This window comes from Arvicanthis niloticus, chromosome 2 (genome assembly GCF_011762505.2).
Source record: "Arvicanthis niloticus isolate mArvNil1 chromosome 2, mArvNil1.pat.X, whole genome shotgun sequence".
Classification (NCBI taxonomy): Eukaryota; Metazoa; Chordata; class Mammalia; order Rodentia; family Muridae; genus Arvicanthis; species Arvicanthis niloticus.
Window position 1 is genome coordinate 99,256,137 of NC_047659.1, and position 144,179 is coordinate 99,400,315.

General features: G+C 45.6%; 1 long non-coding RNA gene across 1 annotated transcript; it reads right to left on the reverse strand.

The window, feature by feature from the left end:
- Nucleotides 1-4,289: 4,289 nt before the first annotated feature.
- LOC143441419 (uncharacterized) lies at nt 4,290-60,103 on the reverse strand. The gene is made up of 3 exons (XR_013108790.1): nt 59,569-60,103; nt 59,362-59,435; nt 4,290-4,612 (listed from the first exon to the last, which is right to left on the reverse strand). It is a non-coding gene; the product is annotated as an uncharacterized LOC143441419 (long non-coding RNA).
- Nucleotides 60,104-144,179: the final 84,076 nt, after the last annotated feature.

Consider the following 144,179-nt stretch of genomic DNA (forward strand, 5'->3'; position numbering starts at 1 on the left):
CTCTGAGAGAAAGTCATTCCATGCTAACCTCATTTCCTGTTTTGACGAGCTTCACCAGCACAGGCGATTAGGGGAATGCCCCAGAAAGCATGTCTTACTTTCAGTAAAGCATTTGAAAACCTCTCCTCCTAGCCTATCTATGTATGGTTCCAGGTGGGCTTGATGACAGTGAGTCTAGGATTCACAATCACCCAGAGAAGGCCAACTCACGACCTCCTGGCACTTCTGCCGACCTGTCGGCCAGGCCACTCAGGAGACCTCGGATTCTTCAGTGTATCTTTCCGTGATCAAGGATCAAGTGTGGTCTGGAATGACTGCTCTTCTACCTAGTACGATGATGAGTGGTGAGAGCATTAGCCTGAGGTTGGACCCCAGGATGTCCCCGAGAGTTAGGCTCTTCACTGAGAACAGCATGGCTCTTGCCCATGTTTTAACCTACCATCTTTTTAAAAATAGCTTGCAAGGAGACACAGCAGTAATATTTATTAAACTCGCAGGTTGCACAAGGAAGAAACATTCCTGGGTTCAAGGACTAAAGATGAGAAGACCAAGGTGAAACACAACACATCTCTGGTAGGCTGGTTACACAACCTACTGTAGGGAAAAAAAAAAAAAAAACAAACCTCTGCACATCTTCTCTCAATTATGACACTGAGTATTTGAGTGTGGCCAAGGATGTGAAAACCTGAACCTTCACTTTTTAATCCTTAAAACTCTTTTCAGGGAAGTCTGTCTGAGCAGCGAGCAGTGAGCAGCGTTCTCAGTCCCTCCCCTGCGGATCCAAGGGCCTCAGTGTAAGGGCAAAATAAACCCAAGATGATAAAGTACTCGAAAAGGGAAAGCTCTGAAATTCAAAATAGTATTATTTTCTGTCTAAGGTGCTTTCCCTCCAACCTAAAAAAAAAAAAAAGAGATAGAAAGAAAGAAATCTGACAGTCTCAGTGATAAGAAGAAAATGATTCAGCTTTGGCTTCTGTCTCTTTATCTCTAACCCCACACTGGTAGAGCTGGCTCAGCTCTCTCCCTGAGTCCATTGTTTTAAAATTAAATTAAGATTTCTGTGTATAAATGTGCTTGGCTACATGTGTGTATGTGCATAAGGTGAGTGCGGTACCTGCAGAGGCCAGAAGAGGGCGTCAGATCCAATTAATGAAGATGGTTATGAGTCACCATGTAGGCTCTAGGAATGGAACCTAGATGGTCTTTCAACCCCACCTGAGCCTATTTCAAATGCTGTAAGTTTTTGTGGTGGTACTTCCACCTCTCTTCTCCCAGTTTTCTTAAATTCTTGAATTACAATAAATATACATGCAGGTTCAGAAGGCTACCTCTCCACTGTGAAGTCTCTAAAGCCACAGATGCAAGAATTGTCCCAAATGAACACCAAGGACAAGCCTTGAACTTTTTGCAAAATATTTTAGGTTATTTTCAATCATCTAGTTTGGGAATATTTTCTTTGCTGCTGCCCAAGCCCTGGCTCAAAATATAGATGCTTGAGGTAGGAGGGCAGTCCTTTGCAAAGTTAACAGGCAGAGCTAGCTCAAAGCCCTTGCCTGATTGCCAGAGTTTCCCTTATAGCTAAGAGAGCTCACTGATCCCATGTGCCAGGCTAGCTCCTGTACTTCTCATGAAATTGTCTTTTTATGGTATGTGTGTGTATACATGTGTGTGCACGTGTGTGTGCATGTGTGTATGTATATATACATATCATATATATTTTTCCTTCTGCATTGTTTAATATGACAACAGCAGCCACAGGAGACACTTAGAGTAAAAGAACTAAAGCTCAAAAGGAATTAAAAATTCAGATCTTCGGTTGTATTAAATGTCCAGTAGTCACATCAACTGAAGGATATGATAACATAGAAGGCACTCCTGGACTAGTGTTGCTCAGTCTTGGCTAAGTGTTAAAAATGTGTGTGAAGGGCAGAGTTGGCTCAGTGGCCAGAGCACTTGTAGCTCTTCCAGAGGACCCAGGTTCAATCCCCAGCACACATACGGTGGGTCACAACTGTAGGTAACTCCGATCCCACATCCTCTCTGATCTCACTGGACACCAGGCAGACACGTGGTGCACACATGGTACACAGACATACACAAAGGCAAAAAACTTATGCAGACAAAACAATAAAAAATTCAAAAGACCAGTGTTTATTTCTCATGCTTCCCACTTCCAAATTCTGATGGTTTGGGTGCAGATGATATATATATATATATGAATAATTACACTCTCTGGTCAGGGTCAGAATTTTGCTTCAATGGCATCTGAAATATATGGCCAATTCTCTTTTACTTTTTAAAAATTATCCTTATGAGGGAATTATCCAGTTAATGCTGTGTATGTTACATCTTGTCTTCCTGAAGCCTGTGACCCCCCTTTATTGTTGTTGTTGTTGTTACCATAAACACCCTACTGAGTAGAAGTGAGACAATGAGGTCTAGGCTGTGTTCTGTTTGAGAACACAGGACAGGGAAGGCTATCTGGAAGAGACATGCTTGCTGATGCTGGTGGAAACAAACCAGGATAAGGGTATGCCCAGAGAGGACTCCTTGAGCTTCTGCAGGGTACATACGCAAATCTATGCTTGTGTCTAAGCTCTTAGCCACCCTCCGGGGCTTCATCTCTGCTCTCTGTGTGACCCCTCCACATTGCTTCCTCTCTGCTTGAGCCCAGACAGATGGAACTAGGGCAGGAAAAACAGTCCCAGGGCATTTCTCTGAGGAAAGCTACTGCGGAGACACCCCACTGAAGACGTATTTCTTCCACAACTCAGTGATTTTTGATCTTCCAGGAATATAGTCAAACAAATTTGGATTTGACAAGATTAGCAAGAAGAAGGTTGGTTCTGAGGAGCATCTGGATATGAAGTCAGGGGAGGACTTGTGACCCACTCCTCTTTCTGAGCAGCACGCTAGAAGGCTCCTTGTGAGCCAAGAGCACACTTGCCCTCAATAATAAAGTCCAAGGTCTCAAATCAATAACACAACTATTCATATAGTGATATCAGAAATCCAGCAGTGGTGGTGAGCTGTGACAAGCCTAGATCCTCACTCTCCTGCTCCAGCATCTAGCTGCAGAGATGGGGGCTTATCCTCACCGTGTGATTACAATACAGATATGCCTGTTACTGAGAAGTAAGGAGATGACAGACCCAGGTGACACGTCTGTTGGAGATGCCAGATGCTGGGGACACACTTGGCGATGAGACAGCACGTTTGCCTCTATAAAGAGGAAACTGTGAGGGGGAGGGGCAGTGAGACCCACAGACAATAAATAAACAAAAATGGTCATTTCTAATGCTAGTTAATTCCAAGGCCGAAAATAAGACAGACAAATGGCAGGGGTGAGGGTGTCTCAGGACTTGGTGTTCAGGAGGACTTCCCAGAATCTGAACATTGGGAGAGGGCTGGACAATATCCATGGGTCGTTCACCCAGAACCTCTGTGATGGCCCCCATGACCAATTAGCAAACTGATGCTGAGAAGTATAAAGCAGTGAACACGGCCACTGAGTTATTCTTGGATTTCTGCTAAGCTCAGAAGTAAAAACCAATCGACTCTGGAAAGGGGACTACAAATGGACTCTTTGGCTACATTCCCAGCATGGTAAATATGTTCAGCTCACAGTTGGGGGACGTGAAGAGGACTCTGTAGAAAGAATGAATGGCCATTTAACTGTTTTAGAGGATATTCAAGCGCCAGTCACAGGACCTCAGAATTGAGTGGATCTGAGAAATCAGAACGTTTGAATGAAATGTCCTCGGTATACACATGACCTCCCCGTTCTTCACTTCTTGAGCCAAGCCTACTTGTACCATGCCAGGGAAGTGCGGGCAGAGGCTATCTTGCCAACAGAACATGGTACACAGTAGACCCCAAAGAAACTATAATAGATCAAATCTATAAATCAGTGATTTTGTGAGGGTAGAGAGGGGTGAAAGGGAGAAAGTTGGGGTTTCCAACTGAAGCTCAAAGTGGAGAGTGACCTCTAGATAAGTTACCAGCTGTGATGGGAAGACATGTCCACACAGATCCCAGTGTTCTCGACTGTCAGCTTGCCAACAGCAACTTTAGAGAGACCATCTAGAAAGATTGTCTAGAAAGGTATAAAACATAGGACAAACATGGCTGAGAGATGAGATTCCAGCTCAACACACTTTTAAAGATGCCATGTGTGCTGTTATGATAATCTTGACAAGTAGCCTTGGAGAAAGTTACCTGAAGTTCAAGCTTAGAGCCCTTTAAATTGGTGTCTCTGGATAGCTAAGTAACAGACGATTTCATTTTCTTTAGTTTTGCTTTTAATGAAGACAGGATCAAGACATGGAAGAGGGCCAATAAATAAATAATAGATTAACTAATTAATTAAAAAAAAAAAACAACAACAAGCCAGCTGTAAAAGAGCATCACCAAAGCACTGCAGGCCCATCATCACCCATGAACATGGAGTAGTTAGAGTCCATTCCCAGGTGGAAACCCTTCACGGGCCTCCCAGCTGTGATCAGCAGGCAGCAGGTAGGGGTGGTGCTGGGGGCACGTCCTGATTTTTCTGTGTCTGTGTCATTTTCGATCAACTGTGTCATGGGGCTTCCTGTTTCAGCTCCCAGTTATTCTGAAACAAAAATATGCAAGAAAAACATAGGTCACTGCCAACCGCACTGTGACAGTCACCCTAGTACATGGAAACCGAAAAGGGAGACAGATCAAAAACGCCGCTGTGAGCAGGGGATCAAATCAATAACACAACTATTCATATAGTGATATTCGAAATCTAACAGTGGCAGTGAGCTATAATAACCCTTTAAAAACCATCCAGGGGAGATCAGAAAGGCAAATGTTCCCAGAATTCCACTGTCTTGTTTGGAGTCACTGTGTTGTGACTTCCCCGTGGGGTCTGATGCCCAGTAAGCTATGAGATTCTACTTCTGTGTTCTTGATTTTTACTGGAGACTCACACAGGACTTAGAAGATACCCTAGATAGTGATGTCTTGAGCTCCTGCCCCCAAGGACCCAAAGCAACCTCAAGCAAGTCCACTGGGAATTCCAATTCAACACCCCTCCTCTCTGGGACTCTGAAGATAACAGTGGACTCACTTGTACTTGTGCCAAGTAGCCTCCATAGGAGAGAAGGAGGAAAAAATAATAAGACAAGCCTCTCCACACACACAACCAAGGAGATGTTCTGCAATGGCCAGATGCTCATGAAAAATTCAATACCAAGGTGGCAAGGACAGTATAGGGCTGACAAAAGTTCCAGAAAGACTGTGGTTCTATTCATAACTGCATTGTTGCTCAAGGCCCCTGTGGTCAGCCTCCCAAGGTGCACCCCTGTTTGCAGATTACATCGTCAGCTCTCCCAAACAAGTGAAAGGGTATTTCCAAAGGCACAGTAGATAGAGAGATGCAAATGGTGCCACGCCCCCCCAAAGGCATACTGTAGATGCATAGAGCCAGCTCTACACTCAGATCTGCTACTCACACACACAAACGATGGGGCAGTTTTTCTGTGAGATGGTTGGAGGCAATGCTCCCAAGGGAGCAAGGTCAAATCTAAGCTGGCCACCGTTTCCAGCTGTGATTCTGAACAACACTGCTGACAGCTGAAAAGGCAGTACCACTAAAAACTTCCTGGGACATCCCCCTGTCCCCTTCACAAGCAGCCTATTTAAGATACTACCCTGGGTTCACCCTGAGCTCCAGAGGACCTTGTACTGTCCCAAGGGCTGTTGTTAATGACCCACATTTTTCTGCAACATCAGAGCAGGGGATTGTATGATTTTTGGAATAGTTCCGTTCCCCAAGAGATCCCTTCACAATGCATAATGTACAAAGGACATGAGAGGCAGGAAATATGGACAGTTGCTCAGACGGTGTATGGTGTGTTTCCCGACATAAATGTCGCTGCTGCATGGAGTTAGAAAGTTGTGTGGAGGGAGGGCAAATTGCCCAGCCACTGAGCTCTGGCTGAGCTTCTTCTAAGGACCCTCTCTGGGCTGCAAGCCACAAGAATGAAGCTTCGTAGAGGGTCCAGGCTCTTGATAGCGACAATTGTGGTCATTTAGTGCCTTTGTTATTCTTTAAAAGGCCCCTATTGTCAGTGGCAGTGGGGAAGTTTCTGGAAGCTAAAGAACCTGTCTGTGTGACACCTACACAGTCGGGGGAACAGCACCCACCAACCCCCCTTCCCCCATAAATCTCTTGGGAAAACCAGCTTCCCGTTTTGTGTCCTGTGAGCCAGCATTTTCTGACCAGGCTCACAGTATCCGCCATCTGGCCCAGGATTTCATCTGCAGCGCCTTCCTGGGTGGGCAAAGAGAAACAGGAACTGGGTGACGCACCAGTGGCTGACATGGGTGGAAGGAGAAACTGGCTTCCTCTAGTTCTACCCATGAAGCAGAGATAGCTGACTGCCCTGTCCTCACCACCCTGCATCTTCTGAGTGGGATGCAAGAGTCAAATGGAATAGCCTGGGTAGGTACAATATGGCACACACAGCCAAGTGGATACTGAAATTGCAGAGAGGCGATAGGGCCTTATAGACATAGCAGGCCAGGCCATAGAAGGAGGAAGTGGACACCCTTTCCAAGGTCACACTGGAAGGGGTACAGCTGAACTAAGACTTGGGTCTTTCCCACCTAGTTCCCATGGGCTAGTGGCCAAAGCTGAGAAGTTTCTTAAATTCCAGCTTACCACTAGAGAGCCTGAACAAGCTGGCCTGGGAGCTTTCGTATGGATGAAACTAACTCCTGTGAACCCCCATATTGGATGGCTATCTAGTTATCATTGGAGAAGCCCAGGCTAGTCTATTTGGATACTGTAAGAAGTTTGTTCCCAGTTCTCAGCAAGTCTCAAGAACGTCTTCCATAATCGAATGGACACTGAAAGCTGGTGGAGACCACACATGCCTCCCCAGGATGGGGATGAGCCTGAAGGTGCACCTGGTCACATGTAGGGCCATGCTGCTCTTTGCTTTGGTCAGTTTTGCTCTTCTTGTGGACCTTTAATATTTGCCATTAGCAACTCACCGCTCCCACTCTAGATACACAACTTTATTTTTCCCCAAGATGTTATGAACAGCCTGGGGACCATGCACACCATACTGAAGACAGGTGCTCATCAGGGGACAGAAACGCAGCTCAGGCCAGAGGTGTTTGTACAGTGAAAGAGGCATGAACCTCAATGTCCCCAGCTTTTCCCTCACCAGGGTTCCTGTATCCAGAACTACATCCATGTATTTCTGAGCATATTTAGAGCCTTTGGGAGCTTGGGTGGGGTGACATGGCTTCTACAGAATGCTCCTAGCTCAGACAGTGACTGTGTACTGTATGGGGGCTTTCAAGCCCCTAAGGCAGAGCCTGAGTCCCTCCCAGAGCTGTTCCAACACACCCAGTTTCTCTCTTCCACCACTGAGTATAGCAACCCATCTGCCAGATGTGTGTTTTTCACCCAAGCCTGGAATCTGTTCTCTCAGAAGGATGTGCCAAGGCCATCTCTTACCAACCAGGCAGGGCCAAAAGCACAGGGATCCCCAAATCCAGAGGAGGAGCTTGACAGCAGTATCCAGTTTTCCATCCAGCATCCTGGTTATCACATTCTCAGTGTTATGGAATGGCCAGATGCTCATAAAAAAAAATTCAATACCAGAGCCTCAAGGATCTCTTCAGTTGGCTCTTTCAGTAGTCCTTGGATACCTCTAAGGACCACCTCAGAGTACACCAAAGGTAAAAATGGGCAAAGGGTCCACAGAGAATAAAGGTCTGGTCTCCTAGGTTATCTTCTGATCTCCTAGGTTATCTTCTGATCTCATCTTTCCACACCCTTTCCTTTGGCTACTTTTTCTATCTTTACTAGTTTAAAATTAATTATTTTTCAAAGAACAAAACCTCTTGGACACTTTAGCAGATTTATAGACAACCCTGTTGTGGTCACTAAGAGGCCCTGCTATAGTCACTAAGTCCCACTAAATTCGAACTGTCTTTGAAAAGCAGCAGTCAACTCCAAGGTTGGGTTGGAACATGTGAGAAGAACCTCAGCCTTCAAGGCAAACAGCAACAACCTAGCGCCACGATCCTTCAGGCACGCCAGTGGCTCCTGGCCCTGGACAGCATTTCTCAGTGTGCAGGTCTCTGGATCAGACCATTCTCTCTGCAGCAGCATGAAATCACCTGAGGATGCATTAGATATGCAAACTTTCAAGCTTCCCCCTGTGTCTTCTGATTTGGAAACTCTAAGGGTAAAACCCGGGTTGTCCTCACAGCATCCAGAAATAGAAATGCAAGGGCCACCAGTGGCAAGTGATGGTTTGCTCTAAGTGACAGTCTTGAACAGTGGTATTGTCTCCACAGACCCTATTGACCACACTTAGCCAAATATTAGTGTCTAGTTTCAGTAACTATTCTCAAGCCACCCAGTGGATGGCCCTTTCCAGAGATCTTTCTGAGAGAATGGATGCCAGGCTTGGGTGAAAAACACACATCTGGACAGATGGGATGCTGTACTCAGTTAGTGGTGAAGGAGAGAAGCTAGGTGTATTGGAACAGATCTGGGAGGGACTCGGGCTCTGCCTTAGGGCATTGAAAGTCTCCATACAGTACACAGTGGACAGAAAAAGTGGATAACTCAAAAGGCTTTCAAGGCTTGAGGAGACTGTAGACAGAAGAGTCTCCATCTTCTGCTTTTGATATTAGGCATCTGTGCGGCACAGACCTGATCTGAAGGGCTCTCAGATCTCCTACACCAAACAGTTGAACCAGCCCAGACACCCATCATTGCCTCCTCTCCTTGGTCTACATAAACCTACTGAGAATATGGGACCCTGAGGTCTCTTGACATTTCCTTTCAATAAGAATAGAGCCATGCCATCAGCTCTACCACATTACTGTCACTCCAGGAAGGAGGGTACATGTAAAGCCACACACCTCTTAGTCTGGTCACAGTGAAGTGTCAGAGCATAGGTACCAGACAGAGCAAAGAACTAAGACAGGTAGGAAGCTCAGAAGGGCAGGCCAAAAAAATAGATTAAAAAACTTGTTGAATAACAATAGCAACATCATCGACAAAAAGCTTAACCTTGTACAGGAAGTATGAGAAGAGAGAGGACAAAGGAAAGAAAGAGAGAGAGAAAAAAAACTTAAGAAGTTGTAAGTACATGTTACAGGTAAGATATTTATCCCTCAGTTTCCATGGTTACCTTTGCAGAGTTGGGGGCATAGGCAGGAGTACTTGGGGACTGTGGGGACTTACAAAGCCAACAAGGTGACTGGAAGTTCATAAAGCACAGGCTGGTTAGACACCAGTAAAACTCAGTTTTCACATATAACCTTCCCAAAAGGTGTGAGCATCCTAGCTTGGAGAACAGAACCCTGTGAGTCCTGCCTCTGTGCTCCAGGTTCTGACCTTTTCTGTGTTTCAGGCGAAGAATCAAGACTTGCAAGATCCTGACCACGACCTCCCCCAACTCCCACCTGCTCACACAACCCTGCACAACTGCAGTGGCTGGAGAAAGCCTGCCAGCCCGGCCTCCATCTGTCCCGCTGGCCACGAAGACCTGCAGAACAGCAAGCCAATCCTGCCCTGCTTTAGCATCACGGACACCACCCTGAGGCTACCTGTGGCAGGAAGGAGGGAGGGGGCTGCCTTCTGACTGCAAACCAGGTGCTCTCTGTGAAATGTGGCCTGACTGGATTTTGAAAAATATCAGGGAGGGGTGTGCTTATATCCTACACGGGAAGAATAGAGTAGAGGCAAACAGACCCAAGTCCAAATTTCCTCCAGGTTGCACCAAATAGTAGAAGAGCGGGCATTAGGAATCCTCTGCCCAACAATAAAAGTCAACACTGTAACATGAGCAACTGGTTGAAAACACAGCGACTAATTATGTAACTGTGGAAGAAAGCAATTACTCAAAAGAAGGAGGGAAGAAAGAAAGAAAAAAGGGGTTATGTATACCCGAATCTTAAAAATAGAACCAAAGGCTTAAAATCATACCCAGTTGTCTATTATACACCCCTCTTTTAGCTGCTGAAAAGGTTAATAATTTTCCTACCGAAACTGAATGTGGGTTGTGAAAGAGCATTGAAAAGAAGAAAATTTCCCCGCGGCTGCTAATGTATTATCAGCAAAGCCATCGGGTTTCAGTTTGAGTTGTTTGTATTTATTTGTGAAAACAAAGATCAGATCAGCAGAAGTCTCATCCTAACTATTGTCCTGGAGTGTCTGAGCTTCTTGAGATGGAAAAAAAAGAAGACCCTCACATGTATGTGTACACACACACACACACACACACACACACACACACACAAGTAAACATGAGAATTCAAAACAACAGCTAAGGGGGAGAATGCGTTTAACACAATTCTATTATTTGAAGAAGAAAAGGTATTGCCTCATGTAAAACATGTTTGTTTACAGTTTGTCCAAACACGAGGCTTTATTTGTACTTTTAATTGTTAATTTTTTGGTCTGTTGTATGGTCAGGTAGAGACCGTTTTTTAGAAAGAAAGAAGAAAAGAAAGAAAGAAAGAAAGAAAGAAAGAAAGAAAGAAAGAAAGAAAGAAAGAAAGCTGTAATGTTTGTTTAACACTTTTAGAAGTGAAAATACAGCCATATTATAATTCTGTATAGAAGACTGAGGGGGAAAAATATAATTAAATTATCCTTTTAAAGATCAAAATCATGAGCTTGGAGACATTTCTGAGCAGGAACCTGGATGAAATGCAGAAGTTCAGGTGCTTTTAACCAAGACATGTTTCAGATGCCAGGTGAGCAGGTTGTTCTCTGAAGTTTTAAAAGAAACCAGACAGTGAAGTGGTTAGTGAGGCTGGAGGGAACTCAGAGACTTCTCTGCGTGTATTTCCATCACAACATGAACAGCAGAATATAAAAAAAAAAAGAAAGAAAGAAAGAAAAAAAAACCTGCCAAAGGAACTCTCCAGTGGTCTCACATCACCGAACAAACTGTTTTTCTACCTATTTTGTGTTGCGGGCTTTTGTTATCAACCCAATCGGCAAATTGTGGCCAATTTTGTCATGTTGTAAGCAGACATTTTGTTCCCAAACTGTTTTCAACATTTTTGCTACCAATTACAGTCAATGAGAAAATGAAGAAGCCACAGTACAAACAGCAAGGGTACTTCTGTACCCAATTAACCCCTTTTAAGGTTAAAGATGCATAGATGTGGACACTGATGTATATTTTTAAAAACAAAACTTTAGTAAATTCATATTCTGAAACAATCTAGTCAGCCTTTTGTGGAAAAAAAAAAAAAAGAAAGAATCATTAATGATTAACCTGCTGATTGGATTTTGAAACCAGCCAGGAGACACTCTCCTGTTCTAGCCACACTGAGACAGAGACTACCTCATTTAATGACACGCTGTATCATTATTAATTTACAAAAAATTACAGAAACCAGATAAAGCTTGAAAATGTAGACGAGACTCCCTGGGAGTCAAATGAATTAAACCAAGGTAAAAAGAAAAAAAAATCACCAGTTAAGCCGTTATTTACTACTGAAAATAAACGACACCCACGGAGTTCAAGCAATATATTAATATTGAAACCAAACGGCAGTCTTACACCACAAATCATTTCATTAAAAACAAATAAAGAATGACACCTAGCTAAAATGAAAACTCAAGGCTTTATTTGATGAGGCGTTAAATGTTAAGATCAGGACCCGACGGAAAGCTGGCCTGGCTTTTCTTTCTGCCTTGTTGTTGTTGTTGTTGTGTGTATCATTACAAGACACTGACAGCGAAGGACCCTAAAGATTCAAGAATGACTTGGAGGGCAAGCAGAATATTAGTTCAGAAAGCTCTGCTTGTCACCATCCTTCAGGTTTGAAGGCACAGCAATGTGTACATTTTTAGCCTTTTAAAATACCAGCATGCCCACACACTGCCTCAGATTAAACCAAGGAGAAAATGACACATTCTGAAACTATTTTCTACAGCTACTTTCCTGATAACACTGAGGCGCTTACAATCGAATTAATGAGTTCTTAAAAGCCCAAACAATTGTCCACAGAGACAGAGTCGTTCACAGCAGCCTGCACATCACTCTTGGTTTTTCAGGCAATTCTGTAAGTATTTAATCTTTGTTATTTGTGTTCAGAAAAACTCAGGTTTTCATATCTATTTCAGACAAAGACTTTGCTCATTGTTCTGGACAGTTAAATTGAGGAACACTTCGAAAAAGCCCACGAAAACACCACAGTGCTTCCCTGACCTCAAACAATCTAGGAATTGGTGGATTCTTGTCCTTTGTGCCTTTGCATAACCTGTTCACATTTGAAATTTCTTCAAGTAGCAAAGAGAGGAAACACCCACAGAGTCTAAGGAGTCATTGTTTCTTCAGAAAGTCAATTTCTGCATAAACAACCACCCAGAAATAAACAGAGGAGGTCCCAACCCAAACAGCAAAAAGCTCAGGAGGATGGCTGCACAAAGAGATTGTCAGAATGCTTAGCAGAAGGAATTTGAAGTCATTAACAAGGGAGTCAGTTTTGTTTGTGATCGAGCTAAAAGATTCCCAGTGAAAGGTCAACACTGCTTCTGGTGATGTGGAACGGAGGCGAACACCAGTGAGTTAATATCTTCCATTCAAGAGCGATGTTTAGCAACCCGCCTGAAGAAATTCAGAAGCTTCTTGCTCTAGTTCTCTCAGCCCTGTGAGACTGTGTCCCACCAAGCAAGCAGTTTGCCTCGTGGAACACACCAACGGTGAACAAAAGACAGACAGAGCAACTTGAAACAATGCTGTGGTTTACAAGTGACAGGGAATTTCAAGACAAAAGAGGTCACCGGAGTCTGTCATTTTCTGGGAGTATCTGGTGAGAATTTAACTTTAGAACACCCTCCTCCTCATTTAGCAAAACTGGACACTCAAACTCAAAAGAAGCCTGCCATGAACACCTACCACCCTTTGTAAAACCACACACAGCCCCATCACCCTGTGTGAGACTTGGGAAATGATGATGGTTTTAGTCATCTGGAAAAAGCAAAGTATGACACGGGTTTAAAGGCTTTCTTCAGAACCTCTGTCCTTTTCACTCTGCTTCACCACAACAGGAAAGTTCAAGTGCACACTCCACCGTGCTTGTGAACTGGGAATTTCTTAAGAGCAGGGTGGTTACACAACCCCAAGCTCTTCCTGAATAAATGATCAAGACATTATGTTTAAAAAAAAAAATCTCATTTTTTTTTTGTGGAAAGTATATGTAAACATAAAAGCTCTCCTGTATTAAAAATTAATGTTTTAGCACAATTATTTAGTGCTAGCTGGTTTCTTGTTATTTTTTTCCACACACATAACTTGAACTTGTTAACACCAAAACTGGTTAAACTTTGTTTGGTTTACAGACATCCATATGAATTAATAAAATGTGGTTTTCCCTTCCATTTACTCTTGTGTTTGAAGTCAAGCTATCATTTATAAAATGATGACAATAATTTTGTTAAAACAAAATTAGTGTGTTTAGAGGTTTAGACTGGATCAGATATAGAGTTGGGTATAGATATTAAGCTCTTTTTTTTTAAAACAAGATTTTAAAAAATAAAAGTCTATAAATAGCTGCAACTGAGAGTCAGGAGCTAGAATAGACAAAAGTCAGAAGAGCCCCTGGCTCAGGATGTGTATCCTGGAAGCTAGGGTCTCAACATGCTGCTTTTTTTTTTTCCTATAGAGAAAAAAATAAAATTGATTTTTCAGTGAAACATTAACTGTGTAAGAAGCAGAAGGAGTTTGCAGTATATACAAGGCTAATTTATGAGAAAAGGCACATTATATTCCTGCAGCCTGACCCTGACTCAGCTTACTGGTGCCTCAAACAGTGGATCTGCATAGAAAACAGGATGGCTCTGATTGTAAACTCAAGAGTATGGCTAAGCAACTTTTTTTGGCTGAAGGGTGGATCTGTTACCCCATGTCAAAGGCACGGTGGATGTCCCTGGACCCTAAAGAGTGGAGCGTGCTTCTGAGAGTCACCTAGCCCTTTCATTGATGTTAGCTGGAAGGCTCGGCTTAATTAGCTGTTGGGTGCCAACCAATCTCTTTATCAAAGCCAGCTGAAAACAAAACTGAGAGACACAGCTTGTGGTTTCACAAAAAATGTATTTACATGAAGTGTATTTTAAAGGGAGTTCGATCCCCAGGCATGATGCCATCTGTGCTGTGTGGTGAGTTTGACATTTAAAGATATCAGAGGTTGTCAGATGTACCTGCCTCCGGTCTATACTTAGCTAACACGCTACCACCCCTGCCAGCAAGCCTTGTTTTGCTGATTTCCAGTTTAGAAATCTGAGAAAAGACTCAACCTTATTTATTTCACACCAATCCTCTCATATTCTCTTACTTCCTCACCTAAGATCTGTTTGGAAGGAAGTGGAGCCGTGGGTGATCAGAGGAAGAAAAGCCGACTTTCACATTGTCTCAGGGATGGTGACAGAGTACAGAGTTGGTGGACAGAGTTATAAATGACAGTGGTGATCCCCCCTCGTGGCCCACTTTCTCACCCCAAATTGTCTAGGAAAGAGCTATCTTTCCTATCTGCCAAGGTGGGTCTCCTTAACTCTTAAAAAACAGTTCATGGTGTCTGGAAAAATCCCAGGCGACCCCAAACATTTAACATCACTTATAACTGCATCAACAGAAATCACACCAAGGGAGCCATACAAGCCCCTGATAAACACTGGCTTCAGAATCTCTTCAATAGGGAATCCCAGAGGCCCTGGATTAGTGTTGAGCAACTAAGAATGAAGGCTGCATGCTTTATCACAAGAAGTAAGAGTGACTCGTCACTAACTCACCCCCAGTCCAGTAATGTTTGGGAAGTGTGTGAGTCACTGTCCCCTCATTTTGAAGGGTCATTTCCTTGCCTAATTCGTTGGGAATAAAAACTGAGCAATAACATAAGTCAGGATAAGCCCCCAAAGACCCAATTAGAATTCCTATCCTGTAGCCAGCAACACCGTGAGTCTCACAGCCTCACTCCTGGGAATGTACAGATACTTCAGGCAGAAAGGAACATGGTCCTCAAAACTCCCCACAAGCCTTCTCTTCTCCTTTCAGCTGTGGAGGTTGAGGGATACTGATCCAGGTCCTTAACACAAGCAAGGGTCTATGTGCAGAGGCAGCGTGGCTTTCGAAGGATGTGAGGGAAGTATTTTACAAAGCTGTGCTAACTTAGCTGCTAGTTTGTTTTTAAAGTTTTTAAAAAGTCTCTTCTCTGAACCCAGAGCTTTCCCTGGCTTTTTTGGATTGTTTTGTAAAATTGTGGTATTATTTCACTATGTATAATATACACATGTACACGTACACATACATCATATACATATGTGTGCACGTATGTATATCATACACTTAAAAATAAAGGATTTTAAATAATTTTACCATAAGCAATTAAAAACTTTTAAAGAATATATTGTTCTGTTATTATTATTTATTACTGTTCTAGAAATCAAATCTGAAGCTTAGTGTATATGAGGCACTGTACCATCCTGTCCACACTCCCCAGCCAGGAAAAAAATAGATTGAATCTGAGGGGGAAAGATAGATTGAATCTGATTTGGACATTGTGCAGAGTATACACATAGCACTTGGCATCACCTAAGTATGTATCCTTTTAAAAGTCATATTTATCTGTTAAAAAATTTTAACCAAAAAGTATACACAAATATATTCAATAGTAAGAGTGTACAATCCAGTGTGAAGCTCTCTGATTTCTATTCTGCATGTCTGCTCTAAATGTACAGAAGTCTGTTGAGACATACAGACTCTGGGTCTGGGTTAATTTTGATGTGTGATATTTTTATTTGCAAGAGTTTTTGGTAATAAAGTTCACAATTTTTTTCTAAATAATGATGATGTACTGTGTACATCTTATCTCAATAAAATTATAAGAATTATGATTTTAAAAATATCTTCCCTCATTGGTTGCCTTCCAAACCCAAGAGAATAGCGGGCTCTGCAGGGAAGCTAACAGCTCAGGGACAATGGCTGGGATGGATGACCGCTGCTCTGTGCCTGTCTTCTAAGCAGAAAACAGCAGCTTGGATTTCTTCTGTGAACATAGGGGCACCCAGACTTCACTTCCTAAGAATTCTCTTCTACTTGCCTGAGTTATGGCCTTCATTCTAGAAGTTACCAAAGCTGGGTCTCGAATGCCAAGGTGGGAAGTGAGGGGATTTACTTGGCCCCAAGCACAGGGTCTCTTAGATCCACTGTGCCCACACACCGGTTCTGCAAGCTCCTTTGTAAACCAGACAACTGACTTTCTGAGTCAGCACACAGAAGTCCTGGGGACAGTGGATCATCGTCTCTGCTTTACAGACTCTCTTAGAGAAAGACAAATAGAGCAAATAGAGTCACAATACACCATTTGTGACTAATTCAGGCCAGTGACAACTACCCACACAATCAAACCTGTAGCCCACCAATCCAGTCAGTCCAGGGGACTCTTCTCCAGGTTCCAGCCACAGGCAGCCAGCCGCCTGTGAGGTGAGGTGCTCTGTCCTCTGTCCCTCCCTCCATGTTAGTCTTTGTTGTTGACACTGTCCCCACTGGTTTATTGGCCTGCACTGCTTGCTTTCTGCTGCAGTCTGTTGCTAGGCTAAAGAAGAAACCCTAATCGCCCAGAAAGAATAACAGTCATAATCTTCTCTCAGTACAGTGACAAAGTAGAAATAATCCACGGGTTAACTTTGACATTTTTCTTCAAAAGGATAGCAGTGTACACCCTAGAGAGATGTCACATATATATACACACACATATATTTCAATCACGAAAGGTTGTATAAGGTACATTTGGAGTGAATCTGGTTTCATATTGAATTGCTGTCTGTCATCACCAACCTGGGTGCCCGCAGGCTCTTAGAACAGCTTGACTGTGGGTGGGTCTTACTAAATTGACAGTCTTTATTTACTCCCCTCTCACCCCCTGGGTGGGAGGGGAGAAAAAGCAAACCACATTGTCAAAGCATTTAAAAACAAACCAAAGGAAACCAGGTTTCCAAGCTTTAGGCAGATGTTATTTACCCACAATCCATTTCCAAGAAGTCACTTGGAAACCGGCTCCGTTTTCCTCAGCATTCATTTAGAAGCACGGAATTTCACCGGTACCAATGACATACATTTGCTTTTTGCCAGTGATAATTGCAGGGTGAACTCTGTCTTCATCCCCAGTTTCCCTCTATCTTGGGGATATAACTATCCTAACCCCTTATGTGCCTTTCCAGCCACCGTTGCTGGCAGAACTGGTGGAGATGTCCCAGTGGTTCCTGTGAAGCCAAGACCCAGTACCAGCTTGTGTTTTGAGAAATGTGTCCCTCTTGCTAGGAGGCTGGTCCTCATCTCTAAATACCACACATGCCTTATCCTTGAGGCTTCTTAGATGCTGCACCCAAGCATCAAGACTGACCTTCAAGGATGGGAAGGCTTGGGTCAAAAGTGCTCATTGTGTGTTCCCCGAGGCATGCTTGGTTCAGAGCTGGTACTGGGCGAGTATCCATGGGCTGGGCTCGCCAATGACATGACAAAGAGCATGAATCAATTTCCTAGCTCGGGACTCAACTTGGGTCATTTTAAGATTGACCCAGACAGGCCCATAAAGAACGCTGGTGCTTTCCCAGGCCCACTGTGTAATATAAGTACTCTCTACCTGTCCTCACTAGAGAGAAGGAAACCAGCAGAAAGATGGTCAGTTGGCCGCAGATGACAGTTAAGTCAAGCACTGAGGAAGGACCACAGATACTAGCAGCACATTCCTCATTCTGTCCTCCTGACTATAAAGATTTCCCTCCCATTCCACTCAGTGCTCAGTAAGCTACAATCCACACAGACACTTGAACCCTGTGGATTTGAATACCTCCCTTCTTGATTGGACTGTGTCTTTCCAAGACAGACACTACAGCAGTGGTTCTTAACCTGGGGGTCAGACAACCCTTTCACAGGTGTCACATATCAGACATCCTGCCTATCATGTATTTACATTACAACTCATAGCAGTAGAAAAATTAAATTTATAAAGTAGATACAAAAATAATTTTATGGTGGTGGCGGGGTCGCCACAGTTTGGAGCTGAAACATCAGGAAGACTAAGAACCACTGTGCTATAGTCAGCTCATCTCTCCAGCACTGGGTATCCTACCTGAAACATCAGAGCACATGTTTCTCTACCTGTCTATCCCAGAGATACACATGTGCCAGCACATGTGTCCATATGAACACAAGCTTAGAAGAAAAAAAAAAATCTCAAAACCTGCCCCATTAGCCTTGCCGGGGTACCTTGATAGAACACAGGGAAGAAAAACTGCACTAAGATTGTTTATCCAAATAAGTAACATTTATCTTCAGAGTTTTTTGCATATATAATCTCTGTAGTCAAGGCCAGGACTAGTCTAGCACACCTAATTCAATGTTCTCCCAGAGATTCTGGAGGATGGAGCCCAAGAAATCTGCTTGCTCAGGGAAGCACACGCTGTGGTGGTCAAGCAGGGGGGCTTTCTGGCTAACAAGGGCTCTGGCACGCTTTCCATAAACAGCTTATTAGAGTTGTTATTTCAATATCAGCACTATTTCCCCTTTGAGTGTGCAAGGTCCCTTCCTGTTCACTGGTTTGTTTTTTTAAATACATCTTCATTGAAATTGCCCTGGGAGGTGAAGGGTGGGTGCACTCAGGGCTGTTATGTGTTCATTGTCTATCTGAAAGAAAAAAAAACTTATTTGAACCAGCAGAAAGACCTGATTTGGGGTTCCTAGGACACAGATCTCCTGGCAAAAAGACCCAGAGCCCAGCCTCCTGATTCCCATACCCATGTCCAGGGGCTGTCCAAATGAGACAACCTTAGTTCTTTCAGACTTAGCCCATCCCAAGGGTAGAAAGGGGAACCAGCATAGAAGGGGTTCAGGCCACGGAGCTGTGCCCTATAACTAAACTCCGAGGCACTATCTAGTCTGTTTTGAAGCCCTGGCATTATACCTCTTTGGAACTCCTTGGGTGTGGCCTGCATCTCCCAGTCGACCATGGGAGGCCCAAGAGCTCATCTCAAGGGGCTCTAATAACACGATAGAAGGGAATGATTAGTGAGGCTCTTTGCAGAGTGCAAATGACACACATGGCAGGCATCCAAGAACACCTTGATCCTCTGGAAATCACAATCCTCATACTTCACTCCACATTGTCAAGCTCCAAGGAGCCAGGCCCGAATCTGGAAGCCAGAAGCAGAGGACCACTGTTCCAGAATGACAAGGAGAGGAAGACCGAGAGTGAGCAGTGCTTCTCTGATTACTGCGTCAAGGTCACTTTAGATTGGTGTCCCCATCTCCAAGAGAATGCAGCCACAGGCAGCCTGTGGACTCCTCCCCTAGCCTGCTTCATTGCCCAGGACCTCCTTTCCCTTCAAGCACCCAAGCAATAGCTCAATTTACTGTAGCCTCATCATTTCTCAGAAAGACTGGGAGGTCCTTCGCAGCCTTGGGTCACTGAGCTGTGTGTCTCACAGACCAGAGGTGGACAGAGTTCTCAGGGGAGGTTCCTGTGCTTCTGACATTTTAGTTAGGGATACATCATGGCTACATGAGTCACATCTCCAATCCTAGTATGTGGAAAGCAGAGACAGGAGGATGAGAATTTAAGGCCAATCTGGGCTATATATGATTTCCAGGCCAGCTTAAGTTACAGAGGGAAAGACAGAACTGGGCTGGAGAGATGGTAAAGTGTCTGTCATGCAAGCTGGAGGGGCTGAGTTTGGGTCCCCAGCACCTATGTAAAAATGTAGGTGTGATCCAGTGTCCTACCTCAGGAGGGATGGGTCAAAAGGATCCCTAGAGTTCCCTGGCCAGACTGTCTAGCCAATTGGTGAGTGCCAAGTTCAGTGAGAGACCGTGACTCAAAATGATAAGGTGACTGGGTGGAGAACTATCTGGGAAGACACACTGATCTCTCCATATGTGCATTCAAATGTGTAAACAGCCATACATAAATACACACACAGATAAATCGAGAGAGAGTGGGGGAAGGGAGAGAGCAAGGAGACAAAAGTACACAGGCCACACTCATTTCGTGTCAGATCAAAAATGCGGGGGAGGTGACATTTGGAGCAGGGCCTATCTCATCAGCCCGTGGCATGCTTGTCTTTTTCCCTGGGGGAGTTAGAAGGCCAGCTCTTCCTGGGTCCTCCTGGTTGGCTTGAAGTCCTCTTTGGGAGAATGGCAGCCATGATCACCTGCAAGACCTTGTGGGTCCCTTGTGGCAGGCACCCCATTAGGCCACCAAGTCTTTGTGGCTTTTCTGGTCCTTTGCCACAGAGGCTAGCAGGAAGCTCCTACCGGTACTCCAGGAGGAGATAGGACCCTGCTCGAGCTACTGTAAAATGTCAGTGTTTGAATCATTTGCTTCTTAACTCTGACTGCTTTTTCTCCGCAAGGGTTGGGCTGGGGAGGGTGGCTTCATTTATTTAACTTTCTTTTTTCATTTTTAAATAATTTTTTTTCCTTCAGTGCAGGTGATCAAACCTAAGGATTTAGGCGTGTTAGGTAGGCACTCTACCACTAAGCTATCTCCTTAACCCCATGACATCTTTCTAATAAACAATCCACATAGATTTTTAGAAAGGAGAATGATGGGAAGATAAAAAGGCAGAAGACAAAGGAGTAAAAAGAAAACGAGTGTTTGGGAAGCAAGCAAGGCAGGAAGGCAACTAGCACAAATAGTAACCTCCTGCAGAGAGAACAGGAGAGAGCCACAGTCTCCTTTTTGACTCAAATATTATTTTGCAGAGTATTTAAAAAGTGGTTACAGAAATAAAGTAGAAAGACTCCCACTGTTCGGTAGAGAAGCATCCACAGGGGAAAACCCATCTCACCACGAGAATGTTGCTTTGCTACCCGCCCTCCTGGAGCAGAGTCTTAGCAGCAGGGCAGTCAGGAAGCCAGGAAGACTTATCCTCGGACTGTTTAAGTGTAGCCAGGGAGTCCCTGCTAATGAAATAAATCTCTGCCCGTGGGGGAACAGCAGATACAAAGGGAGGCTCTGGGCAGCGGCAGGGGGCATCCTTCCAGCCCTTTTAAGAAGTGTGGTTTTAATGGAAAGTGTTTTAAGATTAGTGATGATTCTGCAATTTATCTGAAAAGTCAAAAGAGGGTTTCAAAATGATGCTCTCTATAGACATTTGTACTTGTGACTCCACAACCCCCATTTCGTGCTCCAGAGAAGGCTGGCTGGTCTCCAGAGCCCAGACTATGCGCTGCATGGAGAATGCTCTAAAACTCTAATAGTGTCCCTTTGGCCAGCAGCCCCAGCCTGGCTAACCTCGAGCACCTCTCAGCCATTTCCCTCCACGCTGGCCTCAAACCCAGTTTGCATCTTCCCGTTCCTCAGCTTTTTGTTTGTTTCAGCCTTCTTGTCACCCCCACCTCTCCAGTTCTCTCTCTCTCTCTCTCTCTCTCTCTCTCTCTCTCTCTCTCTCTCTCTCCTTAATTTTCTTCATTTTTCTGATAAGCCCATTTCACACTCTGCTGGACACTCACCACCCACCCCCCCTCGTTTGGAAGCATATTTCTGATATTACATTCCAGGACCTCTTCCCTTGGTTTCACCCCATTAGTCTGGTTACCCCTCTTTTGAGCCTGTTAACTTTTTCATATACCTCCTGGGTATAATCTTCACGAGTGGGCAAGCTGCGTTCTTTTTCCTGCTCAGACAGCATCCAGGCAAGCTCACCCTCTTTAATTCTTGTGAGCTGTGCCCCGTGTCTTTCTCTCCCCTCACTAGGGTTCTCTGTCCCTGTGTACTTTCTAGCTGTATTCTTAAGTCTATGTGTGTGGTCCCTTTTAGAAAGAATTTATAACAGGGACAGAGTGGGGGTGGGTGAGTGAGGTGGGGGTGGGTTTGTGTCAGATACAGGCTTCTTTTCTCTAGACAACTAAGGACAAAGGTAGCCACTGGTCCACACTTTCACACCCTGTGTCCAGATGGTGTTCAATGTCTAGTCTCGAATCCACATGAAGTCAAATATGTCCTTATATAGTACTTAAACTGCCTGTGGATGGAAATAAACAGGCTTTCCCAGCAAGATGTATCAGAAATCTAAAGATGCACTGACTTGTGACTTGCGATGCTACCTCATTTGAGGGGGGAAAAAAAGCCTGTTGTGTTTTGTGTCAGCTAGATAACTATGTCACACATGAAGGCATCTGCAGTCAGGCAATTTCTCCATTATGTTACTACCCTCCTAGCAGGCTTGTTAGTGGTGGCCTTGGTCACCCATGTGCTACCATAAAATATCACTCAGGTTCGAACAGTGTTTCCTGTCAGGAACAATGTGAATTGTTGGTCACAGGGACACCAGCTTATGTGGAGTTAAATATAATTAGTGTCTATTCCACAGACACGAGCTTTACAAAAATACCAGCTATGGTTCTAGAATGCACTATCTAATAGAGGAATGTATGCTGGGGTAAAGACTGAAGGGATGTCCTAGAAACAGCATAGGAAATAGTTTTCTCAGGTCAGAGACTGGTTGTGGACTTTTGTTTCATGGGGTTTTAGCTCTCCAGCTAATACAGACCATTCATAGATACTTACAGAGGGACTGGGGATTTAGCTCAGAGACACAGTGCTTCCCTGGAAAATATGAGACCCTGGACTCAACCTCCAGCATTGAAAAAAAAAAAAAAAAAGATTACACTAGTAATTCTCATTCATATATTTCTCTTGGTAAAATAGCACATTAAAACATATACACGAGAGAACCTTAAAAACATTTTTTTAAAAAATACAAATAAAAATGGAGTTAACAGTGTAAAGCCAAAGGTCATATTCGACCTAGTTCAAAGTTCACATAAGGCCACCAAGTCTACAAGACATGTTTTTCATGTCCTCCTGAAGAGCCACAGTTTTGTCGTAGACTAGAGATCAATACTACAAACACAGCTTCCCAGTGAGAAAGGTTTCTGGCTCAATGACACTGTGGTGTCTCAAGCTGGAACAAACAACCCTGAGCTTTACACTGCAGACAACAGTACAGAAATGTCTAGATTAAGGGGTTGGGATCCTCTGCTGATCTAATCATGGCAAGAAGAAACAGCCCATCCAGGGCCAGGTGCAATAGAGGCAAGAACCCCTGAACTAGAGAGTGATTCTTGGCTGTTCTGGAACTCAATTTATAGACTAGGTTGGCTTTGAACTCACAGAGATCTATTTGCCTCTACCTCCAGTGTGCTGGGATTAAAGGCGTGCACCACCACACCTGGGTCCTTTTTGTTGTTGTTAAAAAAAAAAAAAAACCCTTTATTACACACACAAAAAAGTGGAAAACCACACATCTTAATCAACCAGACCCACAGAGTGTACAACTTGTGTATAGTTAAGTAGCCATTCTGAATGGAAGTTTCCCTAAATTCTTACAAATCACACCTAGCTCCTAATTTTACTACACGGTGATTCAGACCCCCAGTTTTCACAGACACGTGTGTATTGTTTAAACTGTACTAAGATGGGCACAGCACACTGAGCACTGCAGCCACTGTGTGTACTTCAGTGCCCTGTGCCCACTCATGTTGCCGTGCAGTGGGCAGCACTGCCTTTCTCTAGGACTCGTTTCGTCTTTCCAAACTGAAAGGCTTTCCCACCTCCTCCCTCGCAGCCCATTGCTCTCAGCTTCCCCTCTTTGTCTGTGAAGTTATCTAATGTTGCTCTCTCAGAATTGTGTTCTCCCTTTTTTAAAAACACTAACAGATACCCCCAACACCATAAGTGCGGTAGAGGGTGACAGTTTATTGACTACCCTGTCCTGCAACAAGTAAATCCTGCCCCTCTCCAGATCTGCTGGCAGGAGGGAAGCTTTTACAATCTAAAAACCAGATGATTTTTTTTTTTCTAATTGAATGAAGCACAGAAGCAAGAACACTACCAAGAAACCTCAGGGACACACTACGTCTTGGGTTTGGTAAATGACACACTTCTAAATCTGATACTTTAAAACTCATTTCAGAAGTCAAATAACCCAGGCTGCCACCTCCGACCCACCCCTCCACCCCCTGTGCATTCTCTAGGCTCACTTTGTCACCTCGAGGGAGGGCGGGGCTGGGGGAGCTATTCGAAACAACAGGAAGTTTCTGTGGATCCTGACATTAGCCCCCGGTGAGTGTGAGCCCTAATTCAGTGAGTCATTCCCCCAAGACAGAAGACACACGGGCGATTGAAGTAGATTGTTTAGTATTTCAAAATAAATAGAAGAACTGACAAAAATGGGGGGAGGTGGTCCTTGTTGATAAAAAAAGGCAAGCTACTTAAAAAAAAATTCATCTGTAAGCGTCAAGAAAGGCAAGTCTGATTTGTTTTGTATTATGAGGGTCCTTACTGATTTTTTTCAATGTTATTCCACAGGAGGCATTACAGGGCCACAGGAAAAAAGTTTCTAGGCAGGCAAATAGTAATTAATAATTTCACAGGTAAGTTTGTGTGAAATATAAACTTTATGAGCTATGGAAATAAAGCAATGTGTATAAATATAGGGATTTAAAAAAAATCACTGAGAACAGGAATTCTTTTAAGGTACCACTTCTGTGTCATAAAGACCACAGAGTAGGTAAGTCCCCGGCAGTTCGGAGGAGAAGTGAGTCCACATCATATTGCTCTCGGATCTGAAAAGCCCTGATGTTGGGCCAATGCAACAGCTTGTCCGAGGAAATAATACAAAAGCTAGAGCCACAGTGTCATTCAGATTTAGGTAAATGTCAACTCGTTTTAATTTCTGAACTGTATCCCATTGGGGACACTAGACATTTGGTGTCAAAAACAAAACAAAACAAAACACCAAAAAGCTGAGGTTAACTAAATTCTCTTTCAGAAACCTCAAATGACCTGTCTTCATGTGTAGCTGTGCAGGTAAAGTATACAGAATAGAAATATATAAGAACACAAAAAGTGGCAGTAGCTAATATTTATTAATAGACTTTCTAGGAACAAAAGGAGAGCGAGCTCAGAGGATCAGACTCTATATCTGACAATTAATTAAGGTGGAAACCCAACAGCTAAGTCCCACACTCACACCAGCAAAAGTCTCTCATCACCCTTCTTTTAAATAAAAACAAAAGCTGGACCCTCAGCAAAGTCAGTCAGGTGACCGGTGAGCCAGCAGCCAGCCACACCAGGCTTCATGTCCATACCCACTGTGGGACTCTGAAATCAACAAGTCACCAGACCACACACCAGGCAGGGCATGCTCATTTCCCCCCGAGGGAAAATAACTATGTTTAAATTGAAAGTATGACCAACCCTGGCCTCAAGGCTGCTAAAACAACCTTGAAGAAGTTTCAAACACAACGAATTAGCAATCTGTCTGTCTTCAATTACAAAAGTACTAAAAACCAAAATAAGCTGATAATGTTCAATGCACCCGAGTTCAAGAATGACCAAGCGAGCTTCTGCCATAGAAATCCCTGTATTTTCACTGCAAGATAAAAAGAGCCCTCGGACACTCACTCTTGTCCAGCCACATGGCAGGTGGCAGAGTCCCAGGGGACGGTGAGCTCCACAGGACCTTGTAGAGGGCATTTTATTTCACACCCCCCAACCCCTGACCACTAAATATTGTAGCTAAGCAGGAGGCAGCTATGTACCAAACTCACATAACTGTGAAAGCCACCACCAGGGAGAAAGATGACTTAAAACGATCCAGGGGAGGATAGAGTGGGTGAGAAGGACAGCCCCTGGCCCCCAAGGGTGAGTATCACATTTTCTAATGAATAAGACTGAAATCATCATTAAAGAGAATATCTGCATATCTGTTCCTCAACCACAGGGCTTGGGGATCGGCAAGAAACCTTGATAACTGCAAAATCAATGTCCCAGACACAGAAGCAGTAGAGTATGTGGAATTAATTTGACTTTGGGATTTAATTCAAACAACTTAGGACTGTGGGATAGAAGATAGGTCTAGGAAGCAACAGAGACGTTTTGCTTTCTGGAACATTCCATGTGGTGGGACCTGACTTAGGTGGGTGAAGTTCTTGACCCTGAACAGAAAATAAAATGCTAAAAATAGTTCTGAGAGTACAGCCTGTCTTCGTAGTCAACCCTAGAATGTAGAGTGTGCTACGTGTCTGTGAAATACAGCCAGAGACTCTAAGAACAACGACCCCATACCAGATCCTCAGAGAAACATGCTGGAACCCATGAGACAGGGTTTCTTTTCATCTCTGTCATAAAATATAAGCAGAAACTTCACTGTGAAACCATTACCCCTGAGACCTTCCTCAGAACCCACGAGAAAAATCACTTACTCAGAATCGAGATCTTCCCCAAGAGGGTGAATGCAGAGATGCCTTTTCTAGGGTTAAGACAGATTGAGAGCCTAAGGTATCTCCAACAGTCTTTTTTCCCACCTTGATTTTCTAATCTTGCTTTTCTTGTGAGACAAGGTCTCACAAGTTTACATAGCCCAGGCTGGCCTGGAACTCCCTGAGAAGCCCAGGCTGGCCTTCCTACCTCAGCCCTGTAAGTGCCTGACATTAGAGATCTCTACCATCACGCCTGGCTGCCTGGCTTCTTCCCACTTTTTGACATAAACAGCAATATTTTACTGAACCAAGCAGAGCTGGAGCCAGCCAGACCTCTGGAGATCCCTGTTTCCTCCCAGTCAGCCTCACAGCCCAGTAGAAGTGTCTGTAGTAGCCTTCCAGTTTTGACACTGGGCTCCACTTAGCAACCCACACAAAAAAGAAGCCAGAAGAGGGATGGGCAAGATGCAGTGTGTGGGCTTCATTGGTAGGCTCATTGGACTGGAGAGTTCAGATGAGGTCCCGGGTGACGGTTCAGTATTGTGGGTGCCCTGCCGCTGGCAGGGACTGGCATCTAGCCAGACTGCACCACCTCCGTGATCTGCTCTCGTTTCCAGCAACCTGTACCCCTGTTTCCTTCCTGGTCTCTCAGCTATGGAAAAACACAAACAAGGAGGTGGGGCCATTTTAGGGAGCTTGAGGGACAAAGGTTGTGTGTCCCAGTCTCACAGAGAAGTGGGAAGCCACAGAAGACAGAAGGGCCAGCACAGGACTCTGCTTCGACAGGACAGTGGACACACCCGAAGGTCACTTCCTTTTAGCTTCTGTCTGCCCTCAGAGGCAAGAGCCTCCAAAGCCCTCAGCTGACAGGGAACAGGACTTAAGAAGGGTAGAGGGCCTGGGAAGGTGAGGGTAGACTCTAATCTTGAAGTGGGTCATGAGACTGAGCAGTAGTCACTGTGGATTTTAAAGTCACTCTTTAGGAAAAAGAGAGGAAATAAAACTTCAGATTTTCTTAGTGTTTTGAAATCACAACAGTCTCAGATTTTGGATAATTACATGTCATAAAAACAAAGGGATGTATATTGCTATTAAACTGTTTGTGTTCTGTTAACAGATACAAATGCATGTGCACACACACACACACAACCTCATGCAAGGGCTTGAGGAAATATATTCTTGTGTATTCAACATGAAGAATAAAGAAGAAAAATTCTCCACACGGCCACCTTTTGATCATTGATATTCTACAACTTTGGGACAAATAAAGAGGAAAGTGGAGCGGAGCGGGGCTCAAGACACTCCCGCTCCAAGCCTCAGCAGGAGGCCAGCAGCTGTGGAGAGGCTCAGGCTGCTTCATTTCTTTCTCAACACTGCCACCTACAGGGGCTGCCAGGAATAACACTGCATGGTATGGCCCAGACACCCTTAAAAGAAAAACATTCAGAACAATCGCATCACGTTTTTTTTTTTTTCTTCAGCTTCCTGTTTATTAGTATTTTATCTAAGAGCAGAACAAAAGTCTACATGGGGGTGGCAAATGCACGGTCCTACTCACAATAACATAGACGGTTTTCAAATACAAGGGAATTATATTTTTATACCAAACCTACCCCCAGGTAGGCCTTTATAAACTTCTGATTATAGTTGAAGAAATAAAAAGAATGAAATTCTTTAGCACATTAAAATTATAAAACATTTTCAAGATTTTTAAAAAGGGGGATGGGGAGAAGGCTCAGTTAGTGAAATGCTTGCCCCACAAGCATGTTAAAAATAAGTAAATAAATAACAGGGATGGATGGCCCTGTGCACTTATAATCCCAAAGCTAGGAAGGCAGAGACAGGAGGATTCCTGGGACTTCCCGGCCAGCCCATCTAGCCAGCTGATAAGCTCTGGGTTTGGTGACACATCCTGCCTCAGCAAATAAGGCTGAGAGCAACCGAGGAAGACACTTGATGTTGAGGTCTCATTTGGACACGCGTGCATGGGCACACACATGCACAGGCACACACATGTACATCATTTCCACACATAGGCACATACATATGAACATACATATACTACTGCGCATGAACCAATAATCTTTTTTTATAGATAAACAAACGTGTTTGTTTTCTGCACATTTGAATGGTAGTATTCATTTCTATACACTTTATCAGTGAGGCTTTGTATTTTGTTAGACATATCTGTGAGGGCAATGGAAATGTAAGCGTCCGCCCTGGCTGTTTCAGAGATTGGTTGGGTAATGGAAAGGATAGAGGTGAAGGGTGTCCACTGTTGCCATGCTCAGAGGTGGGTGAGGGCTGGGGATGCCTGCACTACTTCTCACACAAACAAGAGTCTTAGTGAGGGTCCTTCTAGCCATCATAGGGCCACGCTCGACTCCATAAACTCTGCCTTTCCCTCCACCCAGCATGCTGCTCTTCCCAGCCCAAGTTCTCAAAAGTCTCAGGAACAATAAAAGTGAGGGACATGCCGCACAACGGGTGCCATGGGACTGATGACTTCATGTCTTTTATTTTCTGAACATGGGCGTTTTGCTTGTGTGTATCTATGTGTGCCTGCCTGGTGCCCTCAGAAGTCAGAAGAGGGAATTAGATCCCTGGGAACTTAAGCTATGAAGGGCTGGAAGCCTTCATGTGGTGCTGGATACCAAACCCATGTCCTCCTTGAGAGCTGAACCATCTCTCCAGCCCCCATCCACCACACGTCCCTTATCAGTCTCAGAGATGAACATGCAGGGAATTCTCATGATTACAGTCAGCAAGCAAGGGACAGCTGCTGTGGTATTTGGTGAGCTTCCTTGTTCTTGTGATGGCTCGGGTACTTTGAGTCCTCCAACATACTCAGCTGTTCTGAGACTATTTCTTTGTTCTGACTTCCAAGTTTGCAGTCTCCTTCTAGTTAGTCTAGCTGGTCTTGACCAGCACTGACTGAACACGTTTCATCTCTGCTGCACACCTACCCTGTCTGCAGGTACATTTCTTGTTAGGTCACACAAATAAAGACCTTTCATTTCCTTATCCATTCCCATTTTCATGTGAATGAAAAAATTGACAATAAGAACCACCAAAGAGGCTGGGGAAGAGGAGCTGTGGCTACCAGCATGGGCCGCCCTTCCAGAGGGTCCAGATCAGACTACTCACAACTGCCTGTAAGTTCCAGCTACAGGAGGATGCCAACCACTTCTTCTGGTCTCTGTGTGCCCCTTCACATACTCAGCATAATCTCATAAACACAAACAAATATCAAAAAACAAACAAACAAAAGAGCCTCTAGGCAAGGCCATGAGAGTATGCATGTAACCATCTCAAGGGGGAAAAAAAAAAAGCCAAACCTAAAAAGGGTTCTAGGTGATTTCCTGAGACAATAAAGTCCAGTCTATAGGTGTCTGTCTTGAGTAGGAAACACATGATATAGATAAGTATATATTAATGTTATAATAAAACATGTGATATAACAAATAAGCCTGTCCCATCCTTGTTTTAGCCTTCTGAATTCTGGGACTGTCAGCATGCACTATCACACCCAGCTTTTCCAAAAGGCTCTGAATCAGAGGTCTAGCCTGGAGTCACAGCTCAGTCACTAGAATGTCAGCCTGGTGTGGAGGAAGCCTTGGGTTTACTCTCCAACATCATGCACACTGGGCATGTTGGCATGCACCTGAAATCCCAGAAAAAGGGAATTGGAGGCAGAAGATGGAAAGTTCAAGGTCATCCTCATCAACACAGTGGCACTGAGACCAGCCTGGGTCATGTAAGACTGTCCCTAAATGAATAATTAATTAAATATGCTCTCCACTTCCACCAGAGAGGGCAGTAAGTGTGGATTTCTCTTTACAAAACCCAGTGTCTCCTTGTCACTTAACAGTCTACCACATTCACCTAAAGACACAGAGGGTGCACAAAAGTACCCAGGAAGCCGTGCACAGCAGTTCTCTTGGGACCTCTGTTCTTTAACAAAGGGTAATCCTACTAAGAAGTGTTCCCTGGGCTGTCAGGCAGGCCCTCTGATCCCCTTCTGAAGTTGTCCAACAACTACAAAGGAAGTTACTGTGGAAGCTACAGTCTTCAGAAATAGAAAGAGCCCCATGAACTGTCATGAAACAGAAGCGAGGCAATGACCAGAGACCACACGACACATGCAACTGTTAGCTTTTTGTTCATTTTGAATGTTGTTTTCATCCTGCCATTTTGGAGACATCAATTCCCTCTACCTTAGGCATTGCGGTGTTTTGGGGGGCTCAGTATCCTTTGGAGAAAGTGAGAAGGCCTGAGCGTAGATGGCCTTCTGCCTTTCACGTAGAACAAAGTCTACAGCTAAGCTTCTTGGTGTTCTTGGTTCCTTATTGAAGTCCACAATAACTAAGCATAATAAGGAGTTTGGAAAGGTGCTTACACAGGTAGGCTCAGAAAAATAAATAGAAATCCAATTTTGATTAATGCATACTTTTAAAGATAGTCTTGGCATTCTATGCATTGATTTGCTTCACAGACGTAACTCTGAGTCTAGTTTGAGGCATCTGCCAGGGTGAGACATTTGATTTGCCCCAATCTTTCATTCACTCATCATGGACCATCAATCAAAAATTTAAAGGCCGCGTCATTAGGCTGAGACTCTACAATGAGACCAATATCCACTCAAGCTAAGGACCAGCTGAGTGACAGGGCCTCTACCACAGGGGCCCTGTCAAGCTACAGGTGCCACAGGCTGCCCTTGTTTGTTTGTTTGTTTGTTTGTTTGTCTGTCTGTCTGTTTCTTTGTTTTTCTCTGCAAGTGGATTCTGAACACAGCAGCCAACTCATTAGCTCTTTCTTTTCTTAGGAGACAAGGCAAGGACCGGAGTAGGCTAACGGTAAAAATCTCCACCTCACACAGGGGACACATTAGCTCTTCCTACAACTTTACCTGTCTCCTGAAAAACTATAGTATGGCTCAGAATGCCAAAGAGACCAGTGTGTTCACTCTTGAGCTGTTTTCTGTCCAATCAGAGCAGAGCATCTCAGTCTTACCTCCAGATGGAACTGCAGCTCTGCCCGGGAGCCAACACTGATCGTGTTAAGAAACCCATCCATTCACAGCACTCAACTCTGTAGCAAGGCTCTGCCTCAGGGCTCCAGAGCCTGACTGAGCCCATAGCTCTGGGCACAGAGAGCTTGATACCTCTAGCTTGGACTTTAAGTCTCACAGTGGCTGCAGCAACAGAAACATTTACTCTCAGTCTGAAGCCTGGACATCTGAGATGGTCGTAGACTGAAAGCAAAATGTCTCTATAGGCTCATGTTTTGAATACTAGCAGGCTGTGGAGTCTTCAGGAGGTGGGGCCTGGGTGATGGAAGGGAACCACTAGGGTCTATTTAACCCCTGTGAAGAGTAGGTCATGGCTTCCCTGGTGACAGAGACACGTTCTCATAGGGAGGCCCTCAACACCATGGTGGCCCGGAATCTCTGAAACCACAAGTCAAAATAAATCTGAAATTGTTTCTGTCAGATATTCTGTCACAGAGACTTAAGGTGTGAGCAGGGCCGGTTTCGCCTTGACTAACAGATGCTGGGTCCTCACTGGCTCTTCATACATTGTCCCCCTGCAGGTACTTGGGTCCTCGTCTCTTAGGAGGACACTGGTCATAAAAAATTAGGTCCATTGACATGGTTTCATTTTATCTCAATTTCATCTCCAAGTGCAGCCCCATCCTGAGGCACTGGGATTCGGACTTTGCCACAGAAACTTAGGGTGGGGGAGGGACTTCGCCCATGACAAGCACCAGTAAGACATCCTGGGTTGGAGAAGGCAGAGAAGAAAAAGAAAGAGAGCAAGAACTCAAGGATGGCTGAAGCAATGTCATGGCTCAGAAGAGGACAGCCCTACCCACCTGTTTGTTACACAGCCCTGGCTGCAGCCTTTGTTGGTACCTGGATAGTCTCTCCCCACAGCTACTGTCTTTCCCTCCCTGGAGTCCCTGACCACTTATCCTTCTGCCTCCACCAAGCCCAGCATCTCTTCCCAGTGCTGCTTCTCCTCCTCTGGGAAGAGGAAAGGGAAAGGATCTCCATTCCACTACAGCAGAAGCTCGCTCGCTCGCTCGCTCACTGCACAAACAGCCCGAGGAAGGCCGGACACAGCCAGCACCAAGCAAGGGCTTGATTCCCATGGAAGATGTTTCTTCTCTTCCAGTGAGCCTTCTAACTGATCAGAGCTGCTGGGGAGCAGCTGGGGTACCCAGTGTCTCCTCCACCTGTCTTGGCATCTTTTGTCTCTCTTGCTATGCTCAAAACACAAAGCCTTCCAACTATCTGAGTGTCGTGATGAAAACAGTCTTTGGAGTTTTATGCCTTCACTCATAGACAGAGCCCTGAGTTCTCTACACTCCCTGCATCTGGGCACTGAAACGGTGATTATGGGCATGCTCTTTAAAATCTGATCTGTCTACCTTCATATGTAGGCTCCGCCAGCTATACGCTGTGTCATCTTGGAAAGGTTACCTAACCTCTCTGTGCTTCCCTTTCTCAGCTATAATATAGAGTCACTGTAAACTTCTTGTGGATTCTGTGACCGTGACATGAGATGATTCACACATTGAATCTGGCCTGCAGCCTAGCATGCATGTGACCCTCAGGGAACCTGAGTATGGTTGCCATGTTTATCTTCCAACCTGTGAAGCTGCCATCGTCCAGGGCAGTCATTATCTTTTATGTCAGCGTGGCATCTGGGATACTATAGCCACCTGGGTAATTTTAGGGAAATAAACCTGACAGCTCAATTCTAGTTTTAAAACCACTCTCCCCTCATTTCAAAATGTTATAGGTAAAATAATACCAACCAGTCACAACTCAGAACTCAATAAAATACGGCATTTCTCTGTTTCTGACTTCCATTTTCATCCATAGGTTTTCAAAGCCAACAGCGCATCAGTTCTTGGTGGAACTGCAGACATGCAGGAATATAGCACAACAGTTGAATGTTTCTCAGCATTAGCAAGGCCCTAGGCTCCACCCTCAGTACTGAAAAACAAAAAACCCCACAAATAAACCAAACCTCCTGTGCCTGGGCAGACTAGCGCCCTTTCCCTCCACCCCCTTATTATTCGAATAAAAACATCTTCAAATACAAAGCAGACAGCCCAAAGCTGGCCTCTCCTTGGAAGACTGAAAACCAGGGCCATGACACTTGCTCCAGGTACAAATGAATTTAAGCTGCAAATTCTCGGGGCCTTTGCTGCCTACAAACTGCCACATCCTTGGAACCTTCCCAGTTAGCTTCAGAGCACACAGGAAACTGTGGCTCTTGCTTCTGAGCCAGAGCCCGCCTGGTCCACATGGCCACACGAGCCGAGCCGTAGTTACTCCTTTATCTTGCCATTAAGGAAGACCCACATGAATGCCGCTGTGGCCATGCACAGATTTAAGGTTACTAATGTCATCACTAGAGACTCCACACTGAAGGCTTTCATCAGAGAGACATGCTCTTCTAAGTTGGCATGGTGTTCACAGTGGCTGACAAGTCAACGATTTTGGAATATTCAGAGAATATTCGTAAAGGAGCTGAGACCTCCCTCCTCCCGTCCCCCTGCCCCAGGTGGAAGCTTCTCCAGTAGAGGTGTTGTCCCTTCTTTCTACCAACAAGGACATGAACCCACAGCAAGCTAAAGAAAGGCCAAAAGATGGATGGGTACAAAAGGTTTCTACTCTACCATACCGAATTTCATAGTGGAAAACCCTGTCCCCAGTCCTGTATCAAAAACATGCTGGGTTTATTTATATTAAAAGAACTCACTTTGCCACCTGGAGATATTATTCAGGAACGGTGACAGGATCTGTAACACTGTCCAACTTTCACATTACTTCCTAGTGAAGATAACTTATCAGATACCAAGTAGGTGAAAAGCCATTTATCACACAGGAGAGCCAAACGTCCCCACGCAACCTGTGGGCCTCCAGGAACCCTCAGCCAGCAGGATTTGGAAGCCACTAGTTGACTGAGTTGAGGAGAGAAGTGGATCTTTGCCTGGCCTCACAGTGTCAAAATAACTCAGCTGGGAGAGCACTGACTGAGGGTGAAAATGATTTGGCTCTACCGACAAAGGCTCACCATGCCACACACCAGGCCCCACCAATAGATTACAATCTGAATCAGAAATAAAGGACCCCGCATGCTTGTTCACAGAGCGCAGAGAGCCTGTGGCCAGTCAGAGCCCCAGGTGTTTTATCTGGTTTCTGCACTGGTGGCCTGAGTCCCTGGGCCTGGCCATCCTTAGGCCTTGTGGGAGCCTGGAGGGGGTCTGTGCTGCTGGGGACAGCTGTGACCAGAAACAAGGCCCCATCCACACAGGCTAGGGTTTCAGTTTCACCCAGCTCAAACACCATTATGCAAATGAGTTGGCTACTCCAGCTCACCTCCGCCTTCCCATCCTCACTCTTCATCCCAAAGTTTCTGTAGAGAGGCTAACTGAACGTATTTGCATTGTATTTACTTTAAAATGCTCAGGTGCTATTGGAAGCAGATTCTCCTTTCAGAAGGGCAATCTCGAATATAAAGTGGAGAATTAGTCGAAGTGTCAAGAGCGAAGCCCTGCGGCTAATGCCAAGCTTCTCACATAAATGGAGTGTCGACATGCATGTGCTGGGAAGGAGCCGGGCAGAAGGAAGGAGATACCCTCCGTTTCAGAGGCTTATTGGCACTAGTCCAAGGGGAGCAGGGCCCCGAGAGTGGACAGACAGCCCCAGGCTATGCAGATCTACACTGCAAATCTCCAGTCCCCTGGGGCTTAGAAAAACAATTCCATAGTTCACATTCAAGGCACGTTTTAGAAAGTGAGGAGTGCAGTCATTTTGTCTGCATCACACACCTGCAGTTAATGCAAGTGATCTGAGGTGACAGCCACTCAAACCAAAAAAAAAAAAAACAAAAACAAAAACAAAAACAAAAAACAAAACAACAACAACAACAAAAAAAACCAACAACAACAAAAAAAAAAACTGCAGCCCAGAATCAGTGTTTGCAAGATTTGAGAGTATGGGGGCACAGAAGCGGGTCTTTCTGTGTGGTTGTGTTAAATGCTGGCTTGAGATTTTTCTTTCGAGAGTTTTAGACCAGAATAATTAGATTGTCAGCTCTGATGACCTTGTGAACAGCGTGGTGTGCCTTGCTAAGAGATGCCCTAGGTTTCCCCTAGTGCTTCCAATGTCAGTTTCATGATAATGAACCTCTGTTCCCCTCATGATCGCTCTTCCTCAGCCCCTCTTACTACTCGGTTTCATTTTCAAGGTGTTGTGTGTAGCTCACAGCTGCAGAAGAGAGACAGATGGCTCTCCAACTTAGCCCGAGTGCAAAGAAAATCCAGCCAGGTGGGCATGTTTTATAAGACAAAACCTACAGAGACTCTGGACCATCTCAGAAAGAGGAGGCCATATGCACTCAAGTGAGGTTCGTCTCCGTTAAGGATGCTGGAACCAAGTGCTTTGCAGAGAGGTCAGGCAACTTTGCCCTCAGAGATAGCTTGTGATCTTCATACATGATTAGGTCCACAGAGCAAGCAGATGCTCTCAGTTGGCCCATACTCTGAGCCCCCTTGAGTCTTGGTTTCCTTTTCCTGATGTGTGCAAGCAGGCCTGTAGCTGCCCAGCCCCTCCTGCCTGTGTGGCCTGGTATGAGCTGGGGAGCAGTCTGGCTTTCACAAAGGCCCCACCAGCACCTTCTCACCACCTTTGGGTTGCACAGTCACTTTCTCTGACTTCCCATGGTACACTGAGGACCCCTGAATCATCCACAGCATGCACTTAGTGTGTTCGCAATGTTCTTTGACTCAGTGCCTCTTTTGGTCATCACAAGTATATGTCACAATCTAGGAGACCTATTTAAAAAAAAGAAAAACTGGCTCCCTGCTTTATGCCAAGGCTCATAAATGATTAAATAAGTGACTGTCAACAGCACAGCCCTAAATGGGACATCTGTGTTACTGTCTCCAAGGTGTGAGGAATACTGGTGAAGAAGGGGCGGAAGGAATGTAAGAGGCAGTCAATGAGGAGGGTGGCTGTGAAACACTGTCTTTTCAACACGGTATGGCCACTGCATTTATGAACTCTGAGCAACGGGTTACCTGAACAAGGCTGGCCCCTCAACAGATAGGAAGGTCATCTCAAGCCCCACTCATTCCTCTGGAGATGTTGGTGATTAGTGGTTTTCCAGGGGGAGGAGGTGACATTTTTGTTGGTGCTATCACCATTAAGTTGTGATGATCTAAGTCCCCTGTATCTACACTCATACAGCAACTCCCCTAAACTCAGTGGTCCAAAACACTGCCCTCAAATGAATCTCTAGGAACTTAAATGCATGTACACACACACACACACACACACACACACACACACACACACACGTCTATTTATCTGTATGTTGAATTTTGTGTAAATAAATGTTGTTTCTTCAAGCCACCAATCTAAGGATGCTATCAACTCAATGGGTTTTAAACATTAGAGAATAAAATCAGTGAAGAGATTCGGAGAGAAACAAAAAAAATGTAGGATGACAAAGTCTGGTGGAGAAAGTGTCCCCTGCCTGTGGGGACCAAAGCCATCCTGAGTGGGTGTTTGGTATGTGTTTTTAAATGGAAGTCAGTAGAGTATGCTCAGGAAAGCGCACGTCTAAACAAGCTAGAGAGAAATAAAAGATCTTGGTTGCAAAGGGAAACAGGCCACCTCTGTTCTTGTTTCATGCCCATTCGTATCCTTTCTGTCACAGAGAACAGCGTTAATATTGGGGAGATGACCATATTAGTCAGCCTTCTCCAGAGAGACAGGACCCATAGGAGATATGCATGCGTAGGTGTGCATGACAGAGAGATGGACAAACAGACACAGACAGTGATTCCAAGGGCTGGTTCACACAGTGGTGGGGCTACAAGTCCACGTGAGCAGAGCAGGCTAGAGAGATAAAGGAGTTGGTAATGCAGAAGCAGGTCTTCCTGAGGTGTTGCCTTAAATGCTGAAATTTTCCAGTCCTGTGGGGTTTAGGAAAACACAGTAGTAGGACTTTGAGACTCTGAGACATTTTTTTCCTTGGAGGTTAGTCTTTCTTCAAAGGCCTCTAACTGATTGAGTGAGGCCCACTGATATAAATGATAATCTCATCTTGCAAATTACCTCACGGCAATATCAAGACTTAGCAGAGGGGTGGTGGAGGCTGGAGGGATGGCTCAGCAGTTAAGAGCACTTGCTGCTCTTCTGGAGGATCTGGGTTCAAGTGTCAGAACTACATGGAGGTTTATAGATTGTCTGTAACTCCAGTTCCAGGGCATCCAGTGTCCTCTTTTCGTCATACCCAGTGCCCTTACATATAAGCAGGCTAAACATTCATACTTGTAAAAATAAGATAAATAATTTTTAAAAATAGCAGAGGGCCCTGCAAGACAGTTCAGTGGGTAAAAGGATTTGCTGCCAAGCCCAGTGATCTGAGTTTGATCCCCAGGATCCACAATGGTAGGAGAAGAAAACTGACCGCATACTTACACTGTGGTATTGAAGCGCCCACCAACACAGATAAATAATGTAATTTTGGGACAGGGTTGTGAGATAACTCAACAGCAGAAGGTATTTACCACGAAAGAAAGTGATTAAGAGAATTGGGGACTGGGCAGACGGCTTAGCTGGTACAGGACCTGCAGTTCAAACACAAGGACCTCAGTTAGCCTCAGCACCTACATGAAAATTGGGTGTGGTAGTGCTTGTCTAGAACCCCAGCTCTAGGGACAGAGAGACAGATGGATCCCTGAAGTTCACTGGCTAACCAAGCTTAGACAAATCCACAAGTTTCAGGCTCAGAAAGAGACCTTATCTCAAAATAAACAAATTAATTAATTAATTAATTAATAAGGTGGAGAATGATTGAGGAAGACACCTATACTGAGCTCCGTCCTCTACACTCATGTGTGCAAACATGTATGTGCACATGTGTGCAGACCCATACACACACCCACATGAATATGTACACACACACACACACACACACACACACACACTATAACAGAATAACACTGGAGCAAATACTAGTGACTAATTCCAGCAGCATGTGCAATTAATCAGTGCAAGGACTTCAGGTGTCTGAGCCTGGTCACACCCGCTGTGTCTTCTCAGACCTGTTTCAGTCTGCAGCTTTAGAACAATGGGGGCACTGAGAAGACACAGCGAGTGTGGCCAGGCAGCAGAGGAACTTCAGATATGGTAGAGAGAGAACAGGGTACCAGGATGATGAAGCAGACATGACTTCTGTCTCTGAGTGACTTCCAGCCAGGAACTGTACTCTCAGCTCCACGTTTAAAACTTAAATTCTAAAAATGGTTGCCAAAACTCATGTTTTAGAAGACCTCAGAAAAGGAGTCCAGGTCCCAGGACCCAGTAAAGTGAGTCACATCCCATCCTGTTTTCTTATGGCAGAACATCAAGGCCAGGTAAGTAGGGAAGTTAGGTAAGAGACTGTTAGACCTCAGCACGATCCCTGGCTCTTTATTTTATTTTATTTTATTTTGTAATAGAGATTGAACTCAAGGCCTCAAGCACACCAGACATGACCCTGCCACTGAACTACAGCCCTGGGGGCTGGGGTGAGGAACAACCTGTTTTTTAAACTGAGTCTCATTAAGTTCTCTAGGCTGGCCTTGAACTTATGTTCTTCTGCTTCGGCCTCAAGCCTGGCTCTGGTCCCAGAACTCTGACCGGCACCAGTGGTGGACCACATCTGTTTAGTCATGTTCCGTATTGCTGCCCTCCATCCTGTTCCCTCTGCCATCTGTTCAGTGACTTGGTAACATAGATAGTACCTGTCATATCTGCTTATGACTGACCTCAGATGGGACATGAATTCTAAACAAGGAAACGGGAGACGAGGTCCATCTGGAAGGATGTATGATGGGTTATGGCTTAAATCTTCCAAAGTAGAATTTAGTAAAGAAATGCCAGATTTCAAACTTCCAAGTTCAGCAAGCTAACAAACAAACCCTAACTATACAGGAGGTTGGGCATTTGGGACAAAAAGGAGAGAAACAAGAATCTCAATTATTAACAGAAATGACACAGGTGAGCCACAGGGAGTCATGGAACTGAACCCAAGCATGACCATTGAGACAGGGTCAGAACAGTGCCAAGTCCACAAAAAGAGTGACCCCAGTAGGTGGCCTGGGCAGTATGAACGCTGTAATAGGAAGTCTTAGGATCTCTGTTGCTGTGATAAGATACCATGAGCAAATGTAACTTGGGAAAGAAAGGGTTTATAAGCTTGTCATCGTGGAAGTACAGAGGGAAACTCAGGGCAGGAATCTGGAGGCCACGAAGGAACAGCGTTCCTTGTGGCTTGTTCAGCCTCCTTTCTAGTACACCCAACACCACCTGCTCAAGGGGGCACTAACTCCCGTGGAATGGGTGCTCGCACAGAGATCATCAACCCAGAAAACGCCCCGCAGGTTTGCCTACAGGCCAATCCTATTCCCTCTTTCCTCAGATGTATCTAGGTATGTGCCAAGTTGACAAAAACAAGCAGCAAAGAAGGTGAAAGAAAGAACATTCCAGATACATCTGGACTTTTCTTACTATCAGAAGCAGTAAACTTGGCTCTGCAACTGCTCTGCACTTCCTGGACTCCCACAGACTTGCACACTGAAAGCCTTCATAAAGGATGAACTCAATAATTCAAAGGAGCCCCATGCCTTGGAAGTCACGTTTGAACTTCAAGCTCTGCCTTTGGAGGAGCTCCTCAGACCCACACTGTGTGTTTCAGAAGTCAGCCCAGTGTCTTGATCCCTCCAACACTCCCAGACAAACAGACTGTAGCGCCCCCTCCTGGTGCATGGGCTTGATAGCCCTAAGGACTGCTCCCTCCTGGGCCACTTCTGCACATATCTTTGACCTGCCTCTCAAAGCCTAGTCCAAACTCTGCTTCTTTTCTGATTGAGCACAAATCCACAGGAGGGTCACTGTCCACTGCTGAACACGAGACCCCTGAAGTACCTTCCCTCCTCTAAGCCACTCACTGCGTAGGCCTTACGTTTTCATAATGATCAGCCATCTTCACTGGAATTTCTGTCTAGTTCATCTCATATCTGTCAGAACTCACCTCATCAAGATGGATTGTTTTCTGGTGGGCAAGTACTCCACCAGTGAGTTCCATCCTGGCAAGTGTGCTGAGGTCTGGGAGTGTGATGGTTTTAGTATTTGAATATCATTACTCCTTAGTCACCATGAAGGAATATTTTAGCAGATTTCAGATGAGAGCAGATGCATCCAGGGTTTTAATGGCCATTGATATTAGCAGCAAAGCAAATGGACATTGGTGTTCTTGAGGATGACCATTAATTACCACATCTGCCCCAAAGGTCCTCACCCATCTGTCTTGGTTACTGCCGTGGTTGGAACGGATCTAGTTTCACACACAAATGTGTTTGTAGGATTGCACCCGACAGTGCTTGGGCATCAGTGTAATTGCAAAGACTGTAGGTGAGGCAGTGCATAGGAATGGGCCTAGTGGCCTTTCTGTGGGAGACACATAGGAGGAGATGCATTCACCTCAAATATGAGCCTTGGTCCAAAAACGAATGCTTCCAGAATGTTCTTTGTCCCATGTGTGAACACGAAGGAGTGAAACTCATGACTTCTGAAACCATAGGGCGTGTTTGACTTTTTCGTCTCCCTACTCTTTCTTGAACAGTTTCTATATACAACAGGATATCATTTTAGAACACACAACCCAACAAGGAGGCGATTTTGCTGTTTCTAAACAGCAAAGAGTTCTTGTTTGGAAAGAGTTGGGTTCAACTAGAATGTTCTTTATTTACTTTATTTTCCTTAGTGCTGTCTGGGACTATAGCTGCTAACCAGCAGTAGTTAAGGATTTCACACCCAACCTGGCCAAAGACCACAGTAAGCCTCTGTCTCCTCTACAGGCTGGAGCTATGGCAAAGGTCTCTTACCCTGTCCCCATGCTCCACAAAAGAACAGCCTTGCTGAAGGGGTGGCTAGGGTACCGTCTGGCACACAGATGTCCCCACTTGTTATTGGTGGCTGCTCAGCCAATATACACTTGGGGAATCAAGGGGTAGTCCCCTAGAGGTATTTCACTGATTTTATAACACTTCCACTTTGTAAGCCTCTTAATGCTTATATGAAAGAAACTGTGCCACCCAAGCCTAGCCCTCACACGTGGTACCCTCTCCAGCCTCATCTGCACAGGTGGGGGCCCAGGTGGTACCATCTGCTCTGGGTTCTTGAAATATTGATGTGCCAAGAGTGGCCTGGAGTTTCAAAAGTCGACCTGTCTCTGCTGTTGCTTCTGCTGAGACTGTGGCTCTCATACATCCATTCTCCTGCCTCCCAAGCTCAAGATGTTGTCTCTGTCGCACCAAGGTCCCATGCAGAAAGCCAGTTCCAAGAGGACTAAGTGTCTCTATTCATCTTTGTTATAATTCTGCTCACAAAGTCTTAATTAGAAAGCTATTTGCTCACCAACCCCTTCCCTCCCCAACAACCTGCAAGCGCCCCCAACCATGCAACCTGTAAGTGACAGACTCCCACACCAGGCTCTGGCAATAAAAGCTCTACACAGATGTCTCGCCATCACCACAGCCTGACCGAGGTGCCCAGATGTGCCAGTCACTCTCCTCTGCCATGCCACCACGCCAGCATGCCAGCATGCCACTACACCATTCCTCCTCTGTGGAATTCCCCATTTTATCTTCATTAATTTTAATTGTGTGCATTATATGTGTATGTGTGTGTGCATGTTACACAGGTGAAGGATAAGGCTGACTTGGTTTTCTTTATCAATCCCTGTTTCATTGAGACAAGGTCTCTCGAGGAACCTGAAACTAACTCAGCCCAGCTCTGCAGATCTGCCTGGTTTTGCCCCGAGCCCTTTGCACCAGGGTCACAGATATGTCCCACCTTTATGAGGATACTAGGTATCTAAACTCAGGTCCTAACATGCGAAACAAGCACGTTTCCCAATGAGTCATCTTCCTGTCCCTTTCCCATTTTGAACACTTCAATCCGTATGTAACTTTATTTCCTGGCAACTTATCCCTCCCTGCCTTTTAGAGCAGTCATGTTTCATCCTAAATTACATTCTTTGAGACTCTGGTCCCATGAAATTTTAAAACAGATAGATTCATTCATGGAGGAGGGCTCTGATTTATCCATATCTAACGTCTGCTCCATAGTCTCTGCTGTGTTAGCTATTTCTGGATACTTACGATTCATGACCAAAGGTCCTAAGAAGTCATACAGTTAATATATATATATATATATATATATATATATATATATATATATTTCTATTGGCTCATCTGGACTTTCCAGTCCCATCCTGACTGTAGGTCTTTGTGGAGAATTGCATCCACAGCTCACTAGCGCCCCCTGACATCCATTAACACCTCTGCAGGTCTCATTGCAGTAGAACAACTGACCAACAGGTGGCCTGAACATAACACAGCAAGCAGCAGGGTAACACATCCTGCAGGTGGATGTGTGGGTGTCCCGCTTTCATAGGCTTTCGTGTTAGTTGAGCCAAGCCCTTCAGCTGTGGAGTTGGTAAAGTATAGCAGGGCATGGGGTAGCTTTACGGCCTGTGGAGCTTTCTTTGTCATTGTAAAGCATGGTCTCTTGAAGTGGGTATTCATTCACATGCTGGCCTCATAAATGAGGAGGAGCAGACCCTGAGTTCAAATGGTGCTGTCTCTGCTCCCATTGCCTAAGGTGAAGTGTAGAGGTATGGGGATGGGCCAGAAGTAGCAGAAGGGTGTGATGGGAAGAGAAGGATCCAGAACAGAAACCCACTTCCTCACTCTCGGGGAAGTCTGACATTGACAGATAAAGTCAGATAAAGAAGTCTGACATTGACAGATAAAGAAGATATACAACAGTCCACCCCTATGATGTATGTCTTACATGGGGACAAAGAGGTCCCCTATAGTCAACCTTCCAGGGACCTGGAGTCCTAATTGAGGAGATATACTTGATACTGCACACTTCAGGACTAAGCTGTGGTTCCACGGTGCACACGGGCCTCCTGCTGGCTGCCTTGACTCACGGGTCTGGAGGCCTGACCTTGGGAGGGAGGAGGAGTTACCTTACCACAAGCTCTAGCCCCACCTCCTCATCTATGTAAATTGCTTTTACAGCAGCACGTCATCAATCAGCAGGAGCTGTTGTTACTTTATGTACTAGTGAGAAGTTGCAAAGGCTGCTGGTTTCATCTGTGCTGGCTCTGCCTTCAGCAGGGCAGCAGGGGCTCCCTAGAGCTGATGTACAGGACCAGAAGCTTCACGCAGGCTCATCAAGAAAGGAATTAAGACCAAGTCCTGGCCTGGCCTAGTTACATTAAGCATGAGCCTAGGTACAAAACAAAACAAAACGCCCCAAAACAACAACAACAACAACAAAACCGAATTGCGGGACTCCATGTTTAAAAAGTAAGTTTCAGAACAGGGCTGGGAGATGGCTCAGTGGGCGATGGGCTTGCTGAGCAGCATGAAGACCCATATGAAAAGGCAGGTGTGGCAGCTTGCATCTGTAATCTCAGTGCCAGGGAGTGGGGAAGAGGCTGGTAGCTCCAGGAAGCTCACTGAGCTCTCACTGAGCTCTGGCTGAGATGGTAGGCTCCAGGCTCCATCAGAGACTGCCAGAAAAGCTGAGAAGCAGAGTTCCAGAGGGAGATACTGCAACTGAGCAACCGCACATGTGTGCATGGACACACATATGTGTACACATATGGGCATACAGTGATTAAGAGCTTCAAGACAGAGGAAACAGAGCATTTAAACAAGTACAGACCTTTCTGAAATCACACAGAACATATGTTCCAGAGGCCAGCCTAGTCTACATCTATCATGGGCTCAGGGCTCAGAGCTGCAGAGTACAGGACTTAATGTCTTGCAGGTCCTCAAGGAAGCAACTCTGAGGTAGAACATTCTGGAAAGACTCATTTGGCTAGTGGCTCCCAGGATGGCTCTCCATCTCGAGCCCAGATTCCATCCTCTGGCACACTCCACAGCTTCAGATCCTGTATGTTCTGCAGTGTGGGTCTTTGTTTCACAGGTGTGTGCATTCTTATTAGGGGTTACTGAGGGACCCAGAAAAATAAGGCCTATTTTCTCCTGGTTTTTGCTACCTTTCAGTACACAGGTACTTGAATCTGAGTCTCCAAGTGTCTACTGATCTCCCAGGATCCTGCCTGCTCTGGGGCTGGTGTCTGTCCAGCACTGGGCATCATGTCTCTCCTGGGCTGCCCACTGCTGCCCTGTTTTCTGTCCTGACTTTTCCTCAGAACCTGGAGTGGTGGCTTCTTGAGCACTTCTGTTGTGAGGACATCTTTTGCCTCATACTTTGATGTCTCTTGAGCAGTTACCTCAGAATACCAGCAAGGCATTCAATCTTAGAAACATACAGCTTTCACTGTGCTTTAGATAACAGCTACCCTTTTACAGTAAAAGAATTACTAAGTATTTATGTAGGAAATGGCTATGTTCTGCAGCCCCCCCCCCCCCCGTGGAAACAATCTCTGTTTAGCCACAAGAGTATCCCCCTAACTTCAGAAGAGGACAGAAACCTAAACTCCTGAACCCCAGTGCAAGGGAACACTCAGCTGGCAGCTTGCAGTCAGGAACCCACCATACAGACCACTTCCAGCCTTGAGTCCTAGCTCCCCACCTTCTGACTTTGAAGTCAGAGTTTCACATCCTTGAAAAATACTCATGGTGGAAGGCTAGTCCCGAGACTAAAATAACTTTCCACGAAATGCTCAGAGAGCAGCTCCTTGCCTGTAAATGCTGTGATATTATAAGAAACACCCTTGTTTGTGTGCGGTTACGTCTCGTGTAACTGCCTCAGTGGGGCCTGTGAGGCCATCGCGCTCATTTCTGTAGCTTCTAAAACCCAGCACTCTTTCACTATAATGTGGCACCTTCTCGGTTCTTTAAACTATTTTTCTCTTCAAGTTCTCATGAACTGATGGTTCCTGTTTTTCTGAATGTGCTGTTGGAGCCTGTGTTTCTGAGGGTTCGCCACCACGCTGGTATAACAACTAGGCAATAAGCCAAAAAGTCCTCCTATTGCTGTGCTGCTGCTGCTGTCCCTTGGGAGAGAGGTCCTCGCCCTGGGTACACCATCCCCTGGAGGGAGAGGCATCACTGGCTCCCTGGGGAACTGGGACTTCAGAGAAAGGGAAAGGAGAGAGGCAGAGTGGGTGAAAGTTCGGATGGCACAGGCGAGACTCTCGGTGTGACATTAGCAGCCATGAGCCATAAGCCACTGGGGCTTAGAGTCCCCAGTGGATGCTTTGTGAAACCCTCCGTGCCCGCCCGAGGACACCTCATTGTGCATAAGGATGAGACGCGTCTTTCCTTTTTCATCCCCCACCACCAACCCTTTTCTTAGCAAATATAAGTCCAGAATCTACATTTGAACCTCTATTATTCGGCCATTTAAAAATTTTTAAAATTTAAAATATTTAAAAATATTTAAAAAAATATTTAAAAAATAATTCTTATTTTTTGAGATTATGATATAATTACATCATTTCTTCTTTCCCTTTCCTTCTGTCCTGTCTTCCCATGTGCCCATCCTCTTTGTTTCCTTTCAAAATCACGGCCTCTTTTTCTTTAATCGTTGTTACTTTTAAGAAAAATTAAGACACAGAAAGACCATTTGATTCACCTAAATATTAAAAAACAAACAAACAAACAAACAAACAAACCCTTCTTGCTAACAGGCTGACAGCACACCCACTGTCAGAAGACAGCCTTTGAGGAGCTAATCCATACTGAAGTAGACCTGGGACTCCTCGGAGTCCCCCTTTTACACATGTGTGCTACATGCTCTGATCATTTGTTAGGGCTGCAGCTGTGGAGTGCTGCAGACAGACATCTGTGTCTCAGGTCTGAGGGCAAAGGCTTAGTCAGGCTGTGTGCTTTCTGAGGGAAGAGTCTGCCCCGGGCCTTTCACTCCTCTTCTAGTGATCCCTCGGCTGAGTCTCAGTGTCTCTAGCCTCCCAGAGCTTGGGCGTATATGTCCACCCATCTGTTTCGTTTTGTTTTTCTTTTTGTATGAGTGTTTGCCTGCACATACGTCTGTGTACCACATTAATGCCTGGAGCTCAGGGAAGTCAAAACGGGTGCTGGATCTCCTGGAACTGGAGTTACAGATGGTTATGAGCTATGAGAGTGCTGGGAATAGAACCAGGATCATCTGGAAAAGCAGAGCCATCTCTCCAGCCCCAGGTTCCTGTTTCTATTGCCACCAGTCACCCTACTCCACAGCCTCTTGTCCCAGGTAGTTAGATCTGTGATGGCACTGTTATGGAATAAGGACATGTTCTAAGCTTCTGGAAGCATGTACATTTTCAGAGACAGAGTCAATCCCAGACATGCATCTAGCTGGTGACTCACAGCCTGTGACTCCCACTCTCTTCTCTCCCACCAACTCACTCCCTACAGTAAGCACCCATTTGCTTCCTGTTCTGTCAGGGTCAATGTCCCTGCTCAGGAAGATCAGCGTTGCTCATAGTGGGGAGCTTCAGCCACTCACAGTGTTCTTGCTGAATAAAGCCCCTCCCTCCTTGGCTGAATCTATCATCAGTCTAGTCTCTGTAAGGCAACAGACAAGCTAGACATGAATGCCTCTCTATAACCCCGTGTCACCTGTAGATGCTCTGAGGAACCTCTAGGAAGTCACACGGGCCCTGTTTGCACTCCAGTGAGGTGAGTTAGGACAGACACCAGCAGGCAGACAGCGAACATGTCTCAATAGCTACGGAAATAATCCTTATTGTATCTGCTTTGTAAATAGCACTGGGTGCCCCAGGGACTCTGGAGGCTCTGGGTCCCACAAGAAGCACATGGTGCCTCATATCTGATTATAACCCTCAGGGCTGGAGCACCAGTCCCCAGGAGCGTATCTGATGCTGACTCTCATTGACACAGTTTATCACAATGCCCCACCCCCACCCCCCGGGACTGGGCTAGAGACTGGAAAATGGCCACAATGCCTTTCCTGTGTGCAAGAGCCTGTTATCCAATCCCTACCTTCTCTGGAGGGACTTTATCATCTTGTCTTGGGGTTGGGATATAGCTCACTTAACAGAGTACTTTTCTAGTATGCACAAAGCCCTGGGTTCAGTCACCAGGATCACCTAAACTAACTATGATGGCCTGAATACCATTTTATACAGTTCCATTTTTTAAAATCTTATATGAAAAAAATGAATTAAAGCTAGACGTTCTAGTTCTTCATTCATTTCATTTGCAGGTTCAAAGAGACTTCTTGCTTGGCTCAAGAGCTTCTGGGAAGGCCAGCTGCAAGTCAGTACGGTAGCTCTGAAGGTCCCTTTCCAGGTGAGGCAGGAAGGATATCTGGATGGGAATGTGGCCTAGGACAGCCTAGGACAAATCCCGAGGCTTTCCCTGAGATTCTCTGAGGTCAAAGAAAGATGGCCTCAGCCCAAGGCCAGGACAACAGCCATCTCTCCCAGGAAATAATGCTCCTGAACGGTCTTAGAAAACAGAATCCACCAAGGTTGCGTATACACAGTCCACTGGAGGTTCAAAGTGACCAGGGATCCTGCATCCACCCCTTGCCTTGCACTTCTCATGGACCTCCGTTTGATTAGCTGTGACTTTTGTGCTTGGAGTAAGTTTGAATGGGCCTTTAACATATGTTGTTGACCCACTAAGGGTGCCCCAGGAACACCAGTTTCTCATCACTTCTGTAGCCAGAGGCCCTTTCCATTTTTCCAAAGAAATTTGATTCCCCATCTACAGTTTAGGCATCATGGCTGGTCTCTCTTTCTCTCTTTAAGAGATGAAATCAAAGTCTCAACCCCCCCAAAGGGCACCATGCTTCCATCAAGAGAGGATGGGCAGGAAGAGCGACTTTACAATGCATTGGCTCAAATAACTCCCAGACTCTGCCTTCTATAACACCATACCCACACGCACGAGCACACGCACACATACACACACACCTCCTAACCTTCTCTTTCAGCAAGGCACCCATCCCCTGACACCAACTTCCACTTGAACTCCAGAAGGAATAAATTGGTGTAGGGAGAGTCTCATTATCCTGGAGGTTAGAGACTGGCACGGGTGTGTGAGAGGACCTGGGAGCACTGCCCGACTTTATCAGCTGTACAGGGGCCCAGAGAGGTGGTCATGTGTCCTCCCTCCAAGTGGCCATAATGATCTATCCAGAGCCCGGAGGGAGGGTGAGGTTTGTGTTGAGCACATGCAGCAGATGAGATATGTTTTGGACATGTGGGTTTTATGTTGCCCAGAAGGTCCATGGCTATGGTTGCCTCTCACACTGCTGGGTGGTGGGTGACATTGCACTCTCTGCCTCATATTGTCTCCCTCCTCCAGCACAACTGTGAGCAGGCACTTTGGGTGAAGTTCAAAGAGCGCTCCCAAGCCTTGTGGGGAGATGAGATGAGCCACCCAGCTGTCAGTCTAGCTTCAGCAGGGAGCACGAGCTGGGGGACTGGGGTTAAAAGCACTTGTTGCTCTAGAAAAGGATTCTAGTTCCCAGAAGCACACTGCATGGCCCACGACCACCTATACCGTCAGTTCTAGGGGGTCTGAAGCCCTCTTTTGAAGGCACATGTACACATGCAGTGAGCACACACAAAGACACACAGACACACAGACACACAGACACACACACACACACACACAGATACATTCAGGCTCACATACATAAACTAAAAAAATAAAATAAAAAGGAGGAGTAGATAGTACCAGCTGGGAAGGCAAGACACCTGACACACAAACTCTAAGGATTAAACTGTACACTGGTGACTAAGGTAGAGAGAGACGAAAGCAAGTATTCAGATTGTTTTCTTTGTTTTCTACAGTTTGAGATCCCAGCCGGTGGAACACTGCTGCCAACATTCAAGGTTGGTCTCCCCACTCTTGTAAACCCAACCCAGAAACTCTCTTGAAGATGCACTCAGAGCCTCACCTCCTGGATGGCTCTCAATTCTGTCAAGCTGCCAATGTAACTGCCATAGTAACTGACTGCCAAAGCCCCTGTTCTGGAAGAGAGAGGGTTAAGAGAATGGAGGCGGGAGGGAAGGGTAATCATCAGGGAGGCTGGCTGAGCTGAGTCATCCTCCCCCCACTCGCCCCAGTCTCTAGATAACCACTGTCACACATGCTATTACGTAATGTCCCATCACTAACAGTTATGCACCAAGGGCACTCTCTGTGTTCCCAAGGACACCTGCAAATGTCTGGATATTGGCAAACTTGAAGATGACCTTTGGTGAAGAGCTCTGTCCCCAACTTTCACTGATCCACATGGTCATTTGATAAAGAGGTCAAAGGGATGTCTGTCCAGATTCATGTCTTGTATAGAACAGTTGAGCTTCGGTGGCTGATCTAATCCCTCAGTGAAAAGACCGGAAGAAGTGTGAGAGGAAATAAACACTTTCCTCCCGAAGTTGTATAGCATAAGCCAAGGCTAGACTTAAAACATGAGCCAAGGCTAGACTGAATCAGGGATGATAGACATTGAGGAAAAAAATCACCACCTCAGATACAGAGTAAGGACATGGCTCTATGTGTTCCCACAGGGTGTGAGCAGACCGTGAGAACCCTGTGGGCCCAGCAAATAGAGAAGGTCATCAACAACCTCAGAGCAGCATTCAAGATAAAGGCAGACAGCTGAATCCTCACCGAGGAGACCGTTTTGGGGCCTCAGGGAACTGGATATCAGAGAAGGAACTTTCCCAGGATCCATGAGAGGATGAAGGAGTCCACATGCAAGGTGAGGACGGTCCCCAAAGTTGGGAGGACCTCTTGGTAAAGAACCAGGGCTCAGGGTATAACTCAGCAGCATCTGAAAGTGGCCAGAAAGCTGCCTTTGGATTATTTCCAGAAGCATTTCCCAGTGGGCAACCAGACAGTGATGTGGTGGTTGTCTGGTGAATGGGAAAGGGGACCCAGGCATGGGTCAGCTGTGCCTAGGGGGCTCAGAGAGGGGCTTCTGTAGCAGGCACCCCCCAACACACACACACACACACACACACACACACACACACACACACACACACAGAGAGAGACAGAGAGAGAGAGAGAGAGAGAGAGAGAGAGAGAGAGAGAGAGAGAGGCAAATCAAAGTAACGAGAGCTAAGTGATGCCAAGTGGTGCTTCTGTCCTTCCAGGTCCCCTCAGCTTTATGTGATGGAAGGGTGAAGGTGACTCACCCGTGACCACCCAGCTAATCATGAAGAAGCAAGGATTCAGCTGGAGTATCTGACTCTGTGTGAGAATGAATGTATCCCAGGTTCTCCCTTTTGTCCCCATCTCAAACTGCCACTTCCATCCTAGAGACAGCAAGTTAACTCTCAACTCACAAAACTAAAGCCAATCCACTCAACCCTAGCTCACCGAATTACAATGGAACAGAGAGGCTCCTGTGCTGGCTGCCTCCTCACCTCTCACTTGCTCGCTCACTCACTCACTCAACCCCCACCACGCTGTTCCTGGCCAGCCTTCATGGGGCTCAGTGAACAGCGAGCAGAGAGCAGAGGAATGAGCCACCAGGGACAGCTCTCTCCTTAGAAGGCTCCCACTGCTCCATAGCTCCCGCAAGCAAAGGCAGCAACATGAGTACCTAACCTGGAGTCACTGAGGAGAACAGCATTGCTGCAGGGGACCTGACAAAAGGACGGCAAATCCCACAGTATCAGCTTAACTCTTTTCATCTTCAACTGTCTGCAATACAGATCCCAGTGTTCCCATTTTACATACTAGAAAATAGAGGCCTGAACATTGTGTAACTTCCTGGGTGTCCAGCAGATAGCTGACTGAGTGAGGCTACACCATAGATGAGGATTCATCTCTGTGTTCTGTGACTTCCTGGGGGATAGACAGTCCAAATGGAACAATAAGCAAAGAGGAGCAAATCCCAGAACTTGAAGGAGCAGTGGTATGGCGTTCAACAGCCTAGAACCTCATCAGGGCCTGCCCAGCTCCTGCCCATGCTTCCTAGTTGCCTCTAAATGTACTTGGATGCTTGTGTCTCTAAAAGCCCCCCAGGGACAATTTGGAGGAGTCTGGAACAGTGACAGCACCAGAGCATGGAGTTTCTTTATAACCAATCTAGTCAGATGGTGGGATGACTTCATTCACACAGACGAGAACACAGCAGACCTCCTATCTTCAGAGGAAATACTCTAAGACCTCAGGGCATGCCTGAAGCTGCAGGGAGCATCCAACATCCAACATCTGGGTCGTCCCCCCCCCCCCCAGTGTGTATCTGTGATAAGACTGAACTTATAACTTAGACAAAATAAGAAAAAATGATTATTAATAAACTCTCCCAATTACAACAATAAACTGTATAATAAAGGCATCACAGTTTGTGTGCACTGGGGCCAGTATTAAGTAAAATGAAGGTTACTTAGACACAAGCACTGTCTGCTGGGCAATCTAATGGCAGAGGTGGCAACTCTGAAGGACCAGCAGGCAGGTAGAATATACAGTGCAAATACTCTGGGCAGAGTGAGTTGTGACTGGGCAGGATGCAGCAGGTCTGTGAGAGATTTCTCCACACCACTCCCACCCACATGTCCGAATGCAATGTAAAACAGGAATTGTGTATTTATGGACACTAACCCTCAGCGGGTCACGTTTGACTGTGGGAAACTGAAACCAAGGAAAATGAAAGTGAGGCCGGGGAAAATCATGGGGAAAGTACGTACGCAAACCCAGGAGCCTCCAGCCGCAGGCGGCTATGAATATTTACATTGTAACCAAACGATTAATCATAAAGCTCAGTCCCCGGTCACACTGACCACGCATCCACTGCCTGGTGGCCACAAGTGTGGTCACCATATCAGGTAGGGCAGAGTGTGGCCATAGCTGCAGGTTTTGTTGGACAAAGCTGCCTCAAAGGGTTTAAGAAGCCACAGGAATACACTGTCTGACTTCACCAGATACCCAAGAGCTGTTTTCTTGTTGCCAGGCAGAAACAGGAGCCACCACATGGTTAGCAGCCAATGGGTAAGGCATGCATAGGCTGTCCCCGTCAGACTCTGCTGAGGATGGCTGCAGAGGAAGTGAGCTACCATGCCTGAGGGTAGATGACTCTCCAGTATCAAGAATGTCAGTCTGTCCCTATCCCAAATGGGGACAGTCCTGAGTGGCTCCAGTAGCCCCCAGTACAACAGTGGGTGGCAGCCATTTCACTCCTGTGGCCTGATTTCTGTCATCATGTTACCCAAAACTATCTAACCACACATGGAACACAGGGTCCAGTAATGAAGGAATCTACAATAATCAGGTGGAGGGAGGGAGGGAGGGAAGAGTGGGGTGCACTTGAAATGGATTCAATAGAATTCAGAGTTAGAGAATGTTGCCCAGACTTAGATGTATACACACTAACTGGATGAAGTAAGTACAGACAGATCCTACAGGAAAAAAAATGAAGAAGGGCTGGGCAGGCTGCTGGGTTGGAAAAATGCTTGCCTTGCAAGTGGGAAGACCAGAGTTCAATTCCCAGAATCGACGTTTAAAAAACCAAATGTGGTGGTACACACTTGGGATCCCAGCACTAGGGAGGCACACAGGCAGATTATCTGGGGCTCACTGCCAGCCAGACCAGCATGGTTTTTCAATGCCAGGCCAGAGAGACCTTGTCTCAAGAAGGAAGAGAAAGGAGAGGAAGAGGAGAAAAGGGAGGAGGAGGAGGAGGTAAAGAAGATGAAAAAGAAGAAGGAGAAGGAAGAGAAGGAAAAGAAAGAGGAGATGGAGAAGGAGGAAGAAGAAGAGGGGGAGAAAGAGGAGGAGAAGAAAAGTGAGCAAACACCACCTAAGAATTGACATCCAGGTTTGTCTGCTACACACAAGGGTGTGTTCACCTGCAAATACATGAAAACACACACACACACACGGAAATACAAATGAATGGACAAGTCCACTCTAAGAGTCCAAGGATAACTAACATGAGGGCTCAACCACAGATGCCGACAGTCATTTTGCCAAAGGCAGAAGCGAGTTATACTCATGGCCTGCTGCGGCTGCTGCTATGGCGGCTGGTCATCCATGGTTCAGAAGCTGCTCCTTGAGGCTTCCTTCCCCAAGGCAAAGTGTTTCCAAGGACGATTCTATGATTCCAGCAGACTCAGAGGGTACTGTGCTTGGAGTCTGTGGCAGGCTCCACTCAAAATATTTTCATTAGAGGGAAAACATGAAATAATGTATTTTCAATGGACCTTATCATGAGTCCAGTGTGAATAAAGTTCATCGTTGTACTGAGACAGACATTTTGTTTTTAAGATCAAGACTTTTTCTAGAGCTCAGGCCATCTCCTCTGCTCTTTGACAGACAGAAAGAAGGGAGAAAACCCAAAAGGATAAGCCAAAGTACCTGGACTACTTGGGAATCCGGAGAAGGAAAGTGTGAGCACAAAGGTCAAGGGTTGGAGATGTCAGAGTCCTTTAAAGATCTTTCCCAGGATCCTTGGCAACCTCACTACTAGTCTTCATTTTTCTAACTGCAAAGGAGCCTGGGAAACAATCTTTACAGGAAACGTTGTTGTCCCTAACAACAAAGAAGCTGTTGTTGACAACACAGGAAGAAGAGGAAGGATGTAGGGCAGGAGACTTATCAACAGTCGTGTGGGGCTCAGTGGTTAAGGGCAAATACTGCTCTAGTAGAGGCCTGGGGTTTGGTTCCCAGCACTACGCTGGACAACTCACAAACCACCTCTAACTCCAGCTCAGGAAACCTGACGCCCTCTTCTGGCCTCCACAGGCACTGCACCCTATGCATGATTTAAAAATACTAGAGTCATGCATTCATGGCATAGCTTATCTGTACTATGAACGGGCACAGGGGCAAGCATTTGTAGACAGTGACAGTGAAAGTCTGTTGAGCATGTATGCTGAGGTTTTTAGGGAAATCTTAAGGGATGCTGACATCCATAAGATTAACTTTTTCCCCTCCCTACTTCCTTCTTCCTGTTGATGAAATGACAATGCCCAGAGCTTCAGCAACCTTCTTGAAACTCTAAGACAAATTGGAGAAAGGACGCCAGTGCTACAGATGATGGAGCTGAGCAAAGGATGAACTGCTTGCCTTGCTGGCTCTCCCAGGACAAATAGATTTCTGCCTGAGAACAGCTCAACTGTGAAAACAGAACCCTTTAGCTGTTTGAGAGCAAGTGAGCTTGGCTCCTTTGGGAGCCACTGATATTTAGTAAGTGTTGCTTTATGTCCAGCTGAATTGCCAGGAGCCTGTGAGGCCCCCTCACATGCTAGTGCAGTGGGATTATATGCACCATTAACAAAAGTTCTCTACTTTTAAAATGATACATTTTCCCGGGCAGAGTGGCGCCCACCTCTCCTGTCCCAGAAGTCTTTGTTTGCATGTAATTAACCTGGAAAGCAAAGGATAATCCCAGAACCCAAGCTAGATTAGATAAACTGCAGTTCTCACTCCTCCGGGTGTACTAACAACTACCAGCTTTTCATCAGAATGAATCCTGTGAGATCAGCCGATCATTGGCTGCCCTTTCCTCCTGTGAACCAGTTTCCTTCCAACTTGCTGTCTCTTCCTTGAGCACTAGGGTCCAACCAGATCGTAGGGGGATCCCCGACCTTGACCTAGCTCCTAATTAGCTATGGTGCCAGAGACAGAGAAGGGCTCTCAGGTTCCTGCCATTAGAGTAGCTTTGGGGACTCATGACTGTGCTGCCCACATTGTGATAGTTTGTATATGCTCAGCCCAGGAAGTGGCACTATTAGAGGGTGTGGCCCTGCTGGAGTAGGTGTGGCCTTGTTGAAATAGGTGTGTCTCTGTGGGTGTGGGCTTTAAGACCCTCATCCTAGGTCCCTGGAAGTCAATATTCTGCTAGCGGCCTTCAGATGAAGATGTAGAACTCTCAGCTTCTGCACCGTGTCTGCCTGCGTACTGCCATGCTCCCACCTTGATGATAATGAACTGAAACTCTGAACCTGTAAACCAGCCCCAGTGAAATGTTGTCTTAGAGTTGCCTTGGTCATGGTGTCTGCTCACAGCAGTAAAACCCTAACTAAGACACAAACATTACACTCACAATGCTCTAACACAGCCAGGCCAGTCTCAGGTCCTGGAGTTTAAACACTGCACACAGGACAGAGCTCAAAAGACCAAAATCACCCAAGCCACTTCTGGACCCTGAGGGTGGGCATGAGAATGTGGCTGGCTTTTGAGACAGACAAATCTTCGGCATTGTGGAAGGAAATGCCACACTGTGCTCCGTTCAGGTCTTTGGGGGCTTATTTCATGTTTTCAGTATGACGTGTCTCCCATTCGCAATCGTTTTCAAGTAGCAAGAATCTAGATGAGCTAAAGGACAATTGTCACTGGTTTCAGCTGGGAAACACCAGCACCAAATCAAGCTGTGCCACCTCTGGACGGTCCTGAGTTTCCTGACCTTTGGCCTAGATGGCCCTGTGTATTACACAGGAAGCCCTATAGGCTGCCTCCTTTTGCCCGTTTTCTTGTGCTGAATGAATGGGTTAGTGGCTCTCTGGCACCTGTATATCTTCACTGAGACAGTGAGGAAGGCAAGAGACTGTTCCCTTCCTGTGGTCCTGGAGGTTGTTGTGGAGTTAAACAGAGGGCCCACAAAGTGTGGTTGGGCTGAATAAAATGGGAAATGTACTTTTGTAATGATGTTGACAATAATGAGGAGGAGGAAGAGAAGAGGGAGGAGGGGAGAAGGAAGGTTACAGTGATAACAATGATGCTGATGATAATGTTGATGAGGAGGGGGTGGTGGAGAAAGAAGAGGAGAAAGGGGAGGAGGAGGTTATAGTGATAACGATGGAGGTGATGACAGCTGAAACCCAAGGTTTCCTGAGAGGACCAAGAAGCAGTCTCCATTTGCCTAATAAGCAAGACCCTACTGAATGCAGAGCCTGCCATGGATTGAGACCTCATGAGAGACCTTGTTTCAAGGACAGGATTCATTCTTGGTGAAATACCACAGGGCAGGGAAGCCCGGGACAGATACAAGAGGCTGGTCACATCTCTGAGAACATGCCTGTCCTGGTGACAGCATCTCCTGGCAATTGGTATATACCCCAGAATCTTCCCAAGGCTCACAACCATGAGAGTCTCATCCTTCCTTCACAGTGATAAAGGCAAGACACCAGGAGCTTCAAGAAGTAGACAGAGTTTGTGCTCTGGGAACACAAAATGTCATAGGGCAGATATCTCACAATGAAGAAGACCAGAGGAGACAAGGCCATAAGCCACAAGTTAGTCCCAGGCTGAGCACACCATGACAGCAAGATTCTGGGCAACTTCCACTGTCATCAAGTCTGGAGCACTTTCTGTTTGTAGTCAGACATCCATTCCAAACATGGTCTCCATTCCTGCCATGGAATGAGCTCCTCTAATTCCTGCCTGCAGCTACACTCAGCTCAGCTCAGAATGGCAAGTGGAAGCCACAAAAAAGTCACAAACCATGTGGTGCGTGTGTGTGTGTGTGTGTGTGTGTGTGTGTGTGTTTTCATATGTGTGAATACAGACCCGCACATGCCATGGTCCATGCATACAGTGGTTTAGATGACAACCTTGGGTGTTAGCTAACACCCTTCACCTTGAGATGGGATGTCTTGCATGCTAGGATCTGCTTCCCCATTTGTCACAAGCACTAGGAGTACAGACAAAGGCAACAGCATCCAGCTTTACCTGAGTCCTGGTAGCCTGAACTCAGGTCCTGCTGCCTGCACAGCAAACCCTTTACTTACCACTGAGCCACCCCCTCTGTGTACAAACCATGGTTTGGGATATTTGTTTTTACACTTGTCCTTAGTCTTTTTTCTGTCTTGTTCAACAACTCTCTCCTGATTACTAAAGAGACCCATCAGTCCATCCCTGCTGTTTCTTATGGTGAGAGGCCATTAGCTGCCTGAATCCACAAGACTGCCTGGTCTCTCTCTACATGACGAATCAAAATCAATGCCTAAGACAAAACACAGCGCCACCAAGCCACAATCCAGCAATGCTCACGTGAGGTTGAAGACACAGAACCCAGAGATAGGCTCATAGCTGTGACCTGCGTACGTGTGATGTGGGAACCCATGTAAGCGTGCTCGGCCCACAGACACACTGTGTTACCATTCTTGAGCCTATGACATGGCGTTTTTCTGGTTACTTGAACAGCTTACTCACCAAGAGTGCCAAATCAGCTAGGAGTGGTGGGCTGTCTCTCCTTTGGGCACCCCTGAGCTGCCCCTATTGTTCTTAGCGTTAGGACAACTGTTCTCAGGCTTGAATATCAATCACTTTCTGTAAAAGTCCTGTAGCCAACTGCAAACCTGCAAACTATGTGCCTTCAGAGGACTGGAAACTAAGTGGACCAGGTAGAGGTAATAGTGTTGGAGTCCTGCCTTTATCTCTTCCCTGAGCTCCCGGCAGGTGCTAACTCCTTGGGCTCCTTGGTCTGAGGTACACAAACAACGGTCTAGAAGTCCAGGGTCTCCAGAAGTGGGTCAGCAGGGCCTGGGGCTACTGGTCCTGCTTCAGAGCCTCCCTTCTAATCCTTTAATCTTGCTATCCAAGTTTTGTGGCTTCAGGGTGTGGCCCCTGAGAGCTGGGACCCACCCACAGTTATCTAAACACAGATAAACAATCTTCAGGCAGAGCCGCAGAACTAGCTGGGGAAAGATTCAAACCCTGTGTTGACCTGAGAAGCCTTTGGCAGCTCCTTGGGTCCCATATACAGAATTGCTCTGGGAATTTCTCTCTTAGATGTTTGGAGACTTTCTTTCTCTGAAGTTTGCATTCTGATTTATTTAAGCCAACGTAGTGCCTGTCTCTTGTGGAAGCCAGCTTCAAAGTTCGTATCTCACCCAATTCTCTCAATCATCAAGGTGTGAACTGTTTCAAAGGGTGGGGTGCGACTGTGGCTCTAGACCACCCTGGTCCTTCCTACACTCCAGAGTTTTCATTTAACAAACTCTAGGCTCAGTCAGGGGCAGGACCCAAAACTATTACCATCAGCTCAAGCATGCCGCCGAGAAAGCCGAACACGGTATTCCTGACAAGGGGCCAGCCATGGGATCTCTCAGGTGCATTACAGGAGACAGGAGAAAGCTGAGCGTGTGTGACTATTCCCTTCACAGAGGCCAGCCAATGCTGATATCAAGCAAAGACCAAGTTCCCTCCTGGGCCAAGCCAGCGAGCTCCTGTTCTGCTCAGAGCGGATGGAGCTGCTCTGAGGACTCAATCAGTTAGGATGCTGACTCATTCTTAACACGGGAAGCCCCACACACCCCAGTGAGTTGCTCAGAACAGGCTCCTGTCTTCCCTGCAGCCTGCTATGCTGCTTTTTAAGCACACGACCGCTTTTTAGATTTACTTTAAAAGCAGCATAGCAGTTACTGTAACTGTTTATTTGACAGTAAAGATATGCCCCCTAAGAATAGCAGTAACTCAGCCCACTCCACTCCCTTATCTTCCACCATGCCCTTCCTGGTCCCCAGCCTGTGGCTTTTCTCTTTGCTTTTGAACACATCTTCTACCTGGAGCGTTAAGGGGACACAAGTGATGTAAAATACAGTCCTGAAGCCATTTGCACGTGTTCAGAGAAAAGCCAAAATTCTGCCATATTTCTTGCCCTGAAGCTGGACAGCTCAGGCTCAGCTGCCTGAGTCAGAGGCAAGAAGCTGCCCCGGGGGCTGGCTCTTCCTTCTGCTTCTCAGGAGCGGAAGCTAGTCCAACCTCAGTGCCCAGTTAGCACAAACTCACCCACCTCCATCTCTGACCTTCACTTTGGCTTCTAGCTATGAATCCGAGGTGGCTTCCTTCCCAGGCAAGTCTCATGCTCTCCTCTGAGACAGCGTAATACACAGCCACCATCCACAATGCACAGCTCAGAAACTCCCTCCAAGAGTCCCACAGACACAACAGAGGTGGGCTAGAGGCAAAGACAGCCACTTTTCTGACCTCAGAAAACCTTCAAAGTCTGGGAGAAGCAGTGTCTACTCCAGGACACAGCAGCTGCCACAGCTCAGAGGCGCATGAAGACATCATGACAGAAAGTACTCACCAGGGAGAAGCTGATAGACGGGTCCTCCTTCCCAGGCACTGTGCTGTGAAGATCCCAAGATATGCGCAGCTTGCCTGGAAAGTCACTTTGAAACTTAGAAAGCAGCCACTGTAAAGTCACCCAGTCCCCTCATTCTCAGAGATGTCCACATGATTAGGAAAAAAAAAAAAAAAAGACAAGAAAAGAAAAAAAGCGCAAAGCACACACCTCAGTCTTCATTGTCACTGGAACCAGATGACTCGTGCTGACTCAGAGCCACCACTTCCTCTCCCGACATTCTCTTCATACTTGTGAGCCCGGCTGGTCTGGTTCCCAGGGTCTCTACCACCCTTCCGGAAAGAGCAGCTTCCCAGACCCTGGGTGTGGGAGCTCCAGGCTTGTAGCCAGCGATCACCCTCATCAGGGAGGAGATGCTTTGGTTAGGAGACTTGGGGACAACTGAGAATAAAAGGCAGAGACCCCACATGTATTTGAGTGTCAAATACACACTGACACTGTAACATGCTGGCAGCCCACGGAAGAGGGAAACATCCGTTTTTTGCTATTTCCTTAAGGCATCTGACTTTGCTTTGCCCTGATAGTCCCCATTTCAGTCCATGCTTTTTGTTATGCACAGAGTTTTGATCTAAAATCATTACCTATTCTGAGCTGTCTGTCAGCATGTGTGACTTAGTCTTGTAGGCTTCAATGATAGGCTAGATCACAAGAATAAAGGTGCCCAGGAGTAAAAACAAAGTTATGGCTCTCTAACTTTGAAAGGCTATTGAATGGCTCCATGCAAGAACCAAGAGCCCGCCTCTGTGTCTGAGTTTTCTTTTGAATGATGCAGAGGGCGGGGCTGCCTTCCGCAGCTTCAAGCATTTTTAAATTATGAGAAGTACTCCAGAGAAAGCGGAACCCATGTACGACTGAGCAGCCTCTGGTGAGGCCAGGCAGGTTGCTGTGATTGTTGATATCTCTATGCTCTGTCTCCCCTTCCCCCCCAAAAAACCCAGCACTGTCAGAAAAAAAAAAAAAAAAAAAAAAAAAAGCAGAGGTTTCCCAGTTTAAAACATGCATTCCAGCCTATCGGAGAATTCTTAACACAGCATATGTAAGAGTAGATATGTGTGCCAAAGACTCTCTTAAACAGGTTAGGGAAAAGCTAACAGTGCAAGCCGGGAGGAGAGGGAATATGGGGACACTGAGGCAGGGGAAAAAAACCCATCCACTCATAGGTCAAGACTCCTGTGAGGGTCAAATGACCCTTTCACAACTAAGACCATTAGAACTCACAGATATTTATATTACAATTCATAACAGTAGCAAAATTACAGTTATGGAGTAGCAATGGAAGTAATCTTGCAGTTGGGCTCCCCGAAACACGAGGAACTGCGTTAAGGAGTAGCTCCCTGCAACATGAGGAACTGCGTTAAGGAGTAGCTCCCCGCAACATGAGGAACTGCGTTAAGGAGTAGCAGGGTTAGGGAGGTGGAGAACTTCTGGCTCTAACGAGATGGACTATGTGGCCTTGGCCGCAGCTTGCAAGTCCATTGCCCTCTAAAGCCTCCAGACACCAGTCCAGCCCCTCCAGGACTTCATGCTGTTTGAGCAGGCTATCTGATACAGTCTGCCCAGACTTTCAGAGAACAGCAAAATCTGTGAGAGGAGGGGTTTTCAATACAAACCTCTCAATCTGGGCAATAGGTTACGTATCATTAGAAGACGGATATGCTTGGCCCATCTGCAAAATCCAGACAACAATAGTTCCTTCCTCTTAGGACTGTATGAAAATGAAACGCTAACTCCAGAGTCTGCAACCGTAGTGAGCACCTCTGTTCTCTTATACCACCGAGCAGGTCAGAGCTGCCGATGTGTGTGGTTTGTTGTTAAAAGTTTACCTACCGGTATAGTATTTGAGTCATGGGCCACAATCAAAAGTCTCAAATAGGTGAATTGCACACTAGATAGGTAACCTCTTTTTAAAATTCAGAGCCTATAAATAAAATGCATGACCATAAACCGTTATTTAATAATGTGAACAGTAGTGAAGACAACATCAGCGTCCGAGAGCAAAGGACAGGAAGTGAGGTTCAGTCATTCAACAAATATGCCAGGCTCTGACGCTGAGCCTTGGGAAACAGCAGGGGTTGGGGTGGGGAGGGGAGGGAAGGCCCCTGTGCTCAGGAAGCTTATATTCTCAAGGGATAGGACAGAAAATGAGCACACAGGAAGAAGTCGAGGTCAGGATGTGAACAGTGTGAACACCGCTAGCTAGTAAAGTGCAAAGTCAATGAGATGAGTGGTCTGCTGAGACAGGCCTGGCGCTGGGGAGGGAGGCAAGGAAGGGGCTGGGATTCTGTGCTTGGTGTAATAAGAAAGCATGGGGCGGGCTGGATTAAACAAGAAAATGGAGTGATCTGATTGGAATTTGCCAAGGACAACACTTGCTGAAAGTGGAGCACACAGGAGTCTGGTCAGCTCCACTCAGGGTCTGATGATAGTGATCGAGTCCAAGCAATGTGTGCAGTCAGAGGAGAGGGATGGGTTGGGTAGCCCAGTGGTAGGTACAGATTAACCCAACAGAACTTTTGGACTTAGTGGTTGAATGGCAGAGTGGTGCCACCTGCTAAGATGGGAGGGTTGAGGGAGGAGGCGGTCCAGGTGAGGAAGACATCAAGATCATGGGCTGCGTGTCAGCTGCCATTTGGCTTTGCCTATCAGACATCATGTGGAGATGCTTATAAAGATGTTGATAGGTTTTAAATGCTGGAAGTAGGTCTGTATCCAAGATTTCAGAGATGATGATCTAAAGGTGAAGCCTGGCTTGGATGAGAGAGATGCATAGAGATGAAAGATGAGCAAAGGCAGTTTGGACCCTTGGCCAGTGAGCCTGGAGGAGAACCAAGGAAACCGGGGCTCACAGCCAAGGGCTGGAGGTTTCAGGAAGGCAGAAGAGGCTGACTGGCCAGGACTCCAGAGAGTTCCCGTCAGAAAGAAACAGGGCAGGGCATGCTGGCCATTGTGACCAGGTACGTGACCTGGCAGCCTCTGTGACCCTAGACACAGCTTGGCAGTAAGCAGCTGGGAACAGAGTGAGCTCAGCCAAGAGAGGGAGCCACACCTACAGGCAACGCCCTCCAACGGAGCATCAAGGAAGTGGATACACGTGGCACTTTGAGGAACAATGACATTCAATCAAATGGCAGAAGGTAGGCATGCCTATAATCCCAGTCCTCAAGAGAGAAAGGCCAGAGGATTGTGAGTTCAAGGTCAGCCTAGACTACATAGTGAGACTCTTAATCAAATACCCCATCCCAGGATTGGATGCTGTGGCGGCCTGTGCCTGAGTGCTGGCCTGTGGATGGACAGGATATGAGGTACAGAGTTAGGAGCTCACTATCAACCAGGGCATCATCCACTAGTCAGTGTTACGTGCTTCTCTTTAGCCCTGCAGACACCATAGCTATGGTCTGAGGTTACTGTTCAGATCAGGCATCTCTGGTTCAGTGAAGACAGACTGTACTTTTGAAACAGGAAAAATGTAAAGTAACACTGTTTCTAAGACCCAGGGCAGTTGCAATTCTTATTTGGGACTGACAGATAAGTATGTGAACTGCTTCTTTCAGTTATAACCAACATCTCGTAATGTCTTCCCGTGATGTCATATAAGTACCAAGTTGTATAAGCTAATCTGTCAAAACAATTTAAAAAAAAAAAATCTAAAACCTCCTTGGTCCAGTGCAGACTGCCGTGAGATGGGATGGAACCTCGAAGCATCATGTCCTCTAGATGAGTCCTTTTGTCACTAGCCCCATTAGCTTAATTTCCAGTCCTCATTGTTCATAATGGCCCTAACCCTCAAAGGTACCTCGAAGACATACTTATCTCAAGAACTCTGTGTCGGTTTTAACTGGACTGAGAGGAAATCACACTTGCTGGGGGCGGTTGGCAGATGGTTGGATCCCATCTCATCTGAATTTGCCAAATTCATTCATATTAATCTCTGGCGGCTTTTAATGGAAACAGAGTTTCAGATCCTATCTAAGCAAGGCCACTCTGACTCTAGGCCTGAGAGGAGGTTCCTGGGGGAAGCACTGTGGGCCCTGAGGGTCACCCCTCCCCTCCCCCACCCAAGCCCTGCTTTCCAGGCCTTGAAGCCTCCATTCAGTCTCCCTGCTTACCCCCCCCTCCCCCCCAGGCTCTACTGCCTTCTCGAAGGAAGAGCTTCTTTCACTTTTGCAGTGACACAGAGCCACAGCTCTGAGGAGACCACTCTCTGGCTTTCACATCTGCGCAGCATCTTGAATCTAGGTGGGGTGGAGGCAGAAGGATTCCCGAATCCAAGAGACTACAGTTTGAAATTGGTCTCCCAGTCTAGTGACCTTGAAGAAGTGCCTGTCCTGAGATCTTGTGCCCTCGGACATGTAAACTGTGAAGTCTCCCAAGAATGCCCTCATTGCAGTGTTTGGTTTGGGATTAAAAGAGGGGGCTTGGCTCGGGTTAGTGGTTGGAAAGGAGGTCCCTTAGTCAGTACCAGCAAATGCAGGTCTTTACTGTGCATATGTAATATTCTCATCTAATAGCACTCTTCCTGGGTGCCTCCCCTTCCACTCTCCCTCCTGTGCCTCTTACTCCAAACCACCTAGTATTAGGTCAGTCTGCCCATGACTGAACGAAAGCAGTGATGACTTAAGTTAGAGAGAGGTCTGGCATTGGCCGTGTGGGTGGTGGGGCAGCCCCAGGCTATCACTAGGATCCAATCCGATTGGGAACTTGTCTTTCTGATCTACCATCTGGAACTTGCCTTTCCCCAGATGACTCCACAAACCAAATCGGCTGCTGAAACTTCAGCCAGCAAATCTATATTCTTCATCTAGACAGTGGGAGGAGGTGAAGTTCTATAGTCTCCCTATTAGGAAAAAGGGGGAAAGTGAGGGAGGGACAAAAAAGAAAAGAAAAAACCTATATGTAGTGTGTGTAACACCCACTCCTATTCCCACTGCCGTGGAGCTTTGCTGAAGTCGCTACCTGGTAAGGAAGTAGATCTTGTCTTTGGGCCGAGATATAATAGGGCTTTGGGGCAAGCAGGACAGAATGAAGCCCTATCTATTCCTAACCAGCAGGATTAGCTATGGCCTGGGGAACCAGGGTGGCCATCAATGCCCTTCCAAGGGATCTGATGCAGAACATTATGAAAGAGGTAATCCGGATACAGACCACAGGTGAAGGCACACAGCCCCACCACACCACACAGAACACAGCAGCGCACAGCAGTGCACGGCAGCACCAGCCTGGCAAAGAGTGAGGCCAGGAGGGAGGCTGCTCTGGCTTCTGGCTAGGCAGAAACCTAGTCACCTCTTGACCCAAGCACATTTACATGGCATCTCATTTGTGCTGACTCAGCACCCATGAGGCCAGCAGCTTGTTGTAATGAATGTGCTAAGGTTAAACTGATGATGCATTAGGGGCTCCTTCCTGCTCTCTGCAGCCACTCCGTTCATGCTGCCTCCTTGGATGGTCTCAAAAGCACCATCCTTGCCTGAACACTGACCCCCGCCCCCCGCCCCCCCGCCCCCCCCACCCCCCACCTCCGTCATTGTTTCTTCTATCCCCTCTTCCTCCTCTGTTTAGTCTTAAAGCCCTGACATCCAAATTCCTTCCTCTATAGACATTCCCTCGGCTCTTCTGCAGTCATTTGATCCTTGGTCTTAATGAGCTCTCCCCTTTTACTGCAGTTCCTCACCACCCCCTCCCATCACATAGACGGGAAAATCCCACCCCACCCACACAGACTCCCACGTGTGACCTTTTGTTTGTGGCTGGATGACTGAATGAAAGCAGCGGAGTGAGATTTGGTTTCTATGCAAACTAAATCCGAACAGGACTTTCTGTTGGGTATGAACCCAGGGCTGCTGCGTGTGGATCCAGGGCTGCTGGGTGTGGACCCAGGGCTGCTGGGTGTGGACCCAGGGCTATCTCCACCGGCTCTGGGTAGTAACTCTCTCTCTCCTACTGATCATTCATGATGCCTGGCACACAGTAGTGCCACACTCGATGCTGTTGGCTCACAGGAGGGTAGTGGTCTGCGTATTCTCCTACCCTGAAACACTTTTCCTTCATTCCATGGCAGCACTTTGCCACGGGGTGGGACATGCTGAACTGGCAGCTTGTTTGTTTTCCAGGAGGAGCAAAAACTTCTGCACTGCTTTGTTATGAGTGCTGTTTGGAAGTCAGGGCAGTTGTTACCACCAGGGAAGGAACAGAATGTGGACATCAGAGCCTTGTCAAAAGCCAACTGCATTCCCAGGTGAGAGGAGACTGGCCTCAGAGCAGCCAAGACCTCAAGCAACACTGAAAGCGATGGAGGGTGGATTGGCAAGAAGGCTCAGTGAGTAAAGGCACTTGCAGCTAAACCTGATGAGCTTCACCCCAGGACCAGCCGGTGGAAGGAGAGAACTGACTACTGAAGTTGTCCTCTGATCTCTGTATGGACCAGAGCATACACCACCCTGACACACACGTACATAATTTCTTTTAAGGATGAAGGGAGAGGCCTGGTCTCCTCCTATGTTCTATTAAAAAAAAAAAATCAAAAGAGAGAGGTAAGGGGCTGGAGAGAGGTGAAGGGAGGCATCAAGATTATGGGTTGTCAAGCAAATAGTGGGTTTGAATAAGAATGGTCCCCATAGGCTCATAGATTTGAGTGCTTGATTACCAGGGAGTGGCACTATTCAAAAGGACTAGGAGGTGTGGCCTTGTTGGAGGAAGTGTGTCATTGGGGGTGGGCTTTGAGATTTGAAAAGCCCAACCCAGGCCCAAAGTCTCTTTCTTTTTCCTGTCGCCTGAGGATCCAGATCCTTCTCCAGTACACGTCTGTCTGCATGTCACCATGCTTCCCACCATGATAATGGACTAAATCTCTGAAACTGTATGGAAGCCCCAGTTAAATGGTTTCTTTTATAAAAGTTGCTGTGATTCTGGTATCTCTTCACAGCAATAGAACACTGACTAAGACAGAAGCAAGACTTAAAACTCCATGGGTGGAAGGCTACATGTAACAAAACAGAATATTCCAGAAAAGCCACATACTGTGGGAGGAGACAGTGCCACACAGTAACCTTAGTAAGGGTCCTGCAGCTAGAGAGTAAGGCATTTGCAACCCTGGTCTCCCTGCCCAGCCTCAGGAGCCTGCTAACTATTTTTCCGGAGTGTCTTTTCTTGTCTTAAAAAATAGTCTCCAAGTCAGTCACTGCCTGTGTGTCCCTGGTTCAGTTCTCTGTGCTGAGATACAAGAACCTGGAAATCTTAGCAGGTGCCCTCTGGACTCAGAGCTACACCAATAGTATAAGAGGTAAGAAAAGAGGAAACAGTGAGGCCTGGTGAGTAAGCCTACAATCCCACCTATTTCGGAGGCTGAGGCAGGAGGATCAAGTTCAGCGCCTGCCTGGGCTACAGAGTGAGTCCAAGGCCAATCATGGCGACTTAAAGAGACCTTGATGCAAAATAAAATATGCAAAAAGGCCAAGGTGTAACCCCCACAGTAGGAGGCTTGCCTACCGTGCACAAGGCTGTGGACTCAATCATTGGCAACTCCCAAGGAGAAAGAACAGAAGGGATAAAGGAAGTCTTGGCTCATGTCTTGTGAGAGCCAGGTGGGACTGTGGCCATGCAGAGCTTACTGAAAACACACAGCCAAAGACTTGGCTCCATTCCGTGAGAAATGAATTGTCAAAGAGATGGTGAACTGAAATACTTCAGCCACCCACTAGAATATTATTCAGCCACAAAAAGGAGTGATGTGTCTATCCTTGTGTGGGAGAACCTGGAAACCCCTCATGCTAGGTGACAGAAGCCAGACACAAAGGACATACTCTGCATCACTTCGGTTACATGGGACACTCAGAATAGACCATGGATGCAAACAGAAAGTGTTTTATGGTGCTGGAAGGAGGCAGAAACAGAAAGCGTGGGGCTTAATGAACCTGGAATTTCCTTTTGAGGATGTTTTTGAACTGGGTGGAGGTGCCTGTGTACAGGGGTGGGGGGTGTGTGCAGTTCTAAGCTCTACTACCTTGTTCATTTGTAGCGGTTAGTTTTATGTGTAAATTTCACTTCAAGTTTTTAAAATATTTCCCTCTGAAACTGGAGGTCCCCTGGTCTTTCAGAAATGGGAAATGAAGTAGAAAAGCTATGTGGCCCTCACCAAGAGAACACATCCAATCATGGACTGTCAAGCAGCCGCCCAGTGGGAAGGGACTCCCTGAGTAGAAGCTAGGAGCCCAGAAAGCAGTGGGCAGAAAGTTTCCACAGAGGGTTAATCTTGAGGGGGAGGATTCCCTTGTCTGCTCTACTAGCATTTGGGGAGAACAGGGCTCCTATGAGCACCCCTTCGCTCAACTTGGAATAGCAGTGCCTTTCATACCTTGTCTCCAACTGCAAGGTTCTGGGGTGTATGAGACCACTAATTGATCTTAACATGTGATTAACTGTCAAATGCTGGGCTCCATCTAGAAGCCAGAGACAGCCTACCAAGCATAGCCCAAATTATGACAGCTCTCCTCTTTGTCCCTGTTGACCAAGCCCTCGACTTTCTGCTGGATAAAGAATGATTATTTCTAAATAGTTCATACATGAGTTATCTCCCTCGCAGCTGGGTGAGGTCACAAGAAAGGAAGTCCAGGATATAAGCTGGAAGGAACTGCGTTAGTAAGAGTGAGTAGCTAGCCAGAGGACCAACCACAACCCATCTCTGGATTTCTTTTGCACAAAGGGTTAAACTATTTGTATCAGAGCCTTGTAATTGCAATTTCCAGAAAAGGTAAAGGAAACAGAAGGCGGTTGATTTTGTAGACTCTGTCCATGTTAACATTAACTCTCACACCCAGCCCAGAGAAATCTGAGAGGGAAGCCTTGATTGAGAAATTACCTAGATCAGATTGACCTGTGGGCATGTCTGTGGGAGGCTGCCAACTGTGGGCAGCACAATCCCTAGGCAGGTGGTCCTAGGCTATAAGATATAAGATATAAGAGATATAAGATATAGGAAAGCTAACTAAGCATGTGTGTGAGCTTATAAGCAAACCAGAGCGCGATCTTGCAAGCTGCCTTCCTCCACAGGCTCCAGCCTTGAGTTCCAGTCCTGACTTCCTTCAATCATAGACTATGACCTACAAGTGTAAGCTGAATAAAGTCTTTCCTTTTCTACACCCCATCAGCCTTTAGGGTTTGGTCAGAATCCCCATTCCCTGAAGATCTGGCTAGGGGGACCACCAATGTCTAGCAAAAACAACCGGATCTTTTCTTACCAGAAAACTGCAAGAACTTTGCCAAGTTCAGGCAAGATGATCATCTCTGCGCTGGTTAAACAGTTCCCTGGCCACAGGGGTTTCTATAACCACAAGATAGTTAAGAAAGACAACATCTGTTCCTGTGTCCCTTTGTGCAGTTATATCTGAAATATGGTTGCAAAGTATATGGTTTTTTCAAGATATTTCTTAGTGTATGCAAAAGAAGAAATTAATATTTTGTGTATTTTGCTGGGTTCAGGGGGCAGGTGCCAGGGCATGCAGTGGAGTCAGAGGACAGTTTTAAAGTCAGCTCTTTCTTCCCACCATGTGGGCTAGATCATCAGCCTCAAAGGCATGTGCCTTTACCCCCTGAGTCTTCTTACAAGCCACTGTTTCTTCTTCCTCCTCCTCCTGCTCCTCTGTTTATATAGATGGGTTCATCTTGTATAAAAAGCTGCGACCTTGCTTTACTTCATTGTTATGTTCAACACCAATCTTGCCACATCTAAGCTTGCTTGTTAGTGCCCAGTGCACGGGGGAGTTCGGATGGCTTTCAGTGGTCCTCATGCCCCATCTTAATTATTAACCAGAAATGATGCAGAACAACATTCCTCTCTTTGTCCACTGAGAAAGACTCAGAGCTACAGCTGTTACCAAAAGGCTTCATTCAGCTGCCAAATGGCTCCATGGACCAGCTCTTAGCCTGTAAATGTAGATGTTCTTTCATGCAGACACACACTGGCTTTAACCTTCAGATGCAGGCACACTGCCCAAGCAGTCTCAGATCACCAAAGAATGAGCAAAACTGGGTGGGAACATCCAGTTTGGCTTTCAGTAAGCAAAACATCCTTATTCACGAGCACAGTAAATGCTGCCCCATACCTCTGCCCTGCTTTAAGATACCTGAGGTAGTGTGGAGCCTTAGGTAAGGACCCGGGTAAAGAGAAGGATGGAGTCAGATCAGACTCTGGAGAGGCTCTCACTGCATCATTAGGCTTCTTTGAAAACAGCATTTCTTCTGCAGAGAGCCAGTGACACAAGGCCGGGAATATGTATTTGTCAACTGCTGTGTCCTGACACCTAGAACCTACTTGGCACACATTGTGCATTCAGAATAGTTTAATGACTTTGTTTATAAGCTCCCCTTAATGTCAACATTCTGAAATCCATCAACGTCGCCAACATTTTCTCATGAAGGAGAAAATGCCTCCAGGCTTACACAGAGTCTTCAACTGACAATGGGGGTGAAGTACCAATAAAGCAGTCGTACACTGAAGATATGGGAAATTGAGCATGCCCTTAATGCGTGCAACACCACCCCAATCCTCTGCCTCAGCTCAACTCAGCAACACAGCACACTACACAGGAACAATTATTGCTTCTGTGAGCACGCAGCCAGACAGAGCTTCAGCTATAGAAAATACCACCTCATTAGCTCAGGGGAAAGATCAAAACTCAAACTAGAACTATGTTTTCCAATGAGAGAGAGAGAGAGAGAGAGAGAGAGAGAGAGAGAGAGAGAGAGAGAGAGAGAGAGAGAGACTATAAATAAAATAGAACGATCCTTTTCTTTTGGCTGCTCTTGCTCTAACCTTGATCCCTGGGGTGGACAAGGTGGACAAAGTTTCAAAAAGGGGGCAGGTATATACGGACATGTGGAGGCAGATAGATTCTGCACTGAGGAACAGAGAGGGTGAGACAGATAAATTTCCTTATTTCAAAACTTCAACCCAGCCTTCTTCCTCAAACCTCCCCTCCTTCCCTGTTTTAGATTTTTTTTTTTTTTGTCTCCCCACAGTTCTCCAAACCCAGAACTTGGGTTCATATGATCAGTGCTAAAGGTCAACTGTATGGAGAGGCAGGCCCATGTTCACGGAGAGATTTCCATCATGATATATATCATTCACCTTCTGAAACAGATGAGATGACAGTTTTGGCTATAAATGAATATTTTGAACTGTACATGTACCTGTCAGTCAGGCATGGTTCTTTAGAACTGCATAGACATCTGAACCAGTAGAGAATTGTTCTGAACTCTTATCTACTCTGGAAAACAAGGAGGCCTCAAGTCTGTCTGCAGCATGGAAGGCTCCACTCTACAATAGGAAAAACAGACCGCATACAGTGTTATGCACCAGAATGCATAGGTTCAATAGGAAGGAAATTGAATAGAGATCACATTCACTGTCGAGACATCAACATCACCAGAATCCTCACTATTGCCTATGTGGTCACCTGGATCTCATGATGCCCCAGGCACTGTGCAACACTTGTCTTCTCAGGCAGTTTTGCATGAACCTCATAGGTTAACAAGGAAGTACCTCTCTTTGCTTTCCTTCTATTTACCTAAGAGACACAGCTTTGGTGAGGCAAGGGCCCATACTCAGACACCAGTGAAGAGAAATTTTTATTATGGGCAGAACTCTGGGCAGTACACCAGTCACTGCAGGGAAATCGGAAACAGAACTTTGGAAATAAATTCTAACTCCAAGTCCCTTGTATCCTGGGACTCACTTTTGTGAAATCTGACTCTTAAGCCTGAGTCTGCCTTGCTTCTAACAATAAATACAGTAGACATGATGGAGTATCATGTCCAAGATTAAATAACCAAAGACAGACAAACTTCTGTCTCCAGGGCACTTTCTCTTTGTCCTTTAGATTGCTCTTACTCTGGAGGCAGCGAAATTGCACATCATGAAAGGCTAAGGCCTGACACAACCATGTGAGTAAGCCTGGGACAGACACAGGCACCCAGCTGTGGTATGTGGTGGTATGAATGAAAATGGACCCCAACAGACCACTGTCCTGGGCTCATATATTTGAATGCTTGGTCCCCAGTCAGTGCAACTGTTTGGGAAGGATTAAGAGATGTGGCCTTAATGGAAGAGGTGGATCACTGGGGTAAGTTTTGAGGTTTTGGTTTTAAAAACCCATGCCAGGCCCAATTAACTCTCTCTGCCTCCTGTTTGTGGATCAGATGTAAGCTCTCAGCTAATGTCCCAGTACCATGCCTGCTTGCCTGCCTAGCCTGCTCCCTACCAAGATGGTCATGGATTCAAACCCTCAGGAACTATGACCCCCTAATTAAATGCATTATTTCATAAGTTGTCTTAATCATAATGTCTGGATTAATCAGGTTCTCTAGAGAATCACAACTGATAGAATCAATCAATCTATCTATATTTCTATGTACCTCTCTCTCTCTCTCTCTCTCTCTCTCTCTATATATATATATATATATATATATATATATATATATATATACACACACACTCATTCATTCATTCATTCATTCATTCTATCAGTTGTGTTCCTCTAGAGAATCTTGACTAATACAGACACCAAAACCAAGGCAACTATATACCTGTATTTGTATCTATATATGTGTGAGTTTATATCTATATATCTGTAGATTCAGATACAGATAGTTAGATAGATAGATAGATAGATGATAGGTAGATAGATGATAGATAGATAGATAGTGAGATAGATAGATAGATAGATAGATAGATAGATAGATAGACAGACAGACAGACAGACAGATGGGAGCAGATTTATGAGAATGGCTTACAAGCTGTGTGGCCCAGCTAATCCAACAATGGCTATCTACCAATGGAAAGTCCAAGAATCCAGTAGTTGTTGAGTCCACAAGGCCAGAATACGAAAGACATAGACACTAATGTCAGGGAAGGAACAGACTTGACAGTGAGAGTGAGAGTAAGCAGGCAAAGAGAGCAAGCGCTCTTCTTCTGTGTCCTTTATAAAGGCTAAGTGTGGGTTCCTAAATCTTCCACTGTGCGTCTTAAGTTATGCCCTCCTCCTTAAAGTATCCTTAACAGAGAGAAGAAAAGAACGGAAGGGCCTACGGCTTGTTCAGCTATGCCACGGCATCCATAGTCTCAAAATACAGTGAATAAAGCACAAGTGTTGGTAAAGATGAGAGGAAAATGTAGTATTAGATGATTGGTAATTTTCCTCAAGTTGCTACTTCTAGTCTCAGCTCAGCAACACACTGAGGGCGAAATTTCCCTGGCAGGCCTTGCTAAGAATAATATTTCATAGCACCCAACATTCATCATGGAGTATAAAAGTAAACAAATCTTTATTTATTACAATGTTCCAATAAATAACACATTAATACGATGTGTGAAGGCCAGAAGCTACAAGTCAAACGAACAGCCTGACATTAATAGGGAAAAACTCACGGCTCCTCTCAGAATTTATGGATTCGTGCAGAAATCGGAGCTCATTTCAGAATCAGCTTCAAGGGCTGTGGGAACAATGATGGCAGCTGCTGAGAGGCTGTGAGGCTCATTCTTCACTGTCAAATGCAGGCAGGACACTTATGTAGCCCACCTAGCTTTTCAATTCATTATACAAGGCCTTTAACTGGTAGCCTGAGGCAAACTAGAAGACTCACATTGTGCCTTAATTTAGAGTAGTAATCTATTTAAAAGCTTTTTTTTTTTTTTTTTGCCAACAAGTGACTGTTTGCTTAATTCCAGTTGTATATGGAAGGAGTTGGAGGAAAAGATTTTGCAGAATACAGAATGAAAGTATATTGTCTGCATGGGGTCACAGAGGAGATCTCGTGAAGTTGTTGGACTACCTCCCTATGAGACCCATAAAGACTCACTAAAGGTTTATGATTAGGGGACCCAGCATTTGCACAAACTGGGGCCACAATTCCCCCAAAGTTATTGACATGACAGGGACAATACTTTTTCATCTTTTCTTTAAGTCTGGTTTTAAACCCAGAAAAAAATGAGTCTGGGCTTTCTATATGATTTGTTTCCATGTATCAGACAGATGAATGGTTGTCACCAGGGCCTTGCAGAAAGCTCAAAGGAAATTTTACCCTAGAGCCTGGGAGCATTATCTGGAATTTATTTTGGCAATAGTATCATTCCCTCCCACCCCTCAGCTCCCATCTCCTTCCCTCCATGTCTGCATTCCCCACGTCTCCCAGGAAAGATCTTTATTGGTCTATAGAATGGGGTTCCAGTTATGTGACCAGCAACATCCCCTTTGTTTCTCAAGATTTTATTCTAAATAGCAGCATTCCTAGATTGGATTCTGTTGCCACCATCAAAGGAGGGCAGTCCACATAATTACTCAGAGATGGTGTCTTGAAATCTTCAGGAGAGGCAAGCTCCATGTTGTCTCTGCTGATTCATTCATGAGCCTTGTCAGCAGGCAAACTTTTCATCTAAGTGACCAGTCCCAAGGAGCATTGCCACACATTTCCATCAAGGGGCTAGGGATCCATTAGCAGAGAGGACCTAGAAGCTGGAAGAGCTGTTCTTTTCCTCATATTCATAGCCCCATTTACAGAAGCTGAAAAAGAAACTTTCTATGCTCCTGTGCATCAGGACTCATCCAACGGAGAAGCTAAACACTTCCTTTAGAGGGCATTCATATGTTCTCCCAGTGTTTCCAAGCCAAGATGCTATGTCTGGACAAACAGATACTCCCTGTGCATAGACAGAGACCAGGGAAAGCTTATGCAAGAACCAGCCAGAAAAATTACCAGAAACCAAACATACAAACATGCATGCACACGCACACATGGGGATCAGGGAGGAAGAAAAGAGAGAGCTTTAAAAAAATCAGTGTACATCTTCAGCCTTCAAAAAATAAAATCACATTCTGAATAGAGCCCATAATTGGCCTCAAACTTGGGACTTCAACTCAGTTAGAATTTTTTGGGCCAGACACAGTGGCTCATGTCTTGACCAGCAACTAGTAGGTGAAGGTAGGAAAATCAGGAGTTCAAGGTCATCTTCAGTCAATCAATCATCAATCAATCAATCAAAAATGATCTCAGTTCCTAAATGTCAGCCAGCCAGATCTTCCTTACATCTGAAATATGTGTGATCAAATGCATTCCACAAAGGAACTTTGAAATGTGGCATCCCTAGGCATAGAAGTGGAATTCTAGAGCTATGTAAAAGTCACCTGAAAATACATTTCCTTCAAGCTACTTGGAAGTGAAGCAGTCAACAACTTAGGACAAAGTTTCAATCCCACTGTTAATTTGAAATAGTTAAAATCACACTCTTGCTCCCAAAGTAGAGGCTTTTTAGTTTTGTGGTCAGAAGACACACCATCTGTTCCCTGGTATCCACAGGGAAGATGTGCCCCAGGCAGGGGTTGGGTCTTTTTCCTCAAAGGATCAACGAGCCCCTCTTTTCTATTCATGCCTCTTTTTGGCCTTCACAATACCAGTCCCTTCCATTTCCTCCCATCACACCACATGCCCCAGAGACAGACACGCTTTCCTGGAAACTGACTTTCCTTTGCGCCAGCGCTTTCTCTAGGGCCAGTTCCAATTGCATTTGTGATGTGGGTACTGTGGGGAGGTTAACCGGCGTTTCCATCACTGTGACAAAATACCTGGGGGGGAAAAAGCAACATATAAGGAGGAGAACTTTATTCTGGCTCAAAATTTCCCTCCATGCCCATTTAGCTACACTATTTTGGTGCCTGTGCTGAGGCAGAACAACATGGTTGGGGTGTCCCAGGGTGAACCAAAGCTGCTCACTACATGTGGCTAGGAAACAGAAAAAAAAACAGGGGTGCCAATGTCCTCTTTAGGGATACAGCTCCAATGATGGAACTTTCTTCTACTGGGTCTGCCACCTCCTAATAGCTAGTGACCAAGAGTTTAAGATGGGTGACATTAAAGATCCAAACTTCACTTGAAGACAAATGCACAGGGAACATGTCCACAATTGTCATCATCTGCAGAATTATGACTCCAGTTCTTTAGGCTTGCAAAAAGACTGGTTTCTTCTTTCAGAATTCATTTTCAAGGAAGGTCTTTGTAGATTCAGGAGATACTGCTGAAGCATCCCATGATTCCTTTCTCTCTTATCCAACCTTGAGTTTTGAGTCTCCTCTTTCTTTCAAAAATGCCAACTATATAACATCTGACCCGACTGTTGGCAGCCCTCAGCCACCCAGACATGAGTCACATCTCAGGCCACTTTTACAGCCTCACAGAGCTGCACAGAAGAAAGAAGTGAGAATTTTCCCACGACTGTAGTGAATGAACACGGTTGACCCCAGGAACCAACAGTGCAGTGACATTTTACAATCTTACAGTTTCTTTCCCTTGGGGAACATAAATTTCTATCTCTGCAGCTAAAACCCACCTAGAGAACTTAGGGCTAAGAGCAAATCCATTAGTTTTATGTGAGTAGCTACACACCAGAGTGGAAAAAAGATTCCAAGTGGGACCAGCTGGTGTGGGGCACCAGTTTCTGTCCTGTCAATAATGTTCTTCATGGTCCTCAGCTTGCCGCTCCTCCTGTCTGGACCCTCTAACTGTGAGTTATTGTGTGTTGCAGTGGGGGTAAGGGGGTTAGTTCATGAAGGACCCACTGAGGCCTCAAAGGCATGTAAGACGTGACAAGCAAGGCCGCAGCATACATAATCGATCATGAACAAGCCCAGAGAAGAGGGGGTTCCTTCCTGCCAAGATCCTTGGCCTTGGCAGAATTTCTGTGTGTGAACCCAGAGGCAGATCCCAGAATCCTGTCCAGGCCTTTAAAGCTTTCAAAGATTTGACACTGATGTGACAAAACAACATAAAGAACAGAGTGGCTTCTATTTAAAGTCTGCAGTAAAAGAGGTTTGGCAGTTTACAGGAGGAGGTGCAGCTCTAGCGTGAGGCTTGCAGAGTCGTCAGTCACAGGGTGAGCTCAGCAGAGGAGGAGAGTCAGAAAAGTAATGCTCAAGCAGTGGGCATCTCAAGGGCCCCAGAAAAGGGCTTTAGAATGAGACAGCAAGATCTTGGCCGTCATGTTCAAGATGCCAGACTCATTTAGAGCTGGTTATAACTTTAATTTTTTCTAACATTAATTTTAATGATGGTTCTTAAATGCTTTAACGGCCTGCCTTTTAGCCCACTACCCACCAGAGGTAGCTGAAAAAGGGCGGGGGGTGGGGGGAGGAAGAAGGAGTAGAGCTGTTAAATGTTCTTTGGAGCAACTGCTGTCTGTGTTGTCTGGAAATTGGCAGTTCAGTTCACAGGTTAGCAGGCAGTGGCAGCTCGATCCACTTGCAAACACTTCGTGGATACACTGGCAGTCCAGTTCGTTAGAGTTGGGTTAGCAACCTCGGTGACATGAGCTAACAGAGACAGCCAGGCCTCAGCCTCTGCTCAAATCAGCAGGAGGGACCTGGAGAGTGTAGACCAAGAGAGTGTACCTCTCTCAGGAAAGAGAAAATCAGTGAAGACAAGAGACCCACAGCCAGCTGTACCAGCAATCCAAGCTCTGTCTCAGTCACTCTGTGGAGTCCTATTTATACCTTCCAAACATCATGAGTCCTCCATGTGCCCTGCCTCAGCATGGGTCTTGTTTCAACCATGGGTCTTAGGCTCGTGCATCCAATCAGTCCAAGTCTGCAGAGTCCCTACAAGTGGATCTCAGCTACACAATGTAAGGCAGACCAATACATGTGTGTCGTTAGCAAAGAATCCTTCATCACGTGTCCTTTCAACGTGCTTGCTTCAGCAGAACATCCTCCCTCCTGTGTCTGCTTCAGCAAACCGTTCCTTTACGAGTCTGCCTTAGCCTTTCATACCTGTGTCCACTTTAATGAAACATTCCTTCATGTGTTTGGCCCAGTGAAAATATCATCCAAAATATCATATCATCCAACTGACTGCAAAGAACCCTTAAGTTTCGTTTTTTGGTTTTGGTTTTTGTTTTTTTTGTTTTTTGGTTTTTTTTTTTTTTTTTTTTTTTTTTGTTGTTGTTTTTTTTTTTTGTTTTTTTTTTTTTGTTTGTTTTTTTTTTTTTTTTTGACAGGGTTTCTCTGTGTAGTCCTGGCTGTCCTGGAACTCACTCTGTAGACCAGGCTGGCCTCGAACTCAGAAATCCGCCTGCCTGGGCTGGGATTAAAGGTGTGTGCCACCACCGCCCGGCTAGCTGGTGGTTCTTAGGAGGGTCTGACCTCCTGAGAGACTCAGCTGGCAGGAAGAGAAGGAGCATTGTAAGAAAACATATATAAGCTGGATATGGAAGATTGCTTGGAGCTATAGAAGGTTCTGGAGCAGATGTAGGGGTAGGCAGGAGCAGAGCTCACAACATAGTTGTCACCCTAGCACCTGAGAAATCTAGAAAGATAATGGGAATGGAAGATGCAGGAAGAGGAGCCCACGGGGGAATAAAAGACCAGACTGATGTTTGCAACTTGTGTTTATAGGACCAGAGAAGCCAAGGAGAGCAAATGTCACACAGGAAAGACAAAAGAGGCAAGCAGAACGGAGGATCTGGGGTTAAAGATCCAGACCTGGATTTGAACTGGCACAGTTTATGGAAAGTGGCCAACTCTGTAAGGAGGGGTCCTGGGAGATGAAGCAGGGAGGAAAGAGCTCCTCACAGTGAGCTCCTGGCAGCCATCACTGGCCACTCAGGAGAAAAGCCCTAGGCCTGGATCTGAAGGCCACACAGCAGCTTGGCAATGCATTCTGCCTCATTTTATAGGTGGGCTTGTGATACTCGTTCAAGTTCAGAAGCTATGTCAGGAGGATCTGGGAAAAGATGCCCAGTTTGTGGGACTTCATGGCTGAGTTCTTCCTTCCAAGCCAGGCCCCTCCAGCCTTTGAGCATGGCGACTGCACTCAGGACAAACGTGTTGGGTGGGACTCAGTCATTTATTTTTCATTTTCTAAGAACTTGGTATATCTGAGTTTGGAGAAGAAACACTTACCAGGGAAGTTGTGAAATCGAGGGAAATTACAAAATGCTCAGAGGCAGTTCAAGCCTCAGCTCAGATCTGTGAAAGCTTTGGAACCCACAGATTCCGGAGCTGGTCAGAAAGATGAGCTGGAGGAGAGGGTGGAAGCCATGCTAGCCTTGGCCTGATCCTGTCTCTCTGGATAACAGTCCACAAAGCTGCTTCTGTGCACTTAATGTCTTTCTGGCTTGGATTTCTAAGAGTAAAATCAACCCCACTGTGCCCAGCAAAGGAAGCCCCTGAGGACTTTCATTTCTTCTTCCCACACCTGGCAAAATGTGAATGAACTTCCACAGCCCCCACCGCGCCCCCATTCATTCTCTAAGCCAATGATATAATCAGTCACTTGAACTTCTACACAGAAGTTCAGACATCTCAGCGGAGATTTGCTTTCAAATCCATGGGGGAGAGAGAGACAGACCTGTTGGCCAAAATGTAGCACGCCATCTTCATGACATGGAATTACAGTCAAAACTTTGCAGCCCAGTGCCCCTATAGCCTGCTGTGGCCTAGGGTCCACTTGCTGGTGATGAGAAGCTCCAGAGAAGCAGGCCAAGTTACCCAACTCTTCTGCTCCCTTGCCGAAAGCAGAGGCCTCAAGAGAGGTTAAGATAAGGGGAACCAGTATTTCTGCAAGGGCAGCCTAGGGCAACCTTGCTGGATTGTTCTACAAGCGTGAACACACTGCTAAGCCGAGGTGTACTTGTATGAATGTGTATGACTCTCCAGGTGATGTGTTTGTTCATATAGAAATGATACATATGCATTTCTTTCAGGGTAACTGTCTTTTTAGGAAAGATGACACCTCATTGTACAAAGAGGTTCTGCTGCAGGGTTCTGTTAAAAGGTAGAGCCCAGCTCTTGTGATAAATACATTATTCCACTTTTTAAAAAAAAATAATTTCCAAACGGTTGCCAACAACATCATGTACAGGCAGCCAGGTCTACCCAGATGGTCCTGTCCAGTCTGTCCTTGGCCCAAATAGAGTGTCTTAGTGAATATTGGGAATTGATCAGTAACCTGCCTTCAATCCCAGGGGTCATCTGCACTCACAGCACTGAAAGAGGTAGGTTGAGTGTCTTACTTCTTATTCTTGGCCCTCTTCTTCTCCTGACACAGGAGGCAGAGCAGACCCTTGTCAGTCTAGAGTCCCCAGAGGCCTCCAAGCAGACAAGTCCAGGACAGATTTCCCCTTGAATCTTGTTTCTTTTCAATATGATCTGCAGTATCATGAAGGTTTTCTCTCATAGTGCTCCAGAGCAGAGCGCTCCTCCATAGAAGACATAAAATCCACAAAGCAGTTTCGAGTTGAATGAATTCAGCCTTTTGTTGGAAAATGTAAGCTGAGGTTCTCAGCTTTTTCTTTTCGAGCACTAGACAAAGAATGTGAGGAACATTTGGGAAGAATGTGCTTGTCAATCACAAAGGTAGTTATTCTTTGCTTAGCAAAAGGCCGAGCCTCACTAAACACCCAGCTCCTCAATCATTTAAACAGCACAGGCTGATTTACTAGAAACTCCCTAACCTCTCTCCTCACCCCTGGAGCTGATACAGACCAGCAGATTAGCAACCGCTGTGTTTCAATGGCCACTCACCTCCTGCACATGGGGGAGATGAAACCTGTTTCAAGATGGTCTCTCAGTCTTGTATCACAAAATAATCTTTTTCCTGGTTCTGATGGCTTACCTTCAGTGCACTGGGCCCCTTTCCCACTGTGAGTAAATAGACTTAACACCAGCCATAGATGCAAAGGTTGGAAATCAAAGGCTAGAAGAAGAGGGGATGAAGCCTGTGTGAGAGATGTCAGCAGGTCTATCCATGAGGAAAGTATAGGAAGGGGGTGGGGGAAAGAGACTAAAAATGTAATTTACTGTGAAACCACACTACACTGTCAGGGAAAAATTTTAAGAAAACCCCAATGGAACACAGAGATGCACACACTTGGGAGGCAGAGTAAGGCAGATCTCAGTGGCCAGAGCTTGGTCTGTTTAGTGAGCTCAAGGTCAGCCAGAGTTATATGATAAAAGGAGATCCTATCCCAACAAACCAAAAGGAACAAGATGTAAAGGAAAAGAAAGAAAGAAAGAAAGAAAGAAAGAAAGAAAGAAAGAAAGAAAAGAAAGCCCCAAAGGATCAAGCTGAGACAAAAAAATAAAATAGTTCTTAAAGCAATAATAGCCTTTTAAGGCATTAGTCAGTTACATAAAGGTCACAGTATCAGGACATGCTTTTAAAATATATTACCCATATATATTTGGGGGGGGGGGGAGTGAAGGCAGCTGCTCCTCTTAAAAGATGTCATGGTTGCAAGTGCAGGCAAATACTGGAATTGAGTGCAGGTTGTATATCAGCTCCAAATATTCTACTAAGGCATACCCGGTTTGGCCCATGAACAACCTGGATAGGATCATCTTGTTCACAGAGAATCCTTCAGAGACCTATGGGCTCAATCACACATATGGATAGATCCTGGAAGCTTCCCCTGATCTTCAAGCTACTGAGACACAGGTAGTTTGTGATTCTCTCCAGAGAAGAGCTTGGTAGACAGAATGATGAAGCATCCAACTCCAGTTGTAGATACCGTGTCACACTAATGTAAAAACAAATCAAAATTAATGCCTCGATACTTGTGGTGGTCAGGAGCGCTAGCCCTGGGGTCATGAGAGTGGGAGAGCTGGCCCTGCCCCTTACCAGCTGTAGCACTTATGAGAGCAGGCCCTGCACCTCCCTTGGGCAACATGGTAGAGCTGGTCCTGGTGGAAGGGATGGAGATGAGCCAGAGGGCAAGAGCACAGGAGGGCTGGCCCTTTATTTGTCTGCCCTGAGGTGGTGGGGGTGCAGGGGTGATGCCCATCCCAGATCATCCCACACCACCTGAGTTAGTACCGAGGGCATGAGAATAGAAGAGCTATCTTTGCCCCCTCACTGGCTGAAGTCCTACGTATCGACTGGGCAACACAGTGGATCTGACTTGCATGGAGAAGGCACAGGTGAGCCAGCCCCAAGAGTGTGAGAGCGGGAGAGCTGGTCCAGCCCCTTGCAGCATTTGGGGAAGTGAGCTGTATGCCTGGGCAGCACAGTGCAGCTGGCCCTGTAGGCATAGGTGCAGGTGAGCCAGCAGGAGGGCACGGGAGTAGAATGCTGGCCTTCCCTCTTGCCGATGGTTGTGTTGGGTGGCCTAACCCTAGCAGTGCTGAAGACCTTGCCCTAGTGGTGTGGATAAAAGAGATGGTGGGCTGACCCGTTCAGTGTCCTACCACCCAGGCCTAGATTCAGAACTCTGAGTTGGCCTACCTCCAAGTCTACATCATCTGCAAATGGTTGGAACATGTGAAGGGGCCGGTCCTGCTGATCCAAATCTCTATGACACAGGGCAACAGTAGGATAACCAGGAAGAGGTCCAGTGAGGATCCAATATTGATGATGTCACAGGAGCCAAAGATCTCCAACCAGACCAATAACTCATTGCAATGAACATTTCCAAGTGAAGATGCATTGACAGAGGGATACACTGTGAAACACACTGTGACACACTGCCGCTTTCACTATGAGATGTTCTCTGTGCTTTTTGTTATTGGTGTTGGTTGTTCGTATACGGTGTTGATTTTGAGGGGGAGGTTGCAAAGGTAAAGGGCAGATATGAGGGGACAGGGAGATGAGTAAGACTGGGGTACATCCTGTAAAACTCACAACGAACCAATAAAAACTTTATTAAAAATAAAACCAAAGAATACACAGTGAGAAAAAAGCAAATAACAAATACCCAGTCCTCCAAGTCATCAAAGTGAGGCTGTGAAGAACCATGGCTGTCAGCTCTAAGCCAGTGGTTCTCATGGCAACCAGCTCTAAGCCAATGCTCTTCAGCCTTCCTAACGCTGTGACCCTTCAATACAGTTCCTCGGTTCCTCTGAGCCGTAAAATTATTTTTGTTGTTACTTTATAACTGTACTGTAAATATCTGTGTTCTCTGATGGTCTTAGGCAACCCCTTTCTCAGGGGTTGTGACCCACAGGTTGAGAATCACTATTCTAAAGCATCCGGTAAATAGATCCTTCTACTTGGGTGGCCTAAGACAACAGCCCCAGCTTCTCAAATGCTGGTGGCCTTCAAACCTTCCCATATCTCAGCTAAACATATGATCTGATTCGGTTGGTCTGTGCCTTGCCTGGGAGTCTCCTGTTTCAGAAGCCTCCTGGGGGGATCACCGCTGCTGGTCCAAGGTTTGAAGCTGGTATTTAGGTCAATTTATTTGGGAATAAGGAAGTCTGCAGGTTCAGCCTCTGATCCAAGCCTAGGGCAGACAGAAACTGTGACATCAGAGACACCCTGCTCAGATTCATGAGGCTGTCAAGGTCTAATCACCCAGATGTGTGTGTTCACACCTGAGGGAATCTATGCCATGCTGCTGTCACTATGTTGCACAGAAAGACAAATGTCACATAATCTCCCTCACACGTGAAAGCTAAAACACCAGTCTCACAGAGATTAAGAGTAAAGTATCTAAAGTTACCAGGAGGGGTGGAGGGATGGAGGGATGGAGGGGTGGAGGTAGGGGCTTGATCCCAGGATTCGATTGCATAGAATGAGTGACTTCTAGTGTTACAGTGCTGTCTCTATGGTTGACAGCATTTAACTGTATTTTTTAAAATCACAGGTAGGGAAGATTTTTGAGGGTCCTGAAGAAATAAATGACAAATGACAAATGCGTGAAGTGATAGATGTGCCAATTATCCTGATATGACCATTTATATTGAAATGTACAATGTGTTGAAAAGCCACACTGTACCCTGTAAATATGCACAATCATTATCTGTCAATTTAAAAAAACGTGCTACAGCTTTTTCTCCTCACCCTACATCATGTGGGTAACACATTCAGCCTGGAAGTTTGAGCATTCATTCTGGAAGTTTCTTTTTGAGTCTCAGTCCCAGGGGCAACTTTAAAAAGCAAAGGTCTGAAACACCGTCTGATACCCCGGCCTGTCTGCCTGACTCTTTCAATGCCCCTAACCTCGGCTGATGGATGAGGTCCTTAATTGATATTAGCACGTTCAGGTGTCAGTGACCGAAGCTCCAAAATGACTGTGACAGTCTGGCTCGATTCCTTCCCAGACTGACAACTGCTGACTGCCAGCAACACAGAACATACCAGACACCACGGAGAAGAGATTTAAGATTGTCAGGTCAGAGCCAAGTCCCAAGACACCTGACCACTGAATAGTTAGTTAACTGGCACCTTAAATTATTTTAAATTTAAAAGGTGGAAGGTCTTCTCTCCTTGTTCTCTAGCCTCCCGTGTTATCACATGACCTTTAAATGAAATAGATCTGCATTGGGAATATGGCTGAAGAAGAGAAGTGTACAGCGTGGGTGTTCTACACATGTACTTCGTTTAGAATTTAAATCATTTTCTGATTTTCCTATTAAGCCTCGATCCAAATATGAACAAAGTAGAACATGTGGTCAAACAGAAGGCCTGGCCCAGAAAACACAGGAAAGATGCAGACAAGTTCATGCTGAGCTTGGGATTCTCTGGGCAACGAGCTTGGAAATCTCTTGACAGTGACACAGGTTTAAACAGAGCACACCAGCCCTAGCCTTCTAGGGCTCGCCCTATTGTTGATGTAACCAATGGTAGAGAGGTGTTTGGTTTTGGCATGTCACCTGACCTATTTCAGTTAGGGGTTCCTCTGCTTCCTTGTATTATTTCCTGGGCTTGCCACCCAGGTGGAACACGATACTGTAGAGAAAGGTTTTACTTGTGAGTCCCTCCCTCTGTGATGATGGAATACCATGACAGCCACCACTGTCATGGACTGCCTTACTTTAAAGAGTCTTCAAATGCCATTCTCTATACTCCTGATTTCTCCCCACCGCTGTGGGCTTTCTCATACAAACAGGGTTGGATTAATATCTATCTCATATCCTCAGTGACTTTTCCCTTATTTGCTGAGTCTCAATTGAGGGTCAAGATTACAAAAGTTATCCTACTATTTTCTCCTAAAGCAGTGGTTCTCAACTGGGGGTTGTATAGAAGATATCCTACATATTGTATATTTTCATGACAGTTCATAACTGTAGCAAAATTATAATTATAAAGTAGCAATACAAATAATTTTGTCATTGGGGGTCACCACAATATGAGGAAGTGTATTCAAGGGTCACAGCATTAGGAAGTTTGAGAACCACTGTCCTAAAGGTTCAAGTGCCTCACTTTCCCCATCTAAGTTAGCCATCCCTTTGAAGATGGTTTCAGCAACAGTACTTTATATAGTGATTTGGTGTTTGAGTATTAACTCAGTAATAGCCCTCATAGGTTGTGAGGCTTTTGTTTATAATATGGAACCAGGAATTTAGAAAATGGAAAATCAATATACCCTAAAAGTATGGTATTGTGTTACCTTAACTCAAGGATAGTCTAAAAACCACAAAACAATCTTTTCCATTTTGTGAAGCTAAATAAAAAAATCAATTTTCCATTAGCATTCATTATAAATATGGAGAGAATACTTGTGTGAGTTGATCCAATCACTGTGGTGTTTAAGACAGTTTTAAGTTGGTGGCTAAAAGAAGGACTCAGATCATGAAGTAGAGGGAGGTAACACAACGCTTATCTAAAATGCACAAGGTGTGTTCAATTCCCAACAACATCTCCCTCAAACCCCCCAATCTCCCATATCTTCTTGAACAATGTATTCTTATTAGTATATAAATATATATTCACAAAAGCCTTTTATAAAAGTCATGCTTGCTAGTTAACACTCATTGTATTTCTCTGAGCGTGTTTAAGCATTTGTTGGTATTTATTATATTGAGTATACTATGTGCAGTGAAGTGGTTCACATGGGTGAAATTGGGAACCTTCCAAAACCACTCAGCGTAACCACTGAATGAAGACATTTGAGAACAGGTCTGACCGTGTTGCTGGTGTTTGCTGTCATGCGTTATGACTTGTGGCTGAGCCTCATGATTGTTTCCAAGCAGGGTCTTTTGGGTCACAGAGGTGACTTGTTCGTGTAGCTTGAAAGGGGCTGGTATATGTGGTGCACCCGTAGCCACATCCTGAGTCAGAACCGGAACACTAAGACTGATTTAGATATACTGTATGTGACAGAGCATAATTTCTCTTGCTGGGAATTGACTTCAGAGTCTGCCCTTTTTTGTGGGGGTCCAGCTGCTAAAGAGCGAAAGGAGTTTATTCTTCTTTTCCTTTTAAAACAGACAGTTGTAAGCTGCTATGTGGGTGCTGAGAATCAAACCCAGGCCTTCTGGAAGAGCAGCCAGTGCCCTGAGTCTCTGATGTCTCATGTCCTCCTTTTTTTTCTCCTTAATATGAAGACTTAATATTGTAAAGTGACTTGAGAATCTCAGGACAAGGGCAAAATTGTATCTGTCCTAGATACAATACTACAAGTCAGTTGTTTTCTTAAAAATAAAATTGTTGGGGCTGGAGAGAAGGCTCAGAGGTCAAGTTGCTCTTCTAGGAGATTTGAGTTCAGTTCTCAGCACCCACATGGCAGCTCACATCTGTCTGTAACTCCAGTTCCAGGGGATCTGACACCCTCACACAGACGTACATGCAGGCAGAACACCAATGCACGTAAAAGTAAATAAATCTTAATAAAAAAGAAAATCACAAAAATTAAATTATCATGTTTATCTTTATGTGTGTGTGTGTACATGTGTGTGTGTGCATGTGTGTGTAGGGGTGTACGTGCAGAGGTCATAAGACAACTTGTAGGAGCTGATTTTCTCCTTCCACCATTAAACCCCAGGGACTGAACTCAAGTCTTAAGGCTTGACGAAGGACCTTCATCCACCGAGCATCCTAGCTAGCTCCACAAATCACTTCTTAAATCAAGCAATGAATACGTTCATCATTAGGACCTTGAGACACTCCTACTCAAGCCAAAACCACCTCGCCTGAGCCTAAACCCAAGTAAGGGATTGGGGTTTCTGTATTGCAAAGAACAGGGCCAGTTGTCTAGGCTAAGGAGCGTTGAGCTGTGTTTCTGCTGAGTCTGAACTCCAGCTTGGAAATCTCAACACAGGAAGAGCTCTTGGGTCTTCTTGAAGTCACCTTCCTGTGGCCTGGAGGGCAACGGAGAGATCCATTCTTTTCCTGTCTTTGCTCTTTCAGGCAGGGTCTGGAGACATTGCCTCACTATGAACTCACTGTGCAGCTCAGATAGGCCTTGAACTCACGAGCTGTCTCAGCTCTCCCACTGATCCTGCATAGCATTACCTGGAATTAGAAGGCTCTTCAGAGTCTAAATTCTTAACCTTCTATATCAATCGAACAGGAATGTCACTGTGGGGCAAACTATGTGACTCAGCACAGAGGCAAATCCATGTGGAGACACAGGGGATGTTTAGTTCTGCTGCCCAGATGTCTATTATAGCCACCCTTTGCTAAAGCATAAAGGAGTCTAGGCTTCTCTGTCTGATAACCATTTACCCATATGGGTTGTGTCTTATACTTCAAGTTAGGAATAAGAGAAAAGTCTTTGGTTAGAGGGATGGTGCCTGCCTGTCCTGTGTATGTCTACTGGATGCTCTGAGCTGTCAATCATTGTTAAAAGAAAAAACAAGAGTGGGTCCATGCCTACTTCACATGGTTCCCAACCATTCCTTCACCCATAGCCAACATTGTAGGAGGTGCTGGGACACTCTCCCTGTTCTTTTTACTTTAAGATTTATTTTAATTATATATGTAGGAGTGCTTTTTTCTGCATGTATGTATGTGTGCCTGGTGCCCACAGAGGTTGAAAAACGGCATGAAATCCCCCGGAGATGGAGTTACAAACAGTTATGAACTGCCATGTGGATGCTGGTAACCCAACCTGGGTCTTCTGCAAGGGCAGCAAGTTCTCTTAACCTCTGAGCTATCTCTCCAGCCCTAACCACTGAACAATCTCTCCAGACCTAACCTTTGAGCCATCTCTCCAGCCCCTGCCTCCTTTGTTCTTAATTGACTTCTTGATTAAATGAAACCGATTATAAATGACATCTACTCAGTCTATTTACTCTCTATGCAGCAGCTGTGGGGGACTTCATCCTGTCCCCCAGGACCCTGTAGGGAACGGAAGATGTGAGCATAACTTTCTCTTCTACAGTGAAACCCTTTCAAAATGGAATCTACCCTAGTTAAAATTCTAAAGAATTACAATTAGAAACTGTGCTCATGAATTTTACCTGCAAAATCTTTCCGTCCAGCCTCAGAAAGAAATGATTCACTTTCGAAGGGATTCCATGACTTGCCCAGTTCAAAATCGTCATCTTAACCTTTGATTAAAGGAGGCAATGTAAAAAAGAAAGAAAGAAAGAAAGAAAGAAAGAAAGAAAGAAAGAAAGAAAAGAGAAAAAGAAATTGAAGATAGCCACAGAGACTCGCACTGTGGCCAAAGTCTTTCCCACAATGATACAGAACTGATCTGATTCCTCTGAATGAGGTACCAGCATTTCAGAAATGAGAGGATGGAAGGGCTGAATACCATGTTTCCTTTATATAATATTCCAGGTTTTGTCTTCCTATGGCTTCAGATATGCAGATGGCAGAAATACAGGTCACAGCCCAGGGCTGTGCCATGGGTGTGAGCACTTGGTTTCTGACCACAGTGTGTGTGACCACCTTTCAAAGAGACATGGCCACATTTCATGTTCACTCTGCTTCCCTGTGGCCACACAGAGGCTGAGAGCATTTGACTGCGTACCTTGTTCATCTTTTTGGCTCTTCTTATATCAAGCCACATCAGCAGAGAAAGCAAAGATCAAAACACCAGCACCCCACTTTCCAAGCACACATCAGCGGCTAGGGCTGCAGTTCACATTTTATTGCTGTTGGCAAAACCGCATTCTCCCTGCAATACGGCCAGAAATCCTAGGTTGTATCAATTGCCTCCGAAAACACATGCCATTATGCATTCGACACAGAGGGAAGAAAAAGCGCTGATGCTCTGTTTTTCAAGGACAAATTAATTTGCCCCAGAAATGGCATGTGTGTCGCCGATCTCATTAAAAGTACGGTGAGATCATCAAGAAAAATTAATCCAAGCCATTGGCTATCACCTACACCATGTCAGCACACACAGGCAAGTGCTGCCTGTCAGTTCACTGCTGCGGGCAAGGACAGGTATTAACAAAGAAAGTCACACTTGATTAGAAACCATCCCTGCACCGGCATCCGCACTAGACCAACCCAAACAATTGCAACTCATCCTTTTGCTTTGAACTTTAAAAAAAAAAAAAAAAAAAAAAAAAGAAGAGTCAAGTTCTTTCTCAAAAGCACAGAGAAAAGGGACCTGCTTGAAAAGCTGGGAAACGGAGGCCCCAAGCTACTGAGCATGCTCAAGAAACATAAGGCAGAATAATTATACATTTGTGCCTTGGAGATAATTGTTTGAGGAGCATGAAGCTGTTAGATTTTCAAGGTGTTGCTCTGCCACCCTTTGGTCCCTTGCACAGGTCCCCTAAGTGCTTGTCTGGGGTGACTACCCTGTTGTCTCTGTGCATGGATGTCAGGCATGGCAGGTCTTAGGCACTAGTCCAAATATCCAAATATCCCCTGACAGCTACCTCTGGGACAGGTCCTTATATGTCTTCTGAGTCATCTATATTCTGCAGGTGGAGGGAAGATGTCTTTTCCCAAATCATGCTGCCCAGCAGTGCTATACATACACCGTCACTATAGTAAATGTCAAAGAAAGAAAAAGCATTGTCAAAATGTGTCAGTGGTAGAATTTGTTTCAGATCTTATGGATGAGTGAGCAGGGCTGGAAGTCTCTGACCTGGGTCATCTAATTGGCTTCCAAAGGCTTTCTGGAGGCTCTGAGGTCCTCCTAGAGTGAGGTTTGTCCTGCTGTAATGTTGGTGTAGGCTGTGGCCTCATCTTGGCGCTGACTTGATGCAAGCTTGATCAACCAGAGAAGTTCTAGGCCCTTCTCTTGAAGTCATAAGGGTGGGTGGTAGGGAGCCATGCTAACAGAGGCCTTGTTCCTCAGGTGAGAGGTCCCATGGCTGCAATTGCTTCGGGGAGAGTCAAGGGGATAGAGTCTGCCTCTTGAGCTGAGGTCTTCTGGAGCCCTGTGTGTTCTCCAGTGCAGTGCCTGATTTCTAGATCATTCTTGGTTCCACAGAATAACAAGAGGTTTCTTTGCTGGGCTCCCCTAACCTCGGTGACTCTTCTAAACCCCCCAGAGGTAGAGTATGAGATGACATAAGGTCAGGAGGACAAACCCAGGATACTTCTAATGAGCCACGGCCAGAGCTTAACTAAAGAGAGATAGAGGTGATCATGAAAACCATTCTTTAGATCCTGCTTCTGATTGTTACCTAGGGAAGCTGACCCACCCATCAATGGAAGAGCCAAGCAAAGTAACTCCTTTTTACTGCATTCTGCTAAGCTCTGTGAACCAGAAGGTTCTAGAAGCTCTTGGAGACCTTTTGTGAATATGCAGTATGCTGAGTTTGTTTAAAAAAAAAAAAAAAAAAAAAACCCTACCTGAAAAGGTGGAAGAAAACCTCCAAACCAAAGGCACACACTCTGCAGAACAGCTGTACCTCACAGGGAATGAAGACTGACCTTCACAAGGACTGTGGATGGGGCTGGTGGGCACAGCAGACAATACCACTGGTCCTTCATTTTGATTGACTTCCAAATGGGAAGCAATCTCTAGACAGAGAGACATGGATGCCCATGGCTGAAGGAGACACATTAATATCTAGTACAATGGGAAACATTGTGTCTGGTTCATCCTAGAGGGAGAGGGGACTGGGGACAGGCTGGGCCACAGCTTCTCTGAGTTGAATATAACTAAGTGATGTTTGACTGCAGTGAGGCCAGAGCTAACCAGCTCCTTAAACATTGGTTGCAGTTTCTCTCTCCTGTTCACTGGTGTCCTCTGGCAAGCTCTTAACCTTTGGCAAGGCTTAAAATCTGAGAAAGCAACCATGTCCAATGTCACCATCATGAAACTCTACCCTCACTTGTCACACCCACTCTTAGCTCCATCCTCTGGCACCCATGGCCTCAATCTGAGGGCCAGAGAAGAAAACACTTCATAGTTACAGCCTATAGGTGTTCTCTCTGTCTGTCTCTGCCTCTGTCTCTCTCTGTCTCTGTCTCTCTCTTTCTCTCAGTATACCCATTTTAGGTTGTGTGGTATCAAACTTTTCTGCCGGTAAGTAGAAAAGACCTTTTTGTAAAAACTGAGAAACAGCTCTTAGGCGAGAACAGATATTTCAGAAATGACTCAGAGTCCTGTTTTGCTAGAAGAATGCTAATGAAATGCAGAGCGTGTAGTCATGAAACCGATAGCACTCCCTCAGAAAGAAAATGACTTCTCTAAGATGCCGGCACTTGAGCAAAACACTCACTGATTGTAGTGCAGCCGATGGGACTAGACTGGCAGAATGCCCTTTCCTGTAAGGGTAGTGATGAAGGGGTGTCCTCCAGTCTCATGAAAAAAACTCACCTCACTTGACCTTAAACTTCAGAAAAAGAGTCTTAAAAACACCAGATCCAGTAAGCTAGAAGCCAGTCAGATGCCCAGGATGTTACTTCTACACCTCCCAACACCCTCTCAGGACTCATGTGAAGATAGCTTACACTAGGTTCTCCATGACTCTTGGAGAATAGGGTAATAGCATCCTTCATCCAATCCCCATGTTACAAAAACAAAACCAAGCTAGCCTAAGCTTGCTCATAGCTAGCAGGGAGTTAGCCAACTTCCAACTTAGAAACTGCTTTAGTTACAAACTATTTCAGCTTTCTATCAACGACCTTGGGCCTTTTCTGCAGACAGCTGAGTGCTGTCTGGAAAGCCACGGTTGTCCTCTCTGGATGTCAGACACAGCTCCTGGATCTATGGCCCTTCCTCTTCTCTTTCAGATAGATATTGCTGACAGACACCTGTCCCTCTGCTTGCTGCTGTGTTTCCAGACCCGTCACCCTTGCTGTTGTTTATATCTACAGCTATGAATAAGGACAACTCACGTGTAAGCCGCAAGGATGGAAACTTAGAAAGAGTGCTGGCACGTTTACGATATCATGGTCAGTTGCTGCAGGTCTGGGGGACTCAGCTCCTTCCAGAAGCTGGTCTCGGCTCGATCTCAGGTCACACCTCTGACTTCCTTTTGTTTAAGTTATTCATTGTTGTAGATGAGTCCCGACTCCATGGTACATGGTCAGCATCCTTCTGCCTTAGGCCCACAGCACTGGTATTATAGGAGTGTGCCTCTGGACCTGGGGTCTAGCACCTCTAAGTGTTCTCAGAGAGGCTTCTGGAAGAAACAGAGTAGGACTGAAAATCAGGCTTTAAGCAACATTGAGTAATTTAAGGCCTAAAGTGACAAGAAGGTTATGGATAAAGGAAAAACTTAAACCTCATTAACTGAATTCAATTTTCCATGAAATAATGAACTCTAGCACTCCAGAGGCAGAAGCAAGAAGATCATAGGTCAGGGCTAGCCTAGGCTACACAGAGAGACTATGCCTCAAAGAGGGGATGGAGAGAAGGACAGAGACACAGATGGGGGGGGGAGGGAAAAATGGAGAGAGAGTGGGAGAAGAGTCATTGTAGTTATAACTAAGAAAAATAAGAGCTCTTATATTTTTGAGGTGTACAATAATTTTTTACAAACAAAATCATGCAATATGTAGGACTTGCTTTTTTTAAGATCATCCACAGAGCAGCAAGGGGAAAGTTACAGATGAGACACAGTTAACATAAGTGGCTCTCGTGGCCCAGAGATTATAATATTCTATTATCTGATTATGTTTTGAGATGGTCTTTGATGAAAATTAAAATTAAATATTACAAGACAAGAATGTCTTTCTTGGGAGCCATGATCTAATTTGAAACTCAGTTTTCTTTAACACTTAAGATTTGTTTGCATATATCTAAATTATGTGAGTTTTGTCTTGTAAAAAAGAAACCGCAGCATTAAACACCAGCTTTCTTTTTCTTCCCTCCCCTCCCTTCCTCTCCCCTCCTCTTTTGTGCTCTCTCCTCTTTTTCCCTCTTACTCTACTCAAGAGTTCTGAGTGAGGACCACACAGCAAAGGCCCGGCACTCAAGATGCACTCCAGAGACACTACAATGTCACCTCCACCCAGACAGCTCCTCCCTGTGCACCGGCTGAGGAGGCTTCAGTGGATCTAAATTCACGTTACCACATGGAACAGCTAGATTGTGGCTTTTGTAAATATCATCTAAAAGTACGATTACAAAACTTGACTACTGACAAATCTACAAAATATTTTCATATTCTTTGATGAGACAAAACAAAATCCATGATACTACTGGATGACACAGAGAGGTACTAGGTACACCTGTGTCCCCTTGATGCACGCCCCAGCCCTCTATCTCCAGGGTTAGATTGAATGGATCTAAACCCAGTAGATGCTCTGAATGGGGGCAGAAGCCAATCAAGTGAGCCACAGTAGTGACAGAGTTGACTCCTTGTAGAACATTCATTCCCACCTCCCTGAATCCTCCCAGAGGCTACAGGCCTTCCCTATCTCAAACAGACCCAGTGAAGAAGCATTCATAACTGACTTAATAAGCCCCCAAACCAAAACATCCTTGAAAAATCAAACTCTTAAGGGAAAAAAAAAGCTATTGCCATTTTCTAAGACAAGAATAGATACCACTTGGCAATGCTAGCCCTGGGTACACAACCTCAAAGGTAGGCGGGACAGAAGAAATCCCAGCTAAATCCATGTGATGGGAGAGGGTAGCTGGGTGCAAAATGAGGGCAAAGATTTATAACCCTGGATATGGAAGCAAAGAGAGCCAGAGGCCACAATGAGCGTTTGGTAGAATGGCCTCTAGGCTGGACCCCTGCTCTCTGCAATGCTCAGTGCCTGAGTCTGGGAAATCTACATCATGGAGAGACCCCTATTCTGAATGCCTGGAGCAAATATAATTAAAACCAAGTCTAATGTGAATTATGAGTCAGCCTCGAGACTTCAGTAACTTATCTAACTGCTCTATGCCTCAGTTTCCCCATGTGTAAAAACAAGGAGAAGTTCACAGAATCTACTTATGTGATTACTGTAGGACTTTAATGATCACCACAGTGGAAGGGGCTGGATATGCTGCATCTGACGGACTGAGGAGCACACCCTACAGCCACCCCCTCATCCCCCAGAGCGTCCTGCACCTTTCCTCTTGTTCAGTGTCACCTGGCTGCTCCCCAGAGCAGTGACAGAGCAGCCTCAACTGCTGGGACATGGGGGCTGACTCTTCTCTGAGAGCTCTCCAGCTGCAGAGCCACTCTGTCCCCTCAGCATGTTGGGAACCTTCTGAGGTCACTGGTGAGCATTGTAAGTGGAATGTGAACCTCAAAGGTGGATTTTTCTTCTTGATCTAGAGTCTTCCCTGCCATCTTGTTAGTCTGTTTACTCCATGCATCATGTGTGTTCAATTCCTGGGTGAATAAAATTGTGCTTTATGCTGTGTGACTGAGACTCATTACCCTGATATCCCTCCCTCCATTTCTAGGAGACTGGACAAGTTGAGTCCTGGACCTGGTCCGAGAGTGCTCCTGGAAACACCAAGAATGGTTCATGGGTTTTCTGCCAGCTGACCCAGGTCTGGCTGGCTCTAAGGTGTCTCTATGATCAGGAGAGAGCCATCACATCTCTGAAATATCAGAGGTACACTTGGGCCAGTGCAGGGCAGAGAACACAGGCCAGTGTTGACTCTGAGTGTGTCGTCACCATCGTGGGGCTCTGATGTCAGGACAGCAAGAAAGCAGCGTTGTCGTAGTGAGGAGGCTGGCAAGCCAGTGAATTCTTCTCTTAAATCATCAGCTAAGGTTAAGCTAGTTTTCCTTTCGGTGCTATTCAAAGGAGAAACCTTGGATCTTGTAGCATCTGTTGTTGGGGGAGGACAAGAGTGTACTAAGCACTTGAGGACTTCCCTTCAATGTGGGGAAGGGAAGCTGCCCAGGGGCACATACCTGTAGATATGATGACTCTGCATCTCTACCCACCCCGTCATGCATGTGCACATGTGTGCAGATACTTTCAGTAGAAATAAAAATGTAATGAAAGTAAGGAAAGGACACTGGACTTTGTGGCCCAGAAACCCAAGATCTTCAGCCTAGTCATGTCCCGGAGAGGCTGTAGAACCTGGGTGGGTGGTAAACAGAACACCTGCTTCCTTCTTTACATGAAGGGATTTCTCACATAGTTTTTAAAAGCATCATTTATTAACCGGGACAACAGTAGTGTGGATGACCAAAAGCATCTATTGAGCATTAAGAAACTATCAGTCTCTGCCACTTGCTTTATTTGCATATCCCCCAATCATCTTTAACATAATTACATGGAGTAACTGTGTAACATAATCATATGGACTGTTACCATCTGCATATGATAAGATTGTTTATAGAAAAATCCCTTAAATCTATAGTCTAACTTGTAGAAAAATCCCCCAAAGTTCTAATGAAACTGAAAAGATAGTGAGATATAAAATTTTGCTAAATTTTGGATTTGGATCTTGGATAAGAGTTAAGGGTTGGATCCTGTCATGTAGCAACTGAGATGCAGTGGAACGTGAAGGGGTGGCCTCAAGTCACTGTGGATGTGTCCTCAAAGGGCACTATGGGATTCCAGTCTTCTCCTTTATCTCTTTTCCTTACCAACCCTGATTGGGAGATAAGGTTAAGTTACTCCGCCATAGTCTTTTCACCGTAATGTGCTGTCTCCCTAAAAGCAAGGAGATCTCAAATTGTAAGCATGTTCCCTCTTGGTAAATTGATAATCCAGGTACTTGTTACAGTAACAGAAATATGATTAACATAAATTCTCCTGTGAACTAGAAAGTTTAACTAAAAAGATCATACTATTTAAAATAGCACTAAAAATGTCAGTTCTCTGAAAAAAAAATCTAATAGGTATTCAAGATCTCTAAAAGGAACAGCAGGATGGGTGGGTAAGGAGATAGGCTCAATAATTGAGATTACTCAACTTTTGCAGAGGACCTGGGTTTGGTTTCCAATCAAGAATTCGTAATTCCAGTTGGGGGGGGGGTTTGATGCCCTCTTCTGGCTTCTGTTGGTACTGCACACACATGGTACATAAACATAATACAGGCAATCATTCATGTACATAAAATTTTAAATATAAATCTTGAAAAGGAACAGTATAAAATTTTATTAAGACATGTTAAATAAGGCCTTGGTAAGTGTGAGGTGCAGTATAGCCATGAATAATCTGATTAAATATTGAAATTTTTTTCTAACACACCCCATACCTTTTTTTCAGTCCTAAGGCTACTTGCCTGCTATGAAAGCATTCTGCCAGTGAATGACACATCCCAGACCCACTTCTTAAGATTTTTACATAAGATTTCTTTTTAAGATTTATTTGTTTGTTTTATGTGAGTACACTGTCTCTATCTTCAGACACACCAGACGAGGGCATCAGATCCCATTACAGATGGTTGTGAGCCACCATGTGGATGCTGGGAATTGAACTCAGGACCTCTGTTAGAGCAGTCAGTGCTCTTAACCACTGAGCCATCTCTCTAGCCCCCCCCCCAGCCTCCCAGCCCCCCAGCCCCACTTTTAAAGATAGAATATGAAGAGAATAATTCGAAATTTGCTCGAAAGAGTTGAAGAATCAAAGCAGCCAACATGAAACACCATTGAGCAGCAACTTACCTGATGCATCTGGACAATTCTGGAACTGGGATAGTGGACCTGGCAGTGTTGGTGCACAGACAGAAAACAAATGACCATAGCATATGGCGAGGCCTCAGAGAAAGACCCACACATATAAAGAGTGTTAGTGTAAGGGAGAATAAGAAGGTTAGTGGTGAAGAGAATAGTTGATCACTAAACAGAGCTGGGGAACGTAGCTATCCCTGTGAGGGGAAAAAAGGACTGGGAATCTCCCTCACGTTATATCTGGCAAATAAACCCAGATAAGTGAAAAGATTAAAGTTTTCCCAGCACTTGAAATTTCATAATAAATAATATCTTTTATATACAGGATGCATGAGTATTTTCTTAACTGAGCATATAAATTATTGATGATAAAATGATATGATTAACAATATCAAAATCAAGAACTTTTGGTTCACCAAGAGATGTGTCTACCAAATAAAAGATATCCAGGCATAGCTGTGCACCCCTGCAAACCTAGCATTCAAGTCTCTGAGGCTGGGGGCTCTGTGAGTTGAAGTCAGCCTTGGCAATGTAAGAAGATCTTGACTCCAGAAAACAAAACAAAACAAAACAGCTTCTTTTAAGGATTTTTATTTTATTTTATTATTTTGTGTGCATGGGTGTTCTGCCTGCATGTACATTGCACTGTGGATACACAGTGTCCACAGAGGCCAGGAGAGGGTGTTAGATCCCCTGGAACTGGCGTTACAGATGGTTATGATCTGCCATGTGAGCGTTGAGAGTCAAACCTGGGTCCTCTGCAAAATCAAGCGCTCGTAAATGATGCGCCATCTCTCCAGGCCCACCACACAAGAATTTTAAGTGAAAAGACAAGGTGGAAATTGAAACAAGACATTCATAATGTCAACCACAGAGACCTGCTACCAAGATTGTACAGAACCGCTCAAATCAATTTGAACAAAACAAGCAGCCCAGCATAACAATGGGTGAAAACCACCAACAGGTATTTCCCAGAAGAGGAAAGTTGGCTGTTGAATAGATTCACGAGGAAACGTAAGTCAGAGCCATGATGATATGTGGTTCAGTTTGGTGACCGGAGTCTGAATCCCCAGGACCCACATGAAGAACCCGAGCATGGTAGCACAAACCTATAATCCCACCACTAGAAAGGTGGAGACAGGAGGGTCCCTGGAGCTTGCTGACCAGCCTACTGAATCAGTGAATCTCAAAACTCAATGAAACGTACTGACTCAAAAAATAATGTGTGAGAACATGGAAGTGCAGAGAGCAGGCTCTGCTCTGAAGGGGTCTTGTGAAAAGAGGGACCACACTTTCCGGTTAGAAGACCGTCGTAAGAATCCTGCTGGCACATTACATTTGTGCTTGTACAGGTGTGGAGTTTCTCCCATGTATGGGCTTTGAAAGGAGATCACACATCAGAGCACTCAGAAGGAACAACCACAGTGACACATGATACCATGGATGGCTCTTGCAGCATAACTTTAAGTAACAAAAAGGAAGTCCCCAAAAGTTGCATGTACCATGTCATTTTTACAAAGCATAAAAATCTAAGTACTTTCTAGGGTTATATACATCAATATAGAAGTATTAGAAACCCCGATCTTAAGACAGCGGTGACCTCAGAGAGAGAGAGTTCCTAATAAGATCTTAGGGACTAGATAGTATGGCATAAGGGACTCATGGGTGCTCACTACACTACCAGAAATAACTAACTATATCACTAAGTAAGTGACAAAAGGACTAGATACCTCATAGACTGATGGTGGAGAGTTTAATAATCAAGGGTTGAGATTAATATGATTCTTAAATTCTGTGAATTGGGGATGGAATGGGGGAACCTTTCCTCCTTCCTCTTCTGGGGTAAACACTCTTTGTCATCTGTGTGCTTCAGGAATGGAACTAGGGCCCAGTCTGGTTAAGGTACTTGCCTCAGGGCACCCCACTAGTAAGAGGAGAGGCAGAAGCAGAGCAGGAGCCTTGATCACACCCACGTACCAGCTGGCAGCCTTGAAGCCATGTGTGTAGAGTGACTTCACCTTGAAGCAGACCCCATGGCGTCTGTCCATAATGAGAAGTCTATTTTGGAACTAGGTCATTTAGACCCACATTAACTCCAGGCTGTTTATTTTCTGTTATAATCTAGAGGGTCCTAAAACCCTGGTGGGGTGATGTCTCCTCCGCCCCAGAGCATATGCACAGCCGCCCAAAGTCTTTTCTGGCCCCTTTCCCAAATCATTTTCATATTCTTTTTGAGTAGTTTCGTTTTCTAGACGGGTTAGTTCAGATCTCATTCACAGGGAACCTATGAAAGACATCGGCTCAGCCTTGACTAAGCAGATGAGTAAGACTTGATTTTAATAGCACCGTGTAGGAGGCTTCTTCATAAATGAATGTGGAAGGGGAGGAGGTGGTGCTTCGGAGGTGCCCACTGACAGAAGCTAAACTTGTCACAGCCTGCTAACCTTGAACCACTCTTCCGTTTCCAGACCGGAGCTGTGTTTTGTAGTATCCCCAACAATAAGTGAGTGAATGAATGAATGAATCCAACGACTAACAGTCTGAGTCCTGGGAAGTGGATTTTCAGAGCCCCCTGGCCAACCAGTTTAGCCAATCAGTATGCTCCTGGTTCATCGGGGAAACATACTCTCCTAAGCAGGGTGGATAGTGGCTGAGGCAGCCACCTGATGTCAGCCTCTGACCTCTATGTGCAATGCTCACACGTGTCATACACATACACTAAGTCTTTTTTAAATGGCTAAGGACCCAAAAGTAGGAATTTGCATACCATATAGCCTACCAGTTCTATTCTGTGTGGAAATATTTCTGTGGCAGAAGTACCCATCTCAGAATTGAGGCAGCTGGAAGTTTAAAGATGAGGCACAAATTTCTTGGCATTGCTCTAGGAAGCTTAATTCCACAGACAAACCGCCTTCTGAGAAGGGGATGCAGCTGTTCATATCCCCCCGGGTGGAGAAGCATCAACCTTGTATTCTCTGTCCTTGGCTTGCACACTCAATCTCGAACATGTCACCGAGGCAGCAAAATGTCTAGAGCTGCCAGCAAAGCTGGGATGAAATATCAGGTGTGACAACACAGGGTATCCCAGGGAGATAGCAACTGTGCTAGACTTGAGGTAATTCCCTTCCCCATGCCTACCTAGGTGGAGTTGTGTGCTAGGCACTCATGCACGTGAGTAACTAACCCCTTGTGTGCTAGGTAGCTGTAGGACATCCTCCTTGGTTCATTCCTACAATACAGCACTCATGAGCCTCTGGTATGATGGGAAAGAGTCTAGATTCGCTAGTCCTTTTGTGGGTTATGCCCCTCCCCCCATCACCATTCTCAATCTCTCTCAGTAAAAGACTAACCTCCTTAGCCAAGCTACATTGAAATATGATAACCTTAATACCTACTTTGCCTTTGAGCTTACCAGGAACAAGGACATAAAGGCCCCAAAGTGCTCCATCCCTCAGCCTCCACAAATGGCCACTTCCCCTAGGCAGAGGATCCTTGAGGGCAGTCTTGAGAGCCCCCATCCCCGGGGCAATTTGAGCTCCATAGGGTAAAACTAACTTCCTCTTAGGGATTTCTTAGAGCAGTGTGGGAGGTCAAATCCCACCCCCTCTCCACCTTTCTCCTTCAGCCCTGGTTGTTCTCTGGGCTGTACATTCAACAGATGCAACTATGGGTAGGACAAGGATTAAGGGGCCTGGGATAGACCCGGCAACCCTCTCTGTTCAGGGGGCTTACATGGTACACTTCCTTTTCTGATAGTACCACCAGATATGGCGTTTACCAGTCTTACCAAGAACGAACCAACCTGGGATCTTTTCCTCTAAGGTGGTGGGGGTAGTACATTCTTGCCAAGAACTGGGTCCTAAATTCCTCAAGTGATTTTACCTTAAATCAACTACAAATTAAAGAAGGCTGAAGCTGTTTGTGGATCTTTGGGGTTATTTTAGTTTAAATTTAATGTTTTAGTTTTCGTCTCAGCAGGCTCCTTCCTCGTGTCTTTGCATCCTCTCGGCTAACTTTCATGCTGAAGTTTCCAGTTCTGGGTGTCATCTTTGTCTTGCTTTAGAATATACCAGTCTGTCTTGAGAAGACAGACTTGTCACACAGAAGAGGTTAAGACGACCTCCCCATACCCACAGCATGCAAACCTGGAAACATAAACACTGTATCCCAGCAGCTGGATGCGGCCAGTAACATTTGCTCAATTGCTCACTCTGTAGCATGGGAAATGATTCATGCTTTTGCCTCATCCTCTTGCACAGCTTTGAAATTATGTAATTTTTGTTGTTTTGCAACTAAGAAAATGTTGCGTGATTTTAAAAGCTTCAAATCCCCATTTTTCAAAGTCGTATAAAATCCACAGTAGTTAGGGAGGCCTGTACTCCTTCCTCTGTCATTGCAGAGATCCCATCTCCCCCAACACCAGGGAGCAAGGGTCCCTCTTGTGGTCCTGCTGGCCAGTCCCTAAAGGCTTCTTCAGTGGCCAGACCTCCACGTGTCTGCAAACTGAGTGTGCTTGGCCATCCACACTGGGTCCACCCCACCTCCCTTGGTCCTATTCCCTGCCAACATACCAGGCGCCTTGCTCATTGTAGATCCTTTATGCACGAGCCAGATCTAAGTGTGACTACCACATTTAGTGCAGAGATCTCCTTTCTCCACCCTGGGCAGTAACATAGTGCCCAAGATGGTGCCAGCAACCTTCTGAGGCCTCATCTTCTACAGGTGTGGCAGGAGTTAAGGCAGGGGCTCTGCCTGGATGACCAGTGCCCTGCACCTCATCATGGCTCTCCCATAAGATATTCCAATCCTGGAGGTTTCTTGCTTTCCCTAAAATGTGCTTCAACCCATGTTTAATCCTCAAGTTCATTTGCAAACCTTCATAAACCATGAGAAACTCTGGAGTCCAAAAGGCATCTGCCTAACCAGGCCGGGCTGTCAGGTGCAGAGCCTGGCTGAGTAAATGGGCACCAGTGAACATCACTAGGGTGCCACATCTTGTGTGAGACACAGGTGCAAGCTCCAGTCACCTGCTGTCTTCTCCTGCCTAGACCTGTTTGTAGCTCTAGGCAGACAGCTACAGGGGACTGCCCGAGGGGTTTAGAGTGCAGGAGCCTGGGGTCAAATAGAGGTGGCGATGCTTCTGAGGAGGCAGGGTAAGTGATGGGGGCAAGAGAGCATAAGTGGGGGGGGGAGGCAGGAGTGCAGGGCAGAGTCTGAGAGTCTCTGAAGAAATCACAGAGAGCTCCAGCTAGCAGGTGTCCAGGAAATAGCTGACAGGGAGAGACCAGGAGGGCAAGGTCACTCCACAGTTGAGGGGATTTATGTGACTCTGGTGAACCCTTGGCTAGGTCTGAGTCTGGGCAATGAATCTATCATGGCCATCCAAGCCTAGAGATGGGGCAGGAAAAACAAAGCCCCAGGCAAGTGTTCCCTTTCATGCAGGTCACTGGAGCTTTAACCCCATGACATCATTGGTTGCCACCAAGGTGTCAGCATCATCTGAATGGGAGGAGAGTGTGATACACAAACATACACTGGCCCCTGCCAGCCTCTTCCCTTCCCCCCACTCCTGTCTTCCATATGATCACGTTTACACCTCTGAAAAGATCTTTCAGCACCAATGAATGAGTGAAAAGAAACATTGTAAACTGGGGACTACTGTGGATACAGTGAATGTCCTCTGCTGACTCCTGTGTTTAAATGCCTGCTTCCGAGCGGGTGGTGCTGCCTGTGGGTGGTTTATGGGACTCCTAGTAGATGTGACATAGTTGACGAAATTGGGGTACATTTATGTTATGTGTGTGTGTGTGTGTGTGTGTGTGTACACATGTGTTGGCTTTATTCTAAAATCTTAGTGTGTTTTAGCTCACTGAAACCTGTTCAGTAGACAGCTTCAGAGAAAGCTCATCCTTCATACATTGGAGAAGATAAGAATTAATATTATTCCCATTTTTCAGATGAGGAAATTGAGGCACAGAATTATGAAGCCAGGTTAAAGCATATATGTGTGCATTTATAATACATATTTAATATGTATTTGTAATACACATGTGTTTATAATAACATGCACATATATATGTATACATATATGTGTATTAAGAGATGTACTAAGTCAGCTTGTGTGAAGATAGCAACAACAGCAGAATCATACCTGAGGGGATGGGAACACAGAGGCATTTGGTTTTGAGGCTGGTTGCTCATCATAGTCCCACAGGAACTGTCTCCCACCTGGCGAGTCCAGCACCTGGGAATCTCTCCATCCTCAAGGTTGTGCCAACCTGGCCCTGCTGAAAACCTGGCAGATTCCTGGATTATCGTCATCAATGGAAGCCTGGGAATGCTGGTTCTACTGTCAGCAAATCAATCAGCAGGCACAGGGTAAATCATTGCTGGAGCAAAGGAGAAAGGCCAAGTGAATAAGAACAAGTCAGTCTTCCCCAAGCCATTCACACAAATCAGGACACTTCTTCAATTCAGGCAGTTCAGGGGATTCTCGTTTATGGGGAGTTGACACTAAAACCAACTTCAATAGGTAGTGGGGGGTGGAATATCCTTCAACATGAACTGCTATGTCATAGGGGCATCAGGACTCCATGGGACCTGCATATAGAAGAGCTTGGGGCACTTCAGAGTGATACACACCACAGTTGCTGTCCCTGCTATGATTTTTTTTCTCCATGTGAACTACACCCTCAAACTGTAAGCCAAAACAAAGCCTCTTCCCTTTCATTATCACTGGTAGCTGTTCTGTTAATAATGAGAAACTGGTATGTCTGTATCCCTACAGGATTATATAACTTTTGACAATGGCTGTGGCTTAAACTGGCTTTACAGCAGTCTGGAAGCCGTAGACCAAATTGGCAAGCCAGTAGTGACAGTTTCAGGCCTTCTGTACCTGGGTGTCTGCTGAAGAGGGAGAGGATGTGGCTTTCACCCAGGAGATGCCACACCCAGTACTGAAGTCACATGGTACGGTGTGGCTCAGAGTTCCAGGGCTCCCAACAGGAAGTCGGCCTGAGAGAGTCTGGGAAAACATGTGTGCTGTTGATCCCATGTATACTTCAGAAAGGGAAGGGCGCTGGCCGAGCAGAAGCCCTATGGGAATTTCAGAGATGTTCCAAGAGCAGGCCACAGAAGAATCAGAGTGTGGGAATGTGCTAAAAGGACCACAGCCAAGGGCATGGCAGAGGGGGCTGGGGAGAAATAGAACCTACTGAAAAGGCCTAGAAAGAGGCAGTAACTAAAAAGACTCCCTACAATGCCTCCAAAGACAGCCTGGATTCCCAGACTTGAACAAAGGTCTTACTTGTAATTCCTAAAGGATAAAAAATACGGGTTTGGGCAGGAAGGTGTGGAAAGAGAGAGATGAGGAAGGGTGGCCAGCCTTAGACCCTCACTTCCCATCCTCATGAATCTGACTGTTCTTGAACATACACATACACACCCAGACACACGCACGCACGCACGCACGCACACCTTTGTGGATCAGGAGCTCACACTTGAGCATGTGGTCCAGGGTCCCGAAAACTGCTTGTCCTTTGGGTAGATATTTTTTTTCTTTCTCCTAGCAAGCCCAGCTCATAAGCCATGAGATCCCAGACAATAACACTGAGAAGAGGACTGACAGCAAGATGCTTCAGGAGCTGGAAAGAGGCAGGCCAGACAAGCCAGTGGGTCAACTACCCACGGGCTCCTGGGAGACCCTGACATGGTGGGAGGGAAGCTGTTCCTTCTAAGAATCTTCAAGTCTCAGACTTTCACAACCAGCAGAGAGATGTCAGTAGAGCTGGGACAAGCCAGTGCATAGCCCTGAGAGGCAGGTGGGTTGCCAAGCAAAACACAGGCTGCTGAATTACATTTGAATTTCAGAAAGTACATGGTGCTGAATGAGGACAAAAACTGCATAGTTAATAACCAAAAAAATTAATGTGAGGCTAGTTAGCACTGTAATCTGGGAAAGCAGATTTAAGAACTTTTTCCACACACTTGTCCACACTGTTCCCTGACCTTTAAAGAGGGAGAGTTGGTGTGCGTGTCCCATCTGGGCCGAGCACTCGGAGTGGCTTACTCTCAGCATTTGGAATAGCTCGGAGTCTCTACATTAACCCCTGTCTAGAAGAACACCACCAAGAGATTCTCCCCTTGGGCTAATGACATCTCCAGCCTTGGGTTTTGACTGTTTAAACTACCAGGTATAACTTTTGTGAAGCAGGCCTCAAAGCCAATCAAGAGAGCATCTGTTACCCTCATAAAGTCTTGCCACTATTGTACCAGAAGACATGTACTGCCTGATAGGTCAACTTTATAACGATCAGGGTCGAGCACAATAAGAACATTGATCCCCTCACCCTAGCAGCCTAGACAACGCTTTCCAGAACTATGACACTAATCAGGGGGAAGCGTTTCCTGGTCAATTTAATATCAATTTCTTCGTATCCTATCATCAGAGTAAGTATTGTCTTCAGCAATAAGGTCTTGTTATTTAGTTATAGTGGGGAACCAAGAGCCATGACAACCGCCTATAGTCTTTGGGAGGGCTATATTTGAGCCTCCCTGATCACTCACGCATAGGGAGGTGGTAACTTTTGCCTGGGGACCAGATTTCCATAGTAGAACTTGTGTCTTTTTGGAACAGAATGGCTCATTTACGTTTGATACCTCTGCTTAAACTCCCTTGTGAAAAAAATGTATTTTTAATTAGTTTACAAACTAATAGAGACTACTAACACTTTTTCATACACATTAATCTTAGTTAGGATTAATCTACCTCCTACCCCTCCTTTCCCTAACTCTGCCCCCACTCCCTAACAAACTTATTGACCTTTCCAAGAACCTAGCTTTTGTTTCATGGATTTGCCTCTATTTCCCCCTCTGTTTTCTATTTCCCCATTTTCTACCCCTTTCCCTCCTTTCAGCTCACTGAGAATCTTTGCTTTCTTTTTCTGTGGAGTCTTGGAACGGAGATTAGTTATTTGAAGTCCCCCTTCTCTTCTAATGCACGTATTTACTGCCATAAATTTCCCTCTCAAAGTTCCATGAGTCCCAGCCCCCCCCATTCTGATATCTGTGTCTTTTCATTTTTATTTAAAAGCAGTTTTTCTTTTTCAATTTCTCTTGACACTGCCTCTTTGACCAGTGAACTGTCAAGTCTTTGGGGAGCTTGTTTATTCACCTCTGTTATTGATCTCTACCTAATTTATTGGGGTCCAAGAACACACCTGTATGCTTTCAATCTTTTCAGATTTGTTGACATTTCTTTTGTGAGCCAGAATGTGCCCTGTCATGATGGCTATCTTGCGAGTCCCTGGGGGAAGATGTGTATTCTGCTGTCATTGAATGAATATGGCAGAGAGAAAAAAGACTCCTGTCCTAGAAACTCCTCAGAATGACTTTCAATTTAAAAATCAATGAATCTTCTTTTTTGAATTATCTGTTTAATGTTATTGAACCACGGTTGATCACAGGGAGCTGAAACCATGACTAAAGCAGGGCCTTTGGGTGGAGACTTCCCACAGCCTCAGCCTCCTGCCCAAAGCCTCCTTATATTAACGTCTTGTATTAACACAGTCCACCGCCCCAGTTAACAGTGTATTATTACTGACAAGGTCAACATTTTATTTAGAGTTCCTGAGTGTTGCTCTGGGATCCCACTCAGCTCAGCACATTTCATCCAGTCATCACCCTCCTTAGGCCTCTCTTGGTTGTGATATTGTCTCAAACTTTCTTTGATTTCTTTAGACTTAACTAGTTTTGTGGAAGCCTTGTCAAGATGCCTCTTTATTAAGACGTTTCTGAGTCTTTTCCCATGATCTAACTGAGGTACCTAGTATTGGAATGAACACCAATAAACCATGTTGGTTAGATCCTCTCCAGGCTACATAATGGGATCATGATCAATCAGTTGGTCTTGACCTTAGTAACCAGGCCATGCCAGCCTTGGCCAGCTCTTTCCCCTGTCTCACTTTGCTTTTTACACTATTTGGAAGAAGTTATCAGGTTCAGTGAGACAAGAAGCAAAATAGGCCCAAGCCAAGTCCAGAAGCAGCAGGAGCTTCAGAGGACGCTGCATTCATCCCATTGACACTGGCATTGCTGGAAACTCAACATGCACCAGCCGAGGAAACTCCTTGTCTCAAAAAATGAAGTTGGGAGGGACAGAGGAAGACACACAAAGCTGATCTCTGGTCTCTATAACCACAAGCACAGGCAAGCAAGCGCTTGGTCTCTGATATTGGCCCATCCCCCATCAGCTGGTCCCACAGCATTTGCAGAGTATTTGTCTTGGGTCAGTCTCATCCCTTGGGGTTATTGCCTTTGTGCAAACAGCATGTGGTTCCCGGCCTGGAGAACTTTCTGCAGTGTAGTTTCCTCTGCTGGCGCACTCACATTAAGTCTGAAGTTTCCAGCAATGCCAGTGTCAGTGAGATGAATGCAGTGTCCTCTGAAGCTCCTGCTGCTTCTGGACTTGGCTTGGGCCTATTTTGCTTCTTTTATTTGAAACAAGAGAGCTCTATTTATACAAGGAATGTTTCAGCTCTCCTTTCAGATCTTTAACGCTTTTTTTTTTTTCTTTTTGAGGTTTTTTCAGATATCCCTAACAGAATCACCTGGAGGAAATCAACTTTCCCACAGTGTTCGCGCTTAATATTTTTTTAACCTCATGTGTTTATTGGCTTGGTGTCCAGCAGCTCTGCTCCTGGTTAAATTTTTAGTTCTGTCAAGCCAGGACCCTTGACCATTTTTCCTTTGGCCATGAGCCCATAACAATGCCCAAAGAAATAAGCACTGTGTAAACACTGTTGAAATGAATCGTGTCAAATCCAGTTGAGTCAGTTTCAAGGGGAATTCAAGCTACTAAAAGGTGGGACTTGAGGCTTCAGGAGTTGTTAGCAGAAATACACAGCTGTTGGATTACAGGCTCGGCAAGCATGGCTCTGGGTTGGCGTCTAACCCATGGACTTCAGATGACTTGTGACAGCATAAGAGCAATTCTAGGATGAGCAGGTGCCTGCCGGGGCTGTTAAAGGGTTGAGAATGATCTGCTCTTGCCTTCGGTGCAAATATAGGATTTGAACTGGAGGTTGCAATGAGCAACAAACCTGAGAGACCTGGGAACACAGTACAGGGCTTCTGTAAGAGACACCAAGCAGTGCAGGGATGTTGGAAGGATAACTGGAAGGATCCAGCTGTGGGTCAACATCTAGGCGGCCTGCCTTGAGCAGACAGCAGGAAGTTCAGTGTAGGGTCTCTTTTTCTCTCTGCCTGTCTTTCTCTCTCTCTTTCTCTCTTTCTCTCTCTCTCTCTCTCTCTCTCTCTCTCTCTCTCTCTCTCTCTCTCTCTCTCGGCCACAGTGTGAGGAAGGGCTTGGAGACCCGTCACTCCGTTCATCGGTTTTTGTAAAATAGAGACTTCAGCAGGGTAGTTGTCATTTCCAAAGTGATGCAGCTACAAGTGGTAGGGCTGGGGTAGCATCCCCGGGTGGACATGTCAAACAATGGACCATGCAGAAGGCACACAGATCCAACAGGATTCCCATGGGGATCCCACATCAGCTCCTTTCTTGGTTCCCAGCCTCAACCTGCCCTGCCCTTGCCCTGTCTGGAATGGTTTTAAATTAGGACGACCCAGGTGAAAAGGCAGCAGGAGAACACAGCAGTAAAGCGAACAGCCTGCACCTTGCGCACCTGCAACAGGACCATGGGGAACTTAACAGATTTTAATAAAAAAGTATTGTTTTGTGAGCATGCTTTGGTTTTATTTAATATGTTTTGGAGTTTTTTTTGTTTTGTTTTGTTTCAAGACAGGGTCTCACTATATAGCTTCGGCTGTCCTGGAACTCACTATGTAGACGAGGCTGGCCTTGAACTCACAGAGATATGTCTGCCTCTGCCTCCTAAGTGCTGGGATTAAAGGTGTGCACCACTATTCCTGGCTTGGATTCATATATTTAAAAAAATATTTTTGAGTTGGGTATAGTGACACATTCCTTTAATACCTCACTTGGGAGGTAGAGGCAGGTGGATCTCTGTGAGTTCTGGGGAAGCCTAGTGTATATAAGGAGTTCCAGGACAGCCAGGGCTACAAAGGAGACCTTGTCTCAAATATATTTGAACATATACGCACATGTTCGTACGTGTGTGCACAGACACACACGCACACACCCCAACTGATCATTTCTTTTATGTTTGTATGCTCAAAGTAGATTCTAAGACAAGCCTTTCACTACTTAAAGTACATGGCCAGTCCATTGGACAGACCTGCACTGTGAACCCCAGGGTGATGGCGCACCTTCACTCTCCCTGTCAACTTGCCTGGCTTTAGAATGGCCATGAAAACACAGCTTTGGGTGTGTCTGTGAGAGTATTTACTGAAAAGTCTACCTGAGTAGGAAAACCCACCCTGACTGTGGGTGGCCTCATCCTTAAGCTGAGGTTCTAGACAAAAAGGAGAAAGTGAACCCAGGACCAGCGTTTACCTCCCTCCTGCTGATTGTAGATAACAATGTAACCAACCACCTCAGGGGCCTGCCTCCCGGCCTTCTCAGTCGTGTTACAGTGTGTCCCTTAACCTATGAAAGCAGAACAAACCCTTTCTCCCTTAAGTTGGTTCTTCTTAAGAAGTTGGCTGCAGCAACAAGGACAGGAACTAATGAGCCCAGGACACAGAGGAGAGCTGGGAATTCCTGTAAGAGAGTTTGTAAAGGTGAAGCTCAGAGACAAAGGTGCAGGCCTCCAACACCCAGGAACCGTTCTGTTGATTTGGGGAAAATATTGACTTATCTCCCTTGTAAAGTCTGGAGCACGCCCACATCCCAAATTAATCTCTAACAGACAAAAGGATGAAGCCAAGGATGAGATGCTCAAAAGAAAGAAGACCAAGTTCAGGAGAAAACTGAGAGAAACTTTCAGATGTGTGATAGGGATGATGGCAGTATCGTTAGTAATGACACAAACTTCCGAGGAACAGTATGCTCTCTGCTTTTCTAGCTAGACTTGGAGGCAGTCTTACAAAAAGCCAAAAGACAGACAAGGAAGTGTATATGGTTTACTCTTCCAGCCATGAAAGAAACCCTTGCACAGAAAGGAGTGATGACATTCCACCACCAGAAACTCTGACAGAAAGAGAAGCATGCTCATTTGAGCCCAAGCAAGCAAAAGGAAGGGAAATAAAGAGATATGTGTTTGAGATAGGGAGAAATTGGACCAAAGGGTTACACACCATATCCATGACCTAGTTTTCAAGTTAAGTACAAATGGCTCATTAATAAAAAGTGACAAAGTTGGTGGCACTGACCTGTCACTGTGATAAACTATGATGACCAAGGGCTACTCATGGAAAGAATATTTTACTGTTGGCTTATGGTTCCAGAAGCATAAGAGTCCATAATGGTAGAGAAGTCAGAACAACCAGTAGCTCAAGCAGGAAGCTGAGAGAGCGCATCTTAGATAGCAAGCAGGAAGCAGAGAGAGCAAACTGGAAGTAGGGTGAGGCTATAAATTCTTAAAGGCACCCTCAATGACATACTTCCTCCAGCAAGGCCACACCTCCTAAATCTCCCTTGAACACAACCAACTGGGGACCAAGTTTTTAAATATTAAGGCTGTAGGGGACATGCCTCATTCAAACCACAGCCTGTAGTCTTGGTTCCTCAGGAGCCTAAAGCAAATGGATTACAAATTCAAGACCCGTCAAGGCTACAGAACAAACTCAAGGTCAGCCTGAACAATTTAGTGAGACCCTGTCTTAAACAGAAGTGTAATAAGGACTGGGACTGGTGCTCCATGGTGCAGTGCTTGCCTAGCATGTGACAGGGCTGGAGTCCAATCTTCAGCACTGTAAATAATAGCCAGTGTCATAGCCCTAAGGTCTAATGTACAAAATATGATAATGATTGGCAGGTCGTATTCTGTAGTATGTGGAGTTTTGCTTGTTTGTTTGTTTGTTTGTTTTAGGTGTATGCAAAATGATGCATGCAAGTAAGTGTGCAGGTAGGCATGCCTATATGCCTGCATGCCTGTATGCCTGCATGCATGCAGAGGACACCACAGGACATCAAGCATCTTCCTGTCACTCTCTGCCTTATAGTCAAGTGCAGCCTCTTGTGTCTGAAGATTGTGGAAACTGAGATGCACTGGAAACTCTGCATTTTGAGGTCACTAAAGACATTACAAATGTTGGGGTTCCATATGGTTTGCCTCCTCTGAAACGTTAGGATCCAGTCCTCATAGTCTGAGGAGGATGTGAACAATATGATTATGGAGTTGGCAGGTAGGGTCCTGGGAGGTGACTAGGTCAGATAAGGGTATCAGAGTAAGGCCCATGGTCAAATCCTGGTGGCTTCCAGAGAAGAGATCAGAAAGCATACATACAAGCTGGAGCTGGCCATCTCATGTCATATGGCCTGTATCGTACCACCAGCAAGATGCTGTCACCGGGAGAGGTCCTTGTATCTTGGATCCTCAGAATGACAGGCAGGATAAACTTTCTAAGCCTTCCCAGTCTGAGGTGCTATGCCACTTAGTCTAGAGATGGACCTGAGCTGCCACCTGGAGTGACCATGGCCTCTGTCACATAGAGTAGTGGCAGGATCTCTTTGTGCCATAGTTCTCATCACACTGGTCACATCACACAAGGCCAGGTCAGGACTGGACACACAGTGTGTCACCTATATAAAATGCCCTCCACATCTGTCATTTGCTGTGCCATCACAGGCACAGAGCGTTGGCATAAGCCGCACCTACCTCTCGTGACCACCCCACTAGAGCACTGCCCCACAGTGACCCTGTTCAAGGTCATGCCTGGTGTGGGACAGTGACATGGACCCTGCACTGGGAGTTGGAAAAACCATTCTGACCCAAATGTTCTTCATTTTATTTAAGGATTTGCTATTCCAGATGTGCTAGGCAGAAGCCAGAATGGCTACAGAGTGACTTTGGGCAAATCACTTACCATATCTGAGGTTCTGTTTCCTGTTTTCTAAAGTTGAGACAGAAAATGAGATGCCAAAAATAAAAAGTTTGCTGTGAATTACGAGAGTCCCAGATGCTCTGCACTAGGACAGTCCATGTGGCTGGATTCTGAGATCACACTATAAAGACCACACACGTGGCAGGCCCTACAACTAAGTGGCTACCAACTAAATGTTACAAGACAGGAAGGCACATGAAAACATGCTGGCGGGGGGGCACATCTTGGAAGTGGGTGCCCCAGTGACACCCAGGACCAGGCTTGGAGCCTTGGGCTCTGGAATAGTCAAAGAAAAATGAAATTTGCCTTTAAGCCAGTATCTAACCATGTGAGAAGAAAATTTTATAAATTCCCCATGTGAAAAATACTGCAAATCCTAAGAGGTGGATCTAAGTCCTATTTAACTAGCAGTCTAATGATCTAACACTTGATAAATGTTTGATGGTCCCTTGTGCACTTCCTGTTATATGAAAAACCATATTATCCATTCTTGTAGTACCACCATATGCCACAGGTTTTAAAAAATGACCTCAGTTAGAACAAAAAAGGGAAATTTTCCAACATACACTGAACTCCAAGGGGAGGCAGGAGTTGTTGGATTGCTCAAAGTAAAAGGAACTGAAAATTTAAATATGAGATGTGATTAAGACTAGGGCATCTTTTATTATGTGGCCCTGTGGTTTTTAATTATCATTCAACATTTGGAAGGTGTCAAAGGTGGAAAATGCAACTACATTAAAAAAACAAACAAACAAACAAACAAAAAAAACCAAACAGACAACAAACAAACAAACCCAGCAATAATCAGGCTAGAAAGATGGCTCAGTGGTTTACAATACATACTACTCTTGTATGTATTTATTTACATATTAATCACATAATTGTACCCCTGAGTTTGGTTCCCAGCACTCACATCTGATGGCTCACAACCATCTGAAACTAGCTCTGTGGGTGCCCTCTTCTGGCCCCCTAAGTATCTACACTCATATATACCCATACACACACACACACACACACACACACACACACACACACACACACATGTTTAAAATAAAATAATTATGTTTTAAAATCAATAAAAAAAACTTCATAGCAAAAAAAAATACCATTGGTAAATACCAAAGATAAATACTGAGCTAAAATAAAAGATTACAGCCTATGGCACAGACCCAAGATCCTGAGGATGAATAAGAGCAAACCCAAGAGTGATCTGTGCAAAGGATGAGCACAGGCTTCACAGCACAGCAAGTACAGTGGTCCTAAGACAAAAGGCAGCCAGAATAAAGATGGACGCTGTGAGCCTTGTTGCCTTCAGTTCATCCAAGCTGCACGCTACCCGATGGTGGCTCTTGCCAGCTCACAAGGAGCAATAATAAGCTTTTCAGGAGCTGGTTGTACAAGTGGACTGTTAAAGTCCATCGTTACTAAAATGTTAACTATGTAGACATTAATTACATAAAGCCTACCGATAAAGAAGGCTCTTAGATTCATCGTTATTATCCCGTTATCCTTCCGCTGCTCTTGTCTCCATGTGTTAGGTGACACTGTACAATGACTGCTGATCTTCATCTCAACTTCACATGCAGGGGGCAGGCATGGGCATATTTGAAGTTAAAATTGGGTCGGGAAGAAATAATGTATTTACACCATGAAAATCATCAGACATAATAAATCAGGGCTGTTTTGAGAAGTGGTTGTTTGATACTTACCAGAACATCACTGCAGAAAAACCAAATGCCACTAAGATAGACTGTTGGCAAAGCTGGAAGAGGCAGGTCTTCTGATTTCAGGCTCATGACACTGCCCAGCAACCAGCAGAACTCTACGGAATGTAATTTGGTAACATGTGCTTGACTTCTAAAGGCATCTGCTGCTGGTCCAGCAGTTTCTCTCCAGAGAATCCATCACACGTGTCTGTGTGTGGGGGAGATAAGGCTCCATCTGAGGCCATCCTGCAAGGTCCATAGCTGCAGTGTATGTTAGCCAGGAGTTGTCACAGAGGGCCATGCAGCTAGCTATGAGGAAGTGTGAGCATGCTTTCAGTGTAGATAGGGGAATCTGTCAGAGGCAGAGAATATGTTAGAAAAGCAAGACACAGATGGTTTGCTTCTTCTTGTCTGAAAGTAGGGAAACGGAATGTATTTCTGCATGTTTGTGTTTGTGTGTTTGCATAAAAGACTCTGAAGGGTGGGCTGGTATAATGACAGCCAGTTTCCTGATTCCATAGGCGACCTGGGGATGATGTACTTTGAAATGCCTTTGAAAGTGCCATCCCACCAGGGGCTGCACTGGAGAAAGGAGGAAGAACAGGAAGAAGGACACTTGCCTGGAAAGCCAGACCTACCAGGAAGGTGTGAGGGCTACATGGTGCTGGATGGTGCCTATGGGGAAAGCTGTAGTCCACACAGACATGCTCAACATAGATGTGGTGGGGGAGGCCAGCAGAACCTCTTGCCAAAGGCATACAGGCACATAAACACAGAGACAAGAAACAAGGCTGGTCACACAGCTCCTTTCTCTCTCCCCCTCCCCCCTCTCTCTCCCCCTCCCCCTCTCTCCCTCCCTCCCTCCATTTTACCCCTCTCCCTCTCCTCTCTCTCCCTCCCTCCCCCTCCTCCCTCCTCCCCCCTCCTCCCTCCCCTCCCTCCTCCCTCCTCCCTCCTCTTCCTTCCCCCTCCTTCCCCTTCTTCCCCCTCCTTCCCCCTCCTTCCCCCTTCTTCTCCCTCCCTCCCTCCCCCCTCTCTCCCTCTCTCCCCCTCTCCCCCCCTTTCCCCCCTCTCTTCCCTCTCTCCCCCTCTCTCCCTCTCCCCCTCTCCCCCTCTCCCCCTCCCCCTCTCTCCCTCTCCCCCTCTCTCCCTCTCCCTCTCTCTCCCTCTCCCTCTCTCCCTCTCTCCCCCTCTCCCTCTCTCCCTCTCTCCCTCTCTCCCTCCCTCTCCTTCCCTCTCCCTCTCCCTCCCCCCTCTCTCCCCCTCCCCCTCTCTCCCTCTCCCCCTCTCTCCCTCTCCCTCTCTTTCCTTCTCCCTCTCTCCCTCTCTCCCCCTCTCCCTCTCTCCCTCTCTCCCTCTCTCCTTCCCTCTCCCTCCCTCTCCCTCTCCTTCTCCCCCCTCTCTCCCTCTCCCCCTCTCTCCCTCTCTCCCTCTCTCCCTCTCTCTCCCTCTCCCTCTCTCCCTCTCCCTCTCTCCCTCTCTCCCTCTCTCCCTCTCTCCCTCCCTCTCCCTCCCTCTCCCTCCCTCTCCCTCTCCCCCCCTCTCCCCCTCTCCCCCCCTCTCCCCCCTCTCCCTTTCTGTCCCCTCTCTTCCCCTCTCCCCCCTCTCCCCCTCTCCTCCCCTCTCCCCCCCTCTCCACCTCTCTCCCTTCTCTCCCTCTCTCCCCTGTCCCCCCTCTCCCCCTCTCCCCCCCTTTCCCCCTCTCTTCCCTCTCTCCCCCCCTCTCCACCTCTCTCCCTCTCTCCCCCTGTCCCCCCTCTCCCCCTCTCTCCCCCCTCCCCCCTTTCCCCCTCTCTTCCCTCTCTCCCCCTCTCTCCCCCTCCCCCTCTCTCCCCTCTCCCCCTCTCTCCCCCTCCCCCTCTCTCCCTCTCTCCCCCCCTCTCCCCCCTCCCCCTCTCTCCCCCTCTCCCCCTCTCTCCTCCTCTCTTCCCTCTCTCCCCCTCTCCCCCTCTCCCCCCCTCCCCCTCTATCCCCCTCTCCCCCTCTCTCCTCCTCTCTTCCCTCTCTCCCCCTCTCCCCCCTCTCCCCCTCTCTCCCCCTCTCTTCCCTCTCTCCCCCTCTCCCCCCTCTCTCCCCTCTCTCCCCCTCTCCCCCCTCTCTCCCCTCTCTCCCCTCTCTCCCCCTCTCCCCCCTCTCTCCCCTCTCTCCCCCCTCTCCCCCTCTCCCCCCTCCCCCTCTCTTCCTCTCCCCCTCTCTTCCTCTCTCCCTCTCCCTCTTCCTCTCTCTCTCCCTCTTCTAGGGAAATGTCAGGTTTCTACTGTCAATGGTATAAGAGCAAAAACACATGGAAAATGATTCTCTCCAACAATTCCCACCTTCTAAGGTATTAGATACATTCTCAGAACTATCATTATAAAATGTTAGTTTTATGTATAATGAATATAACGATTAGCTCCTAACAAGATACTAATTTCATGCCAAAGTCAATTAAAGAAGGATAGAGTCTATATTCAGTAGTATCAACTTTTACACATGAAATATGTTTCTAGAGAGGATAGGATTAGATTCCATTTCAAACATCTTATGTAAAACAATGGAAAGTTTGACAAGGACACTTAAAACCATACAATACTTAGAGTTAGAGATCCATAAGATGACAAATTGGTTAAGGTAGACTTTAATTCTAACTTAGAGTTCTTCCAAATTGTACCCTACCCAGGACTCAACTAACAGGGTAGATGCAGCTGAGCTAATCTGGGTGGGGTCAGGAGGATGACCAGAACACAGGTGAGAAGTATACTTGAGTTCTATATACAAATAATATATTCACTATGTTCAGCAAATACATTAATCAGAAGATTCCTTATTCAGCTCTCCTGCTATGCTACGGTATTTTTGACTGTTTTCTTTTATTGAAAATAGATTATTTTCTCCTACAATATATCCTGATTATAGTGATTATAGTTTCTCCTTCCTCTACCCCACCCACTTCCTTCTCACCTCCCCTCCCCTCTCCTCCAGATCCACCCCCTTTCTGTCTCTCATTAGAACAACCAAACATGACAAAATAAAATACAATAAGATGAAGCAAAAGCTATCAACCCAACACAGCAATCCAACAAGAGGAAAAGAGTCCCAAGAGCAGGCAAAAGAGTCGAGACCAAATCATCCTCATAGTCAGGATTTCCATAAAAACATTAAGCTGATAGCTACGATACATGGACAGAGGGCCTGGTGCAGATCCGAGCAGACCCTGTGCTTGCTGTGAGCTCATATGAGCTTGGCTCGGCTGATTCAGAGGGCTTTCTTCTCCTGGGGTCCTCCATCTCCTCTGGCTCTTACATTGTGCCTATTCTTCAGCAGGGTTCCCTGAGATCTGAGGCGAGGGATTTAGATTCTCTACACAGGATGTCTGGCTGTGTGTCTCTGCATTTGCTCCCATCAGCTGCTGGAGGAAGTCTCTCTGATGATAACTGATCTATGAGAATAGCAGAATATCATTAGGAGTCATTTTATTGTTACGTTTTTGTTGTTGTTGTTGTTGTTGTTTTGGTTTTTTTTAGACCAATCATGTTTGGTTTTACCCTAGATTTCTGGGTATCTTGTCTCTGGCTCTTAGTTACCTAAGCAGTGCTGGGTATGGGTTCCTTCTCACAGAATAGGCCTAAGTCAAATCAGACATTGGTTGGCCACGCCTACAAGTTCTGTGCTCTGCCATATTTCTCAGGCAGGACAGGTTATAGGTCAAAGGTTTTATGGCTGTATTGGTGTTTCTTTTTTGGTAGCTTGCAGAGTGCCTTCCCACACCAAAGATCATTGATCAGGTCTAACCCCTTATGGCCAATTATTTCCAGAACCATCCTCACAGACACATTTAGAGATGTGCTTGCCTCTAGTCTGTCTGTCTTTCTTTCATTCCTTCTTTTTTTTTTTTTCATCATTTTTAGATTTATTTATTTTATGTATGTGAGTACACTGTTGCTGTCTTCAGACACACCAGAAGAGGGCATCAGATCCCATTACAGATGGTTGTGAGCCACCATGTGGTTGCTGGAAATTGAACTCAGGACCTCTAGAAGAGGAGTCAGTGCTCTTAACCACTGACCCATCTCTCCAGCCTGCCTCTAGTATTTCTTTATCCAATTAAACGGGCAAATGAAAGGGGTATATATGTTTTGTTTTGCTTTCTTAAGCCGGTGAGATGCTAATTAAACATGTCACTGCAGCTAAACTGAGTTTACTCTGACTAAAACCAGAATCTGAGAACCTTAATCCTCTTTGAGCAATCACGGGTTTATACTATGGGGAGGTCACACCAGTTAAATTGGCAAAAGAAGGGCACAGGCCTTCCATTTGGGCTTCTAAGGTGTGACTCTCCTTCATCCAGAGCAGATGTTGAACAAATCAGAAGTGATAGACAAGACAGACACAAGGAGACAATGAAAAAGACACTGCTCAACCAGAGCTAACAGAGCTGTTCACTCCATCACCAAAGACACCTTCAATTTGCCCACCTCCCCTCAGAGACACCTTCTGAGCCCAGGCCTCCTGTCTAGTATGCTACAAAAGATTCAACTGGCTGCTTTATCCCAAAACATATTCCAATCTTTTCCCCATCCTAGAGGCAGAAGAACTTTTGTTTTTACAAAACAACCAAGGCTACAGATAAAGCTGAGGCAGGAGGATAAGGTCTCAGCCTACCTGAGTTATAGGGTGAATTCAAGGCCATCTGATACAGGTTATCAAGACTGTGTCAAAATAAATAGTAAAAAACAAAGACAAAACAAACTGATGACACAGGTTGAATATTTAGCAAGTTATGTGGAGCCTTAGGTTCAAACTTCAGTATTTTTTTTAAAGACTCTATTTTGGAGGAAGCAGTTTCAGGTTCATAGTCTACTCCCAGGCCTAATCCTGCACAGCCTTTCCTAACTGACATATTCACGAGGGTGGTGCAAGGGTTAGAAGCTACCAACCAAGGTAGATGTGTGAGTATCTTTGAAGTTCACAGTATACACTTGGCTTCACACTCTGTATACATTCTGTGTGTGTAGACAAACATTGTAATGATGCCTGCCCATGACAACTGTGTCACCCGGGGAACCTTGCTGGCTCCAAGCAGCCTCTGTGTGGATTAAAAGCCCTACTGAAACCCTTGGCTGGACAGTGTTCCTGAGCCCAGCCTCTGCCGTTCCAGAGATCTGGGCCACATCTCTCTGTCTCCCCACCCTCCATCTGCTTCTACTGGCATCTTCACCACATACCAACCTGCCACCAGCGTCATCGGGGGTGCTGCCAAATCTGCCTGAATGTCCTCCTCCCTCTGCCTGTCACAGGCCTGCTGCTGTCATGTCTCAAATGCCAGGCACTCCATCTACTGGGCAGTCTCCTTGCTTCCAACTCTCTCAGCTCCCCAACTCTCTCAGCTCCCTCTATCTCTCCTCAAGTGAGGTGGAGCCTGCTCTGTGGTACTCCTGTCTCTAGGCACTCTGCCTGAAACAGAGGGTGAAATTGGTTAGATACAGAAGTTTCTAGACCTTTCTCCCTATTATGTTCTGCATCTGGAAGCTTCAGGATTATCAAGCCCAAGTATCTGTGAGAATTTACTGAAAGGAAAAGCAAGCATGAGATATGTGTGTGCACATGTGTGTGCATGCATGTGTGTGTGAGTGAGTGTGTGTGTGTGTGTGTGTGTGTGTGTGAGAGAGAGAGAGAGAGAGAGAGAGAGAGAGAGAGAGAGAGAGAGAGAGAGAGAGAAAGTAGGAGGCATGAGCCACACATTTGCTGCTTCTAAGAACTAAGTAGGCAGTGATCCATCTTGGGTCTAATCACCGTCCCTTTCTCTGGCTCAGCACTCTTGTTCACAAGCACACAAGTCTCCACAGTGAGCAGACACTGGCTACAAAATCGAGTCTCCCTTTCTTCCTGGCCTTCTCAGATGAAGCAGTGGACAGAAAACCTTCAGGCTTGGCTAGTGCCTGGGGAAGACAGAAGCCCATCAGAGTGGTAGCCACATCTCACAGGGCTTTCTCTTGAAGGAAGTCCTCCCCACTGGTCCCCTGCCCAGCCTGGCCCAGTAGTAGAAGTAACCCCTGCCTAAACAGAAATAAATAAGCATGGAGACCTGGGACAACTGTGAACTCTGAGGCCCTGCAGACCCAAGCTCAAGCCCGGCATCCATTTCTCACAGGCACGCTTTATGATTCCCAGTCAGAAGCCAGGTTTCCATCCCTTCAACTCCTCTGAGGAAGAACACTGTGCCCAGATCACAACTACATGGAGCGCATGCCTCGTCACTCCTATAAAACAAGTCCAAGTACCTAAGGTATGCATCTTATCAGAGACTGTGTGCTGGGTGATTTTAAAATATTGCCCCCCAAGTACATATTGAGTATGCCAAGAAACCATCAAACAGTAAATTACATCCTGCTCCAAGGGCCAGGACATGGGTACTGTCCCCGTGCAAGCCGCTCACATAAAATCCAAAATGTCTCACACTTTATCTTGAAACTTTGTAAAATTTATTGATCTTTATAGCCATGAACGGCAAGAGGAAATATATTTCAAGTTCATGTCTTTTATTACTGACCTACTGACCATGTGAAATGGCTCAGATTTATCCTCTCCTCCAGCTGCCAGCATTTATGGCAACTTTTAAATGTGTCACTTTACCCAGAACTCTGCATGGTTCAGGGCACACTGGGAGTGTGCTGAGTGGCTCAGGCTTCGGGATCAGAAAAAAAACTTGCAGCTTAAGTACTTTTGCAGCTCACAGGACAGAGGAAGTGAAATCCACTTGAGAAGATGGTGGACCCCAGAAACTCAGTGAAGAAGCAAGCTCTCCCAGATTTATGCCTTTCCACGTGGGAATAACAGAAGTTCCCTTGTCAATGGGAGTTATGCGTGCTTCTCTGCTGTGATGGAAGTCTAAGAAATAGTCGGATTCCTTGGTGACACTTGCTGCCTGCAGAGTCACTTTCTAACAGAGACCCCCAGGAGCCTCACTGGGCTTGAGCTCAGAGACTCCACAGCTACCACATCTGCCTAGCACCCAGAATGGGCAAGAGCAACCAAAGAATGGGTACCCACACAACAAAGATGGGACCAGATATCTGCACCAAGAAATATCTCCATCAGCATCACTCCAGATACCTAGATCCCAGGATTAAAACACAGAAATGAGCAGTCTACCCAATTCGCCTCCTCCAGAAGGCAGCAACCCTCTGAAGTAGGCCCTGGGAGAAGCAATTTAGTGGACTCACAAGACAAGGACTTCAGAGACTTGTCTTCAGAGACTTGTATTCAGAGACTTGAAAGAGGGCATGCCTTAATGAAGATCATGAAAACACAAACAGCCAGATGAAGTCATGAGAGCAATTCAAGACACAAAAGTGGAATTTAACAAAGAAATAGAATCAATAAACAACAACAACAAAACAAAACAAACAAACAAAAAAAAAAACCCAATCTGAACTGAAATACAGCTGGAAATGAAAATCACTAAGGAAACAAAAACCTCAGCGACAAACATCAACAACAGATTGAAAGACATGGAAGGAGGAATTTCAGGTCTTGAAGACAAGATAGATGAAATGGATAATTCAGTCAAAGAAAGTGTTAAATGTAAACAAATTCCAGGCACAAACATCAGGAATGTCTGAGACTCTATGATAAGAACAAAGCTGTGGATGACAGATACAGAGAGAGAAACCCAGGCCAAGGCACAGAAAACACGTTTAACTGTTTACTTGGACTGTGGTGTCAGCAAGGTTCATTCCTCCCAGAGGCAGGGAGAACAAGCTGACCATGCTCCCTCCTGAGGCTTCCATGTCTTGCCTGCTGGCACTTCTTGGTATTCCTAGTCCCATTAATATATCACTCTCATCTCAGGCTTTGTCCCCACAAAATGGTCCAAATTCTCCTTTTTACGAGGGTGTTTATCATATCCACCCCCTTATTACACGATTATCTCTGAAGACTCTGCCTGTCAATTGTGTGACATCATGAGATAACCAGGGTTGAGTCAACACACATTCTAGAGGCACACAATCCAGCCACTACCATGCTACATCTTGGCCCCGGGGCTAGAGAACTCAATAAAGCTTGGCACTAAATACTAAGCAGCGCACTGCTCCGGGAACTGGGGAGTGGCTGCGTTCAACTCTGTTACTGTACCTGTCAACACGTAAGACACACAAGTCTCTGGTGTAAGGAGTTTTGCTGACCATGGATTCCCAACAGCACAGAGGCCAGGCCACTTAAGGAAGCCACATTTCCCTCCTACAGAGAGATAGACTTGGGTAGGGGCCAAGGCATAGGTGAGAGAGCTATATGACCTACTCCAAGAAGGAGGAAGGCTGCCAGGGAAATGGCAGGACACTGTGTGGGGCCAGTACCTGGAGGAAGGGTGGCAATTTAATGAGGATTTTAGAGGAGACACTTATGACCATGACGAGATTAAGACACTCTAGGCAAAAGGGAAGCCAAGACAATAAGAAATGACAGGTCCCAGATGCTAGGTCGCCCTATTGAGGGTAGCTTGTCTTGAGACCCACTGCATTTCAGGGCATTGTCCCCGAACCCTGGGAGCTGCAGCTCTCTGCCTGGTGTTTCCGACAGTAGAGGCAGGCCAGGACACTGGTTAGAATGCATTCACTTGCCGCCCTTCATACATGCCTCTGCTGTTATCACTGCTGTTGACTTTCATTGAGGAGCATTCTTGAGATCCCGACTAAGGTAATAATAAACTCATCAAGACATCTGTATAGTTTTAGGCTGTTGGCCTTTTGCTGGGGCAGTCTCTCAGATGGCCTCTAACTTAACCCAACTTCTCTCCACATGGCGTCTCTCCACATGGTTCTCACAGCCTACTTCCCAGTCTCCCTCTTCGTCTGCCTGTGTAGGCCAGCCTGCCCAGACATTCTGCTCCACTTCCTCTACTTCCTGCCCCAGCTCCAACCGCCAGTTCTTTATTATGCAAAAAGCCACATTCCTTACTCAACCAGTTGGCTTTAGGGGTTTTGGGAAAGTCGCCTTCCCCTGGGCAGCTTGCCTTCCTTTTAAAGGCAGTTGAGGAAGTGACATTTACATATCCTACTAGCCTGGCCCTGCCAGTTCCAATTAACAACTAAAAACACAAGGACTGTGATTTTTATAGCCAGAAAATACAATATTTGTGGGTCATCCTGACACCCTGTGATCTAGGGTTCATTATGATGCATATGCCTAAAATTTCAAGGCCTAGTTTCATAATCTGAGGCCTCATCTGTGAATCTGGGCAGGCAGTGATAGGCCTGAAAGACGCTTCTGTAGTCAGCATTCTGACACTATAACAAAATATATGACATAACCAACTTGTAAAGACAAAAGGTTTTTACAAAAGACTCATTCTTGGAAGTTCAACTGTATGGTGGGTAGGTACAACCACTATATTATAAGCCTCTCAATTTTGTTGTAAAGTCTCTCCCTCACCCCCTCCCCATCCCCTTCCCTCTCTCTTTCCCTCTTCCCCTTCCTCTCCCCTCCTTCTCCTTTCTTCCCTACCCCTTTTCCAGATTGCAGTATAGCCTTAACTGGTCTTAAACATACTATTTACCCTCAGACTCAAGCTTGAAATCCAACTGCCTCAGCCTCCAGAGTTATGGGACTACAGTTATATGCCACTGCTCCTAAACTCTCGACATCCTGTTTGGCCTTTTCTTGTTTCCTCACATTCAAAGTTTCTTTATATCCTGTGTACATCTGCCTATATACTCAAGAATTAAAATTATAGACCAGGGCAACAGAAGAGGTGTTGAGAATATTTAAGGTATTGAGAATATTTAAGGAGCATAAATCAATGATTAAAAGGTCATATCTTACAACTGAAAACTTACCTCTGAAAGAATGGCTGCAATTGTGGAGAAATGTCCGCAGGAGGATGGGAAGCCACCAGAGCCCCTGTAGGGAGCAACTGAGCAACAGGTATTACATTGAAAGCTGAATAGCAGAAATGGCTCTGTTGGTAAATTCATATCTAGGCAAGCAAGGGGACTTGTGTTTGAGTCTCAGAACCCCTGGGCATGGGAGAGGAGTGAAGCACACACTTGTAATCTCAGTGCTGGGGAGATAGGGACAGAGTTCCTGAAGCTTGCTGGCCAGGTAGTCTAGATACACTGGTTATCTCCAGGTTCAGCACGAGACCCTGTGTTACAAATAAGGTGAAGAGTAATTGAAGAAGACGTCCAACATCAACCTCCAGTCTCCAGGCGTGCGCACTCGTGCACACACACAGTATATAAAAATATACCATGTTATCCAGTAACTTGAGTTTTGGCTATATCTTTCAAGGAGGCATCAACTTAGAAATGGCTGCGATATCAATGTGTTTTGCAGCCTTGCTTATGATTGCAAACAACTGGAAGCCATCTCAACGTCCTAACTACAAACAATGATAAGTAAGCAGGCCATGTCATGAGCACATGTTCCCTCTCAGAGCAAGAAGGGGCCTCTCTCCCTGCCTCACCTCCACCACAAACGGAGGGGAAGCTCATATGCACCCCAACTGCGGCATTCCAGTGTGAAACAGAAGATAGCCAGACCACCACTGTTTTACACCTCAGCTTGGTCTTATCATGGCCACTATTGTTGGTAGCTCTTCCACAGTCAGCCCTGGGAAGCTGGTTGAAACTCTCAAGACAGAAGTTTCTGGAGTACCATGCAGGTCTTCTGGTACCTGGGAGCTTGGCTTTCCTGAAATCACTCACCAGTGTCACCCAAGGTCGGGATTCAAAACGGAGTCCTGACAGTTCCAAGAGCATGTCTTTCTCAATCCCTTGGCATCCCAGGCTGCCTCTTCCCTAGACTGGCCTCTAAAAGCCCAAGAGAGGCTGCTGCAACATGACTCTCAGACTAAGAGCCAAGATACAGGGATCTGAATGTGGTCTTGCCCCCTGAGACACATGGAGTACCTCTAAGAGGTTATTGCAAACAACAACTTTCACAAGGAGGCCCCAAACCCTGGAGTTGGGATACTGAGGGGGAGCCAGAGAAAACAACTGTGGATCTGCTAGGGAATGCTACTCTCTACAGCTGACCGCAAGGAACATGGGCTAGATTTGCTTCTAGGGGACTGCAGGGTTTTTCCTTGGGAGCATTCAGGCCATTTCAGTAGCTGAGTGGGTACTGCAGGTGTCTTTGGCTTATAGAAGACAGAAAAGCAATTTGTGCTGCCTCTGTGGAAGAAGGTCTGCTGCCCTCCCTCCAGGAGATGCTCAGGATGGGTATAAACAGACCTGGGAGGATTCTCCAGGCAATGGGGCTTCCCTACCATGCCAAGGCTTCAACTTGTCAAGCACAGAGAGGGCCCAGCCTCCCTTCCATGGCTAATTCATCTCTTCCTCTACACCCTGCAAAAATGTCTTCACACACGTGGTAACTCAGTGATATTTTGTCAGTTTTTTTCTCTGGGCTTCTTTTTACATTCACCTGGAGATGGGATGTCTCTCCAGAAGAGGTCTGGTCTGTAATGATCTATTTAAAAGCAGGAATGTGGTTCTGGGACAAAATAAGGACCATGGGGCTAAGGATGTGGCTCACTGGTAGAGTACACGGCACTCTCCCTCTTCTCCCTGTCCTTCCATGGGCTAGGGTTCAGCTCCTAGCATCCACACTGGGTGGCTCACATCCACAGCTCACATCTGAGGGAGGACAGCAGATCTCTTCCACAGAGGCAGCACGGATTGCTTTTCTGTCTTTTACAAGCCAAAGTCACCCACAGTACCTGTTCAGCTATGAAATGCCCTGAATGCTCCCAAGGAAAACCCTTGCAGTGTCCTAAAAGCAAATCTAGCCCACGTTCCTTGAGGCCAGCTGTGGAGCTGCGCACTCCCTAGGCTCACATCTGGCCTCTGCAAGCATTATACTTGTGCACCAACTCACACATAAGCATACACTTGATTAAAAATAGTTTTGTTTCAAAAATATGTACCATGTCCACGCAAGGAAGTTTTCTGGAATTATTGTGGGCAACTGGTCCATGAGGCTTCACGGAGATGCAGCTCACTGTGGGAGGGAAAGCATGGCAGTTGGAACAGGGAGCATCTGGTCACATTCTCTGCCACTTGTGTAGTCAGAACACACAGAGAGATGGATTCCAGTGCTCAGCTCATAATTTGGAAAATTTAGGCAAGTTTTTTGACCTTTCTGGGTCTCAGTTTACCCACCCCTCAAGTATGTATAACACACCTTATTGCTAGAGTTATCAAAGAGAATGTGCATGCATGGTTATCTAAAATGCTGCCAGCATCTAGGACACTGGCTATCATTTTCATTGCTGTCTATATTTAATCAATCTCCAGCTTAGGAGAAAAGGGGAAAAGAGACAGATAGAGGCTGCTCCACTCTGTCCCTTCCCCATGGAAGGTGAGTTCCGTCCTAACTCTGAACACATTGAATCCACAATGAAACAGACTGGCTTTGAACTGAATAATCTCTGTTTGGCATTAGTTTGATCTGGGGCAGTACAGGCTACATATAGGCCACTCTGGATGCCTATAGAGAACCCATCTACTCAGCTGAATCCATAGCAGGTCTTTGAAAGACATCTCTCAACAAATCACTCCAACTGTGTGAAGATGAGCAGGGTTTCCCAAGGAGCCCCGCACCCTGGAAAGATGTGTATAAAGATAAAATAACAGGAACACACTTCTCAATTTCCCCTGAATGGATGATGACGAACTGGGGAGATCCCATGCTGACCCATGTGGAAATCTCACACACAGACTTTACATCATCACTGTGAGAAAATGGCTGTCAAAGGTAAGTTAAGGAAGGGAGGGTTTGCTTTCATTCACAGTCTAAGAAGTCATAGTTAGCTCATGGTGTGGGAGTGGTGTGGGAGGCAGGGTGGGGGTGGGGCATTATGCAGCTAGTCACATTCCGCAGTCAAGGGGAGACAAGCGCTGTGCTCAGCTGCCTGTCTCCTTTTTATTTATTTATCATCCCAGGCCACAGAATGGTGACACCCACACTCAGAATGGATATTCCCTCCTCAGTTAAATCTTTCTGAAAACTCCTTCCCAGAGACACCCAGAGATGTGTTTCTATGTTGTTTTGAAGTCTCCTAGTCCTGCCCTTTCATTTGACAAAACAAAACTTAAAAAGCGTTCTCCACTCAAAAATGGGGCTGGGGTGGGAGAATCATTTTGTCTTCAAAGAATTCTCAATGACATCAAATATTTTATCCATTCGTATGTCCAGCTGAGTCTTCTGGCAGGCACTGTGCGTGTTCTCTTCTCCGGCAGCCTTGGTGTCGGTGCATGCTGGTCCCTCCACCATAGTCCCCCATGATCAGCTGAGATGCCACTTCTCAAGCTCTGTCACACTTTTCTAGCCTTCCATAGCATCCTCATGTTCTTGTTCCCCCGTGTCCCACTGCCTTGAAACCATTACTCCCCCAGTAGGGAGAGAATTCTTAGATCTGACAGTTCTTATCTTTCACCTTTTCAGCAACTCCTACCTTCTCCCACCTATTCCAGACATTTTTACAGAATCACTCCCCCTGACCCCACCCACCTTCCTGTGACTCAAATGTGGCAATTATGTCCTTTCTGAATTCACTGGGTGTGCTCTTTTAATAACTCTCAAGAGGAGATTTCCTGGTAGAAATCAGTTGGTGTGGAAATAGTAACTATGTTGAGTAACATGTTCAGATGCTAATCTCATTATAATGGGAGTTCTTAAGGCCAGATTAGCTCACAGGAGCCAGTCAGTTATAAAACTGCTATAACTGGTGGCTGGTATGTAGCACACAGCTTCTTCAGTGACGATTTTATTGGTTTTGGATCTTTGTCATGTTTGTAAAATTCATGCTGTACCTGGGTAGAATCTGTCACAGCTAGTAGAAAAACACACAACACTTAACACCCAAGTCACAGAACAATAAGAAATTCTATGTTCACTCTTCACCTGATATTACCCAGATTTGGAGCCAAAGAAGTCAGCAACCTGGAGGCACCAATGGACACTAGAGTGGTTAGCTTAACTGCCAAACTTGACACAACCTACAATTACCTGAGGTGAGAGGTCAACAGAATTGTCTGCATTACCTTTACCTGTGGGTTTGCCAGTGAAGGACTGTATTAAGATAAATGATGTGGGAAGACCCAGCCAACTGTGGGTAATGCCATTCCCTAGGCAGGGGGTACTGAACTATATAAGAATGGATAAATCAACCTGAGCACAAGAAGGCAATTAAGCAGGCATGCATTTATTTTCTCTCTGCTCTTAGATATGACAAGACCAGCTACCTTGAATTCCTACCTTGATTTCTCTGCAATGATAGACTGGACTGTTAGTTGGGATTTTAAGCCAAATAAACTCTTACTTAAGTTACCTTTTTGGGAGGCTGGTGGGGGGGTGTGTGTCAGGGTATTTTATGACAGCCACAGAAATGAAACTAGAACACAAAGATAGTTCAAAAAACCTGCTCCCCACAGCCACAGGACTAGGAGAAGACAGCCTAGAAAGACAGACTAACCACAGTCACACCACTTCAGCCAAATGCCATACAAAGGCTGTGGTCCAGTTGCTACCCACACCAGCAAAGGCTCTGAGTGGGGAGTCCAGACTCATGGGGTACCAGGAGTCGCCTTAATCCTCTGTGGCAGGAGGCTGAATGGGGAGCTTGAACTTCCATATTCCAAGCAGTATGAAGCCCCTTTGCCCTGCAAGGTGCCACTGGAGACCATGTGGGAAGTGTGGATCACCACGACAGTTCACAGTAATAGGGCTGAGTGGGAAGTGGAGACCTTCACCAGAGTCCAGCAGTGATAAGATCAGTGCCCACCCCCTCCCCCAGCTTTTCAAGTAAAGAGAAAGAGTGAGTCATGTATGCCCCTTTCGGCAGGAGGAGTATCAGGAGATAGCAGAGGCGGTAGGGCAGTGGGATCAGAATTAGCTGACAGAGATCCATCCTAAAGTAACTTCTATAAAAGAGTGCTTTGGTGAGCACGTGCAAGCACAAGGACACCAGAAGCCAATGGGAAACCGTAAGAACTACCAGTGTCGTTATCACTGGCATCCTCACCTAGTGATGTGATAAAGTACCCTGACTAAAGCTACTTAAAGGGGAGTGGATTATATTTATTGTTTGGAATTATAAAATTCCACTTTATAGTTTACTGTTAATTCATAATTCATTATATAGTAACTATTAATTAATTTTCGCACGCATGCTTCTGCTACTTTCCCAACTCAGACTCATTTTCTCTGTAAAATCTCTCTTAGTAGCTAGTTCATCCACCTCCCCACCTTAGCAAGCACCTGGCAAGAGTGATACCTACCATCTAAATCCATAAGTACTGTGATACCTAGGTGAAAGTCTCTGTTAACAGCCTCCAAAAATCAGAAATGTGGCCATATTTCTAGGTGTTCGTCTTTCCCCTCTAAGTACCCAACAGTAACATCACTTAGTGAATGCTTGACATATCAGCTGACAGATCTCTGGTTCTTCCTTCAGAGAAAGGATACTTTACTGAGTGTTACAAGAGGTTGGTTCACATCAAGGAAATGGGTAGTAAGAAGCCTGCTGGGTTCTCTGAAGAACACACTGGTGTGCTGGCTACAGGGGGCAGCCACAAAAAGGGTGCTTAGCATCATCAGGAAGAGCAGAGGGAAGAGCCGGGAGCTGCTCTCAGCTTTGGCTTTTGGCCTGGCCCAGCACAGGAGCATTGGGGAGAAAAGAGAGAAGGTAAAGATGACCTGAAACTCTGCCTGAACCAGGCCGACGCTACAAGAAGGGACATGATGATTTTAAGAGTCTAAGTCTCTTTTTATCCCTCTTCCCTGTCTCCCGGACCTGGCTCTCACTTCTCTTTTAAACTGTGTCCCCAAAGGGCTAGCTAGAGCATTATGACTGCTGACCTCTTGTCCTCCATGTCTAGAGAGCAATAAAGAAAGCCTTGTGGAGGTTAAAAATTCTTACCTACGCTGGATAACCAGAAGGGGGCGCTGACAGGGGCCAGAGCTGCGGGACTCCCTGAGGTAAAGCAGAGCCACACCCACTGACAGATGTTGACCACAAGCCTCACCAGTCACCAGACCAGGAAGCAGGAAACAGCACCAAGTAATCCTAGTGCAAAACTGGTAACACACCCACAAACATACAAGTATTTAAAGAAAATAATCCTCAGGGGAAAAGCATCAAACTCATACATGGAAAATCAGTGGTCCAGGGAAAGTATTCACAAGAAAACATAAAACCAGTTGTGATTAATTGGATACAAGTCATCGGTACACGTTTTTTTAAATTGGATATTATATTTACATTTCAGATTTTATCCCCTTACCCCATTTCCCCCACCACCCAGGAACCTCCTATCCCATTCCCCCTCCTCCTGCTTCTATGAGGATGTGCCCCCACCTAACCCCCCCACTCCCACCTCCCCACCCTCGAATTCCTCTCAGTGTTCAGCCTTCATGGGACCAAGGATCTCCTCTCCCACCTATGCTCAACAAGGCCATCCTCCCCTACATATACAGATGGAGTCATGGGTTCCTCCCTATGTGCTCCCAGGCTGGTGGTTTAGACCCTGGGGAGCTCTGGTTGGTTGGTATTGTTGCTCTCCTCATGGGGCCATTGGTACACGTTCTTACACACAGCAATTTTCAAGTTAAAAGTCCCCTCCCCCCCCCAAAAAAAAAAACAAATCAAAATAAAGCACAAGTAAAACTGTCCAGGAAGACAAATGTGGAAGCTCTTGAAGTCATCCCAGCACTTGGGAAAGGATGAGACAAAAAGATTGTCTTGACTTCAAGGCCAGCTTCATCTACATAGCAAGTTCTATCCAGAGTGCACTAAAAAGATGGAGAATCTGTCTCACAAAATAAGTAAAATAATATTTTCCAAGGGGAGGAGGGAGGAGAGGAGGGAGAGAGAAGAAAAGGGAAGGGAAGGCAGAAATACCCCAGTGTGGACATAGTGGTACACATCTTTAATCCCAGCACTCAGGAGGCAGAGGCAAGCCTAGAACTGTGATTTTTTTTAGGCCAGCCTGGTCTACATAGCAAGTTCAAAAAAAAAAAAAAAAAAAAAAATCCCAGTGCTTACAAAGAAGATAACTCTCTGTGAATTGCTGGCCAGGGAGCTCCCAGAGGCTGACAGAGCAATACAGCCTATTGTCATTGTTTTGGGTTATCCACCAGAGAACTAGAGAGTAAGACCTGATTGCTAAAGTCACCATCCACTTTATGTACAGGACTCTGAAGAGTCGAGCTGGAGTTGATCAGAGGTGCTGGCTGCTAGAGGAGAAACAATATTAACAGTCCTAAACAACTATAGACACTGTGTGCTATAATATTGACCAGCCAGGCAACATGTACCCACTGATAAAATAGCAGCATGGCTTATTCAGGGGGTAAGCAACCACTTCTGGTTCTGTCTGAGGCCCACTTCATGGGAGGATGGTACTGCAAATCTAGTCAAAAGCTTATCCCTGGCCAGGTCCAAAGCCAGCCATTTACTACTGACGCATGGCCAAATGGACACGTAATATAATGGCCTTCCAATGGGGTGCTTATTTCCATACACTAGTGCTGCTCTCAGCCTAGACCAGGGAAGCTTGTTTTTACAGAGAGTGACAGTCAACACAGAGACTCATGAGGAATACAGTCAAGGTAGAGACAGTGCTGGAAAATTAAAAGGTATTTCCAGTTACATCACAGTAAACTGGATTCTTGTATCCAGTCCTTCCCTGTTCTGTGGCACCTACCAGTGCCTCCTGGATTGGCTATGTGACCTCCTTTATCCATCACTAAGTCATCAACAGTTTGCAGGAACAGGGGTTGAACAGTTTGGCTCAGCCTCTCGAGCTCCCATGATTTGCTATAAAAAGCATTTGCTCCGTCAGGCAGTGGTGGCGCACGCCTTTAATCCCAGCGCTTGGGAGGCAGAGGCAGGTGGATTTCTGAGTTCGAGGCCAGCCTGGTCTACAGAGTGAGTTCCAGGACAGCCAGGGCTACACAGAGAAACCCTGTCTTGAAAAATAAAAAAAAAATAAATAAAAATTAAAAAAAAAAAAAAAGCATTATGCTCCAAGGCCCGGCTGCTCACAGAACTAGACTCATGGAACAGACCCAAATCTTACTAATAGTTGGAGCCAAGCCTAACCAGAAGCAGCCAAATTTCAACTGACCCACAGACCCACAAGCAAAGAAAATACATGCTTGTCCTTGATCAGTTACAGGACCATAGGTTAATTCTTTGGGGGCATTAGTGCAGCCATGCCTGATTAACAACACACTTTACTGGTCAGCCTTCATCACTGAAAGAGGTAAGAGTTAGTTAAAAGACATCATCTTTCAGCAAAATGCAGCACAGTATGAGTTGGGGTAAGAAAGGAGTAAAATGTGTAGTTACATTTCAATAGGTTTGGTTTCAATACAATAGCAATAATCTATCTATATATCCATCTATCTATCATCATCTAGCTGCCTTTATTTATTTATTTATTTATTTATCACTTTGTATCACTTTGTTGCCAACCACTGGCTTGAAACTTACTATGTAGCCCAGGCTGGCTTCCAGTTTATAGCAATCCTCCTGCCTCATCCTCTCAAGTGCAGGGATTACAGAAATGAACCACCACACCTAGATGTGAGTTCTATGGGAATCTAACGCCCTCTTCTGGACTTTGCTGGCACTGCACATGTGCACATAACATGCAGATATAAATAATAAAAACAATTTAAAAAAAACTTTAAAGTACACAGAAGTACAAGTCTACAAAAAGAGCCAGGAGTCTCAGAGGAGGGGGAGCCAGAGAACTGCTATTGTGAAGACTACAGTACTTAAGACAGTGCTGTTTGTTGTGAATGTATAGAGAAATAGAAAAACAGAACAGAAAGCTAGAACTAGAAACAGACCTTCAGATGTGTGTCCATATGCAACAATAGCAAAAGATGAAAAGACCTTCTCAATGAATGTTTTGGGGTCAATCAGATATTCATGTAGAGAAAAATGAGCTGTGAAGTCCACCTGGTGCTATGCACCAAAGCCAGCGCCACTATTATTGTTCCCCTAAAGGTGGAGAGTAAAACAAATGAAGTGTCCACCATGATATGCAGGAGAGTAATTGTGTTGGCTAGTGTTACATCAACTTGACACAAGCTAGAGTCATTGGAGAGGAGAGAGACTTAGGTGAGAAAGTACCTCCCTAAGATCCACCTGTAGGCAAGCCTGTTTGGCATTCTCTTAATTAGTGATTGATGGGTGAAGGCCCAGCCCATTGTGGGTAGTGCCATCCCTGGGCAGGTGGTCATGGGTTCTATAAGAAAGCAGGCTAAGCAAGTCCTGAGGAGCAAGGCAGTAAGCAGCACCCTTCCATGGCCTCTGCCTTGGCACCCGCCTCCAGCTTCTAGCTCTGCTTGATTGAGTTCCTGTCCTGACTCCCTTCATTGATGAACAGTGCCATGGAAGGGTAAGCCAAATAAACCCCGACCTCCCCAAGTTACTTTGATCATGGTGTGTCATTACAGCAATAGAAACCATAACTAAGACAGTAATCTTACGATCTTGAGCTAGTAGAAGAGCTTTCAATGGGGCAGAAAACCACTAACAGGTAAATCAAGAGATGGCTCCGAAGTTAATGCATACTGGCCTTGCAGAAGACCTAAGTGTGGTTCCCAGCACCCACGATGGATGGCCCACAACTGTCTGTAACTCCTGCTCCCGGAAATCCTGCATTTACATGCACCAGCCCATAGACAGATACACACACATACACATTAATTTTTACAAAATAAAATAAAAATTCTACTGTTTGAAAGAATTGCTAAATTCAATTTCATCATAATTAAGAATGTCTGCTCAGCAAAATAAAAACCATTCAAAGAGTGAAAAGCTTATGTGCTGAGAGAAGGTTATTCAGAATGAATATGCAACAAAGAATTCATGTCCAACATACATAAAGAATATCTCCAAACCAGGTAAAAGTCTGACAGTCCAATGTAACAACTGAGCAACAATGTAATCGGGCCTGTCACAAAAAGGAGCTAGCCAAACAGCCAGCAAAGAGCTGAACAGGTACACATTATTAACCACAGTGGAAAAAAACCTCTGGCCACCTTATAGAAGGATCTCACAGACTAGTATCTAAATGACGCCAAGCACAGAGGGAACATACTGTGGTGTTCCATTCAAGTATGGATTCAAAACCTGAGTCAAAATAGCAGCTGCTTCTGAAAGAGGTGATTCTTTGGGAGAGGCATGAACGCAAGCACGGTGTCACAATGTTCAAGACCCTACTTTGATGCTTTGATTTGTCATAGTATACATTTTCCCCTGTGTATGCGGAAAGATTTACCCCACACTTGAAAAACCACCAACAAAAGCCTCCAGAAAGCAAGAGAGGTCGCCCAGAAGCTGCCAGGAGGAGTGTGAGTGAAAGGCAGCCCGGCTGAGAATGAGGCTGACCAGAGCCTGCAAGCGCAGTCAGGAAGCAAGACCGGATTCTTCACTTATCGAATCTTCCAGGCAGAATCAACTGCTGCTCTTCCTGAAACAGAACAGCTGCTCCCTCAGTATCAGACAGAGATGCTTAGGAAATCTGGCTCTGGCCACATGGAAAACCTCGCCGTGGTTTTGAACCATCTCCAAGACTTTCCTGATACAACAAAGAAGGAAGAAATGTGTATGCATCAAGGCAATCCCACCCCACCTCCCCCAAAAGAAGTTTCTCTTTGAAAATGACCAGGAAGAAACAGTGGAACCCTGGTATACCACTCTTTAGCCTCTTGGAATGGTCACAGCCTCTGCTGCTGTGACAAGCATAGGTGAGTGTAAGCCTCATGCCAAGCAATGTCTGGCACAGAGAAATATACTAACTTGGTTAATCCCACAAGTCTATGATACATATTTTATAATTCCCATCCCCAATGTTCAGATGAGGATAATGAGGCATAAATATGGGCTATACTTAGAAATACAAAATGAAGTGAAATGCAGCAAGCTCCTGGACCTAAGTTTGCTGCCCAGTGCCAATTGAATAGATAGAATAATAAAATGTTTAAAAGCTGAGTGCAGTGGCCTTGGAATCACAGCACTCCAGAGGCAGAGGCAGTATGGGTAGTACCCTGGGGCGCTTGTTGTCCAGCCAACCTAGCCTACTTGATAGGCTCCAAGCCAATGAAGACCGCATCTTAGAAGTAACAAAACAATGGGCTGCAGAGATGGTTCAGTGGTTAAGAGCACTGGCTGCACTTCCAGAGGACCTGGCATTGACTCCCAGCACCTACGTGGACACTAAGAATCATCTGTAACTCTGTTTCTAAGAGATATGACATCTTCTGACCTCCGAGGACATTGCATAAACATAGTGCACAGACAGACAAACAAACAAACAAAACACCCATAAAACCCACATAAAAATGAAAAAAGTAACAAAACAAGAAAAAAGTGTATAAGGCTTGAAGAAGAACACCCCTCTGGGCTCCATGTGTGTGCACGCGCACACGCACGTGTACACATACACACAAACACATACACACACGAGTATGCACACACATAAAATCTTGGTACCTTGATAATTCCTACCACCAGTAGATTGTAGAGCTGGGGTTTGTCTCCTTTCATCCCTGCACTATTCCAACTCCTGATGGCACAGGTCAAAGGTCAAAATCACCACCAGAGTTACCCAGATTCACATCTGCAAGACCAGCTGTCTCCCGGTTGAATTGTCTTCGGGAATTCAAGTCTGGTGTAAATAATCCATGCACAGAAATGCAAAATGCATATTACACAGGAAAAAATGATCCAGTTTCATTACCTCATAGGTTAACGTTTTGAGGAAAGTAACCACAAATACAAAATTTCATCAAATAGAAATAATGTTCTTAAGAGGCTCATATACATTTTGGAATGTTCAACTCAACCACAGTCTAAATCCTGCTATTTATTCTGCAGTAATGGCCAGGCCCAGAAAAAGGGTTTCCTCTTGGTGAAAACCTTTGAAGGGCAGGCTTATCTGTAAAAGAAAACATCTGAAGTGGGGTTTCTAACCATTGCTCCACACAGTACCCAGAGGAGGGAGTCCCCCAAACCAAGATGCTACTTTTACTATGAAGTGGCTCATCAGAGATCTGGGGCAACAACCCCATGAGCTGGACCAGTTATCTTGGTATCTAGAAGTTCCCAGAGCGCCTTTGGACGGACGCTACAGTCATACTTGCATTCAATCCACAAACACCACCCTGTGTACTTTAAATCACATAGATGACTCATACAGCATAATACAATGCAGAAGCTGTGCAAGTGGCTGTTGTACCATATTGTTTAAAGAATGATAAGAAAATAAATCTGTAACTGTTTAGTACAAATGCATTTTTTTCACAAGTTGAATCCATGTGTTCAGAACCCTTGAATATAGAAGGCCAACTGTGCTATCAAGATCTCTTCTCTCCTTGCTATCTAGGGGTAGACTAGTGAGCATGAATATTCCTTGCTGCTAAGGAAGGGCTGGGATGGTTCTGGAAACACAGATGTAAAGTCCCCCAAACCCATGGACCTGAACTGATTCCCAGTGGAAAGAGCTATGCTGAGGTTATAGTTTCTCTCCTTCAGAGGATGGACTCCGTATCACTGTGGAAGTTTATAAACAGCAGCCATCAAAAGCAACGAAGAAAGAAGAATGCAATTTGGAGCAAGGTAGGGGTCATTTGTGTCATGATTAGCAAGCACATTACTTTCTTGTATACAATTAATGCCTTTCTCAAAGCCCCCTTCTCTGAGTACAGTGACAGAGTCAGCTCCCTCAGAGTCCATAACCACAGAGGGAGTCCTTGTTTTTGTGCTCAGACTAGAATGTCTGAATTTCACAGGGATGAGGAGAAAAGACAGATATTACAGCTGTTCACTGTGTAGATCAGGGGACACTAAGTGATCAGACATAGTTTTCTCAGGAACAGCATTCCAGGGAAAGGCACACGGGTGCTCAGTGTTGGTCCTTCCTCCTTCCCAGAGCACCCTACAAAATTTCACATCTCAACACCGCAATACAGAATTCTGTATAAAGAGAAGTGGCTCTATTACGAGCCAAAGGGTAAAAGAATTATTCTGATTGCTGCTAGTTTTATTATCCACAGTATTTCATTCTGTGGTGAACGCTAAGAACAGCCTGACAAACACCCCGAGTGTGGAAGGAAGCCATAGGCTGCTAGCTATAATGAATCAGGGTAAAGAACATGAATCCTATTGGCATAGTCACAGCCTCAACTCCCTCCTCTACTCAGCACGCCCCTGTTGGTGACCCAGTAATGACCAACCGAGTTCTTGAGGCAACTGTGAAAGTGTGGCATCCGGTGTTGACTATCTAGTGGGCAGTCCAGCCTCAGACAGTTTGGATCTACAGACTTTAACTTGAGAGATCTCCTGGACCTAATTCCATTGGGTAGAGGGCCTCCTTGAGTCTTGCTGTCCTCACCTGTAACCTCAGGCTAATTAGGGCTCCTGGTTTCTTCTGATTGGTTGTTTTTGGTGGTGGTGGTGGTGGTGGTGGTGGTGGTGGTGGTGGTGGTGGTGGTGATGGTGATGGTGATGGTGATGGTGATGGTGATGGTGATGGTGATGGTGATGGTGATGGTGGTGGTGGTGGTTACAATGTTTTGTTTGGGACAGTACTGGGGATTGAACCTAGAACCTCATACATGCTGGGCAAGCCTTCTGCCCCTGAGCTATATCCTTAGTCTTCTTTTGACTTTATATTTTAAGATAGGGCCTCACTAAGATCCCCAATCTAATATTGACTATTATTACAGTCGATACATTATACAGGCCTTCAACTTACAATCCTCCTGCCTCAGCATCCCAAGTAGCTCGGATTTCAGGCTTGCCCCACCAGGAGCTACTGTGAGATTTATATAAATTAGCATACTGAACCTATTCCATTAGCTGACCCAGGACATTCGTCTCATTTAAGCTGGTAGGTGGCACCAGGGGTGCTGTACCATGGGAAAGATGTTCTAGGGATGTTTCTGCCTATGGACGACCAGTGCCCTGCCTCCCCAATACATCACTCTTGCCACTTCCAGAAATTCAGTCTAGAGCTGTCATATTGACTTCTGTTCAGCCATGGTGGTTAAGGATTGTTTGTCCATAAGAAGTGCAGCCAATTCTTCAGTGAACTAAAAAGAAAACAGTACTCTAACCACACCTGTGGACTCCATAGTCACAACACCCTCATGATCTACCTTGCTCAGCTCACAAAGCATGCTTCCAAACACGAAATCACTTCTGAGCCAGCCTCCACTCCGCTTCTTGAGCCTTTCATGTGTTGTGTGGAGTTTCTCTCTGAAATATAGTATTCTTCTTTTATTTCCTTTGCCTAAACTTCTGGCATGTACAAGTTTCTTTTTCTCTCTTTTTTAAAAACAAACTAAGAAAGTCAATCTGAGCAAATGTTTTTGAGATTTTCTTTACCCAAATCTGATGGATGTATGCTACAAAAACACTAAGACTCTTCAAGCAAGCTCTGCACCAGGAGAGAAAATCCAACAATACAGCTGCCAACACCCTTCAAAGCTTGTTTTTCAGGTCCCTCATTCCTGACAGTCTTCAGTGGGTTAAACAAGGTTATAGATTTCACTACAGACCAGATTTCTTTCTGACACTTTATGGTCCTTGCTCCTCCTCTGGCCGGCTCTGACTGACAACACCACGATAATTCCTCTCTCAAGCATCTGGCTCTGCAACTTTATTATTTTCTTTTTTATTTTTTGACCCACTGACAACTGCCATGACATGTGCATCTAGGGTCTCCCAGTCTCCCTTCCATGGGCTCCATGGGCTCCATGGGCTTGACTCCACCATAGCCAGGACACCACAGCAGGCACTCAGGCTTCTGCATGATGCAGAACAGTTCTGACCTGACCCTCCAATGGCAAGCAAATCTGTTCTCAGCCAGGGCCCTCTTTATTATTGCCAGAGAGGAATGTGGGAGAGGGACAGAAGAAGGATTTTGATTAGAAAAATACTACATAGGGTAGTGTGCTGCTCTGAGAGGCAAAACGATGGAGAGATGACCCTTGCTTCTGCAGCCATCCTTGCATTAAAGCCACCTTCCTGCTATGGTGGCACTATACTGCCTATTTAAAAAACAACGAAGGGGCTGGGGAAATGGACTAGTGGATAAATGCAAGTGCAAGGACTGTCATTCAGAGATCCAGCCCCGCATGCCCATGCCAGCCTGCCTATAATTCCAATACTAAGAAGGTTGATGCAGGGGCTCTCCCAGAGCAAGCTGGCTAGCTACACTAGCCCACAGCATCAGTATCTGGGTTCAACTGAGAGACCTTGCCTCAATGAACAAAGCAGAACAGCCAAGGAAAAAATCTTAAGCCAACATTGTGCATGTACACACACGCATGTGCACCATTATGCACACAAGCCCACACACATTAGAAACATGCACATTACACACACCTGCACATTAAAAAGTAAAATTTAAATAAATAAAATTTAGAGGACTAGGCAATACTTGAGTGTAAGAAGGCTCTTGGGACTCCAGGCCTGCTTGTGGTTGGTCTTTTCTTTGCAGAGCAAAGAACAAAACACACACACACACACACACACACACACACACACAGAGACATATCTACACAGAAATATATGAATACACACAGACATACACACACATGTACACACACGTATATATACATATACAAACATACATATACACATACATATGCACACGTAGACATAAACATAGCCACACATAAACACATACATGAATACACATGTGCACATAGATACATATGCATATACAAACATATACAGACATATATATATGTGCATATATATATACATACATATACATGCACATACCCACATATACACAAATATCTATACACACCTGGCATTAGGCATCTTGGTCATTTCGTACAGTGGATTAAGGAACCTTTGTTACTGTTATTGGAGACAACAACCTTTGTTTCCCCGGCATGAGTTAACCAGAGCAATAAATAAAAACGCCTCTATGAAGCCCACATGACACAACCAGAGTCCTAAGAACAAATGGGTTCAGGCTGGTTCTGTTCTCCCATCTGAGGACTGCTGTGGGCAGGCAGGGAGGGTTCACCCTGCAGGTCAATAGTCTCTCCTTCTCTGTCCTCCCACGCTGCACTGACAAATGCACTGTTTCCCCTAGGATAACCTCGCTGTCACTCTCACTGCTGCTGAGTGTCACTTGACTTGAAGGTGGCTCTATTATGAGCCAAAGGGTAAAGGTCTAACTAGTTTCTTCAAGAAGCACTATCACTCACTGGCTTACCATGCTATCACTCCTTAAGACAGAGTGCAAAATGACCAAGATGCCTAATGCTGGCCCTGAGCCTGGGCAGGGAGAACATGTGTCTCCTATTCAGAAGAATGGGGGTTTCCCCTTTCTCATATCTCAAGCTTTCCAGATGTTTTATGCCTTATCTATGGCTGTTCAAACAAAATGCATTGCTCATAGTCCTGGACATAAGTGTATGAAGAACTGACAAGTCCTTTAGATCCCAAAGGTTCTGTTTCCCTATAAAACTGAACAATAGTCTTAGTTCAGGCCACTGTCATCCTCACCATGTCCAGTTGAGCAGTTGAGGCACACACACACACACAGAGGGAGAGAGGGAGAGAGGGAGAGAGGGAGAGGGAGAGAGGGAGAGGGAGAGAGAGAGAGAGAGAGACAGAGACAGAGAGACAGAGACAGAGAGACAGAGAGAGACAGAGACAGAGACAGAGAGAGAGAGAGAGAGAGAGAGAGAGAGAGAGAGAGAGAGAGAGAGAGAGAGAGAGAGAGAGAGAGAGAGATTGTACACCAGTACATTTGCCTGTGCATGCTCATGTAAAGGCAAGAAGCTAACTTTGGTTGAATTTCTGTAAAAACATTATTCATTTTGTGTATACATGGGGCTGAGGAGTGTGTCACGTGTACACCACAGTGTCCATGTGCAGGTCTGAAGACAGGTGTGGGAGTCAGTTCTCTTCTTCCACCATGTGGGTCCTGGTTTGTCAGGCTTAGTGACAGACACCTTAACCCACAGAGTCTCCTCAAGAGCCTCTGGTTGACTTAGCTTTTGAAATACAGTCTCCCACTGAACCTAGACTGGCTAGCCAGTGAGCTCTGGGAATCCACCTATCTCTGCTACCCTCTCTACCCAGCCCTGGGGCTGCAGGTACCTGCTGCCACACCCAGATTTTATGTGGTTACTGGGGATCCACACTTCTGTCCTCATGCTTGAGCCATGAGTGCTTTCCCCACAGAGCCATCTCCCCTGCTCTGAGAGCTTGGATTTTCTGTCAAGCTCTTTTTTCTTAGTGTGTTCTGATTACTGAGCATGGTTACCCAGCCTTCCCTTTGCAGAGCTTTAAGCCACACATCAGCTATGCAGTGTCCCTCCCTTCACACCAAGCCCTACTACTGCCTTGACTCCTGCTCTTTCTTTCCTGACTACAGGCTAGACACGACCTCAAGTCTTTACCACCTCCGTCTATGGAATTCGGTGATATCATTCTTAAACGTAGTCTTGTCACTATGGTAATCTTACTAATAAAGGACACCAAGTTCTGAAAGAGCAGAGCCCTGCCCTACAAGAGGAGCCAGGATCTGAACCACCACTCTGGGATGTACCAACCCACACTGTGCTGTGGCAAGTGCAGACTCTTTGCCCTCTGCTCCTGACCTAGAACCTCTAACGCCATTGCAAGCACCTGAGTGTGGAGATGTCTTTATTGTTCATTAGGATATTTAATCTTGATTGTCCACTCGACAGCATTTAGTGTCATCATAGAAATAAATCTCTGGACATATCTGTAAAGGATTTCCTAAATTAGGTCAATGATGAGAGGAAGATCCACCCTAAATGTTCGTCCACAGCACCATCCCAAAGGCTGGAGTCCCAGGCTGAACACAAGCTTTCATCTCTCTACTTCCTGCTTATGGATACAAGTGACCAGAAAGCTCCTAACATCAGGCTTTCCCTACCAAGATAGAATAATCCCTTCAAGTTATAAGCCAGAATAAATCCTTCAACTCTTAAACTGCTTCTTGTCAGGTCTTTAAGTAACTTCAGCAATAACTTAATCTAAGTTTATGTTAAGAGGGTGACCCTTGGATAGATTCAAGGGAGAAGCTGGCGTAGTTAGAAAACCAAGCACATGACAGAGGAGCCGGCGGCATGTTCAGCCCTAATCCCGTGTCTCCGTGGAGCAGAGGCCCCTAGGCATCGAGTTCAGTCACATGGCAACAATCTCAGCAGCATCGATGTAATGAAACTGCAAACAAAACCAAGAGAAACAAGGCTTGGGGGCTTCCCAGCTAGTGAGTGTATATGTATATGTTAGCCAAGGACCACCCTTCAGCACAGACTCAGATGGGGGAGTACATGTGGAGCCGCAGTTAGCCAAAGACAACTAATGACTAACAACACGTGATGCTTCCTACGTGTTTAATAGATTACCAGAGATTAGTATTCTTCAGTAATTGACTGTGAAGACAAGGAACATCCAAAATGCCTCCCTCCAGCCATGCCTCCCCCCAGCCGGCTCACTAATGTTACCCACACATTGCTGGTGTGGTTAGCCAGCTTTTTAAATCCAGTTTTCCCTTCTTTCATTAAACAAAAGGCCAATAACGGGGGGGATTTTATGTTCTTTCCACAAATCTGGTGGGGAAAACAGTTTTATTTAAGACCACTTTTTTTCCTTTGTGACCATGTGAGTCTTTATCTTGTTCTCCTAACTCAACACATAAAATCCCCCATGTCCCTAATGTTCCCTCCACCTGCCCAGCGAGAGCTCGGCAAAGGCTGCCAACAATAATACTGCACTGCGTGTTTACATTTCCAAATTACTTTCGCACACATTTGCCCTGTTTCATTTTCTTTCCAGAGCAGAAATAGCTACGGCCATCTTCCTTTTTAAATAGGAGAAACTCGAAGTCTCAGAAACAACAGCAAGCACACAGGAAGCGTTTATTCTGTATTTTACCCCAGCCTTGTTTCCATAAGCTTTTTTACCTGGTCTTTTGGATGCCCTGTGAGATCAACACTATGAAGTGACCCATAATACAGACAATGAAACAGGAACTGAAGAGGCTGATGATTCCTCACTGGGCTCACAGAGCGGGGAGGGGTGTCCTCAACGCTTGAGTGCAAAAAGCCGTCTCCTGGCTCCCTGCCTGGCTACTTCTGCGTTTCTATCTGATTAAGTCTTTCAGGCTGGTTCCATCCTGTCCTGTTCCCAGCAACAGGTCTTGATGTTCCATGCTCCTGCCTCAGCTCCTGTCTACCAATGGTCTCACTGTTAAGGTTGGTAAAGCAATGAACTGCACCTCATCAGACGCCTGGCCACCCTGAGATCCAGCTGGCTCATTCATCTGGGGATGAATGTTTGACTGTCTAGGAATGGGGAATGACGCAGTGTTTGGAGCCTACTCCAGTGGGGCATTCGATAGGCAATGGTGGTGGTGGTAATACGAAGACTACACACAGGACCCACTGAGACTATGAGGAAATGTCATCTGCTTGAATTCTCTCATCTGATGACAAGGACACCAAGGCCTAAGATTGGAAGTGAGTTTTCCATAGGTGTTTAGTCACATGGCACTGCTAGGGCTGGAAGCAGAGACCCGTATATCCAGGGCTCTCTCTATGGATCATACCATCCACAGCAGCCTGCAACTCTGTTTCACTCTGACAGCCATGGGAGTTTATATAACCGGGATCAGAACTCTTCTGTTTTTGAGCCTGCTTACCTGTCCCTGACCACAAGGAGCACTCTCCACAGACTCCGCCCCTGATACTTTCTCTTCCCTGAGGTCCCATTGCCAACCCTTCAACACAGTTCCAATGTGGAGACTGGACGTGCCAGGATCTAGCATGTGTTTGGTCTGATTTTGGAGTACACAGAATGGACCTGGAAAATGTTTGTTCAGTCCATTCACAGATTCACAAGGAGGCATAACTCACCATTTTGGTGAAAAGACATTGAAACCATTAATAAAAATAGAATAAGGACTACGGTTTTCCTGGTAGTGCATAAACACAGTGACCCTTCACCCAGCTGCCAAAATAAACAAAACTGGGATTCCCATTTTGTACCTAAAGGGTAGGTGTTTCCCCCAAGATGGTGCAGGTTTGTAACTAGCACAGTGACTTCAGCTGGGGCTCTCCCTGCAACCCTTTGGCCCAGTCAGCACCAGCCACTAGCTGTGTGGCCTCATCCAGTGCCCCACACTGCCAGCCCTGGAGGTCTTGTCTGTAATGCACAGAAGTGAAAAGTCTGAGCCGGACCCATCTCAACACAGAAACTCTATGGTTTTCAGGAGTTCTGCAACTTGTGATCCTTGCATCCTCCTCACAAACCACAGGGCAGGAGACCCAGGCTTTGTCAGTAGATGTGATTGGTTTGAACTCCCTCCCGGGACAGGCAGAGCTGGGGATGTTCTCCACTGCTGGGGAGGATGGCTGTAGGAGGGATAGAAGCAGGCAGGCAAGCATCCTTTGCGAGCACAGTCATTTCTAAGCTTCGCTTTGCTTCACTTGTGAAAAGCCTTCTGTTTGGGGCCTGAGATCAGCATTCTCATGTTTACATGAAATGAGCTTTGAATCCCAAAATCAGCAACTGGAGGAACCTGCAATGCACACTGGGCCCAATTGCAGGCTGGCTGCACCCTCAAATAACTCTGCTGCTACCTCTTGGACTCCTTCTTGGGCTCTTCTTCCCTGAGAAGCCCTGGGCAGCCTGGAGACCCTGGGAGTCTCAGTTGAACCCATACTCTCTCACCACCAGTACCTGGTTCTCCTCCCTATGTGTTGATTGATACTTGAAAGGTAAGATGCCCGTGTGGCTGCCCCTGGAGCCACAGGAAAGCCACTTTCTGGCTCATATCTGGTTTACATTTCTTACTTACACAATGGAGCCTTCAACACTCAGTTATTAGTGACCACAGACTTTACACAGGATCTGAATAAACTTCAGGTCCCCTGGATCTGGCAGCAGGGACAGCCTTGGGGCACTCTTGGCTGGTAGGCTCTCTAGAAGGCCAGCTCTGCCATGTCCTCTGTCTGTGTTCATCTCCTAGGAAGCAAGAATTTAGTAGGATGGTTCTAAGGGTGAGGATGCCTCCTATTCTTCATGGACCCTGTAAATCATTGTGACAAGCAGGGACAACCTGGTTTCGTTTCTGTTCTTTTAAAAAAACAGAGTTTCTTTTATTGTGGGCTGTCCTTGAACTCACTTTGAAGACAAAGATGTCCTCAAACTCCTGATCCTTTACCGCCATGTCCCAAGTGTTGGAATTAAGACATGTCCCACCACTGGGAGTTTCTGCCGTGCTAGAGCTAAAACCCAGGGCTTCATGAGTGCTAGGCAAGCACTCTACAACAGAGCTTCATCTCCCAGACCCTTCCTTTCAGCTGTGGATCAGGCCTCCTCCATGTTCAGCATGTACACTGCCACTGAGTTACACTCTGGCCTCGGAGTTCTGAAAAA